The sequence below is a fragment of the Sciurus carolinensis genome, chromosome 4, assembly GCF_902686445.1.
Source record: "Sciurus carolinensis chromosome 4, mSciCar1.2, whole genome shotgun sequence".
Taxonomy (NCBI): Eukaryota; Metazoa; Chordata; class Mammalia; order Rodentia; family Sciuridae; genus Sciurus; species Sciurus carolinensis.
In genome coordinates, this window is record NC_062216.1 from 88,810,805 (window position 1) to 88,954,983 (window position 144,179).

The 144,179-nt window shown below is 34.3% G+C and overlaps 1 protein-coding gene and 1 pseudogene across 1 annotated transcript; one reads left to right on the top strand and one right to left on the bottom strand.

Annotated features, from left to right (window-relative positions):
* Window positions 1-320: 320 nt before the first annotated feature.
* LOC124981986 (probable global transcription activator SNF2L2) lies at window positions 321-1,085 on the top strand (annotated as a pseudogene).
* Window positions 1,086-9,621: 8,536 nt separating this feature from the next.
* Window positions 9,622-101,315, bottom strand: C2cd5 (C2 calcium dependent domain containing 5). Its single transcript, XM_047548727.1, is given in 31 exon segments — window positions 9,622-10,918; window positions 14,662-14,808; window positions 17,105-17,295; window positions 18,623-18,724; window positions 19,596-19,646; window positions 28,425-28,511; window positions 29,523-29,610; window positions 30,074-30,163; window positions 30,862-30,960; window positions 31,198-31,259; window positions 31,635-31,698; window positions 33,103-33,125; window positions 33,128-33,211; window positions 33,214-33,241; window positions 37,380-37,544; window positions 40,669-40,696; window positions 40,698-40,853; window positions 42,949-43,140; window positions 46,359-46,454; window positions 49,197-49,311; window positions 61,409-61,517; window positions 67,416-67,501; window positions 69,076-69,267; window positions 72,641-72,792; window positions 78,071-78,269; window positions 81,952-82,107; window positions 83,392-83,487; window positions 86,587-86,758; window positions 90,662-90,748; window positions 100,854-100,972; window positions 101,134-101,315. Coding segments are annotated over 30 exon segments (3,339 nt in total). The 5' UTR covers window positions 100,944-100,972; window positions 101,134-101,315; the 3' UTR covers window positions 9,622-10,786.
* Between the last annotated feature and the right edge of the window lie 42,864 nt (window positions 101,316-144,179).

Below are 144,179 nucleotides of genomic sequence, written 5' to 3' on the forward strand. Positions count from 1 at the left end.
AGACACCTAAATGTGAAGCCTAAAACTCTAGCTTCCAGATACTCTTTGTTATTGTGTATTAGGCAAAAATCTCTTAGGTAGAACACAAAGAGCATGAACCACAAAAGAGAAAAATGACCCAGAACAAAGACACCTGGAGGCAAAGAGGATGTGAACTATTTTAAAGAACATGGAAGATGTCAATTTGGAAAAATGGGAGAGAGAAAAAGATGAAGAAATGTGGATAAATATCCTGCAAAGGAAGATAAGGAAAAAAACTAAGAAGAGAAGAGACTGAAGCTATCACCAAATCGCCCACCTCCCAACAACAACAACAACAAATGACAAGGCAGATGAACACCATCATTGATACTGTGATAAAGTACAAAGATGGTTCAGGACCACGGCTCAGCGAGGTCTTCATTCAGTAACCTTCCAGGAAAGAGTGATCATAATACTGTGAATTAATTAGGTAGTCAGTAAATTTCAAAAAAGAATAATTAAAGGAAAGAATTCATAATCCTACATCCCAGAGCCTGGGAGACCTGGAGAAAGAGGTCATGCTTCTCTGCACAACCCTTGGACCTTCAAGTTGGAAGGACCCCAGGTCAATGGAGACTCCATCTTAAGAGTGCTTTGCAGAAAACTGCCAAAGAAGAAGAGTGTGAGGAGGAGAGCAATGAGGAGGAGGAGCGGAAGGGGAATCAGAATCTGAGGCAAAGTCTGTTAAGGTGAAATCAAACTCAGCTAAAAAGCTGAGAAAGTGGAAATCGAAGGGAGATCTGTAGAGTTAGAGGGAAGGGACTGGGGGAGGGAGGAGGAGAGGGAAAGGGGAGATACTGGGGAAAGATAATGGCCAAATTACATTGTTAAATTTTGTGAATGTGTGAATATGTAAATCCCAACATTATGTACAACTATAATGCATCAATAAAATATGGGAAAAATTTTTTTAATTCTTTTAAAATTGAGAAAGCCTAAACAACGAAAAAGGCAAGAAAAGGCCAAATCGAGGAAAACCCAGACCCATAATAAAAGATTTTGACAGCAATGAAGAAGAGAATGAAAACGAAGAGTTAGAAGTGAGTGGAACTGATGATGAATGATCTACAGGGACCTTTTCATAACAGAACTGAATGCCTTCCCCCCTCGTCTCTACCCAGTGAATGCACTGCCGTCTATGAACTCATCATCTTCAACTTGCTTTAGAACAGTGCCCAGCAAACATGAAATAATGCTGAAAAACACACACACACAAATATTTGTAACATGTTGTGACCAAATACACCTTAAAGATTCAAAATTTAAAACAAAAGCTTTTGATGGAAAATATGGGGGCAGATAGTATATTTCTGAAGGTGGGTCTAATTTGGTAATGGTTTGATTGTGCCTGGTTTTAATCACCTGTTCAGATAAGATTTTTGCTTGTGTAGCATTAATAATTGATAAAAAGCCATTAAAACTCCCTGGCATTTTATTTTTCATCAGGCAATTTTCAAGATTTTAAATTTGTCTGGCATTTTTTTTATTCTGTGGAATATATAAGCAACTTTAATAAGGATAAAGGTTCAGTAGTTAGATTCAGTAACATATACCATTTTTCCATTTTATGTTCTATGATCTGAAAAACAATTGCTTTTGGAACAGTATATGATTTATGTCTATTGTAAACATTGCTTAATTTTTTTGTTCTCGGTTTAAAAAAAATTTTGTTGAAAGTGCTATAGAATCTGTATAGAGTAATGGATGGCTTCATTTGTCTACCTGATCTCCTGTGTTACCAGTGTGTATTGTCTCCTTCTCCCTACAGTGAACTTAATCTTTTCTTTCTTTGCACAAAGTCTTTGGTTACAAGTCATAAGCCTGAGTCAAACAAAATTTCAGTAATTTCAAAGAATATGCTACTGGAGCTTTCCTAATAAATAGATGATTTAGCTCAAGAAAAAAGAAAAAAATGATGAATTGGACTTCATCAAAATTAAAAACTTTTCCTTAAAAGACAACGTTAAGGGAATGCTAACACAATCACAGGCTTAAAGAAAATGTTTGCAAAACACATATTTTATTTAAAAAGAAAAGATGGCATCCTTAATACATAAGAAACTCAAAACTCAATTCAAATACAACCAAATCTTCATGATAGTGAGATGTACCTATCAAAATAGTTTAAAACAACCAAATTGAGAACATCAAGTGCTGGTAATGATGCCAAGCAATAAGGACCCTCATACATTGTTAGTGAGGATGCAAAACAGTACAGTTAATTTGGAAAAATTTGGCATTCTCACATCCAGTTAAACATATGCATCCCATATGACACAGAAAGTCATCCCTTGCTTTCCCTATCTCAAGGACCTTAACCTTGATCATATCTGCAAAGTCTCTTTTGTCATACTATATAATATGTTCACAGGGGAATAGGTCATGGACATTCTTGGGGATCTATTCTTCTGCCTTCCATAGATACTTAGTGATTGATCCAAGAAAAATGGAAACTTAAGCCCACAGAAAAACCTGTACATAATTTTCCAAACTTTTATTAATAATCTCCAAACACTGGAAACAACCAAATGCACAGTGGCTGGTGAATTAATAAAGAAATTGTGGTGCATCCATACAATGGAATACTAATCAGAAAAAAAAAAGGGAATAAGAACTGCTAACACATGCAATAACAGATGTCTCTGAAATGCATTTGCTGACCCACAAGGCAACATTCTGTATGAGTCCACTTATAAAACAATGTTGAAAAGGTAAAATTATGGAAACAAAACACGGATCATCAGTTGCCAGAGGAAAAGTGTTGGCAGAGGAAATTAATTGCAAATGAATATGAAGCAGTTTTTTAGTGTGATGGAAATGTTCTGTATCTGCTTCTGGTGATGGATGAACAACCACAGTATCTTTCAAAATTCAGAGGATTCTACATTCAAAAAAGGTAAAAATTTTTGTATGTAAACTTTACTTCCATAAGCCCCAACAAATTTTACCTTTTAAGGAAAGATTTGTTAAAACAGAAGTCAAAATACATATGAAATTAAATACTTAAAAGGTTAATAAATTTTACCATATTATGACCTTCTTCAAATGTAAAGACATGAACAGATGAAGTTTAATAAAGGATACCAGCAAGCCCTGTGGCTGTTACCAGAAGATCATCTTGACATTTCTAAGTTCCCTTGGAATCCCCTCACATGGCTCCCTCTGGAGAGCAGGGGTAAGGTTTCTGGAAGCACTCAAGAACACGGCTAAGATATGGCAGATTCCAGAACCAAATGTAAGATGGACTTCCTTGGGTTTCCTGGCCCTCTGGGAGCCAGCCACAATTGACAAGTAAGAGAGCTGAGCAATAGGAATGGGGCATGCTTCCTTGGAAGAAGTAGGTGTCTATGGCCTAACGTATCCTGGAAGCCTGTGAAGGAGTCTTGGCTGGAATGGAGCCTTCTCATTGCTGTGTGGAGACCACTCCCACAGGACATCACAGGATAGTGAGGAGCAAAGAAAACAGCTAACCAAGGTGGTATGGGGACTGGATTTAACCCTTTGAGAGTAGCGCTGAGCCTCTGGAGTTCTTGGAGAATTTCATAAGTAAAGTCATGCTCAGAGGTGGGAGATTCTGGACTTATGCTGACTAGGTGGAAAATTGGAAAAATATTAAGACATTACTGTAATCATATCCTGAGTATATAGAGCATTTCCTGTTAAATGTTGCTACAAAGGCACAACTAGAGATTAATGCTCTATCTGAAGTGCGTGTGGTAAAGATTTTCTCCTAATCTGTAGGCTCTCTCTTCACATTATTGATTGTTTCTTTTGCTAAGAAGCAGCTTTTCAGTTTGAATCCATCCCATTTGTCGATTCTTAATTTAACTTCTTGCACTTTAGGGGTCTTGTTAAGGAAGTCAGATCTTAGGCCGACATGGTGAAGATTTGGACCTACTTTTTCTTCTAGTATGCACAGGGTCTCTGTTATAGTGCCTAAGTCTTTGATCCACTTGAGTTTGGTGCAGGGTGAGAGATAAAGGTTAAATTTCATTTTATTACATGTGGCTTTCCATTTTTCCCAGCATCATTTGTTAAGTAGGCAATCTTTTCTCCAGTGAATATTTTTGGCACCTTTGTCTAGTATGAGATAACTGTATTGGGTGGGTTTGTCTATGTCTTCTAACACCAAAAAAAAAAAAAAAAAAAAAAAAACTTAACACCAATAAAATGAATAATCCAATCAATACATGGGCTAAGGAACGAAAAGACACTTCACAGAAGATATACAAACAACAAATACATGAAAAATGTTCAACATCTCTAGCAATTAGAGAAATGCAAATCAAAACTACTCTAAGATTTTGTCTCACTCTAGTCAGAATGGCAATTATCAAGAATAGAAGCAACAATAAGTGTTGGTGAGGATGTGGGGGAAAGGATGCACTCACGCATTGCTGATGGGACTGCAGATTGATGCAACCACTATGGAAAGCAGTATGGAGATTCCTCAGAGAACTTGGAATGGAACCACCACTTGACACAGCTATCAAACTCCTTGGTCTATACCCAAAGGACTTAAAATAAGCATGCTACAGTGACGCAGCCACATCGATGTTTATAGCAGCTCAATTCACAATAGCTAAACTATGGAACCATCCTAGATGCCCTTCAATAAATAAATGAATATAGAAACTGTGGTATATGTAGGCAATGGAATATTACTTAACCTAAAAAAAGAATGAAATTATGGCACTTGCAGGTAAATGGATGGAGTTGGAGAATATCATGTTAAGCGAAATAAGTCAAACCCAAAAAACCAAAGGCTGAATGTTTTCTCTGATATTCGGATGCTACTTCACAATAAGGGTGGGCGGGTGCTAGGGAAGAATAGAGTTACTTTAGATTAGGTAGAGGGGAGTGAAACGAGGGGAAGGGGTGTTGGGGGTAGGAAGGATAGTAGAGTTAAACAGACATTATTACCTCATGTACATATATCACTACATGAAGGATATGATCCTATAATATGTACAATCAGAAAAATGAGAAATTATACTCCATTTATGATTTATTAAAATGCACAAATGCATTCTTTCAAGTATAACTAGAATAAATTTTTTTAAAAAAACACAACTATATGACAATGTTTTACTTTATGTATCTCCATACTTCCGTATTTATAAGAATTTTTATTAGTTTTCTTTCCCTACCATAATTATCACAACCTTGGTGGCTTAACACAAATTTGTTATTGCAGTAGGTTAAAACTAATATGGTGTAACAGACTGAAATCAATTCACTGGTAGGAGTGCATTCCTTTCTGGAGGCTCTGGGGAAAAATCCATTTCCTGGCTCATTTGCCTTCTTTGCAGAATTCAGTTCCTTACAGTGTAGAACTGAGATCCCTGTTTCCTTTCCAGCTGTTAGCCAGGGCCATTCCCAACATGAAGAGGCACCCACATTCTTGGCTTATAGTTCCCTTCTTCCTTCTTCAAAGGCAGCAATGGCAGGTTGAGTCCTCCTAACACAGATTCATTCCCGCCTCTCCCTCTTTCTTCTCTCTCTCCCCGACTTCCTTTTCTACCTCCCTTTTCAAGATTGATGTGATTAGACTCTAAGACCCTCCCAGATCAACCATGATAATATTCCCAACTCAAGGTCCTTAACCTTGATCACATCCACAGTGTATTTTGTCATGTCATGTAATATATGCACAGGGGAATAGGATGAGAAGATCTATGGGGACCCATTATTCTGCCTACTGTAGATACTTTCAGGTTTTTTAATATTTAAAATATTATCTTTTAAACTTCAGTGAACAAATGCTTGATTCCTACAGACCTAAAACTCTTACTTCAAAGAGCAGAGGAATCATTTTATTTTTCATATTCTGCCTTTAAAATATAGGCTGTGTTGAAGAGTATGTGGAGAAAAGGAAAGCCTTGCACCGTTGGTAAGAATATAAATTATTATAGCCATTATGGAGAACACTATGGAGCTTTCTCAAAAAATTAAAAATAGAAGTACCATATGATCCAGTAATCTCACTACTGGGTATACATCCAAAAGAGAAGAAACCAATATGTTGAAGAGACATCTGCACTCACTCCCATGTTCACTCCAGTGTTATTCACGATAACCAAGATATGGAATCAACTGCGGTCCATCAATTGATCAATGAAGAAATGCAGTCTATATACACAATGGAATACTACCACTAAGCCTTATCAAAAGAAGGAAATCTATCATTTGTGACAGACTGGATAAACCTGGAGGACAGTGTGTTAAATGAAATAAGCCAGGCACAAAAAAGACAAACACTGCATGATCTCACTTATTTGTAGAATCTAAAAAAGTTAAGCTCATAGGAGAAAGTGTAGCTATCAGAGGTGGGGAGTTGGGAGAGATATTGGTCACAGGATACAAAATTTCAATTAGGAGAAATAATTTCGAGAAATCTATTATGTACGTGGTGACTACAATTAGTAACAATGTGTTATATTCTTGAAAATAGTTGAAACAGATTTTAAGTGGTTTCACTGAAAAAAAAAAAAAAAGTGAGATAATGCATGTTAATTGGCTCTATTTAGCCATTCAGCAATGTATACATATTTCAGAACATGTATAACCTTAAATATATACAATTTTGCCAATTAAAATTTTTCTAAAAAATACATAATTTTAATATATTCTTTATATATATATGTGTGTGTGTATATATATATATATATATATATATATATATATATATATATTCATGTAATCAAAATACCTTGGCTTTCCTATCAGGAAAAAAAAAAGGCCAAACTTTTAGAATACTCTTTACCCCGCATTGCAAATGTTTTTCTTTAGTCCATTTCCTTATCTAACTTGGGGTCAATGAAGTAATTTCCACAAAACTCTTGAAGTAGAATGTTAAGTTTCATGTGTGTGTTTATTTTTCTTTTAAGAAAAAGATCCAGAGCTTCAATCAGATTTTCTGTACGCATTTGTAAATATGGCCATGAGCTGGCATAACATTTGTCAGTGACAAACTACCTACAGGGTGGTGGATCCCATAATATTGGCATGGAGCTGAAATATTACAATCACCTAATGGCATTTTAGCCAATCTAATGCCATAGAACAATGTATTTGTGGTGATACTGGAGTAAACTACTCTGCCTGTTGTATAAACTGCACTGCCTGTTGTATAAAAGTACAGAATATACAATTATACACAGTACTTAGTACTTAATAATGATAATAAATGACTTACTGGTTTGTGAATTCACTGTACTATATTTTTGCCATTAAAAGGCACTCATATTGATTTAAAAAATGAATTTAGTATAAAACTGGATGCCATGAGGTGGGGCAGTACAGTGGGGAAAGGACAGGTTTTGGGTGTTCCTGATCCAAACTAAAACTGCTAAGTGGGTGATGACACTTACAGAAGGGAAGGGGGGGAGGGGAGGAGGAGGAGGAGGAGGAGGAGGAGAAGAAATAGTGAAAGATAATTTGGTGACAAACCACTGAGATAAGAATCCAGGATGTCTTAAACTTGATGAACTTTCAAGATGGTCCAAAAAATCAAGAGAAGGAAAGTCATCTTAACTAAGGGAACCTAAAAAAGAAAAGATAGTCACATTATTCATAACAAAACTCAAGTATGGATATGGTAAGGGTTACCATAAACTATGTGGATAGACAACAAAGAGGAAAATTTTTTCAAACTTACGACAGATTACATATGAGAAAAAATCAACCCCACAAAAGAGAAAAAGTGCAAATTCAACTGAAAAATAGTCTATTCATACTGGCCAAAATGTGCATCATGGATGCAGTTCAAAAGCATTAAGTGAAAATTGCCAAGTACAAGAATCCGTTTACATGGAAGGGGGAGTAGTAGATTGACTGCAAAGGGACAATAGGAAACTTCCCCCTTTAAGAGTTGGCATCTTGCTGTGTTGCCCAGGCTGCTTTCAAACTTGCAGGCTCAAGGATTTCTCCCTTCTCAGTCTCCAGAGTAGCTGGGATACAAGAGTATACCACCAATGCCTGACCGAGAACTTTCTTGATGATGGAAGTGTTGTGTATCTCACCTATACAGCTAAATCTATTTGTCAAATCTCAAACTATGCACTTAAAATGGGTGTTTTACTGAATGTAAGTTATACCTCACTTAGAGGGGCTAGGAGGGATATGATGGCCAAAAAGACAGGTGAAAGGTAAAAAATAATACCTATTTAAAAATATATAAATGCATAAGTGGGATCATACACACCATTTGTAAGGTGTTATTTTTACCTTTTATCTAGTTTTCTAATCCATTACATACCTCCCCATCACTGTTAATAACCTATTATGCAGCCTCAGATGTTTTAAAACATCTCTAAGTGAGGTATTGCTTACATTCATCTATTTAAAACGATAGTTTGAAGCTTGACATTTTAATAGATTCAGCCATGGAGCTGATTTATGTAACACTTTCATCAAGAAAGTGTATGCATTAAAAAAATAAACTGCCCACAGTCCGACACTGCAATCCAACACAGGCTTCAGTATTTCCAAAGACTAAATACAAACATGTTCATTTCGGATGATTGTTTCTGGGGGGTTCCACACAAGCAGTTTGTGGAGCATAGGTAACATTCAGTCTTTCTGAAAAGACCCACTGTTGGTATAGATCAATCATGCTTTGAAGGTAGCCCACAATAAGTGCTCAGGTGAAGTGCAAGTGGCCAGGCTGCAAGCCTGAGTAAAGAAACTCCAACTTTGACAGAAATGGTCTGGGTCTCTGATGAATTGCAAATTGTTCACACTGAAATGAAGATGTCACTGTTTCTTTCATGGTTTCCTTCAAATATTAGCAATTATGTATGTGTACAGGACATGACACAAAGTAAGCACTCAATTAGAAACAGTTGCATTATTTTTCCTTTGCCTTGATAGGACTCTGGAATATTCAAGGTTATTACAAAATAGCTACTCGAAAACAAATGGATGCCTGAATGAAATTATGGCCAAAGAGCCAACTGTTTCCTGACTGAACATCTCTCAACTCTTCTGAAAGGCTACCTTCCATTCTAAGTTGCACTCACATTCCTCACTGAGTATAGGTTTTCGACCAGATTACCTGTGCTTGAACCTTGGCTCTACTATTCATTGTCTTTGAGAAACTCACACACACTACTCAACTTCCTAAACTACAACATGGAGCTAACATCAGGGCTTCTATAAAGATTAAAAGGGTTAATTAAAAAAATTAGACTGACTTGCGTATAGTGAGCATTCAATAAACATTAGTAATTGCTTAAAATAATATATAACACATTTTACAAATTATTTGGTTTTGCAACCAAATTTGCAGGTCTATGGAAGCAGGAACTTATTTTTGTTCACCATCTAAAACTATGTCCTGCAATCTAGTAGACTTTCAGTACACAGTTGCTGAATGAATGCCAACCTACTAGATGGTGAAAGGGTCACAATTATATACCCACTCCTCCAAAATTAAGACCAGGGGCTTGCATATAATAAAAGTGCACAACAGATGTTTGTTGATGGAAGGATTAAATGGAGACGATAAGATGGTTATGTGATTCAGAAAACTGACAGTACTTTATCCAAGAGTCAAATAAGAGATTAAGGAACATTTCAGTTTGCCTTTATAAATTTATTTAAAAAATAAAATTATAAACAAAATACAGAAAAATATTGACACCTGTGATAAACAAGGAAATGACTAATCCTTAGGGCAGCTTGTTGGAGAACAAAATCATGAGTTTTATAAAGAAATTTTATTGTGCAAAGGAGAAATATAATATCTAAGATTCATTTACAATGGGCATTTGGCATTGACAAAAAAAAGTATTCCTATGTATACATTCAATATTCTGCAGCATATTTACTTCAATTTACATTTCCAAATTCTATGCCAAATACACTCTAACTCATTATCAAAAATTTCTAAGATACTACTAAAATTCTGTATATTTGGTAGGAGTGTAATATTATTTTACTGGAAAATAGGTTTTATGGTCCTGCTAGATCAACTGTATTTTTACTACTTCAATAAAATTCACTAATGTTTTCTTCCCACCTGAAGCAAAGTCTCTTCCAGACAAATTAAATATTAACTCAAATGTGGCCAGTTATGAAATTATATAATAAATTTTTCCTCCCTCTTTGGAGATATTAAAACTTTTCAATGAAAAGATATCAGTTTTAATAAATTACTTTTTCTTTTACAGTAGTTAGAGGTATTTCAGATTCAAGTTGCAGAATTTTAACTTCTTTCTAAAAGATGGCTGAAAGCACCTCCCCAATGAGAGTTATTACCACATTCCTCATCAAAACAAAACACACTAAGAAACCCACACAGTAGTTTTCTGAAAACTTTTCTCAATTTTCCCTACATTTCTCAAATCTATTATTTATTCATTAATAATCTGAGAATTTCTTGCTTAGTTTTTCTGAATTATATAAGGTAGCTATTCTAGTTTGCTGATAATCCTCCCATTTCTTTTTTAAATTATGATTTTATTAAAATCAACATAAATTACAAATAACTTTCATCTTTGCTACAGTTCACTTAGAAATTTATTTTAACTTATTGAAGGCAGAAGATTTCATAGAGCCTGTCTAATAGACTTGGCAAACAAAACGTCAAGATTAGAAATTCTCATGCCTCCAACAGATTCCAGACAAAATCTATGCATAATGTATCAATTCTTTCTTAACTATCTCAAATTAATTTCACTTTTTTTGTCTATGACGATAATGACAAAACAATGGAGATAGATGAATCTCATTGAGGCGAGCTCTTTCTTTCCTATTTTCTTCAGGTTGTAACTTCTCCTCCAGTACATAATGGCTGGCAGTTGGCAGTAGGTTGCTGAGCTGATACCACTTCTAAGTCTGATTCACGAACAAAAATCACTGCATCACCACTTACATTTATAAGACACTGTGCCTATAAGAACAAACAGGACAGGTTCAATTACACTTAACAATATGTTCATATGCTTCTGTAATACAGGGACAGTATTGTACAGCAAAAAAAAGCACAGGCTTATAAATCACTAGGAAAAAAACTAACTAACTCAAGAGACGAATAAGAAAAGAATGAGAGGACAATTCTCAGGAAAAGAAATTCAAAAAGCCTAGAAACATACGAAAAAATATTCGCGATACATATACTGGCAAAAATAAAAATAAAGGTAGAGGTTCAATATTACCAAGTGTTGGCAAAGACATGGGGCAATATAAACACATTTAACATTTCTGGGGGAAGGGGGATGTACAACCACTTTGGAAAGTAATCTGGTGATATGAAGCAAAAAAACTGATATGCCAATCTCAATCTTATTCTCAAGCATTTGTCAACATGTATATAAAATACACATACTATATATACATATTTTTTCATGCCCTAGAGAAAAATTGTGGACATGTATATGAAAAAAATTAATAAATGACTTTCACTGCAGTGTGTTTGTAATAAAAAAAATAGGAAACAGCCTAAATAAATTATGGAATATTCAAATGAACTAAAAGTTCTACGAACGTGGATAGAGCTCCTAAGTGTCATGATGAATTAATGAAAATAAATAGAATGTGCAAAATAATCTCAAAGGAGGGAAACTTCAGCAGTATCTAAGAAAACTACAAAGGCCTATGCTTTGACCTAGCAATTTTCTTTTAAGGAATTTTCCTATAGGTATATTCAGACCTATGCTAATCACTTATGTTTTATATTTGTTCTTGTAGTGCTGCATGTATTAGCATAACATTTATTAGAAACAACCTAAAGGTTCATCAGCAGGGAACTAGATTAAGAAATTCTAGTTGATCCATGCCATGGAACATTATGTGGCTGTTACAACAATGAGGATAATCATTTTACCCTCACATGGAACAATCACCTAGAAAAATTAAGTGAAAGAATGAGCTGTGGAAAAGGCTTGTATCTTTGCTTGAATGTGTCTAAAATCTCTCATGTTGCATGCTCTAAAGTGTTACAGCTCTAGAAGTGACATACAAAGAAACACTAATAACTTTGGTGGTACATGGGAAGAAAGAGGCTGGGATACAGGACAGAGAGAAACTTTTCTGTCTATATTCCTTTAGTACTCCTTCTGAATTTTGAATCATGTATTACCTATTTAAAAAATACAAACATTTTAATACAAAATGAGACTACAGTTACTTTAGACTATATAGACTATGAGTACTATATAGTACTATATATAGTGCATACATAATTTTTAAAATACAAAAGCCTACATAGAAATGACAACAAAATAAGGATTGTCCACTTGGTGGGAAGAAGAAATAGGTCCATAGAGGCTCCCACCACATTTTTAATATTTATTTCTGAAACTGAGTGTTGAGATACAAGTGTTTGTGTTAGACAACTCTCTATACATTTTAAGGGTATGTAAAATATCATGATAAATTAAAAATGAATAAAAGTTAAATGACATGAAGAATAGCACCCAACAACACGTGTGCACATAAGTGGCAAGCAGTAATTAACAGTAATCATTCAGGAAAACTGGCAGTGGGAAGGCCCATAGCATTTGGAACCAAAGAAGTTAGAGTATATTCTAGCTTTTCTATTTAGAAGCTCATACTGAGCACTGAAATTGTGCAAGCCTCAGTTTTCTCACCTACAAAAGGGAGTTAACAATACCAACATGTTACAAAGTGAAGGAAATGAAAAAAAGCACAGTTCATTTGGTGGAAAACTACATAAATCAGTACATAGGGTATGGATACTGGGGAGAGGTAAAAGGTAAAATGTAAGTCTAAAAAGTTGGAAGAGGCAAAACTGTGGAAGACCCTGTATGACATACTAAGAAGCTTAAGTTTTATCATGTTCTAACTCACTAAAGACTTTGTAATATTTAAAAGATGAGAGTAGCAACTTCTATGGTATTTACTATCCACCAGGCACTTAAGCATATTACATATATTTCCCCAATTTTTATCCCAATATTACAGATGAGGAAACTAAGGCACAGAGAAAGATTATGTTTTGGATAAGTTGATTTTGAAGCACTTGCCAAAGTGATAATTTAGTGAACAAATTATACAAATCTAACACCAGGAAAAACCTAAAACTACAAATCTCAATCTGAAATACAAAATAATTAAGCAAGAAAGGACCTTTTCAATAAGTCTAGGGAAATCTTATTACACTAAATAAAATTATTGCAAAGAAATGCTCAGTTGAACAAGTTTTATTTTCAAGATCTGATAGATGCTTTCTTCATGACCAGACTATATCAAATTGTTTACAACAAATAATTAATCCTAATCGGGATGTCCCTTCTCTGGTTTCCTCTCTATATCTTCTTACAGATGATCTGTTTTGAGGTAGTTCTTAGCCTCTTCTGATTTTCCTACCTCACTTTCATTCCAGCTCTTTCTGCTCTACTATGTACCCTTTTTCACCCACTCAGTACAATCTCCTCGGCTCCAAATCTGATCAATAAGTTGGTCCTGAATCTACAACTTCAGTTAAGAAATGTAACTGAGCCCTAACTATACGTCAGTTATCCACCAAAATTTTCCTAGGATGTTTGCTAGATCCCCTTCCTTCTCTCCCCTCTAACTTTCCTTATCTACTGCTGAAATTTATCAGAATATTGTCTTCCAAGTCTCATGTCATCACTATTTTTCTTCAATATCTATTAATAAAATGATACACTCTGAATAGCAAAAGTATATACATTGTCCAGAAAAGCCCAATAGTTAAGTAAATGAAGCACGCTTCTGAAGAATCTGATTAAAAACTAATGACTTCACAATAAAGCTGAGGGCTGGGGTTGTGGTTCAGTGGTAGAGCACTTGCTTAGCACTGGGTTTGATCCTCAGCACCGCATATAAATAAATAAATAAATAAATAAATAAATAAATAAATAAAATAAACGTCCATCCACAACTGAAAAAATAAATAAATAAATAAATAAATAAATAAATAAAACTGAAACCACTTTAAATGGTCCCTCTGCTCTCAGGGCTGTCCCCTGGGCCAGAAACTAGGAGCAATCACCAACAGCCACAAGCATTTCTATCCACTTATCACTGCATGTCGTACAAACAATCTGATTTTTGATGTATGCTAAGAGGAGCAGGTCGAGAAGCACTGCCTTTATCATAGCTCATATGACTCATATAGTCATTTACTTTTTAAAGAAATCTTTCACAATTCTAAGTGAGGTACCTTAACTCAAAATTGATAGAACTTTATTCTAAAATTTAACCAAATAAGGCTCTTTTTATTCCCCATGAACAGAATATTATTTAACAGAAATAAACAAGTAGTCTGGCACCATTATGATAACACTCTGCCCTGCATGGCAGTTCAAACTGGACAGCACCACAGTACAAACTAACCTGTACGTTTTGCTCTCTGCAAACAGACATCACTGTACTCCAAACATCCACCAGGACAACAGTGGAAACAGTAACTCAGGAGCAGAAGTTCCAAAAATGGTTAAGAATAACTTGTCTCCTAAGATGTGGGAATAGCACCTAAGCTATGTATGACCATGCTTACTAATAAATTCACTAAACTGTATTTTTAGTATTTAGAATCAGAGAACTCTGAAGAGCACTTTTCTTCTGGGAGGGGGATGGAGGTGGGTAGCTGGCCATGAGGGAAATTCTCAGATTCCCCCAAATCAGAGATTTCTAACTGTATCTCACCTGGTTTTTATTTGGATTCTCCATGAAGACACACTGCTTCATTATATAGGAAACGACAGCATTTCCTCCTAATGCAGCAACATGAGCTCTCACCATTGCAAACACTTCAGCAATAAAGGCGTGGAGGAAACCACTGACTCCTCCTTCCTAAAAGACAATGTGCAAAACAACTGTATTATATATATGTATCTACAAATGTACATAAAATGTTGAAGGATATATATTAAATCATCCCAAATTATCTTAATAACAGGCAAAAATTCATAGGATTTATTTATGGATGAGCAAACATGGCTTTACTGCAAACATGGCTGGATGGGGATTTACTATCCTTACTAATTTAAGCTTAAAAGAAGCTCAGAGAATTTGTAATCTGCCCATGACAAATTATACTCACATAGGTAGTACTTACTGCATCTGTTTTGCATATTATATACTAATAACTAATTTAACAGGTACACAAAATAAGTATTCCATAAATATTTGTTAGGGAATAAAATCCAGTAATTCAGGAAATTTTTTCCATGATCAAAAATCAAACGAAACATAAATCAGAGGTCAATTAAAAGTTTAAAATGTTTTTTCAATCCAAGCTTTTCCAGAAATTCTACTGGAGGTGACTTACAATCTAGGAGGAAATTTCCCATTTTAAATTAAAAGTAAGGGAAAAGCTGAGTGTACTGTTAGAAAATCATTTTATCAAATCACATCTTTCTAAAAACCCAGGGCATCCTACATAGTCTTGTAAAGGTATTGCTTTTTGCAATTAAGGAATTAAGTGAGTTGTTTCAGACTGCCTCCAACTCAATCACAGCTCAGTACCTTTTTTTCTTTTATTAGTTTCCTTCTGTCTATTAAATTAAGAAATTCCAAAGGCAGAGTAGCTACAGAACTTAAATTTTAAAAAGGCTAACTGACTGTAAGAAAATAATTTATCAGGCAATGAATACAACTATAATACTGTGCCTTAAAGTCTCTGTTAAAGGGAAATCTACCATGAAGCAACGTTTTTGGGTACAGGAGCTTATGCAGTAGAGAAGATGTAGGAAATAAAATCTTATGATTTTGCCAGGGACCATGGTACATGAATGACTATATATAATTACAGGGACTCAGGAGGTTGAGATAGGAGGATTGCAAGTCCAAGGCTAGCCTGGGCAACTTAGTGAGACCCTGTTTCAAAACAGAATATAAAAAAGTCCAAGAAGGTAGGGCTTGTGGCTCAGTGATAGAGCACGCATCCAGCATGCATGAGGCCCTGAGTGCAATCCTCAGTACCACAAAAAAAAATAAATAAAATGATGTTATTGTGTCCATCTACTACTAAAAACATTAAAAAAAAAAAAAAAGGTTAAGGGATGTAGCTCAGTAGGCAAAGTGCCCCTGGATTCAATCCCCAACAACTACAAAAAATTTTTGAAAATATTTTAAAACGATTTATCTTAAAACCTCCATCTAATTAATAAAACAATCTGTCAAAAGTCCTCATTCATTTACACAAAATGCACTGTGTTAACTCCATGCCAAATACTGTGCTGGATGCAGGACAGTGAGCATGATAAGGAAGACAGTATACAAGTTTGATTTCTAAGAAGTTTTTCTACTGAAACTGGGGGAAAAGCACAGGTAAGTCATTTCCATAACAAACATACTTTATTAAAGCACAACTGCTACTAACGTAAAATGTAAAGCAATTACCTACTTTCATGACTCAGTAATTAAAAACTATCAGTATAGCAGAGTATTAATTTGCTCAACACCCCATTCCATAACATAAGATACAATTTTCTTTTTACCAAGATAAATTCCTATTACAAAAGATATAGTAGATTGACTGATTCTGAACTTTAACTACAAGTAAAATGGTTCTTAAAATTCAAAGTTTAATGATTAAGTTTAATGATATCCAGGGTAAGGTAAGAATTTGAAGAAACAGCATTCTCATAAATTGTTGGAAAGACTGAAAATGAAGAGCCCCATTCTCCTTTCAGAGGGAAAAAACAATAAAGCTAAACTACATAAAATATCTCCATAAACATGTCTATAATATGGTCCCCCACTATTTCTAAATGTGATCCCTTAAAAATTGCTATTTAAATGTATTTCAGGCAAATAACTACTGAGGAAACTAAGCTATTCTTTTAGGGTTGTTGTAAGAATCTAATGAAACATAGTTATTTGTTTGATTTAATAAAAGATAAAGATTTAAAATTTTTAATAATACATGTGTTTAAACCTAACACAACTCTCGTAATAATACTAACTGCTGTAAAAAAATTTCATTAGTTTAATACAGAATCACTACAGACAGGTTATTAAAATACAAATAAGCAAAATATGTATTTATGTATATTATTTTAAGGAAAAATAATAATTCGAGATGGTTTTGTTACTAATCTTAAAGAAAATTCAAAAACCAATAAAACCATGTTTATAAAATTACCTCACGAAGAGAAGTGGTTTCCCGAATAAAAAACATGTTAATTATTCCAAGATATTTGGTTATTTTTGCTCCAGGAATGAAAGAAAGAGGTGTCATCTTAACAACCCCAACTGTGGAATTTGCACAAGGTGGAGCAGAACGATTTCGGAAATTTCCTTCACCCATTGGACTTGCTTTTTCAACTGTCACAGCTATAATTGAAGAAAAGAAGAGGAAAGATTAAGAACAGACATTGGTAACTCAATTATTCCCTAAGGTTTCCAAGTAAGTGGTGACAACATTCAGCTGTCTGTGAGGCTAAGCCATGTCATGAAAGAAAAGAAATCATCATGCACTGCATGCAATTAAAAGAGAGAGAAAGAAAAACACATGAGGATATGCTGGAATGAATTCTTTTGGAAGAAAAATGGCATTCCTGCAAAAGAAAATGTTGATGCGGAGTAGCTACACACACAATGATCAGTTATGAAGTGAAGAAAAAGAAAAAGCGGCAGAGCATTAAAATTATCTGCTGTAGGAACAAATTATTACAAAGAGAGTGTGAAAGTTGTCATATTTCCCAGTACAGTTCTTTCCATCTTTTTCAGACGACTTCAACATTGTCAACTTGTAGATAAACCTTTTGTTAACTAGTTGTAATGTATTTCCTTTCCAAACCTTTTGATTAAACAAACTCACAATTTAAAAAACTTAGCAAATGACCTTGGCCATCTAAAGGCGGTTGTTTATAAAGTAACAAAACAGCTACCACTTGCTAAATAACCGCTATCTGCCAGTCATATTATGCATATGTATATATACATATATATGTAAATATGTATTGCTTACAGCCTACAACATAGGTTATTATCATCCCCATTTTACACATGAGGAAGCTAAAGCTCAGAGAAATTAAATAGCTTGTCCAAGGTCACACACCTATTAAATTGGCACTTCTGGAATTCAAAACCAGACCTGGCTGGTTCCATATCTGGTGTTCTTTACTCTAAAAGGTAGTTCCATCTCTTTTAATTATTTTTTTTTCACTCAAATATAGTCACTTCAAAATCTACCAAAACATATGGGATATAGATAAAGAACATAAACATACTGAGTCTAGCACTAAGATGAGAGTTAATTACTTTCTCTCCAGAAATACTTATTCTTTCAGCCCTCTGGATATTGCTTAGTAAGCTGACAGATGCAATATACAAAATATGCTGGGTCCTAGAAGAGAATCTCTTCAATGAGAGAGCTGGTGATTATCTTCCAGCTAGAAGGACATCATATCTATTTACATATTTTTAGGTATACCTTCACAAAAAGTAGAACTTTAAAAACAGTTCTGTTCTTAAAATTAACAAATCTAAAGGCCCTTCATTTCTCTTCCTATACCACCATTAGAGTCTGCAGCTTTCACACTCCAATACACAACTGATTGGCGATGTTAATACTAGGTAGTAAGGTCTAGCCTTCATCACTGTGAAATCAGGGATATGCTTCTCAGATCATCATAATGTGGTAGAAACATCCGCCTACTTGTCTTAATTGATCCGCGCCTTATGGTCTGAGCTTTCAGTTTAATGAGCTCTATCCAGCTGCTGCATCTGTCTGCAAAGGAACTGTAATCAACTGACGTTGCTGAAAACACAGACAGAAAACAAAAGAAAAAACAAAGAAAAAATATGGATGACGTCTCTTACTCGTCACAACACTCCTTCTGATGATGCAATTTAACTGCAGCTTAAAAAAAGAATGGTCCTTTTAAAGTCAGATAAGAGAGGTGATAGAGTCAAGCTTTTGACACTGATTTGTCCAAAACCAAGTTCTCGATCATCTGGCTGAGCATTTTTGGTGATGTCACAGCTGTATGGTCTCTTGGGGAGAATGTTAGTGGGGTCTAACATAAATACCAATGAAAGGACCACACACTGCTTTAACTAATTTTATTTTCCATTCTATTTTATCGTATTTTAGCTATTCCTATTAGAATTTAATTTACAATTCAACATTATGAAAAATCCCCTTCTCCATTTTATCCTAAAATAAAAAATAAAGAGAATCAAAATGTTGAAAAACACTTTGGGGACAAAATCCCTCACTAGTTGACTTATTTCAAATGAAAATATCTTTATTCTACCATCAGTAACAAAAGCCAAAGGGTTATTTTTGTCAATATTCTGTTTCTATGCCTGATTTTTGGCAACAAAGCCCTTGATAAGCGGGGTGGGAAGTAGGTGTGAGTCAAATAATTTCCCCTTTTAAAAAGAATAATTTACTACTGCTAATTTAAAAAAGTCAAAGAGCTAAAATTTTATTTTTAGAAATTGAGAATCTATTAAAATGCTGAAAAAAATTAATGAATAAAAAATACACATTCTAACTACAATAAAGCCACATTTTGGTGTCTATTCCATTGTCCAGTGCATTTCTTCAGTGTCTGAAATTTTATGCACCACCGAACTAGAATTCCACACCTTTGGTGACTATTTGCTTAATTAAACAAACTCACCTCTCTGTGCGGCTGGTATACCTGAGTTAGAACTTGCACTCTCCAGGTGTTCTAATAAGACAATATGAACAACATTAGCTTGAATGCTAAGTACAAGCCAGCATCTCTTCTTTGTTGTTTGTTAATATCTTCTATAAGCCAGAAGAATAGGAATAAATCTTTATGGCTTCATTATAAAAGCAAACCAAATAGAAGATTTTAGGTTTAAAATGTAGTTTCTATCGACATGAAAGCTAGCTCAGTTAATAAATAACATGCTAAGGACAACTGTTTGTTACTATAACACAAAATGAGTTTCAGAAACTTTAGAGTACAAGAAAATATAAACAGTAACAAATGTTAGTAGAATGACAGCAGAATGTAAGAAAACTGGACAAAAGGTCACTGTGTTGGGAAGAATATCTGATGTAAAACATGAAAGGGATATATTTGTTGGGGGTAAGAGCCAGTGAGATTAAAAATTACAAATAAGGTAATGAAGTAGGACCCACAGATCAACACACGCTGCCTCCTACCCCTTGTCCCTCCTCGCCAAGAACCTTTTTATTGACTGAACTATCAACGGCTCCCTCTGGTGGTAGCAAGACTTTGTGGAACTAAAACGGATGCCTGAGAAATAACTAGGAATCCCAAACTAGAATCACTGCCTTTCCAGCACCTCAGGAAAGTAGCATCCAAGGTTTTCCCTGATACTTTATGTTTAGTAAAGATAATTAAGGTATCATGCAAATGTAAGTAGTACTACAAAAAAAAAGTCATAATCCAATTTTAAAGTTCATGCTCTATTCACACTAGCATATTTGAATTTATGTTTCAAAGTATTGTTCGACTAAAAGAATAGTGTTGTCAATTTAGAAATGACACGTGAAAAACACTGAGAATAATTTGGACCAGCCAGTTTTTTAAAACTAATTATAAACTAAATACATTTTTTCATCTCTACTTAATGTGTTGATCTTTTGGTAATATTATTAAATTAATCAAAGTTTATTTTAATAATTTGTCTAGAGTATTTCTCCAAATTGGAAGAAGCTCCCCTTCAACCCCACCACCATTTTTTTTAAGCACATGACCACTAGCGAATACAGAAGAGTGTACAGTGGCTGACAATCCTCTGAATAAGAGATGACAAATAAAAGGCAACACCACATAATGTCCATGAAATGTCTGTGAGGGTATCGTGCCCTGCACATTCCCTGACTGTTGTGTCTGTAGCTTGCAGGTCTAGTTGGGGACAGTCCTGATTAGGATCTTGGGGAGCTTTGGAAGACTGGGAGAAGACAGCTCAAAGGAAGACCATCAGGGAGACTTACCAGGTCTCTACAGACAGTTCAGGACAAGAATGGACAGCAATGGGCCTACCCTAGGCTTTATATATTCTAGGTGGGTTCAAAGGTTCTCCAGAGTTATAGCCTTGGGCAGTACAGACTTGGTAAGTATAGAATTACAAAGAATGTAGTTGGGATTAATTCTATGAATATATTTTTTTAAAGGACAGGGAGAATGACTAAAATAATTTATGAAAATCACTAAAATTAAATTCTTTGTTATAACTCAATATTATCTAGGTAATACAGAATTTTCCACTTCAAGTGGAAAAATCAAGGTACACAATAATCTGTAAAATATGTGTGTTCCAATAAAGGATAAAAAGAGAATCTTTGCAAAGACACATGATAAATTTTATAAGTAGTTGTCTCTTGGGAAGAGAAATAAAGTTAAGAAGGGAGATTTATTTTGGACTACATTATTTTTATGTTATTTTAACTTTTTAGTATGTGCCATTACTACTTTCCCAAAAATAAATTTATAAGGGTAGGGAAAGGGGTAAAACAGGGTGGAGGGGGATGTTTATTCCCTGACTTATAATATAAATGCATTTTAATTAAAATCTAAAAAAAAAAAAAGATGCTTTAAACCAAACATTCTTCAGAGAAAGGGTAAGGGAAAGAATTTCTTTAATCTCACTTAAAAAGAACAGTGTTATATTTTAACACACTTGGCTATGATCTTAATTTTTCTCTTAATAGAAAAGACCCCAGGTGAGCAATTTCCAGCTGCAGATAGATCTGATTGGTATCTCAGGCTGGTTTGAATACCTTAAATACCCAATGATTGTTCTTTCTCATTGAAGTTAGGATTCCCAGTAAACTGGTCTTTCAAAAGGAAAGGCACTGAAGTTGTAAGAAGTCTGGCTCACTGGTACCAAACTAGTAATTCTAGTTAAAAAGAAATAAACTGAAGAAAATGCAATCACTATACCTATTCTAAATAAAAGACAACAGACTTCATCATTCAAGGTAGGAATCTCATTTGAAGTCATTCAGGCTTTGTTGAGCATTAGTTAACACTCAGTTGTGTGACATTTGTGTATCTATGTGGAAGAGCACTTCTTATGTTGGATCCCCCTTACCAGCTGCAAAGTGAGCCTCAATCCAGCCATACAGCAGTCCACTCTCTCACAATTTCCTTTCCCATTTCACACAGGACAAAGAATAAACCCTGTCATTCTCAAATAACCCTAGAACCTTAGCGAGTAGAACTACACCTTAATTATTCTCAGCACATTCTGGGAAGCCCTATGTCTAGTGGCGTGGGTAGTAGGTAAGTTAACCCAGATAAAAAGCATTTCAGCAGTAATGAGCACATTGGTGACAAAGAAAAAATGTGGCCAGGATTCTTCCTCCTTCAATAATACATTCTCCAATGTTTTTCAGGTTTGACTTCTTCATCCTTCTAAATAATTTGGTATAACCAATTCAAAACTACTGGCTAACTGTTACTATGGTTTGAATGTTTATCTCTTCCAAAACACAGGTTGAAATTTAATTGCCATCAAAATAGTATTAAGAGCTAGAAACTTTAAGAGGCGATGAAGTCAGGAGGGCTCCATTCTTGAGGGAAGGACTGGTACCATTATAAAAGGGTGATTCAGTCCCCTCTTCTCTTTCTGCTCTTTCTTCCTGTGACGATGCAGCAAGAAGGTTCTTGCCAGATGCCAATACCTTGACACTGAATTTCTCAGGCTCCAGAACTATGAGTCAATAAATTTCTATTCTTTATAAAATACTCAGTCGGGTATTCTGTTATAGTGGCACAAAGTGGACCAAGACAGCTGTAATAAAGTTTCTACACTAATCACCCAATCCTTTGACTATTCATTTTATCTCATTAGAATTTATAGATTACTTTGCTCTGAATAACTTAAAAAGGTATTTGAGACAATCTTATCTAGACATCTTTAAAAATTAATAAAACTGAAAAAAATCTACAAACAAGATTCTCTGTCAGATTAAAATATGTACAGTCTGGAGTCTTTAAATCTTTATTATGCTTTATTTTCCCATTTAAACATTCTCAGTATTAAGCTATTATGATGAAAATTGAGTTTTATGCCCCTTTAGGCACTCCCATCAATCTATAAGACACTGATTGGCTATGCCTCATAACTATAAAATCTGGTTTAATGACTAAGTTAAAGCAAATGGTATATCTGAACATTCAGTATAAATTTACCCATAAGGGTACTTAAATATTGATGGATTGATAATGAAATTGCCATATTATAGTTATGAATTATTAAGGTATAGAGAAAGATGGAAATAGCTTCAATCTGGATAGTTCAAATGAGAAAAATTCAACAGAAATATACATAGGCAATATATACAAACTTTAGATGGAAAGAAAATTAATTTCTCTATTTGAGTCATTCACGTTTCCAATTAAGGTATACAATATCCTAAGCCACTTGTCTTTTTCCAGTCCCCTTCTTATGTGTTCCTGCTTCCATTTCCAGACATCTACTCTTCCTCTTACTACTACCCTGTATGGCTTCTCTGCCAAATTACCTACATCTTCTGGCAGTTGCTCAATTCATTTTTTTCTTTGCTTTTTAATCCCTCTGCCTCTGAATTTCACTGTCCTCAAGCTACCTTAAAGGAAGCTAGAGAGGTAGAGATTCTCCCTATTTCTTCATCAATTCCCTTTCCATCCCATTTCTTGGATAAGCATTTGCATATGTTTTCTTCACTTTAGTTTCTATTTTCCTCATTCTTCTCTTCATCATCTCTCTCCTTTCAAGGTCTGCCATTGATTGTTTCGGACATCCAATAACATGGAGAACATCAGTTGCTTTTTACTGTCACTACCATTTGGTCATAATGACAAAATAAACAGTACTTAAAAAACAAAACAAAACAGAAACAGCAGACATGCAACAGATTATCAGTATATAAAGACATTTTTTAGTTAGTATAAAGAATTGTATATACTTGTTAACTATTAATTAGCAAGAAAAATGAAAGTTCTTACAGTTTTTAGGAATTTATATTTCTAATTGCTAGTTTAAAATAATGTTAGGCAAATCATTAAAATGAAATCATTTAACTTATATTTTTAATTTAACAAAAACAAACTCTTGTGATCTATAATAAAAATAAAGATTAAAAAAACTACTGTGCAGACCTAATTATGGAAAGCAATGCATTGTAAATGTAAGTCAATTTGGGTTTTTTTACATCTAAAGCCAAATACTAACTGGTACTTGCTACACTAGTCAGCAGCTGCTATAATGAAAATGAATACCCTGCCAGGCTATAGTTAACATCATTGTACACAAAGAAACTACCCAGCATAAAAGCAAAATGAAAGTAGAAAACAAGATGGGTATTAAATAATCCTCTTTTATATGGTTTCACATATATATGTATATATGTATATATATATAATATACATAATTAAATATATAATTATCCTAATTAAGCCTTTTTAAAGCTTTAAACTATCAATGTTTAATAAAAACTTATTTTATGAGAGATTACATTTATAAAGTGCTTGAAATTTATGGTATATGATTTACACACACTAGTCTAATCTGTTAGTAAGCTCTATAATATGATAATATAATTTAAGTCTTTAGACTTTTGAAGTGATATGCTAACCTTTTATAAAAATTATATGCAGGGGATGGGGTTGTAGCTCAGTGGTATAATGCTTGCCTGGCACATGTAAGGCCCTGGGTTCAATTCTCAACATCACATAAAAATAAATAAAAATAAAACAAAGGTATTGTGCCCATTTACAACTACAAAAAAAACAAAATCTTAAAAAACTATATGCATAAAATTCTTTAGATTGACTGTAATCTATGAGAAAAATCTTACTAGTATTTTACTTATCTCCCAGACTACATTTACTCAGACTCCCCATTCTTACTACATTTACTCTCTCTTTTTTCTATATATATATATATATATATATATAATTTTTAAAGAATCCTGAAAATGATTTAGTGAAAAACTAAGTTATGGATAATAATGATGAGGGGAAAGTATTATTAAAATTTGCTATATTCATTCTTTTCTAATAGCCTCATATGAATATAAATAATATGTTGATACCACATCATGTATGTTCCTCATAGTATTCAGCAAGGAATTTTGATGACTTCATGTTATAATATCCTTTTAAAAATTATCGAAGCTCAGCACCTTTTAATATTAAAAAAAGATAACTAGCAATGGTAACACCAAATCAACATAAATTGAGACATACATCAAACTATTTTATTACTTTGAGAAACAAAACCAAATATAATAAATGATGAAGGAAAAATTGAACATGGATGGACAATTCAGGCCCAGGCTTACTCAACACATTGAAACAAGATACATTTAATGTGGCATCATTTCTTCACATGACATTTACTCATTTTCAATAACATAAAAAGATAATGGAAGGTTATCTACAAGTGAAAAGATGGAAATGCTAAAAAAACCTACTAAGCTTACTTCTTGAAACTATTCTGTCTGCACACCAGAAAATAAGAAATTTTAACACACCAATGTACTTGTGATAAGAACATGAAATGTAAAACTAAAACGCAAAGTTATTAGAATTAAAAAAAAATTATCAGTTTAACTAGCCAACTTAGTAAAACTATAAAAACCATACATTTATCAGTATGAGTAGTTGACTTTTAAGTCTTTCGGTTCATATAAGAAAGCAGATGCATTTTTTGATTGTTTACCTCCTAATACTCTTAACTTTCTCTTTCCTGTTTGTTGTCTCTAAATTGCTTAAATTTCAACACTTCCATCATGTCATAGCACATATTACTCCATTCATGTTATGAGACTCTATTACTACATTTTTCAGACCTTTTCAAAACCCATCTTACCCTTAATATTTCCAAATTACTTTGAAATAATTTTTAAACACATATTTAATTCATGTCCTTCTGAAAAGACTTTAAGCAAAGACAATAAATAAGTATGCATCACAAATCACAATTTAGAAACTACAAAACTATGAAGAGGTACAGATACACTTTTAAGTGTTTACTAATAATTTTAAAATGTAATATTCAACAAGAGGCACATAGGTTTTACAGTTAAGCACTCGATATAAAAAGCTTTACATGTATATTAGTATTAGCTATGATGAAACATAATTTTGATGATGATGATCATGATAATTTTGATGATGATAAATGTGTGATCTGATTTAGTGGTTTTCAAACCTTTGAAACCCTTTCTTCAATGATATATAGAAAACCATTGTGTAAAATTCCTTGAATCGAAGCTGCTCTGGTTAAGAGGTAGTCCATCCAGAGCTCTATCCTCTCAATCCTCACCCTTCTTTGCCACCTAAGGCATCTCTGAAAAACCCCTATAGTTTGGAGGAGCAGAGTTTAAAACTTATTGAATTAATTGATTAGAAATATCTTGTAAACATTTCAATTTAACAAGTACAGAAGTTCATGACCTTGGGGCCACTAAACAGCTTTTGATTTTCTTTAAGAATATAATGTGTTTATAATAGAAGAACTGTAAAACACAAACCCAAGGAATCACAGAATTGTAAAGGCTAGAGAGAATCTTAACCCTTTCACATTTTAAACATGACGCTTAGAGAGGTTAAGTAAATAACCCAAGTTCTCATGCCTTGTCAAAGAACAAAGAAGAGGACCAGGTCTGTTTTTTTTTTTTTTTTTTTTAACCTCACTCATGGTCCCTTCTCCATGCTGTCTAAAATGAGTTGCAAATGTTTCTTACCTTGTTCTTTAGTTCACACAGTATTTACATTAATGACTACACATAAGCATTAGTTATGATTACCTTGGATAACATTTTGAAAGCTATCAATACAGATAAGGCAAACAATAAATTAAACTTCTGTAGGTATTAACAATTATGGTAACCACTGAGCTGATATGGCCCAAACTCCACAAATATCTATTCCTAGAAATTAGTAATTCATCAAATCTTTTTGTATTGATTAGGCCTTGGAGGGTTTTTTGCCCACACTGTAGAGTAAGGATCAATAAAATGACACCCAAGTGTCATTTGGAACTAACTCTATGAAAAGACAAGTTTCTCTATAATGCAGGTGTTTTAGAAACAAACAGCATGCACAAGGCCCTGGGTTCAATTCCTGACACCATCAAAAAAAAAAAAAAAAAAAAAAAACCAAAACTTGCTATCTAATGATTCAAGGAAGACTCTTGACAATAGTATCTTCTGTTTTGGAAATTATATTAATTCAGAAATAAAAATTAAAAAAAAAAAATATTTCTAGATTTGGAATTGCTGCGTCATAGGGTACTTCAGTTTAACTTTTTGAGTAACTGCTATATAATTATTTAATTAGTAAAAATCCCATAATTTTGTTTCTCTTTCAAGTTTGTATTTCCACATGAATTTTAGAATCAACTTATCTACTTCTTAAATAAAAAAATAACTTTTGAAATTAAAAAAAAAGAAGAAGAAATATGAACTCAGAGCATCTTTGAATTTGATTTTTCCTCTGTTCTTTTAAGGAAATTGAGATATGCTAAAATTCTCTATGGGGTTCTAAATTAGAATCTTAGGTGATGCCAAAAAGAAAATGTGATCGAAGTTTTCAGAATCTGATAATAGCTTATATGTTCATCCAAACTATGAGCCACAATTCATTTATCTACAGATAAGCCTTGCACTGGTTTGTAAAGATTTTATTGATACATATGTGAAATAAACATAAAACTATTTTATACATAATTTAGTACCAGATAAAATAATTTCACTTGTATTATAGAATATAGAAATTAGAATAGATTTGATTTTAAATAACAAGTGCATCACTTCTCAGACTAAAACATTTAGGAAAAAAACACAAACTACATTTATTGATTATGTAGTGTAGAATTAGGTACGGTAGTTTTGAAAAGTTTTATAATAAAAATTACACTGAAATCAGAAGATAAATGGAAAAAAAAAACTCCCGCTATTCTCCAAAAATTATACAGATTAAAATAGATTTAGTGCTATTAAATTAACAGGTGCATTTGAAAAAATCCTAGTACTTACAAATACATAATAATGTTCTTCAATTATAGCCAAAGTTAACATATGACAGGAAGCTCATCCCTGTCTCCCTAGTACTACCCTAAAACTTTTTCATTTATCCTTTCAAGCATTCTGATGTCTGTAAAAACCCAAAAGTATTGAAACTTTTGGTTATTTCTGGAAAAAAAGTTACCAAACATAACACAAATACTAAATATACTACATTTGAATAGATATACTATGAAATACAAATCTTTAAAAATAAAATGTTACTATATTTGAGGTCTGAGAATGGAATATCACATAAAAAATTACCTTAATAATTTATAGTAAAATTACTTGAAAAATTAAATGAGTAGTACTTTCTCCTACTCATGAACATGGAGAAACATACAAAGACAAAATGAAAGATAAATCTCAAGATTAAGAAAGATTGAGTATAATGAGGAAAGTGAGGGCACTAGAAACTGGGATTTGCATTTGAATTTCTTACTTAACCAACCTTTAGCTGGTGGAAAAGGATGTGAAGGAAGTGAATCTGAACAGAGTTCCAGTGGAAACTGTAGAAGTTCTTCATTATCTGTAGAAGCTGGAGAGGAAAGAAAAACAACAGTTTTATTTAATACTGATCTATTATGATTTTTTTAAGACATTAAGAACTTGTGACAACATATCTACTTTGTGTGCGTGTGCTCATGTATGTATATTTCTCACCCCCACACAATTTATACTGGCTATTTCATCCCTCGTTTTTTCCCTGGGTATCTTTCATCGGCATGATATTGACAGAGATGTTGCTTTCCCTAGTGGGAAGATTGTGAACTTTTAAAAGATTAATACTTATAAATCATTTAGCACACTGAGTTGTAAATAATAATTATTATTCTCCTGTATAGTGTAACTTACTAGTTATGTCATGCTTAAAACAGCTATTTAACTTCTCTGATAAATATCTGAACACATAATCATTAAATACATCTATCTGAAATTAACTCAATGCTCAAATCTTATCAATTTCATACATGTGGAATGTAAATCAACTTTAAAACATTTAGGCTAATCATGAATATTTTAGCTAGTCAATAAGTCATTTAAATTTTAGAAAGCATTATATTCTTCCCCAGGCATTCCTTTTTTTCAGAACACCAATTTCTAATAATTTGGCTTCTTTGGAATATATTAAGAATGGCACTTCTTAAATCTTACTGGATTAAGGACACCTCTGAATTGAAATTTCCTGAGGAAAAACAGGGTCATGATTTTGCTTACTACATCAATTGATTCTCAGGTGCCTTGAGGACCTCACCAGAGATCTTGGCATAGAACACCTAAATTACTGCAGAATTCCCACATGCTATCATTCAAGTCTAAAAACAGCAACATTCCCTATGTAAATACCAGTGAATCACTTGGTCATGTGTAAAAAACAATCAAATCAGTCATGTTTATCCAATTATCTCAATAAAGGTGAGCAAAAAAAGTGGTAACTATCTCTTCAATTAAAAGAGTCACTTATTTAACCTACCTACCCTCTATATTTTATCACTGAATTATAATGTAGACAAACATGAACTGTACTTCCCATCCATCAAAGGTTTACCTCTTTGTAGTGACTTTTCGACATGTGGTTTTGTGGTCTGTAAAGCCTGATTTTTGTCAAAAGTTATTGCAACTGCTGTGACTGTGACCTAGAATTGCATAAAAATTATGATTAGAAACTAATCATTGCCAAAATTAAATTTCATAAAAATCTTTTTCAGGACCATGAAAACAACCTATGTCAATTGGTTAATTTGCCTTTCCTGGTTAAGATCCTCAATCAGAATTACATGTAAACTCAAATATTCGAACTACTGCACTAAGCCCAACCCATATAGCTAGATGTTCCAGAAAGAGCTCAAGAACTTCTCTAACAGATAGGAACTGGTGAAATCCCGCAAAACGAGCATTCATCCTATTGTATGTATGGTGGAGCACATGTGTGAAGTCCACCTTCAGATAACCAGAGTTCAAAAAACAAAACAACATATTTCAAAATATTTTGAAGTAAAACAGTATGTGCTTAAATTATTTGATTAGTTCAAAATTATAATATTAAAACAAATCTGATAAAAGCTAGAAATCTTTAATAATAGATTGATTCTTAATTACCTGTATTAATTCATCTTCAGGCAGAGATACTGTGAAATTTACATGGCAAAGGCAGCAGGGGATCATAGATCGTAGTTTAAAATACAGGCTCTACACAACAGAAAACAGTAGTTATGTCACTTTGTTTTCTTTTAAAAAATTTATAGAAGCTTGATTTTGTCAATGTACACTATCTTGTGGCAAATAAAAATTTTTAAAGAAGTAAAATAAACCAGACTACTTCTGTTTTGTCTCTCTTATATTAAAAATGCATTTGTTCTTTCTTTCTTTCTTTCTTTTTTTTTTTTTTTGATACTGGGGGTTGAACCCAGCGGTGTTTTAAGCTGGCCATATCTCCAGACCTTACATTTTGAGACAGGGTCTCACTAAGTTGCTGAGGGTCTTTCTAAGTTGCCTAGGTTGACCTCAAACTTTTGATCCTCCTGTCACAGCCTCCAGAGTAACTCGGATTATAGGCATATGCTACTGTGTTGAGCAAGAATAAATTTTTAATATTTAAATAGTAAGACTTAATTATATTTGTCAATAAATAATAAAAAGCAGTACTTTAAAAATTTACAAATATATATACCAGATTTTTTATGAGATTTAAGTCATTAACTAATTTAAACTGCTTTTAAGAAAAAGAGGACAATTTTAGCATTTCACCTGCTGACAGAGATATGATTGATAGGTATATAAAAACAATGCAGCCTACAACTGTGTAAGGTATTAGAGACAATATAAATATTTTTTAAATGTCAAGATTCTGAAGGCCTTTAAATAAAATTTAGTCAGAAGGTTCCTACCTTGAGCAAATTTTCACAGAGATCATTAAAGTTCTTATTGAGAGCTTGATTAGTCAGGTTAAGACTGCTTAATCTGATTACTCTTACTGATGTGAACATCTAAATGTGGAAAGACAGAACAGCACGTCATTTTATGTTTTTTAACTAAATACTGTAATAGTTGATAAAAGTGCCAATAACAACAATAATATTAATATGATATGAAAAAGGATAGTCCTTTTAATTGGCATATGAAGGTCAAAAGCAATGTCAAAAACAAAATAGATATTTAGATGGAACTTATTAAATGACTTATGTGCTATCTGCTTAAAAAAAAAAAATCAATAAAAGGTTTACCTGTATTTCTGATGTCCAATTATTTATACCAGGCATAATTTCTGTATTGCAACTATAAAAGCCTGCCAAAATAATATGATTAAAACATATGATAATCTTATTAATTTTTTGTCAAATAACATTTTTCAATTATATGAAATTCTAACTGCAAACCCTTTCATTCTTTTTTCTAAAACTCTCTACCTGCAAAAAAACTTTAAACCTTCCAAATAATTAGTTTTTAATATATAAATGTAAAAGTATTTAAAATCAGTTGTACCTAAGTTCTAACATAGCATTTTTAAGTTATGTGTTTTAAGCCTTGAAGCAGCTAAGTATATGACAGAATGTCACACAATGATAAAACCTTTAAAATAAAGTTCGTACTCTAACAATCATGAACTAAAATGCTGATACATGAAAATATTTTTATCTCAAAGGCAATTTCTTCTGTTCACCTGAAGGAGGAGGAACATCGGTAAGTAAAGAATGCACATCTTCCATTGCATCAGTGTCATCAATCTGAAAGCAGAAAGGTTAAAACTCTTGATATAAGCAGTGAATGCATAATTATTCCAAATTTTTAAATTAATATATTTTCTTTTATTTATTTGTTCTTTTTAGATATATATGACAGTAGAGTGCAAGGTAGGAGGGGAAGAATAGAAGGTGTTCAGTGGAGTAAACAAAGAGGAATGAAGGGAAGGCGGGTAGATGGGACTAGGAAAGACAGTGGAATGAATCTGACATAATGTTCATTTACGAATACACCACCAGAGAAACTCCACATCATGTACGATCATAAAAATGGGATCCTAATTAAAATAAGTTATACTGTTACAAAATTTTAAAAAGTTACTTTTATTATTTACTAAATAGAAAACTTAAGAATCAAGAAAAAGTAGAGTCTGTTTTCCCTGTTAAAATAAGAACATGAAAAAATAGCTTAATATCAGCAATCTTCTTCATAGTATTAATTACAAATACTTATAAATGAAATATTTTACCAATTGAAGTATAGAGTTTTTTAACGCAGACTTTTCTCAAGCTTTTATAAGAACATGTTTCAAAAGTCTTACAAAAACACCATAAGAAATCATTATCTCATTGTTTAAACTCATAAAATGTAATTAAGAAGAATCTTTTCATCAAATACAGAATTGCTTTCCAAAGGAATCAAATAGGGACAAAATTTCAATGCATATCTAAAGTTTATCTAAATTAAATCATAGTTTTCTTATTTCACAACATTTCCATTGTGAGTAACAATGAAAATATCTAACTGGACACCTATTGACATTCATTCTGTCCCCAAAACCTCCATGTTCCCCTCACATCACCCTTGGGATCCAGTCACTTTAACTTCCACTTCAGCTTAGCTACCCACTGCCATACCTCAACCCACTGTTCCCTAAGTGCTCCACTTGCAAGATCTCAGATATTCTCCAACCATAATCTCTTTGCACCATCTCTTACTGAATCCTCCCCTTTTCCTTCAGTCCTCTGCCCATATCTGAAGCATTGTTCCCTACTAAGACTCTCAATCTCTATTTCTATCCCAACATAATTCTACCACTAGCTTCCAGCTTCATTGAGATCAAAACAACTGATTTTTTTCTCTCTTAACTTGCACCCTCATTTAGTTTCCTTTCCTTTGGATTTCAGAGCACTATAAATTTGAGGATTAGAAACATTCAGTCTACATTTTCATATTATTTCAACCCATATGCTAATTGTTTTAGGGCCAAATGCATTATTCCATTAGTCATCAAATTCTGTTATTTTCAGGTTTGTACTATTTCTATAGTAAAACTTAAATGATATTTATCAGTTGTAATAACACAAAAGAATCACATCAATTTAGGATCTAATTGTAAAGTGTACATCTTCCAAAAGTTTTAAGAAATAAATCTGATGCAATATTACCTCCAAAACAAAAGCATCTTTTTCCCATGTGAAAGATCTAATTCCATAACTTCATCAGAACTTTCTGATTGAGATCTTAAAAGTCTTGAGCGTTGTCTAGGTTCTGGATAGGTGATCCTATAATCTCTTCAGCTATCTCCTAAAAGAAATATAATTGCTTTGTATCACAAGAGGTTATATTTTCAGTATGATTTTAAACTTCTGTATTAATAGACAACTTCCAACAGAGAAAAAAATCTGTTAAATATATTTAATTAACTCTGTATATAAGTATAATCTTTTTTTTACTATTTATAGAGGATATGGTTATTTCTTTTTAGCCATAATAGCAGTCTTACTGACCAACTAATCTAGAAACATACAACTATCACTGAGACAAGGCAAAACTGACATCTAGTGTATAGACAGACATTATAATAAGCTCAGAAATCTATCACTCCTAAGCATTTTAAAGTCTTAATTAGTCATAAAAATTCAAAGATCTATTTCCCAAAATAGTTACTAATCTTTCAAATACTTTTTTACCCAGAGGTAATTTTCAAAGGTCCATAGAGTAAAATGTAAAGTATGAGAAACATGAATATGTGAACAGATACATATACACACACATATTATGCATATATTTGCTGTGTAACTTATTGAGCTAAATAAACTCTAATAGCTATAATAATGATAATAAGTCAGTGTATGGTGAAATCTCATATGGATTAGCGATATTTCCCCTATTACAAGAGTCAATGATCTGAGCTAACTAAAGATTGTAAATCACTGTTGGCCACAAAGAATAATAAAAAAATGTGAATATGTGAGCACAAGCCTATTACTGATATACCAGAGCTATCTTACAAAATCAAGGAAATTTTAAGTAAAAGTTTTTCAAAAGCAGGATTTTAAATATTCATTGCTAGTGCATACTTTAGATAAAAGATGACCACTAAAAGAGGGGTGGAGGGGTGGGGGGAAGGAAAAAAATAACAGAATGAATCAAAAACTATTACCCTAGGTAAATGTACGATTACACAAATGGTAGGCCTCCACTTCATATACAAACAGTGAAACAAGATGTGTCCCATTTGTTTACAATAAAAAATTTTAAAAAATAAATTAATTTAAAAAAAAAGATGACTACTGCTGTTTCATAACATAATAATCTGTGGAGTACTTTCACATCAATTTATTTTAAACGCATTTCACATTAACCTGTCCTATATAAATTTGATGGGATGCACAACATATTGACTACAAAATAAGAAAGAGCCAGACCTGATGGCACATGCCTTTGTATAATACCAGAGACTTGGAAGGCTGAGGCAGGAGGATCCCAAGTTTGAAGCAAGCCCTGGAAATTCTCTCTCAAAATAAAAAGTAAAAGGCAGGAAGTGGTGCTCAGAGGTAGAGTGCCCCTAGGTTCAATCCCCAGTATCACACATACACGTGAAAAGAAGCCACTGCAGTTCAGGGTAAAGAAATTTGACTCTTTGAAGACTAGGTAAAGACTATCTAAAATAGTTGTTTTTCTTTTCTCAGTGCAATGTTCTTCTCATCAGATACCACATTTCTTTTTATGATATCATAGTAGCTGAGAATTGTTACATCTCTGTTCACTACATCACTGACCTGATAAATATAACTGTCTAGTACTTAATATATTTAAGATTCATATTAAGGTTTCATCACTAATACTATTATTCTAAAAGTTTTATATTTTATTTTGATGCCTTATATTATTTTAAAGTTTGATTAAGTGGTACCTACAGCTTAACATTAGAAACATTTTAAGAAAAGGTGCACTACCCACATTTTCAGGGTGGGCTTACACTGATTGTTGTACAAAATTAAAAAGAGAAAACTCTGATGTATATAGTGGCCTAGTAATTAATTTTGTATACTAGCTTTGTGAAACAACTTCGATGTTAGTCCAAAGGATTATAATGTGATTAGTATCTCTGAAATAAAGACATATTAGAAGATTCACAAATTGATGAATCCTTTTATGGAAATATAGTCATCCTCAACATATGAAATCCATATTTGCTGAAATTTTTAAAAAATTGTGATAGATTTACTCTTTCCAAAATATAAGCTGTGTGACACATAAGAACAATTAAATAAGTACTTACTGAATAAAGTAACTTAATTCACACTCTTAATTAAATACATCTCTATCTTCAAGGGGCTTATATCATTAAAGTATGTTTAGGGAACTGGTTCTAGGACTCCTCAAAGATTAATTACAATCTGTGGATGTTCAAGCCCCTATATAAAATGGCACAATATTTACATATAACCTACAATATCCTTCTGTGTTCATTCATTCATTTTCTCTATCCTTTGCAGCGCTGGTGACTGCACCCAGGGCCTTGGGCATGATAGGCAGATGCTCTATCACTAAGCAACAACTCCAGCCCCTCCCATATACCTTAAATTATGTCTAAATTATTATAATAACTAGTATAATGTAAAAGTTATGTAAATAGTTGTTATACTGTGTTGTTTACGGAATAAAAAGAAGATAAAAGCTGTATATTTTCAGTATAGATGAAATTGTTTTTTCAAATATTTTTGATTCAAGGTTAGCTGATTCCATAGATACTAAAGCATGGATATAGAAGGCTAACTATATATTATACTAAAGAAAGAAAATAATATGTAATAGGCAGTATGACTTGCAGACATTATGGTATAACAGGAACACAATGGAGGAAGAGCCTTTCTTTTATGGCAGGTCAGAATGGATTTTAAAAAGTGATAAGCACTGTTTAGTAAAAGAGTTCAATTTATATCATTAGAACTAATAAATGAAAAAAATAAACGGAGTTCTAACATGTAGCTTAACAAAGCATTCTCCCCAACTGGCATAAACACTATAAATAGATGTTCAAATAGCAAAATATACTTACAAAAGAAAAACGTACAGCTAAGATAGAGTATGAGAACTTTTACAAAGGTTATTTTTCAAGTATTAGTATATTAACACATCAACATTTTGATTCAACTTAAAGAAGCTCTACGTCAATGTTGTCCAACAGAAAAATAAAGCAAGTCACACAATAAAGTAAAAAAAAGGCAGATGAAATCAATTTTAATAAAAGATTTTAACTTGATATATCAAAGTATTAAATATCCAAAATATTAAATTTTCAACATGTAATCAATACAAAAACATTCATGAGATATTTTACATTCTTTTTCACATAAAGACTACAAAATTCAGTGTGTACTCCACACCTGGAGCAGATCTCATTCAGACTCATTACACAAGTGCCCCAGTGGCTACCACACTGAACAGCACAGCTCTAGGCATTAGCTTTAAAATTCTTCTCAACTTCACAACTTTGTTAATCTAATAAGACAAAAGCTATTTGTCTGAAGTTAGAATTCAGATGCACTATTGTAGAAGACCTCAAAAAATGTGTGGCCCATTTTGCTATCCAAAATATTCCCTTCGTGGAAGTATTTCATGTTTGAGACTCATAAGAAGAGTTTCATTCTAACTCCAACACATCTTTCTTTCAATTCACACTGATGACAAAGCATCTGTAGAGGAAGAAGCACTTTGATACCTACTGCAAAACTGGCAAGAAAATGGACTGTGAAAATAACTGACAAATTGTAAAAAAGAAGCTGTAACTGAAATACTCTCCTTTTCCACTTTTACCATACATAAACAATCTTTATTTTTACTAAAATAAAGAACATTTATGATCATATGTATTTAATCAAAAACCAAATATTTACTGAGAAGCTACTACAAAGAACATTTTTAGGTATAAGACATACAGCCCTGACGGAGCTTCATTCGCCTGGTTATAACAGCAAAATTTAAAACTTGCCAGCATGTGTGTGTCATAAGACACCTACGAACACAGAAAAGAGTTATAGAAAAACAGAGAAGGATGACAGGAAGTACTGCATTTTAAACAGAGTAGTCAATGTAGGACTTCTCAAAAAGGAACATCTGTGTAAAGATGTTAAGGGAAGTGAAAGAACAAGTAACAAAGAGAGCTAATCTAAGTCAGGCATGGTAGCACACACCTGTAGTCCCAGTTGCTCAGAATTTGAGGCAGAAGGATCACTTGAGCCCAGGAATTAAAGACGAGCCTGGGCAACGAGGTGAGACCCCAAATCCCCACTGCCCAATCCCTCTCAAAGAAAAAAACAAAACAAAAAAACAAAAAAAACCCTAACCTAATCAATGAAAAGAAAATCCTTTATATCTAAAATAAGATGACCTAATAATAAGCAGTGTATTCACAATGTAGAATTGTTTTACTTACCGGAGGATTGATTTCATATAATTCTTTGTTCTTGGCAATTGTGTCATTTATTTTCTTTTGCATATGAGAGATATGCTGTTCATATGAACCATCATTAGGAGTCTTCCCAGCAATCTGAATACCACCAGGTGTTGGTAAAGCCGCTAAATATACACCTGTGGCAGACTTACAAAATAGGGAAATAATCAGAAAAAATATATAAAGAATTATGGTCTTTTAAGTTTTCATATTTAGGAGTGTGATCTTTGCTCTGTAGGAAAAGACAACAAAGCATCAGTATATACACAAGGACATCTCTAGATGAGCATGCTAAACTGGTAACAGGAGTAGTTTACTCCAGGGAGGATCCTGGGTAATGGAGACTTACAGTGTGAAAGAGGAAATTTACTTTTCCATGCATATGCAACAGTATTTTTTAAGTTTTTACCTTGTAAGTCTAAAAAATAAGCTTCAATAAAAAAGAAAAACAGCAAATAAATACAAAGAAGTTGCTATAAATGTTTTTCATGAATGAATAGACAATCAATTTTAATGTGGGCAAAGTAAAAGGGAAAGTTTTGCAAGGTAGAAAAAAAAACTGAAGTCCAGGATACTGAACTTAGTCAAGACCATATTCAATAATTTGAATCCAAAGAAATTTGAATCCAAGTATTTCTCACGGCAAAACCCAAGAAATTTTCACCATATCACCATAATTGCCACAATTTTTTTTTTTTTTTTTTGCGATACTGGGGATTGAACTCAGGGCCTTGTGCTTGCAAGGCAAGAACTCTACCAGCTGAGCTATCTCCCCAGCCCTGCACAATTTTTTTTTACTTATGTAGATTTATTTAAAATATTTAATTAAATAACTATTAAGTTCTGACTGAAATAGTTACCACAAACTATTAGTAATGGAAAACTACTAAGGGAAATATAAAACAAGATAAAATTTACATGGGTTCATATTTATGCTACCAGAAGCAGAGCAAAAAATTAAAAAGTATAGCTCAGTGATAGAGTGCTTGCCTAGCATGTGTGAGGTATTGGTTGATTCTCAGCACTGCCTATAAATAAAGAAATAAAGGTCAATTGACAACTAAAAAAATATTTTAAAAAAGGTAAAAAAAGCAAATTGTTAACATCAGAAGGGGCAGAATGGAAGAGAAGACAATTCTTTTAACTTTGGATATTTATGAATTTTTAATTTTTAATTATTATTAAGTAATCAATTGTCAATTCTGTCAAAATCCATCCTAAAAGGGGCATGACACTCTACAATGAAGTCTGAACAGACAAAACTGATCTCAGAAGTGCTCTCTCTTGATTTGTTCACTAGCATCCATCACCCAAACCCAATATCTGATGTTCAATCACAGAACCCCTACTGTGCTGCACGAAACCACAGCAGCTTTCTTGGCTTCATTCATTAATGAGGCAACGGTCTTGAATGGTTGAGAACACAGACTGTAGAACCAGACTGGACTGTGTTTGCAGTCCAGTTCCAGCACACATGCCATAACTCATTATAGTCTCAACTTATCACAGCATTTGTACTTTCCTCTTGTAAAGTGCAGGCAGTACTACATTCCTTCCAGTCTAGCACAGGGCCAGACACCTAATAGACACTCATAAGAGTATTAGCTATTACAGAAGCTACTCTTGAGATCTTGAGATTTAATTAGAGAAAATATAAAAACAGCACAAAGAACAAAATATCAAACAGCTGAAACTAGTGTCACTTAGTGATCAAGAAGGAAAAGGTGATTATGAATCAGAAAAGCAGCATTTGAGTCAACCTTAAAATTATACCAGGATCATAAACTGGTTCCATAGGACTCAACCATCAGAAATGTTTGGTGTAGTTGGCATTTAGTTTTAAACCTTTAAATTTGAACCCAGGTTTAGTTCCCATGGTACTCATCAATTGTTAGTCTTGTATTTAGCCCAAATTACTTATTGTTATGTTCTCATCAAGCATGCAAATTTTTAGACCTCTGAATTAAACACTTTTCTCCAGTTAATCTAAGTATCAAATATCTTAACATAAACCAGATTAACTTCATTATTATAAATTTCTCTTGCTAAAAAAAAGATACTAATCAGTTTATCATTATAATACAATTTTCCCCTATGTACAAAAATTTATGTATTAAATCTTACAGAAAAGACACATGAAATAGTAAGCAATTTGGCATTTTATCTACAAAGGTATACTCAAAAAAATTCCAAGTTCCATAAAGTTCTTAAAATTAAACATCTATGCATGTCTTTAAGATGGCAAGAGAATTCCAATTTGAAAACTGCCAGTGACAGAAAAAAATCCTGGCTGGCAAAGTATCAAGAATGTAAAAGGATTTCCAAAAATACTGATTAGATTCCAAATGATCCTTATGTTTTGCAAACCCCTACTTCTCTAGGTCCCTTACTATTTATAAAAGCACCACTAACTTTCTCCACTGACATCTTTCTAGACAGAACTCATTTTCTCACAAGGCAAGGTGAACATGAAGTGGAGATAGAGTTTTACTCAGTCTCACATTTTACTGGCACTTAAGAACACACATATTTGCCAGGCAAGATGGTGCACATCTGAAATCCTAGCTAATTGGGAAGTGAGGCAGGAAGATCACAAGTTTGAGACCACCCTGGGCAACTTATTAAAACTCTATCTCACAATGAAAAGTTAAAAGACTGAAGGGTAGTTCAGTGGTACAGGGTTTGCCTAGAATGTACAAGGCCCTGAGTTCAACCCCTGCATGGGGAAAAAAGATAACTCACAAATATTTTATTACACATTTCACTATTGGCCATAGGTACACATTTATGATGAAACTCATTTCTCCAACAGTAGGCAGGAAAACATTTAGCAATGTCTGCAAACATTTTTGGTTATCAGAACTAGAAGGGTGCCATTAGCATCCAGTGGGTAGAGTTAGGGATGGGGCTTAACATCTATAATGAAGAAGATAGCACTCAGCAAGAAGGAGTTACCCTGCACAGATTCAACACTGCCAAGAGGTAAAAACCCTGTTTTAGTAATTTGTAAACAATAATAAAATCTGGATCCATAATGGTCAACTTACTTAAAAGTTACAAATGATAACTTTCAGACTTTTAATTACTAAAGTTAGGGTCACAGTCCCTTAATATATGTGAAAGCCTATCCCAGAGTCTTCACTTCCTAAAATGTCCCAACCCTCACAGGTCTTGATGTTAGTTTCTTCAACTAAGATTTTTTAAAAGACCGAATCACATAAACAGAATTTACTACAACAGAAATCACAAAACCAAAAGTTTCTAAACTTACTGCTAAGCCCATCAACATATTTCACCCACTGTGATCTGAATTCTAGTCCAAACAAAGCATTCATTCCTTTGAGTTTTAGTTTATTCATTAGCTGAGTATGTACTTCATATTCCATAAATGGCAAAAGATTACTGATAGCTGTAGCATTTGCTTCTGCCTGTGCTTTCTTTTTTAAGCGACATAACCTGTAAAGAATAAAAATTCAGTCAGTGGACAGTATCCTTGATACTATCTTAAGAAATGTCAAAAATTTAGAACTTTCTAAAAGTGTACTTAATAAAAACATTTATTGTTCCAAATAGGCTTACTAAATTATATCAATAATATTTTTCTGCCATTTTTGTTACTATGTAAACTCACTAAAAGTCATATTTCAGTAAACAGAAATGAAAAATTTCAAAATGTCTAAATGAAATAATATTGATCAAATCACTAGACAAAATAAAGTCTAATACTTCCTATGATGATAGATCATATGCCATATAATGATAGATAGAAAGCAAAGGGAAAAATTATTTTAATCACTAAAAGAACACAAAAGTTACTTGAGCATCTATTATGGACCATAAAGGCTACCTTCAAAGGGACAAGAGGCAAATATATTATTTTTCAATGGCAGAAATAAAAAAGTCAGAAGGCAGTAATAAAAAGTTATCTTCAATGAACTAAAAAAAAATAACTGCCAGCCCCAAATATGTTTTAAATATAAAAGTAAAATAAACACATTTTTCAAACAAACAAAAGAGATAGTTCATCACCAACAGACACATTAAAAGAAATACTAAAGGATAAATACTTCAGGTAAAAGAAAAATAATTCCAAGTGGAAGGTCCGAACTTAAAAAAAAGAATAAAGTAAATGATTTAGAAACATATTTCAGAAGAAAATTCAACATGACTTTGTAATGACTTTGATGTGGAAAGGCTGAGAAATAGGACAATATCCAAGACCAGATTTGACATGGAAAATTGGGTAGAGAAAGGCAGCTTTTTATTCAAAAAGAAAAGGTCAATATGAAAAGATAAGAAAATCAGCATTCTACTTGGAACAAGTATGAGGTGTCTCTGATATATCAAAATGGGATGCGAAGTAAAAGGTACCTGGATCTGAAGAACAGAATAATGTTATTTAGAGTTATAAATTTAGGAGTCATGGACAGATAGATAGCATATAGATTTACAAATTGACAAGGGTCCGAATCCATGGCTCTCAAAAATCACAAGAGGAGGAGTCATAAAGATACTAAGACCATATAAAATGGTAGGAAAAAAAACAGAATGTGTGACAGGTTAAGTAAAAAAAATTTCAAAAAGGAGAAAATGACCAACTGTATCACTAACTGGTGAGATATCAAAGTAAGATGAGGACAGAAATGCCCAAAGGACTTGGTAACCTTACAGTTGGTAAGGACCTAGACAGTTACAACTGTTTGCTGTATGTGTGTCACAATTTAGAATTTCCTACTTCAGTACATTTTTGGAAGCAAAAGCAACCCTCAACAGTTAAGTGAAGTAGTAAAAGAGGCACTACATAGCACTGTTTTTTAAAAGAAAAGGTCAATTTCCACAACGTACATTGTCATGGTTTAGATATGAGGTATCTCTCAAATGCTCAAGTACTAGACAATGCAAGAATCTTCAGAGGTGAAATCATTAGGCTATGAGAGCTAAACCTAATCGGTGAATTAATTCACTGATTGGATTAGCTGGGCAGTGACTACAGGCAGATAGGATGTTGCTAAAGGAGATGGATCACTGGGAACCTGTCTTTGGGTTTACATTTTGTCCCACTCTCTCTGCTTCCTGGTTGTCATGTTCTGAGTTGCTTTCCTCCTGAATGCCCTCTACCAGGATGTTATCCATGTCAGCCTTCTTTGAACTAAAACCTCTGAAAATGTGAACCCCAAATAAACTTTTTCTCCTTTAAAATTGTTTTTGACAGGTCTTTTGGTCCACAGTGCAAAAAAGCTGACTAAAACATATATATAATGTAATTTAAGTAGTCTATGTTAAGTCACATCCCTAGCCTATAAGGAGATTAATAATAACCATAATGAACATTTGTACAGCATTTAAGTATTTAAAAACTCCTTTTGCACATAAACTTGTTTGAGTTTTACACAGAGATATTTTTTCTCCTAATGTACATGGAATAAAACACAAGATTCCAATAGAATTGCACAGCCTATCCAGGATCAAACAGGCAGGAAACAATAAATATTTCTAACTCTATGCCTGATAATTTTTTTAGGGACGACAAATACTGTGTTTACAAACACACCTTGCTTGAATAAGACAACCTTTTCCAATAACTATTGCATCTGTTGGGAGGTCTATAGTTGTAAAGAGAACATCAGGAACTTTTTGTTTCCTACAGTTACAGCAGTATGTGAGATGAGCTGGAAATGGCATATTTAATTCATCATATGGTATATGGCAAAATCCACAGCCGGCAGGCAAATTTTCTTCAAGCCTATACATTAAGAAAAATGAAGAAAGAAAGAATTAATTTTTCAGTTCCCAGCACACATACCAAAAATAAAAAAGGCATTCTTGAAAATCTATGACTTTTTTCAAAAATAAATATTACATACATAGAACTTCTGTATAAATTACACAACTTCTACCACAATAGTAAGAATAGTAAGAATACCACTATGACTGGTAAGAATTACAAATAACCATAAGATCAGAACCACACATCGTTCTGATTAGAGTGCCTTTAAAACAGAAAACCATTTTGTACCAATTTTGTTTGATGACTTACCAGCTTAACAATACCACTATTGTTCCAAAGATACTATATAGAAACAGATGGATGGACAGTAAGGTTGACATTTTCCTAATGACTGACAAATGTAAACAAAAAAAAAATTTCTAAGAGAGAAAGAACATTTTACAATTAACTTATTTGTTAATTAAGTTGTTTTTAAAAAATACCTGTTTTTCTTTGTAAATGCATTTTACAAAGAAAAACAGGTAAGTTAAAAATAGGTAAACTCTAAGATTTCTAATTTCCAATGACTATTATTATACTTCTGACAAACCAAACGCTAATATCATAAAGAACATACAAATCATAAATAAATCACAAGCGAACTATCCACACCTCCCCATTCACTGTAAAATGTCTGTTTGTGAATTCATTGTAGAATAATGAAACATGTTTTCAGTTACTAAATTTGAGGAAATCAAAATGAGAACAGAAACAGAGTAAAGCTCCATGGAGAACCCCAAACTTTCCAATAGCCACATCTTCTAGAGCTCTGAAAAGTTGCGTCTAGATCTCTTTAACCTAAGGCAGCCCACTAGAAGTTGAAATTTGGCAAGCAAATTAAAAACCAGAGGAAGAAAACTCACTATATACTAGAAGACAGGCATTCTACGAATTTCTTATATACATTTTTTTCACTGAATATTCATCATAACCCTCTAAATCACATTACATTACTCCTAGTTATTATTATTCTACTGTAGAAACATCATTCTCATATATTAGAAATAAGAGGGAAGTCAAGACAGTTCTGAGTGAACTGTGTGACCCTGAACAGGTTATTTAACCTCTCAGAGCCTCCTCTATAAAACTGGAATACCCCTAGAAATGTTTGTAGGTTTTTCTGAAAATTAAGAAAACTACAGCTAAATATATATCCCAAACCCAATATAATACCTAGCAGACAGCAGCAAATACTAGTTCCTCTTCACTTGAAATCAACCCAGGATATTAACTTGGTAAGTCATACTTAATAGTAAGGAGCAGACCTCCTCTCTGAATTTCAGTTTGAACCCAAAGCCCATGTTAGGAAGGGGCAAACCAGAACAATGTTTAACTAAACGCTTCATACAAAGTGAACCTAAGTGGTGCATCATCGTAAGGGCTAAGAACAAAAGCATTAAAATTTATGAAAGCATTTGAAATTTGCTTTCTATTCTCCTACATTCTTTAAAATATATATTTTTTTGAAAACACTAATAATTTTATAGCCAGAAAAAAGATGTTTTGTTTTTAACAACTAGAGATGGCATCTGTTGTCCTGAACTACCATATTAGAAAATTTATCACATCTACCCAAGCCACAAAACAGAAAAAAATCCAAGAATTGGAAAAAATCATTTATTAAATTAGGCTTCTAGCTACTTAAGAGTGAAATCTAGCTGGGCAGGTATTTAGCTCAGTGGTAGCTGAATGTAGCTTGCCTATCATGTTCAAGGCCCTTGGATCAATCCCCAGCACAATCACACACAAAGAATTAAATCTACTAATGTGTTAAGAACTATACTGCAGGACTGAGAAAATTCACTAGTGAAGGCAGTTTTCTCAACAGAATACTATAATTGCTTAATATATTCAAATTTATAACTTCTGAGGCTCTGGAATACAGACTGGTCAATATCCATTTAATTTTGACAAATAAAGATCTCACCACAGTTCTCTTTTGCCTAGAGTTAAAATATATTTCTTTGTTATCTTCAGACTTGCCAATTTATACTAAATTTGACCAAATATAGAATTATTTTTACTGCCTTCCTTAATTTTTGACTAATATATTAATACAGGGGGAGAAAGTAGACATGTATATTGTGGCATTAAGCATAATTAAAATGTATTTTATTCAGGTAGACTGATATCAAATTAATACCTTATGTGCATATATATGCTTAAAAAAGAATATATGTGTGTTTATACATACAATTGATGGTTTTGTCTGTTTATGAAAAACACTGACAATTACAGAAACTAACAAAACTTTAAAGGGACTAAACAATTAACTAAGTCACATTTTACCCAATGCTTTCACTTTCTGTTCTACAAATACCAAAGTCACTTTCCATGAACTTTTTATATATAATTTTATACAATACAGTGATTTATTTTGTGAAATAAGAACCTTCTTTTTGAATATCATTTCATGACCTTTTTCTGTTTTTGAAGGTGTGATAAGATGAAAGAAAGGAAAAGTCAAGTAAAATAAATCATTTCTATATTATAACAAAGTCAAAAAATTCCTCAACTGGTAGTTGTTACGGTTTGGATATGACATATCCTCCAAAAGATCATGTATGAGACAATGTAAGACTGTTCAAGGTGAAATTATTATATTTGAAAGTTGTAAACTAATCAGTGGATTAATCCCCTGATATGGATTAACTGGGTAGTATCTATAGGCAGGCAGGTACGAAAGTTAGTCATGGGGGCATGACCTTGGGGTTTATATTTTGTTCTTGGTGAATGCAGCTCTCTCTCTCTCTCTGCTTTCTGAATAACATGTTCTGTACTGCTTTCCTCTGCCACTCCCCTCCACCATGATTCTGCCTCCCCTTCTACCCTGAGGTATGGGCTCTGTTGACCATAGGCTGAACCTCTGAAACCATGAGCAAAACTAAACTTCCCTCCTCTGTGTTGTTCTCATCAGATATGTTGGTCACAGCAGTGCAAGAGTCAACTAAAATAGTAGTAATATGTGTCACTTACCATGATAGCAGAAATAATGTGTGCAATACAGTGCAGAATCCCATACTTACCTGTTAGCACAGGTTAGTTAAACATCAGTAAGGTGCTGAGTCCCAATTTCTACACTGTACCACTATAAGCCACCCTTACAGAGAACTATCCTCGCTCTGAAGGAAAAAAAAAAGACAATCTCTCCCTTCTCTGCTATTACAGAAAATAAGGCAGGATGCCATGACAACCTCTGTTCCAAACAGCCCTCCATGGTGCCATCCTGCAGAAATCGAGGGTTCAGTACAGCCGCTGTGCCAGATGCTGATAAAATACAGACCTCTTCACTGTAAAACAGGAAAAACACAAACAAGTTAATATTTTCAGATGATATAACTTTGGAAAATGCTAAATACCAAAATTATTACAAGAGTGACAAATTCAAGTTACATTTTACTAAATATTAAATAATATCACAGGATTTACCTTCTAAACCTGGGATAGAAAATGAAAATAACCTTATTAAAACGGAGAGGGCAAGAATCCCCTACAAATTAAAAATTGAAAAAAAGGTGAAATATAATATTAACGATGATAGCTACCTAGAAGATTTAAATGTTTCAAACTTACACAGTAACAAACTACACTTCTGATCCAATGATAATCCATTACATTATATTAGAATATTTTAAAACGAATATAAAGTTTTATTAAAACTATTCTAAAAGTGTAACTACGTAAATATCTATATTAGATTAGCTCACTCTGAATCTGAACAATTATAAAGATTTACAATAGTATTCAAAATATACTAAATGGAGCTTAATCTACATCAATATGTGATAGAAAATTTATTTTTAAATAATTTTTAAAAATTCTTTACACATCAAACAATCAACATAACTACTAAAGGCTATCACCCAAAGCAAATGAGACAAGTAGCAGCCCAGGGATAAAATGCTAGAAACAAGGAATAAATAGAACAGAAGTTTAGAAATATACAGAAGAAACTGTCATGTGAACCATGAGTGAGTACAAGAATACAAGGTGTAAGAGGTACGTGGGCACTGGTGACTTCAGAAGGAATAACATGAGCCTGTGAAGGTTCTCAGTCAAGAGGTTCCAAAGCAGAAGTGAACCTCAAAGAGTTTAATCTAGAACACAAAGCAGGATAGGTTAGAACAGAAAAAACTAGTCAAATAGTAGGCAAACACAAAGTTTTTTTTTAAGGTGGTGGGGAGGGAATTTCTGGCAGATGAACTTGAACTTCTAAGTAAATTCATTGGACTAATATATAAAACAAAGACTCTTGCACCTATAAACCCTCCTTGAATTTGATGGCCTAATACTTAGACACATGCACCTGTGACCTATCTTCAGTCACACGATACCCTCTGGCAGTCTTCATTTGCTATACCTTTAGCTTTGTACAAACCCCATGCCTATTCTCTTCATTTACATAATGTATAGTCATTCCCCAAGATTAAGTTCAAGCATCAGTTATATCATTAACACTTTCTATCCTCCTTTTGATATCCAGCTCTCTGGGATCTTGAAGCATCCTGGTAAATCTTGATCATAAAATGGATTACACTTCTCATAATTCTCCAGGAAGAATTGTAAATCTGATGGCAAAAGCTATGTCTTTTAAAATCATATCCCTTGAACCTGAACGCCTACAACTCCAGATCCATGAATGAGGCAAGACTATCTGTCAGAGAATAAAGCATAACAAGCATTACAAAGCTAGTAACTATCAAGAGTAGAACAGCCACTACAGGAATAGAATAGTTCAAATGTATAATACATGGTCTGCTACAGAAAAGGACCACCAAAGACTGAACAGCATGGCCCCATAATACTCACGTTTACTACATTATAATGATTTTTCTCTAAAAATGATCACCACAAGAGCATCTGGCAGCAAGAATTATCCAAGAATAGAAAGTGGAAAATAGGATAGAAAGCGAACAGCTTCTAGCTGACATTACTCGTACATTTTTGAACAGGCTGAAAGTAGAGTTCAAGGATGGCAAAACACCAAGTAAGTCAGAATCAAGGAAAGAAAATGGTAAAACACTTAACAGGAATAAAAACAAAAAAGTTATAAATGAGCAATGAGCTGGTGGGAAAATATCATTATCTGAGAGTAAAATTTTAGTTTCAAATTTTTTAAAGTGAAATAGTTTTAAGAGGTAATGACCCAAGCATTCAGGACACTGAAGTAGGAGGACACCAAGTTTGGGGCCGGCCTGGACAACTTATTTGAAATTCTATCTCGAAATAACAAATAAAAAGGACTGGGGATGTGGCTCAGTGCTAGAGTGCCCCTGAGTTCTATCCCCTGTACTGGGGGTGTGGTGGGGAGATAATGAGGCCTGAAATATGGTTGAAAGTCAAATGGCAATAGAGGACTCTGGTATGAGAAACTTCAACCTAGGCAACTAGAGAGAATATATAACTAGAAGAAATAGAAGAGAAGTAATGAGAGGCAGAAGAATGTTTGGAGACAAGTCTGCGAACAGTAAAATGGCACTTGATTTTAAAGGAGAGCAGGCTGTTCAAATGAAAGAGAAAAAGGAGCTGAGAAAGTCCTTTCCTACCTTGGAAGGGTTAGGAAAGATGATTTGTTAGCAGAAGAAAGTTACCTTCCAGTTAGTAAATGGAAGTAAAATAAGTTTACAGACAAACTTTTAAGACACTTGGTAATTCATTTACAAAAGATCAAGAGTTCCAAATATTCTAGCAAAGGAGTCTGCAAAGTCACAAACCGCAGTAAAATAGTGTTTATACTTGCTATGTGCCAGTTTTATATTCTCATTTGCTCCCTGAAGTGCTTTAATTGGATAAGTTTTGTTTTCTCTGTTTTAATGAATAAACTGAAGTTCTTAAAGGAATTGAGCAAGGTTCCCTAAGCTTCAAATGATTAAGTGGGAAAGACAGCACACTAAATGTGGCCCAAAGCACCTCAAGACCCAAGCTCCTGACCACCCCTATTCTTTGCATTACATGTGCATAAAGTTTTATCTCCTTTCATGTGACAAGCTAGATTCTGGTGCCTAGAAAGCCAAGTTGTCGTCATCATTTACCAGATGCTGGTTGACTCACTGTAGCCCACTACAGCATGACAGCCTAAGGCTTTAGCATGTGATTTTATTTCTTGTCTGATTTCTGCCCACCATGCGTCTCGAGTTTCCGGTTCATCTGAAAAATAAATTTTAAATCAGTTCACTACTCAACAGCACATTGTCTTTATGAATAAGCAATGTTGAAAATAAACATACTATAGGAGGTGAAGAAGTATTGCTCTATAACAGATTTTTAAACTTAACATCTTTAAAATGTTACTTCTCAAAAAGCACAGGATTTAGCATTTGTAACTTGGTTGCTAGAAAACAAACCACTCAGATGTTTGCTTTTTACCTTAAGGGACACCTATAGGCATATACTTTATTAGATACAACTTAAAAAGTAGATCTACAGTTTCCAGATTCTAACCTTCACTGAGAGGATACCCTATGTCTCACCTGTGTGACTTATGTGTCACATCTATAAAGTTAATATAAATTCTGATTTCATTTCTTGGTACTTGATTTTATAATCCACTGTTTGGGGTTCTTTCCAGACAAAGACTTGTTAATGTTAAAAAGAGAAAAAGTTATATTCAGTCATCCTTCTACAGAGATATGGATATAAAAGCAAGTGACATGAAATAAGGGAACTGGCCAATCAAAAAAATAAATAAAATACATCTAAAAGATTAACACATGTAATTTGGCTAATGTATAGGAGGAAAAATTTTTGGACATAATAAACTTTATATATGGCTCTTTAGGTCTGAGACCATATGCTCGGTGGTAAAGTGCTTGCCTAGCATGCAGGAGACTTGGGTTTGATTCCCAGCACTGGAGAAAAAAGAAAAGAAAAGCTTAGACTAGCAGAATTATATTTTATTGCCACAGGGAAGTCTAATATTGCTTGCAATGGAGCATTTTAAATGGAGTAGTTGTCATACATACTTCCTAATTACTTGCATTTAGCTGCAAACTATTGGTGAACAGCAGCTGCAAATTAGAGTAAATTTTTATGAGCAAGATGTTAAAAACAGAATTGAATAGTCTATAATTAGCATATTCTGATTTGTTTCTTTTTGTGGCCTATTCTCATTTGGGAACAATTTGAAAACTTAATCAACTTTAAATAGGGTGCTAAGCACTTACTGTGAAGTTTCCACAGGAAAGTAACTATTAAAACTGAAAACCAAATAATCCAACACCATTTTCTATTTTTAAATTGCAGTATATATCCATTTTCAAAATGTTTTTCAAAATAAGTAGAGTAAGTGGAATTATACTCACTATTAAAACAGTGAAGACAGCAAAGTAAAAAAGATTAGGAAGCTTGTTATAGCTCACACTCCTATGAAGTGATTTTGTTTCCTCCACAGGGAGGAGATCAGCAAAAGGTAGAAATGAGGAGATAAAAGTCAGAACTATAAATGATGCCAGCCAGTTCTTGAATTAAGTTCTAGATCCAAACAGAGCTACCCTAAAACTTTTTTTCAGAAGAAAGAATATAGACTTCAGAAACTGAGGAAAGATCAAAGTACAAGATAAATAAAGAAAGAAGAGAGAAAGAAAAGACTACAATCTGTTAGCAGTCAATACTATGAATTAAGAAATGTGTGAAACAATTAGGAGGCCCTATTTTGCACAATACTACTGAGTTAAAGTCCTTCTTCACATTCAAAACTGAAAAGTGTACATAACCAGCACAAATACACTTTCAAGTTCAAACTCGTTTTTTCTTCTAAGACACATGTGCTTGTGTACCACTCTGAATATCCATTTAACATCCTTTCCTAAAAGAGAATTTTGTATAAGACAAACAATTACTCAAGTAGTTGCTCTCATCTATCAAATTATTCTGATTCTGAGAAAACATATCACAAATAACAATAGAAGTATAACTAAAAAATAACTGTTTTTCCTAAAAACCTACATGAAATAAAAAGCCCAACTTCTCTTAAACTCACTATTAGAATCTGCTACTTATTTTTTAACTACTTTGGAAGTTTAGAATATTATTTCCTAAAGTCAATAATTGTATATTTTTAAAAGAATAGATTTTCTTACATTAGGTTTGCCTATATCTCTACCATAACACATGGTAGCTTCTCTGGTTTAAAAACAAATTTTTACAGGAAATAATTCATATTATTTTAAAAATTAATGAAAAATGGAGAAAGCTCCTTCTTATTATAAATTCAAAAATATTTATTTAGAAATGGGCCAACATGTTTAAATGGAAAAATATGTAATAATAAATCCTATGAAATACATGTAACCACATAGAATACAAAAAGTTACCTTACATCAAACTTACCTTGGTATAACACATAAAATAATCAGGTAATTAAACCAAATACCATGAAAGAATAAGTGGTTGATTAAAAAAAAAAAAAAAAAAAAAGACCACAGGAAAAGCTGAATGCAGCGCAAGTGGAGCATTCATATTCTTCTGACAAATTCACAAGCAGCCTTTATTTTGACACATGAGCCACACAACTGCACATGGGGATGCCATTATTGTATTTAATAAGTATTTACAAGTTTAATAAAAAGCTAGAGAGTTACATAGCATGGGAACTAAGGAAGCAAATGGCATATGTCCATACTCCAGAGAATTTGTTAACTTTGGTTTTTGGCTAAAGCAAAAGCTCAAGGAACGAAGGGTTTGCAAAGCAGAGTCAGCATACAGGAGCCAGGAACAGTGATATTTTGGCGCATGCTTGGATCAGATGACAGTACAGACTGAAAACTATGGCAGCTCACTGAAATGGTTACAGAAAGTAATGGCCCTAGACTCTAGGTGAAAGCAAGGCAAGCATACAGTAGGGAGCACTTAATCACAAATTAGTAATTGTATTAACAATAATAATCTATAACAAGGAACCAAAGAATGAATTTGTGGCTATCGAATTTAGGGATTATTTATTATAATAAAATTAAGATTAAACAAATTTATTAATATAAAGAAAAAGCTAAATTGATCTCTAAGCCTTTATTACACACAGGCCAGAAATAATCCAGAGAATCCTCAAGAGTAATTATGATTAAGACTAATTTATTAACAATAAAAATTGAGATATATCACAGTATTTAATTACTATAACAGAATTTTAAGGTTTCAAAACTGCTAACAGTAGGAAACACACCTACTGAATCTAATTGTTTTATTCACCCTACAAAGTTAAAAATTGAGAACTACCATAGTTATAAAAGGCAAAACAGTTTGGCTCAAAAATTTATGGCAACTATATCTGCCACACGTGAAACTGGATACAATTTGGTTATTTGAAGGATATACAGCTGAGATGTGAGCTCATCTTTAATAAACATTTCAAAGATATTTAAAAATATATATATATATATATTTTCACTTTAATAAACTATAGAACTGTTTATAAGATATCATTTTAAGAAATATTAAAATATAATTATAATATAAATTATATTCACACTTTTAAGTTTTCTTCTATCAGTCAAAACTTTTCATAGATAATATCACAAATCTTTTAATATATTCTTTTAATTGCAGGATGAACTGAACTCTAAATCAGTACCTCATTGATGCCTCTTTCAGGGATAATGTTAGCAATATTGGGCCCAACATCAGATTAGTTCATCGTACTACTATATTTTCTAGAAAGCGATCACAGCTTGATATCTTGCCATCTTTTTATTATTTTATCTTATTTCTGAAGTGCAGGTGAAATGGGTAAAGATTCTTAACGTAACAGTTTGTATCTCAGAAAGAAAAACTGGTAAACTCAACACATGTACCTTATTAAACTCAAAACTCTTTCAGATTTTAGACATTTGCACACTTCTGACTTCTGTTGATAAAACAACGACTACCTAAATGTTAAATTAAGTTCTATTTAACACAGCTCTGGAAGAGAACATCTCTAACCCTGAACAATTTTTTAAACGGTTGAAAGAAAAAAGGAAATGGAGTTATTCAACTTAATTTTTAAATGACCAAGAGGAGATAAAGCATTAGGTTGGATCAAGTAAAGGTTTTTAACATAAAGATAATCTATCTTGTTAGGGATAGCATGAAAAGCTATATTCCCAAATACCTGAAAGTAATAGTTCTCCTAATGAAAGAGAAATTAGAAAGTTTAGGTTTGAGGAGTATACAACCTCATACTAGGTGGGGATTAGTAACAGACTAAGAAAAGGAGTCTCATTATGGAAAATATGATGTGCAAAATACAGAGCAATCAAGACCTAGTTAGAAATTTGGGATGTTAGGATGGTAGCTGGCATATACCCCTGTTGGACTATACTGGACTCTTTGTTATCTGTTAAAAACAAAACAAAAACAAAAAAAAAACACTCAGATATGTAATCTACTCAACTTGAAATTTCACTGTTTCTGTATATAGTGCAACTGCATATTCATTATTCCTAATTGCTGGTAACACAGAAAATCTCGTATATCATATATGATACATCTATGCCTTCTTGAACTCTATGTACTTCCTGAAAACTTATTAAAATACTGAGAAACCGTGGGCTGGGGATATAGCTCAGTTGGTAGAGTGCTTGCCTCGCATGCACAAGGTCCTGGGTTCAATCCCCACTAACCACACATACACAAAAAATACTGATAACAAAAGCTGTTCAACTGCTTTAGGCTTAGTTTTTACACATCTCTCATAAATACCTCTTACATAAAATGAAAAGAATGACTGCTGAGATCATCAGATGGATTCAAGTTGCAATAGAACCTACCACCCATCTCCATTTATCTAGCACACATGCGCATGTGCGCACGCCCACACACACATACACACACCAAAATAGTGTAAGAATTAGCCAAGACCAGGTGTGTAAATAAGATGTCTGCCTTGCAGTGTACCCCAGCACCAAATACAGTGCTTTCCATACCTGGCAGGCATTCCACAAACATCCACTAATGAAAAGATTTATTGAAAACTTAAAAAAAAAAAAAAAAAAAAAAGATAAGCAGACTGAAACATATTCTGTAAGTATTGTTAAAAATTAAATATTTTGTAAAAATATTTAGACTTTTTAGTTTTTAACTGAATTTTGCTTCTAAAATATGATGGATTTTCTGAACAAATATTTTGATAGCTAACAAAAAATTTTCTAATTTCAAACCACTACTACAAAGTTTGCCTTATCACTGGTAAAAACTTATTGTATGGTTAAAAGAAACTTATGTATAACATGTCCTATAATCTATGATTTGTCAAAACATACTTTAAATTTTTTTAAACATTCTCAAAAACAAAAGTTATCTAGCTTTTTAAAAAATCTATCTTGTTTTCACCAATTCAGGACTTAATACATCAACTCAAAAACATTAAGTTTGGAGGGCATTTCAAACTAAAATATAATTTTCATTTCAAGCCCGATTATATAACTACTAGGAATTTCTCTCTTGCCACTTCCTGAAAAAATCATCTAAGCTGATAAGCATCCCATACAGAAAAAGAATGTGACATATTTTCCTCAACTACATTGAGACCATCACCCATTAAAAAATTTTGTGTGACTATTCAGAAATACTTTCAATGGTAACTCAAGAGATAAGACAAAAAATATCATGCCCATTTGAAAAACATGGGCTGGGACTATTAATATTTACTCTTTATATTTTACAGTTCAACTTTCCAATAAACTTTCAGTTCCAAGGACAGAAGACAAGAGCTAACTGAAAGCTTAGAATGGTAGGTGTGTGGGATAATTTCTCTCAGCTGAAACTGACAAGGGATTGCTTCACTTGCCACATTGCACTCATTAACTATCCTGTTTATCTTATATTCTAAATATTCTATTCATCTGTGATTAAGGGTATAGGTCTGAGTCCAGGGTGCTCAAGTTCACATTACAGCTCAAATCACTTGCTACCTATTCATACCTTGAGGAAACTGCTCTGCTTCATTTTGCTTATCTACAAAATGGGATTAGTGTCTGCCTCCAGAGATTCACTATTGAGAATTAAATGACCTGCTATTATAAAGCACTTAGAAGTGTGCCTGGCACATAGTAAATGCTCAATAAAGTTACCTCCCTTTAAGTCTCCCTTAGTGAATCACTTATTTAGCCAGGACTACTACATAGCCTGTCTCCCTGTCTTCAGTTTATTGACTGTAGTCAATGATCTAATGCAAACGTGACCATGGATGGACCTGATTGTTGTTGTTTTTCTGTGTGTGTGTGTGTGTGTGTGTGTGTGTGTGTGTGTTGAGGATTTAACCCAGGGGCATTCTACCACTGACCTATATTCCCAGTCCTTTTTGTTTTTATTTTGAGACAAAGTCTCACTAAGTTATCCAGTCTGGCCTTGAATTTGTAATCCTTCTGCCTCAGTCTCTCAAATCTCTGGGAAACCCTGTTGTCTTATTATTATGTACTCCTGTTCCTGGCACATCATCAACAACATCTGAAATGTGCCAGGAGTCAGGGCACTTGACTATAATCCCAGCTACCCCAAAGACTAAGGCAGGAGGTTAGCAAGTTCAAGATCAACATGGGCAACTCATTGAGGCCATCTCAAAATAAAAAATAAAAAGGGCTGAGGATGTAGCTTAGTGGTTGAACACCCCTGGATTCAATCCCTAGTACTGCCAAAAAAGAAAGAAAGAAAAGAAAAAGAATTATAAATGCAATATCTTCCTTCCTAGCAGCAAGATTTACTTTGCTTTTCTCAAAGTGCTACCAGGACAAAACATAAGACCAACAGCGTGTATTACATGCCTCTAAACCCAGCAACTGGGAGTCTGAGACAGGAGGATGTTGAGTTCAAGGCCGGCCTCAGTAATTTAGCGAGACCTTCAGCAACTTAGTGAGACCCTGTCTCAAAATAAAAATAAAAAAAGTTGGGGATGTGGTTCAGTGGTTAAGCATCCTAGTTCAATCCCCAGTAACCCCCCCCCCAAAAAAAAAGAAAAGAAAAAAACAGGAAGGGGTCACTTCTTCCTGATCTATAAACATATTTTCTTTTACTGTAGTTAACACAAACTTAAGATAGCAAAGCAGGAGAAAAGGAGACAGGGAAAAAGCTAAACTACAGGAGGTATTTTAACTCGGTGGCAAACAACTTAGTTAAGTATGATGTAACTACATAAATATCATCAAAGGAGTACTGGCTGAGATACTGTTTTGCTAAATGCTGGAAGTTTTAGACCACACACAAAATATGTATTTTTTCCCCCCTCTGGTACTGACAACTGAACCCAAGGTCACTTTACCTCTGAGCTACACCCAGTCCTTTTTATTTCCAATTTTGAGTCATGTCTTGCTAAGTTGCTTAGGGCCTCACTAAGTTGCTAACGCTGGCCTCAAACTTAGAATCCTCCTCCCTCAGCCTCCTGAGCTGAGGCATACACCAGTATGGCACAAAGTATGTATTAACTGAATATGCTGCCTGCAATATAAATCTATGAGAATTTCCTATATATCCTTCCAATCTGAGTTCAAGAACCGCTACCTCCATAAGACTCTCTGGACACCCAAGTAATCATGTCTTTCATTCACCTAGTACAACACATACCACACAATATATCACTTAACATTTTAATGCCTTCCAAGATATGAGTTTCATGAAAGTAGGGTAGACTGGCACCCTTTCCCTCAAGTATCTAGCAAATTGTATGGCACAATATGTTCTGAGAAATTCCTTGTTGATTTTTTATCATTGTACAAACATCACTGCATGTATTTATACAACTAAGACAGCTACATCATCACTTGAAATAATATAATCTTATTGACCACCATCATATATACAATTTGTTACTGGCCCAAAAGTTATTATGCAGTGCATGACTACATGTGCATAACTTTATTCTCTATGGTAATATAAATAGCAGTAGCTAATTAGTCCCAAATTAGAGGATACATAATGATCTGAATATTTATTTACCAAAAACATCATAGTTCCTTCAATTTCTCCTAAACTATATCAAATCAACCGTATTATGAAGATGTACCAGCTATTACAGGAAATGCCTAATGCTTCAGTCAAAAAACATACTACTATGAGAACAATTAAACTGAAAATATCATGGTATGTTCTTTTAACATTCAATAATATGTCCATATTTTTTTCTTCATGTACTTCCCACCTGACATAATTTAAATGATGGCAAGATATACTGCTTCCTCACCCAAATTTTTCTTTGTCAAATTGTAATTCTGCTTATACGAAATAATGTCCTTATGTCTGTAAGATTTAATTTTGACTTTCCACATTCCAAGATTGTTCTATCTGACCAACACATATTCATCCTAAACACCTCTGACCTTCCTTAAATTATTAAAGATCAATCTACTACATGTTTTTAAACATAACCTTTTCTCTTCCCACTGTACTAAGCTGACAGCATTTTTAAAATATATATCTCTATGAAATAAATCCAACAATGTATTTCTAAATTTCTCACTAAAAGTCAATTATAAATACTACACTAAAAATGGCAATTTTAACTAAAATCAATGACAGCAGATGGTAAAAACATGGATAGGAAATACAGTAATTTCCCTAAAGATTTATCAATGACAACAGTTTCTATCTGCAAAGTTAGACCTCATCAGATTGTTTAGCAGCTTAATTTTAATAAATCTACAGGAAGAACATGTCTTGCTTCAGAGTCAAACATGCATTACTTACATTAGAGCTCATCTCTTGGACTCAAAAGATTCTCAATATTGAAAAGATTATGGGATATTATCTAAAATACTGAGGCCTTTGGTGTTTTTGATTTTCTGTAAGTTATACTTTTGGACACAAAGAACTGAAATTTTTCTTTAGGCAGAATATCAGCTTTGATACAAAATTAAAAATAGTTCTATAAATGTAATTCTAAGATAATAATATAAAATTTAGATATTTATATTACTAAGAGAGTATGCTTTTATCAAAAAGAATTGACTGGTTCTGACTCTAAACCACATCATCAGCTGTAAAGTTCTCAGTTTGATTTCTTGAAAAGCTACAAACTATATCAATATTTAAGTGGCTTAAAAAGAAAAAGTATATTCTCATGTGGAAGGAGAAGGAGGAAAGGTTATAGAAGCTATTAATCTCCAAAGAAATCTGCTCTTGGATTACCAAATTTTGGAACACTTCTAGAATTATAAATAAAAATGCTAACAGTTACATTTTTTAGTACTTTAGAGAACACTAAGTATATTCTATTCATATCTAAATATGCAGTTTAAATATACTTTTTAATGATTTATCAAATTAGTCACAAAATAGTTATTATTTAACAAATATTTGCTTAATCATAAAATTCATGCCTGTATCATTTCCTGATATGAAAATTGTCCAAAGTATATAATTTAATTGTCATTCTGAAAGTTATATAGAAAAGCCATACATAATTTATGTATTTCTATGGTTTTAATTAATTCATTTTAGTTGACACATTTTTATATTCACATTTCCATGGAAATTACAAGTTATTGCATATGTATTACAGAATATATCTGTGTAACTGAATTGATATTCAACCTATTTAATCTAGAACACTTCTAAAAACTTCACTGAGCTGCCATAATTTTTGTCAGCATATGTAGTACTGAATGACCATTAAAATACCTGAATTGAAACTATTCCAGTCTAGTAGTTTGTAAGATCTTGTGTTACCCATAATTCCGACAAAGGCTGAGTTCAAAACAGCAAATTAGTAGATCAGTTTTAGGTGGAGAATAGTAGGAATAAAACAAAAAACTCAACAAAAACACAATTGACAATACCACTTGACAGGAACTGGAAAGACAGACAGCAGAGTTAATAAGAAGTAGAAACAGAAAGGGAAGAAGAAGCATGATATAGTAATCTAACATTAACTAGTCTGATTGTTTGTTAATTATCTGCATTTTTAAAACCACCCCATTCTTCCCCTTGTTTATGCTCCTGTTTGTTTAATATTAACAAAGGAGGAAGTTCAAAAACAGAAAATCTTCAAAATAATAATCCATAGAGTGAATAGGTGGTAGTGTTTCTAAAATATGATTTTTTTCCTTGTATACTAAGGATGAAATAAAAATTTTCAATATTCACTAGTCAAAAAGTAGCTGCAGATTAATTTGAAAGTGCAAAAAATATTTTCAACATTGGCACATGCATCTCACTACCCAAGTTTCTATTAGCAGGAAGATCGGTGTTACAAAATTATTACATCATCATTACAGTATATGCTAATTCAGAGTTTAATTTTGAGTCTAATCTCAATAATTAACGTTTTTCACAAAAAATTATTTAAGCAGTTTAAAATTAAATCATCTTAAGTCAAAGTTCCTTTTAGTGTATAATACATAAAACAATTCAATGAATGATATTTTTAAACAAAGTAAGATACTATTGGAATCATAAAATATATAATTGACATGTATTTAACTAAAAATAAATCAAAAGAAAATGTAACTCATACACCATTGAAAGCATTTCTATGGATATGCCCAGTCTTTTGGGAATAGTCCATTAATAACTGAAGAATTTCTACACCTGAACTGAAAAATTACTCTGAAAGTAGGATAAGGAGAAAATTGGTGACTGGTAATTACAACACAAAAAACATTCTATAATAAGATTCTCGTGTTTTACGCTGACCTAGATTTTTACGTTTTTTAACAAAGCTATAATGAATTGACAGGTATGATAAAGTCCCCAAAACAGTCCTTTTGTTTAAAAAGAAAAAAAATGACATGTAAAACACAGCTCTCTACATGTAAAGTTATTTAAGCAACCTTCATTTGTTCTTCCAGACTCTATAAGTTACTCGGAGTACCTGGAAGCAACAAAATCAAAATGTTTTCATTTTAGAAGACACCACCAACAACTGAATATAATCCTGAAGTCATTTTTGGAATCTTACAATAGACACTATCTATTAAAATATTTGAGTCAAAAGTCCATAGAAACAAGGGAACTAGCATTAGGTCAACCAATTAATGTCTGGTACCTTAAGTAGTATTTCCTTAAACCTTCCAAATAAACACAAAGATACAGAGCTTGACACAGTCCTCAATATCTTAATACCTTAATACCTTTCCTCTAAGTAACAAAGAATACACAAATACCACAAAGAAGAAAAGTTCTCAAATTAAGAACTTAAAAATAAGAAATGGAGAAAAAAATAAACAAAGAAGAAAAAGAAAAGATTAGTGCTTAAAAGATGTATTTGCTAAGCTTCAGAATTAAATAGGCCTAGATAGCACTGCTTCTCTGAATCTCATTCAGGGTCCTGAAGAATTGCATCCTCCTCTGTAATTAACTCACACAAAATCAAAGCACACAGCATAGGTTAAATATTGAAAAAGTTAAAAGAATGGTAATGCTATATAAATCCTCAAAATCATTATCTGCAATGTTTTATACCCAAAAGTATTCTTCTCTTTTTTTCAGAGGTGTCAATGTAAACATCTCAAAGATGTTACTTTCCAGAAATGACAAATTAAAAATTTCAAAAATATGTATGTACAGATGCCAAATAAGAAAACTAATAAAACTTCAGGTTTAAGATATGACATCAAAATTAGTGAGTTAAGCAAATGATTGAGCATCTAGAATAATGAGAGATGCAAGAATACATTCCATATGTGAAGCTCCTACCATTTATTATGCTTATTTTAGATTTAGAAAAAATCACCAGAGTATTTCTAATCCAAGGACCTGCAATTACTGGGACTTTGATGTCTGTCTTCTTTTATCATTATGGTCCCATATTTAAAGAAGTGAGCTATTCTTATTCATTCACTTACATAGAACAGTTACAGAAAAGAAACCAAGAAAACAAATATTAGTTGTTCTCGTACTTTTTAATTTTAAATACTCTACAACAATGTTCACAATTTAAAAAGGATACCTCTTTTTAGGAACAAAAAATTAATGTATAAAGATATATTGATAGTGAAAAGAATTAACATCTTAAATTAATGACCACACTGGTCAAATTTTTATCTCCCTGGGTCAAAGAAAATCACTGATTCAAAAATCATTTAAGAAGTCCCTCAAGTGATACCTTGGCCCAAAAATAAATCAAGATGTGGTTTGTTTTATATAGAAAAGTAATTAACATACATTTCTACTTAGTTTGATAATTTTTTAATGAGGATTACTACAAATATTTTAAAGTAACATGTGCCAGTTTATACTTTCTTGTTCAGATAGGTTTGGTTGATAAAACATACAAATTAGTTTAATAATCAGAAATTAATAAAGGAAAGCAGTAAAAACAAATTTTTTAAGAACATACCAGGATTGTGGATACGATCCAAAAGCTTCACAGAACGTGCACTAACAACACCGCCAACATGCACAAGGAATCCAGGAGGAAATGCAGTCAAGGTAAAAAATGGAAATTCCTAGTAGAAAGAAGGGAAAAAAATACAACTGTCCTTGTGTGAAGTATAAAAAATTTGCTTACCTAAACAGCTTGTTCAAAAGGCAATGCATTCTATACCTTGAAATGAAAAGCTACCCATTATACATTACAAATACTTTGTAATTAAAATTGTTCCACATATAAAATGCAGATTCCAAAGACCCTTTTTATCAACTCATTATGGAAAAAATGTTTTAAAGAGTTCAAAGTTTCAGACATTTGGAAACCTACTCTGGTACAATTTTACAATAAGATGAGGGGATAGGCCAACCCCTCTATTCTATATCTATTTATTGGCAATAGATGCCCTGTCTTGCACACTCATAGAAGTTACTGATAGGATTCCAAAGGCTTGGGGCAAGGACCCCAAGAAAGTGGGACAAAGGGACGGGGAGTGAGAAGATGAGCAATGTGGATTGAGGAAGGAGAAAGAAAAAAATGTAAATTCCAAGTTAAGGTGGGTTAGAGAATCACAGTGTAGAAATATTTACTGTCCTCACTCTATCAGCACCAGGAAGAAGTGCAAGGTACTTAAATGTGTATTAAGAAAAGGGGACAACTGGCACCTGTGGCTCAGTGGTAGAACACTTGCCTGCAATGTATGAGGTCCTGGGTTTGATTCTGAGCACCACAAAGTGGGGGTGTGGGGTAGGAAGCAGGGGTATGGGGAATATGTAGTAAAAGTTAAGTAGGCAATATAATTCTACAAGGTTTTCCAAACTTTATTCTCCCCTTCTCTCTTAAAGACAGAAAACCTCTCAACATGGGAGACAAGGAGAAGAACCCAAAAGAGAGTTCATTAATTGAAAGGACATTTATTGACATTGCACCCAGAGCCGGATGCAGTGTACATGCCTGTAATACCAGCAACTTGGGAGGTTGAGACAGGATCACAAGCTAGAGGGCCATTCAGGCAACTTAGTGAGACCCTCAGCTGTTTAATGAGATCCTATCTCAAAACAAAAAAATAAAAAGGACTGGGGACGTAGCTCAGTGATAAGAGCCACTGGGTTCAATTACCAGTATCAAAGAAAGAAAAGAAACTGTACCCAGGAAGAAAGGAGAGGTCCTATGGTTGGCTGCCCAAACATACAGGCCCTTCACATTATTTATATGGAAACAAGCAAAACAGGGCTCCTAACAGTTAAAAGAACTATTAGGGCTGCATTTTATTCATAAGAGATCACCACAGACTATTTACTATCTGTGATACATAGTAGTTATGTAGTTATAAATATATGTTAGGAATGTATACTTCTAAAATTTATATTATTTTCTAGACCATGGCAGATTAAATTTAAAAAAATAAATAAAAGATGAGACAAAAAATATACAAGATACTGCTAGAGCAGGCACATATAAAAGCAGCAAGTTTCTGACTGGCTGCTTAAAGCATGGAGAATACAAACTCACAAAAGCATAATTCACAAAACATAGCAACTTGGAATCATTTAACATAAAAGCAAAAAGTCTGCACACCTCAATAATCCATGAAAGTAAAGTGTAAAACAACACATGTGTGTGTGTATATATATATTTAAAATAAGGTTGGTCAGAATTTAGAGGAAATCTTTAGTACAACAAGAGCAAGAAAAGCCAACATTACATAAGAAAAGGGTAAAAAACTAGGTTACGGAATTGCTTAGGTTTGACCCAAATGACAGAGGGAAAGAAGGGAAGAGGATGGAGGGGGAATATATCACTTGAATATATTATGAATATTTAATTAGAATACATTATTATCATTAACTTTTTTAAGGTAATCTTTAAATGACTAATGTAAGGTGAGCTTATGTTACTAAAAATGTTAGTATTTTCCCTAATAACTTGGGTCTTTAGGTTTGTCCTTTATTTTCTTCCAAATATAGGAACACTTAATTTTAATTTTCTCAAAATACCTGAGGCATGTGATGGTCCCAAAGGGTAAAAAGTACTTTACAATTAATCTTTATATTTAAGTCTTTTACATATCTAGATGACAGACACTGAAATAATTTTTTTGAAACTAAATGGAAAACTAATTTCTTCTTAAGCTAAAAAGGTAAATTAGAGAATTTACACACATTGGAAAACATATGTCTACAAGATTTTAAGTAAGTACCAAATATGAACCCTAAATGATTTCTCTATTCAGGATTTTTACTCTTCTCCCCAGATCTCAGAAGATTAAATAAAGGAATGAGAGGGAAAGCAACATACTAGAAGCAGAAGTTAATCGGCAGTGGCTACCCTCCCAAAAGGTAAAAGCTCACTGCCAAGTTAAGCTCTGTGATACATGGCCCTGGTTCACTCAGGCAGCAGACCAATTCACTTTAAAACACATAACTTAACCTACAGTAAGCAAAAATGTCACTGTTATTTAATCAAAAGTCCATCTTCAGACTATTCTCTAATTAGAAGAGTTACCGCAGTACTCTTCACTACCATTGACAGAGACTGCTGTCGCACACTTGCACACACTCTGTTGAAAAGATGTCAAAACTATTCTTTATAATCTCTCCCATGCCCTGAGAGGGAGGGCCTATTGTTTCCAGGTTTCTGATGAAAAACTGAGGTCATGAGAGCCTTTTATTGCTAGTCTGTTTCTGAACAACAAACCTCATCATCTGAATCCCCTGTTATTTCTGGTTAAAACACTGAGTTAAAGACTTGATTTGAATCTATAGTTTGTTCATTATACTCAACAGATTTATAGATTTTTTTTCTTCCACTGAAAGGACAATTTCCTTAAGATGAGTTCAAATACACCTTGCTTTCAAAGCCTAATGTGAATTTTAGCAACCGTAGAAGATTATTTTCTCCAGAAGTCTTTATGTGTGTGTGTGTGTGTGTGTGTGTGTACTTTTTATTTATTTATTTATTTTTTGTGGTGTTGGGGATTGAATCCAGGGCCTTGTGCATGTAACACAAGCACTCTACCAACTGAGCTATATCCCCAGCCCAGAAGACTTATATTTAAAGGATCTTTCCCTGTGGTCCCAGCATGGACCATGGACTTTATTTCTTGATGCTCTGGCATAAGCCACATGTATGAAGTATAAAAATATTAACAGTGTATGATTAAAGACAGGCTAGATGAAAAATCAATAAAACCTAATATCAATAAAACATAGTATGATTACTTTTAAAAGACCTAAATGGAATTTTTCAAGAAGATATTCAAATAGTTTTTTAAATCAAATACTTTTTTACCAATAGAACTTTCTAGATATAAAACTCTATGCTAGACTCCTACAATGATTCCATTGTACAATTTAAACTTCTTAAAAGATTATAAATCACCAGAAGAGTGTGTTTTATTATCAATGTTTCTCAAAATATATTCCTCAAGAACAGGTACTTTAAAAGGAAGATTCCATAGTAAAATATATTTGGGAAATACTAAGTTAAACTAAGTTAACTCGGTTTTTTTTACTGAAGAAAAATGTATACCCCGGAATCTAAATAGTAACTTGTTTCTTTTTTTTTTTTTTTCTTCCTGAACTTAAATATAAGTAAACCTTTACTTTTATTCCTCATCTCCCAAAAATTTGGCATCTATTGCCCAGATCTTTTAATGTTTGTATGAGAAAAAAAACAATACTTTTTTTTGGTTGTTGTTGATGTACCTTTATTTTATTCATTTATTTATTTGCAGTGCTGAAAATCAAACTCAGTGTCTCACACATTCAAGGCAAGTGTTCTACCACTGAACCACAACCCCAGCCCCGATACTTTTATTTTTGAGAGAAGCTAACTTAACCCATTAAACGAGATTGGGTAATTAAGATATCTTGAAATATAATTTATTAAGGGCGATTTAGCAAAGAAGAGAAATGAGTATTTTTTTAAAATATTCAAAATGATGCAAGTAGCTCATGTCATGACATAATCTAATGTTCAAGATGGCACAATTAAGGCATATCTAAACACATGGGAAGAATTCTTCATACTTCCGTACATTTTTTCCAAAACCGAAGTCATACTATGTGTGTGAAGCTCTGGGTTTGATTCCCAAACTGCAAAAACCAAAAGTCACACTATGGCAGCACAGGTGAAAGACAAAGTCAAAGACCACAAAGTTTTTGCTATTTATTATTCACATAGGGCAGAGAAGTAGTCTTGTAAACTTAAGGAGTGACTACTGCATGACAAGTGATACAGATGTACTGCCACAACAGATACACACCCAGGTTTTACAAAGTATAAATGAAAACTTGAGTTCTCAGCACGTTTGCTTTTAATTCCATGAGGACTGTTCAGTAATGTACGCCCAATGTGTTAACGTGCCCAAGACTCTAATACTTAAAAGCACATTTAAAAAGAGATCTCATCCTAACTAAATCCAAAGTGATTTTCACTAATTTTTTTCCTTAAAGTGAAACAGTTTTAAAGGTTCTTAAAACAGACAAGGTATAATAATATACACAAAATTCTACTGCACCCAAACTTAAGGCAACCTAAGATTTCTGTTGATGTAGAATGGTAATTTGATTACAAGAAATCATAAACCTAGTACAAAGGACTCTGTAGAGAACACAAAAACAGGAAGGGACAGAGATAAGAATATTCTGGCCTAAAAAATAACCTGTTTCTCCTAAGTCTTTTGCTGTATTTGGTTTTAATGATTTATATGTTTGAGTGAACGTTTTGGTGGTAGCAAGTGGTATGCCTCTAAGATGTAAGAGTGGCTAAAAGGTAAGTGCTACTCATCAGGGTATAAAGCAAGCAAAGGGTACAGTTCATCATATTGGTCTGCTCAATTCAGCTCTGCCCTTTCCAGTCTCGCCTAAAAGGTAAACTGTGCATATGTGGTACCTTCAGCATAAGGACAAATAGCCTAGGAAAATAAACTCTCTTATTTATACTAAGAGAATCTGAAAATCACTCTTCTCAACAGTCAAACTGCAGAAAAGAAACATTTAGTTTTATAAAATGCATCCTTTCACAGGTATTCACTATGCTTCACCTATTTTTCTCCCAAGTGCTGGCATAAAATATAATAAAAAAAATTCTATAAATGTTTATAGCTTCCAAATCAAACATAATGAAAGCTATAAATTGTGTCAAAATAAATGACAAAACACATAAAATCATGCACTGTATTAGTAGAAAAAAGAACATGAGCCTCATGGAACTATTAAATTAAAAAAAAAACTGCATTATGGAAAAGAAAAAAGCTGGCAACATTTGTTAAAAGCTTAAACAAAACTTAAATGACTGAGATTAAAACTGGAAAAGCTTCTAATACAAGAAATATGCTCTCACACGTGTTTGAAAACATACCCGCCTTCTACAGAACCTATGAGGCGATCCTCCCTTAGCAATGAAGTTTATAAAAAAGAGAGAGAGAAAAATCATCCAAAAACTATAACTACTCATTTTCCCACTCAACCAATGCAACTAAGCATTAAACATAACAATCAAAATAGATATATTTTATTAATGAACCACACTATATTAATCTGTAAAATTACATAGAATATGTACACTTCTTATCTCTAAGAGATTGACTAATGATAAAAAATAATCTTGGCAAATAAAAATATTGATTACTAAAGAATTGTTTTTAATAAAATGCTACTGATATATTCTTTCTACAAAAATGTTAGTTATTTCTTTACAACTTTGTAGTAAAAATTACAAATGACTTCAGTATTCAATGGATATTTCTAAAAAATTTTTCTAATAAGTAGAGGACAAAACAAAATAGTGACAGAATTATTCCAAGTCAAAAGTAAATATTTGAAACAAGTTACTCTGATACCTAAGTTCATTTTGGATTTCAAAACTATAATATTTTCAGATATGACAAAAACAGTTTGTGAAGGTACACAGAAGCATAAGATCATAAGTTCACATTAACGATGTAAGAAAAAGAATATCTGATAAATCTTACCCTCTGCTCCAGTGCTGACTGTGTCTGTTGTCTTAAAAGAGCTTTAAATGGCCCCCCTTCTTTTCCAGCACTACCACTTCCCATTCCTACAGAACATTAGCACATAAATAACAACCAAAAAATCCAACTATAGAAGCAAATTTAATTGAATTCAAATTCATAAATATCATGAGTCAAAATACAAAATGATCCAAACATTTAAAGTATTTGAGATGGTAACTAAAGCATATGTTTTACTCTAACAGACTAGCAAAATTTCTTTGGAAGCAAGTCAAAGTTTGATTATGGTTAGTTTTAGACTCAATCTGTTTTAGGAATTATGAAAGAAATTATGTTAAAGTAATGAATCTTTATATAATATACCATGTTTTAAGGTTGAATCTTCTAATAAAAATCATCAAAATGGTAACTATTATTATGCTAACAATTTAAGAACACTAAAAAACTGAGAAATATTAATGTTTGACTAAGAGTAAACAGAGAAGAAAAACATTTACTGTGATCACTTAAAATATCCCAAAATTCTCTAAAGAGCATGAAATTTAAGTAATTTTGAAATTTAGAAATTTATTTTCTGATAACTTCCAATTTCTAAACATAACATCATATGAAACAGTATTATTTTGATATGCGTTCAACATTCAGTCCAAAAACCAAAAGAAATTTTTTGAAAAAAACTAAAATCACAGAAATGTAATAGACACATTACAAATGTAGTACATAGTTATGGATGTAAGAATTATATTTCCCAAGCTCATATATGTATTTTTAAAGCTTAATTTTAAATTTCTTTCCCTATTTTATTTTATTGTCTTGATAGAACCACTGGACAAACTATGATCCATGAAAACAGGGGATGGATGAGAAGCCAGTATTCTACAGATTGGAATTCATCCCACACTTTTAAAAATGCATACCTTCAAATTTACTACAAAACTTAAAAGGAATTAATTTAATTTTACATTTTTAGCTGTTCTTGGATAAGGAAACAAAGGTTAGCATGTGCATAGTCCCATTCTGTTCTTTAAAAATAAAAAGGAAATTCAATTTTCTTAAAGTAACCTAAACATTTTTAAGAGACTATACAATGCTAAACAGAAATAAAACTAAGATCTTTTTATGAAGCATATTAAAAGCCATAAAATAAAATGTAAATTTGTAGTGAAAAGGAAAACATCAAAAATATAGAATTTGATTAATGCAATGGTCAGAAAAAATGGATAAAGAATATAATATCACCAAAATGAGACTTAAACTGATTCAAACAGAATAATTTACTAATGTAATCATATGGTTTAGCAATGAGATGATACAGGTCCAATGTGAACAGAACTGGTATGTAGGGAAGAAAGTAAATCATCTAAAACAGAAATGCTAGTAATAAGAACCTAAATAATTACTGTAAGTAGCCAGATCTATGTCCTTAGACATAAGCTTTTTTTATATATAAAATAATTTACCAAATATTCATAACTATCCATCAAGTAATGCTCAATTATATCCTTACGATAATTCTAATTGTTTAACTCTATCAGTAAAAAAATTAATAGAAACACATCCTATAAAATATGCAGTCATTCGTTATAGTATGAAATAATTAATCTTTTTCAAAAATAATTCAAAGTAAAGGGATTAAAAAGCTGACATAATGTGATCCTACCAGAAGCAGCCAGGAACAGCTCTTCACTGAAAGAAACACTTTTCCTCAGAACAGGGCTGACAAGGCTAGAATGATGAGGGGTAAGGCTAGATTCCGAGAGGAGGAGACAGGACTTTTTAAGATGGAGGGAACCACAAGAGAGAGAGGGGGAGCTGGGACACAGGTAAATCCTAGGTCCCTGTGGGTAAGGTGCTGTGGAGGAAAGTAGCAGAGAAAAGATGCAGATTCAGAAGATGATCAGGAAACGCAGGATAAGGAAAGCAATGATGAAGCAGCAAACATAACAGTAAAAATGAACTTTAAAATGTATAGACAAGTTACACTAAGCATACGAAGTCACTAGCAAGAAGTCTACCCAAAACAATGCAAATAAAGGTATAAACTAAAACTTTAATGAAAACCTTTCAAAACTCTACATTCTTAAAATTTTTTAAATGACTGAGGAATTAATGCCATTTTAATCACTTTTAACTGACTTCTTTAAAATACTTAAATTACCTACCCTTTTCTTGCTTATTAATTTGAAGGGTTAAAATTTACCACATTTTCGAAGTGTTAAAGCCAGAAACTTGTTGCCTCAAATATAAACATTTATTTAAATGAAAGTACAGTATCTTTAAATGTTACTGGTTAAAAGATAGCAATGTGGATATCTGAATTGAATACCCACTTAAAAAAAAAATCAAATGGTACTACATTAGGTAGACAACTGTCATTATTAATCTAAAATAAATACTAACTTCTTTCTGTCCAGCTTTGAGATATAATACTTTTCTTTATTCTCTAAAAATTGTAACACTTTAATCGGATCACAGAACTCCGTGAAGTATGGAGATTTGAGCATTATCAGGGTCAAATAACCTCTAGAACACAAAAACTATACATAGCTAGCTGCTTAACTAAAAAAGAAATAATTTCATTCAAGTCAGGTGTCAAATCAGTATTCTAACACTAGCATTTGAAAATCTCACTCCAATTAGTTGAGTACTTGGGAAAAAATCAAAATAAACTCTTGTAAAATGTCAAGTTAGAATCTACAGAAATAAGTTTAAAAAGAGGAGACCTACCAGAAAAACAGGCAAGAGCATTAATTATAAACAGAAAAAACAATTTTCTCCATAAGTTTTATTACTTTTATTCTACTTTCGGCTTCCCAGTTAAGTAATGATAATTCAATTATAATCAGCTCATCTCATTCCAATATTTCTCAGGAAACTGATTTTACATATAGATAAATTAGAAGGAAGAGAAACATGACAAATATGACAAATTATAGTTATAGGAATTTTAAAACAATTTTAATTTTGCCAAATTATATCTCTATGAGAAATAGGAATGCTCCTCAGGACTATTCAAAGATATGTAAGGACTCATGCTAAGGCCAAGAGACTAAAAACTGCTAATATTTTACAAATAAGCTATTGAAGTAGTGAATATTTATGGGCAAACAAAATGTATTTAGAGCCAGCTTACAGGCAGATAACATGAGAATTGATACTTCATTTGTAAATAAATTTTTCTTAATTTTTTTTAGTTGTAGATGGACACAATATATTTATTTGTTTGTTTGTTTATTTATATGTTTATTAATGTGGTGCCAAGGATAGAACCCGTACCTCACACATGCTAGGCAAGTGCTCTACCACTGAGCCATAACCTCAGCCCTGCAAATAAATTTTTAAGTACTAATAATACAAAAAAGGTTTTCATTGCTAATACAATTGATTGCCTATTAGAAAGCTAAGGGAAGACAAGAGTGGTTCAACTGATTATTACTTAACAATCTGCTTTAGTAGGCTTAGACTTTAGAAACAAAAGGTCAAGGAAATACTCTCAAAACTTTATCGGTGGTATGGGCAAAAGAAAATAATAGATAAGAGTATTATCCAAAGTTAGTTAACAAAAGCCTCAAAATTATTCTTCAACTACTATCCTAAGTCTTTCTTATTCTGATTGTCATGAATATAAAGGCCAAACTCTCTTATTCTTTAAAATATTTTTTTACTATAATTTGAAAGATTCAGGTTTTATGGCATAGATACAGTTAAAATGCCACATTCCAAAGCATCCATTACAATCAAATACTATATTATTTTTAGATGTTGTTCATAATTACATTCAGTGATCTTAGTTCTGCAACAGACTTACTACGGGATAAGCACCACCACAACCACTCCCAATACCAAAACCCACAAATGCTTACATAAAATGCACTTATATAAAATGCACTCATATTTGCATATAGACTGTGCACATCCTCCTACGTATTTTAAATCATCTATGGATTACTTTATAATACCTAATGTAACACAATGTTATGTAAATAGCTGTTATGCAATATTAGAGAAAAATGACAATTTTTAAAATCTATACATGTTTAGCATATGTGCGATTATTTTTGCAAATATTTTTGCAAATATTTCAATCTATAGTTGCTTGATCTATCCGGAGGCAGGACTCAGAATAATGAAGAGCTGAATGTATATGTAAAAACATAGTTAATATCAAAAGATGTAAGTCTATAATTATCTTCTTTATGCTTTTATGACATTTATAAAAAATAGAAATTAAATCTGAGCTTTTTTTAAAAAAATGCCCTTTCTCTATAAGTAGTACTGGTTTGAAATTAGATTTCTTTCATGGTTTTCACAAAATCTGGGATCATTTTATAAATATCTTTTCTAACACAAAAGTAAGGCTATTAAAGATGATCTAAGTTTAAAGTAAAGCAAATAAGAACTATGCTTTAATCAAACTGAGGGAAAATTGCCAGACAAACATACTATTTACAAAAATTATAAATTATAAACTGTTAAATGTTTTAACTTATTTTTAAATTTCCTTAGAAATAATAATAACTTAATGCTTTAAATAAGCTAATTCTATTTTAGGGAGTAAAATACTAATTTAACCTATATTAACTTTTTATCATAAAACATGCACAAAAACCCACAGAGACTACTCATAAAATACAAATAGGAGAGGGAAAAGTTATAAGTTTAATAAATTGAGAAATACTCAAGTTTAACTAAAAATGACATTTTCTAACCTAGATAGTAAGACTAGCAAACCCAAACATTTTAAATAACAGTTAATAAACATATGAATAGATATGTACTCCAATATAATCATTTCAGTTCTGAAAATTATTTTGCATGATAAAATCTCAGAATTAAATTCAGAGAGGCAAAAACAATTAATTTAAAAATGTTAATACTTCAATGAGTTTGATGGCAAGCCAACAGTGTTGCTTTCTATTCAAATGCTTTAAGATGTAATTCCTCCTGAGCATGAAATGAAAAATGTCTATACATAAAAATAAATTTCAGACTTGATAGCTACACTAAGATTAAATTAACAAAATGTTGATCTTTCAACAAGATAATTTCTGATCTAAAAAAAAAAAAACTTGACATTTTAATCGTATTAACTGAAAATAATCAAATCACATTATTTTTTTAACTTAAATGCCAAAAACAGGAGGAAAGATTTGGATGGAAAGCTAGTAAGAAACAGAAACAAATTTTTAAAAAAGAAAAAACAAAGGTGGGTGGAAGCGCCTTACCAGTTTTGGGTGTCAAACTCAAATCTGTGTCAGAAGAAGAGGACTGTCGACTGTAGGACTTGGAAGGTGAAAAGGAATAAGTTTGGTTTTTCAGAGGGGTTGAGGGTCCTGATGAGTGAGTATTGGGATTGGGATCTTCATTGAAGGGAATCCTGCCAGAAGAAGGTGGAAAAAATTAAGTAATCATGTGCCAAAGGGCTTGACGGTTGGCAGCATGATCCAAACACCAGGAAAGTATTGGGGCAGGGCCAGCAGTCATTTCTTAAATGTGGAGCTGGGAATGAGGCCAAAGATAACCAATTGCTGTTTAACCATTCATCACTCTTCAGATAAATATTATCTGCATTGAAACAGTTAATAAGCCAAGTGACAAAGCAAAAAAGCATGAAATGACAGACTAAGGGACGAAAACATATTAAAAGGACAAATTAAAAGAATGACAAAATATTTTAAAATAATTTTTAAGTTACAAAAGAAAAAATGATGGCTACAAATGGTGTGTGGAAATATCCATAATTGTTTTCATATTTGCACACACACAGATATCTTCAAAAGAAAAAAAATGTTTCCTTATCCTATAGCATCAAGAGTGCCACAGCTAAAAACACATCAAAGAGGAAAATTAATATAGCTACACAGAAACATTGCATTTAATGCAGAATAGTTGCTTACCTGTTTTCCAATAGCTCTCTTCCACAGAATGAAACAGACCCTAATGTAAGAGGTTTTGTACATAAAGAAAACAAGCAAATTGGAAGGTTTGGTATCTATTTCATTTAGAATCTTATCAACAATTTCATTTCCAAAAAACACAGAAATAACCACAAAACACATTTTGAGAGAGCCTCCCAAAATTCACAGTACATTTACACAAGATAAGGTTCTGAGAGGATCTGTGGAAGAGACTTTGGAAGCTGGAAGAACACTTTCACTTCCATATAGTGTGAGCCTCTGTGGCAACTAAATACAGAAGTTCTTCACTGCAGCTGGACTTCAAGTAAGAAAATGAGGAAGCAAAGACTTGTGGTACCTGCCTACGCTACCTGCCTGCCTGCCTCTGCAGCCACTCTGCCCGTGGCCTGCCTCTCCCCAGCTCTGGAGTGTGAGCAGTCTCGTACCAGTATAGATGAGAGTGGGAACAGACACAGAGAAGTTCTGAGTAAGTCGTGAGCCAGTAGCAGTGTGAATTGGGCTGTTGTGAGTCGAGCGGCATCCATGGCTTGGAGGATGGACCAGCGGAGACCTGAGGGAATTTGTGGTCAAAGTGGAAGAAAAGAAAACAATACATACAACAGATTGCAAAGTTATGTTAAAATAATTCTGAAGGAGCTTTAGTTCAGGGAGAGAACTTATTTTTAAATCCCTTGCATGCAAAAAGATAAAATAAGTTGAAATTCAAAAAGAACATCTAAATATTAAGTTGTTAGGATACGGTTATAATTTTAAAGGATTGGATTAATAAATTAGGATTGTGAATAAGAAAAATAACAAGCTGAACAGCCAATGAGATTAAATAAGAAAAAATATTAAGATTTGGATTTCAAGTTGCTTCAATATATTAATTTCATCAAAATGGAACTTACTACGCAATATTTATGGGAAGAAACACCCATAAAAGTGAGAAGTATAAAGTTCCCATATTACCTTTGAAACTGATATATATACCACAAATATAATTAGATTTTTCTATGAAAAAAGTTTAACTTTTTTAAAAGTTTCAACTGTTTCTGTCTAGAACCTGAAGAAAGGGATATTTAAGAATGTGAAAACTGACACATAAAGAGAAATGGGTAAACTGAATGGTTATAAATAAATATACACATTCTAGTATTTCAACATACCAAAATATATAGCTTATAACCAGGCTACACTGAAAACATAACAAAGCAAAGGGACACTGCTTTTAAAAGCACACTAATAAAGCAATGTAGATAATGTTCTCTAGTTCTCATACTGAATATATTATATAAACTGCATTCTGAATTGAAATTTTGTAAGATACCAACTTATATCCTCTAACAGAACACATCTATGTGCATGGAGAAATAAATTTAGATTAGCTAAACAAATGTACATTCATATAAAACATTTAAAGTTCTCAAGAAGAAATTTGGCTAAAAAAGTTATACTGAATGAAGTAAATAGGTACATTACATAAAAAAGAATCCTGGACTTCATATTAGCAACTATTTCACTATACAATGTCTTTATTTTTGTACAATGTGGGAAAGAACCGTATATGAATAAACTATCATATCTCCATTTTTTAGAAGTCAAATTAAAGATAGGCAAGAGCCCTAATTTTCCTGGCCTTTTCTTAACCATTGTACTGACTGTCCAGGGAAAAAATCCCACCAATCACAATGTGTCAAGGATCAAACATGAGCTGTCACTTACTGGCCACAAAAGTCTTTCCCAGCTTTCATGGACTAACTTTTGAAAATATTACTGATTTACATGGGAATAGTGTTTCCACTTTTGTTGTTAATATAAATTAAAAAATGTGTTTTGTATAACTGATGAAAATCAAACATCTTATTGGTAGTCAATTTTTATAGAAACAACTGAGTGATGTTGTTTTTATTTTGTATTCTGTTGCTAAAGTGTGAAAAAGTTCGACAATTCTTAGACTGAAAAAAATCTAAGTACACAGGAGAAATTATGGCTGAAGCCTCCTAGAAAGCATTTTTAGGCAGAAAAGTGATACATTAGACTTAACACTTTTTACTACCAAGAGTTCAGCAAGGAAACATCAAAGGGAATTATATTTTGCATTATGTTAAACATCTAAAAGGAAAAAAAAACTTATGAAGTAGAACACACCATTAATATATGTAAAATAAAATGAACATTAAAAACGTTCAAATCATGACATCAAATTAAAATCCAAATGCACTGAAGCATACCATAATGTATTCTTGGAGTTCTGATTCTATCAGTCTCTTTGCATGAAAGGCTGCCTCACAATAACACCCTGGGGTATTTCTAATATTTAGTCCAATCCATATATTATACTATCTAATCCACTCAGGAAATCCATTTAATCCACTAAATCAAATCTATACTACCTTTTATCAAATTCCTATCTAGACCCAACAAAGTTATATTATAATTAAATACTAGAATAATTATAATCAGCCAAGTCATAAAATAAGTTTAGAAATAGCACTCAAGCTGTGTCAAGACAATGAAGGCTGGCTGAAATAAAGTTGCCTGAATACAGAGGGTTTTTCTAAATAACATGCCCTAGATAGTAAGATGCTGTTCAGAAAATCCTAATAAAACAACTTAAATTCTTCATTATGTGAATGTTTGACAATTTAAAGAAAATGGCTATGACAAAACTAAAAGAGGAGACTATCTATACAATCCCAGAAGGTTTACATTAAAGGATCTCTTCCTGAATGCAAGTGAAACATATTCCAGGTCCCTTTGAGCAGGGTAGGTAAAATTAGAGAATAGCAAGTGGAGATAATCAGGTCTTCACTTAAATTTGCTATGGAATGAAGAGGGGAAATTCTAAATCCCTCAAAAAGTTACACCTGACATCCAACTCCACCTATAGCAGCTGATAGTCCATGTTTTTCCAGAACATTTTAGCAACTAAACTCTTCAGTTTATTTTTTAAAATTATTTCACTTGTCAATGTGTTTCCAAATAAAATTAGGTATTATGCAATTTTATGTTTCCTTTTATGAATAAAATTTAATCCAAATGACTAAAGGCCAGCAAAAAGGACAAGGTTAAACAAACAGAATATGCTTAAGATAAAATGTCATTTTAAAAAAAGGTCATAATTTTTTTTTTTAAAGACTGTGATTGTTTTCCATTCAACCTCCCTTAAATACTGATGAACTGGGAAATGATTTGGGTTTTCTGACTACAGAATTTTGACACCCTGACAATCTGGAACAGGAGTCAGTAAACTGTAGCCTGCAAGCCAAATCCATCTGCCATCTGTTTTGTAAATAAAATTTTACAGCCACACCAATTAGTCTGCATATTGTCTATGACTGCTATGGTAACAGTGGAGTCATACAGTAGCATTAGCAAAAACTAAAATTATTTATGTCTTATGGGGTGATTTACTGAAAAGGTTTACCAATCCTCAATCTAGAAGTATCTCTAAAGCAGTGCTCCTCAATGAAAGTACTATTGGCATTTAGGATGGAACAAGTTTTTGTAGTTAAGAGTTGTTCCGTGCTGTGTCAGTATCTCTGTTCCCCAATAGAATCTACTAACCTAATCATTATGACAGAAAAATCCTGTTTCAAATCACTTATCCAAAACAACAATTTCAGGTTTCAGATTTTTTTTCAGATTTTGGAATATTTACACACTTTACTCAATGAGCAGCCTATTCTGAAAATCCAAAATCCAAAATCTGAAATATTTGAGTGCCAACACTCAAAAACTTTTGAATTTTGGAGTACTTTGAATTTCCAATTTTTTAATTAGCAATGTTCAATATGTAACACCACCAAGCTGGGAATCTCTGCCTTTGACACAAACAAGGACACATAGACTAAATCCTGCCAAAGGAACTATCACATATAGTTTCTAGAAAAAAAAAAATTTATGAGTCTAACCTCTTAGATAGGGGACAGGCAAACTCATGGGTTTTAAATATTATTTATTATTATTATTTATTATTTTGGTAAATAAAGACAGAGACTCTATTGTCAATGCCTGAACTATTTTGTATCTGGCCTTTGAAAGAAAAATTTGCCAAGCCAAGCACAGTGGAATGCACCTGTAATCCAAGTTCCTCAGAAGGCTGAGGCAAGAGGATAGCTTAAGCAAAGGAGTTCAAAGTCAGCTTGGGCAACATAGTACCCGCCCCCCATATTAAAAAAAAAAAAAAATAGCAGTGGGGAGGACAGGGACATGTAGGGGAAGGTAAGGAGTCGAGGAGGAAGAAGGGAGGTAAAGAAGGAAGGAGATTTACCAACCTTGGCCTTACACAGACCCCAGTATTCCTATTCAATTATTTTATTTTAATAAACTGCCTGGCCTCTGTAGACACTTGAGTTGAGACTCCTGCACAAGCCAATCCTTGCTCCTCTCTATACTGTGTTGCCAATAACAAACATAATTGTACCACAGTATTCAGGGTTTCAAATATTCCCTAAAAATAAAAATTCCACACGTTGCAGGAATATTCATTTTAAACTTTACATATATAATGTCTAAAGATGTAGAATGGTTAAAGTTTACACTACTTCATGTTTTATATTATAAATAAAATACTAGGATTATGTAAATATGTTTAAGCAGAAGTTTGACCTATCTCTGCTAAGGAAAATCATAGAAGGAAAAAAAAAAAAATACACATCGAACAATGCTACTAAAATGTTGTAAAGCAAATGAAAATGTAGAGGTAAGAAATAAAAATCTCCGTTAAGAACAATTGCATTAATTCATACTTACTCCTTCATTTCTTTAGATGGGGAATTACATGCAGGAAGGAATGCTGCTGGGCTACTTAATTTATCCAGAGTACACGCTGTTCCTATGGCTCGTACCACTAACCCAGACTCGCCCTCCAGATCAAAACACTGTAAGTACCCAACAACTGCATTTCCTCTCATTTCAAGTACTTTCAAGCCAATCTTCCTCTGCAGTTCACCTACCAAAAAAAAAGAAAGAAAAAACTCGTGCTTTGCTTCATATCCCTACAATACATACTATAATGCTAGTTTTTAATAGTGACAAAAAACAAGTTTGAAAACATCACAGATTTTTTTTTTATAGTTCTTTTTTTTTTCTTTTTTTTTTATTGTAAACAAATGGGATACATGTTGTTTCTCTGTTTGTACATGGCGTAAAGGCATACCATTTGCGTAATCATAAATTTACATAGGGTAATGTTGTTTGATTCATTCTGCCATTTTTTCCCTTCCCCCCCTCCCCTCCCACCCTTCCCCTCCATCTATACAGTCCTTCCTTCCTCCATTCCTGCCTCCCTCCCTAAACCCAACTCCAACCCCAACACTAACCCTTCCCACCCCCCATTATGTGTCATCATCCACTTATTAGCGATATCATTCTTCCTTTGGTTTTTTGAGATTGGCTTATCTCACTTAGCATGATATTCTCCAGTTTCATCCATTTGCCTGCAAATGCCATAATTTTATCGTTCTTTATGGCTGAGTAATATTCCATTGTATATATATACCACATTTTCTTTATCCATTCATCAATTGAAGGACATCTAGGTTGGTTCCACAATCTGGCTATTGTGAACTGAGCAGCTATGAACATTGATGTGGCTGTATCTCTGTAATATGCTGATTTTAAGTCCTTTGGGTATAGGCCAAGGAGTGGGATAGCTGGGTCAAATGGTGTTTCCATTCCAAGTTTTCTAAGGAATCTCCACACTGCTTTCCAGAGTGGCTGCACTAATTTGCAGCCCCACCAGCAATGTATGAGTGTACCTTTCTCCCCACATCCTCGCCAACACCTGTTGTTGCTTGTATTCTTGATAATTGCCATTCTAATTGGGGTGAGATGGAATCTTAGGGTGGTTTTGATTTGCATTTCTCTTATTACTAGAGATGTTGAACATTTTTCCATATGTTTGTTGATTGCTTGTATATCTTCTTCTGTGAAGTGTCTATTCATTTCCTTAGCCCATTTGTCAGTTGGATTATTTACATTCTTGGTGTAGAGTTTTTTGAGTTCTTTATAGATTCTGGAGATTAGCGCTCTATCTGAAGTATGATTGGCAAAGATTTTCTCCCACTCTGTAGGCTCTTTCTTTGCATTGCTGATAGTTTCCTTTGCTGAGAGAAAGCTTTTTAGTTTGAATCTATCCCAGTTATTAATTCTTGCTTTTATTTCTTGTGCTATGGGAGTCCTGTTGAGGAAGTCTGGTCCTAAGCCGACATGTTGAAGCTCTGGACCTACTTTTTCTTCTATAAGATGCAAGGTCTCTGGTCTGATTCCGAGATCCTTGATCCATTTTGAGTTTAGTTTCGTGCATGGTGAGAGATATGGGTTTAGTTTCATTCTGTTGCATATGGATTTCCAATTCTCCCAGCACCATTTGTTGAAGAGGCTATCTTTTCTCCATTGCATATTTTTGGCCCCTTTGTCTAGTATAAGAAAATTGTATTTTTTGGGTTTGTGTCCGTGTCCTCTATTCTGTACCATTGATCCACCTTTCTATTTTGGTACCAATACCATGCCGTTTTTGTTACTATTGCTTTGTAGTAGAGTTGAAGATCTGGTATTGCGATACCCCCTGCTTCACTCTTTCTGCCAAGGATTGCTTTAGCTATTCTGGGTTTTTTATTCTTCCAGATGAATTTCATAATTGCTTGCTCTATTTCTGTAAGGTACATCTTTGGGATTTTAATTGGAATTGCATTGAATCTGTATAGCACTTTTGGTAGTATGGCCATTTTGACAATATTAATTCTTCCTATCCAAGAACATGGGAGATCTTTCCATCTTCTAAGGTTTTCTTGAATTTCTTTCTTTAGTGTTCTGTAGTTCTCATTGTAGAGGTCTTTCACCTCTTTTGTGAGATTGATTCCCAAATACTTTATTTTTTTCGAAGCTATTGTGAATGGGGTAGTTTTCCTGATTTCTCTTTCTGAAGATTCATCGCTTATATATAAAAATGCCTTAGATTTATGTGCGTTGATCTATGAAGCCAATATTACCCTGATTCCTAAACCAGACAGAGACACATGGAGGAAAGAAAATTTCAGACCAATATCCTTAATGAACATCGACGCAAAAATTCTCAACAAAATTTTAGCAAATCGCATACAAAAACATATTAAAAAGATAGTGCACCATGATCAAGTGGGTTTCATCCCAGGGATGCAAGGTTGGTTCAACATCAGGAAATCAATAAATGTCATTCACCATATCAATAGACTTAAAGTCAAGAATCACATGATTATTTCGATAGATGCAGAAAAAGCATTTGATAAAATACAGCACCCCTTCATGCTCAAAACACTAGAAAAAATAGGGATAATGGGAACATTCCTTAACATTGTAAAGGCCATCTACGCTAAACCCATGGCTAATATCATTCTAAATGGTGAAAAACTGAAAGCATTCCCTCTAAAAACTGGAACAAGGCAGGGATGCCCTCTTTCACCACTTCTATTCAATATCGTCCTTGAAACTCTAGCCAGAGCAATTAGACAGACCAAAGAAATTAAAGGGATACGAATAGGAAAAGAAGAACTCAAACTATCCCTATTTGCTGATGATATGATGGTATACTTTGAGGAACCAGGAAATTCCACCAGAAAACTTTTAGATCTCATACGTGAATTCAGTAAAGTAGCGGGATATAACATCACAGATTTTTAGAACTTGACGGGAACTTAAAAGATTATCTGGTCTACCTTCCTACTTTCAGGTAGATGAGACATTATGCCAGTTCACTCATTCATGTACCTCATTTACCAAACCTTTTTTTTTTTTGGTTCTGTGCTATGTGCTTAGCATTCTTCCCTTCCACAAAGTGCTAGAGATGCTTGGGTGAACAGTAAAGATAAAGTTCCAAATCTAGTGAAACTTACATTGGTGGGATAAAAAGATAATTAAACAAGTAAACAAAAATAAATATTATACAGAGAATATGTAAGTATAAATAGAATATAGAATATAGAACATAATTCTATTATAATTATGTTACAGAATATGATATAATTCTATTATAATATAACTGTTACAGAGCAAACTATGTTACAGAATACAGACATAATGCACATTTATTAAATATAACATTTATTCTTGTTTGTGTGAATATATATTCAAGCATATATATATATATATATATATATATATATATATATATATAAATGCAAATTTCAGGTAATAAATGAGTTCTCCAAAGAAAAATAAAGAAAGGTAATGGGATAAGAGTGGCAAAGGAAGTTCTAGGGGAGGCTGAGGGAGCGATACAACAAATTCTCAGGAAAGGACTATGAAAAGGTAACATTTGAATCTAGAGTATTAAAGAGAGGGATGAGAGATTTGCCTAAGTTCTGACAGTAAACCAATCCTAGAGGAAAGAAAACCAGAATCCTGTTTCCTGCTCTGTACTTCTTTCTGAACCTCCTTACTCAGGATTCTTTGCACCCACTACACCACTTCATAAACACAATTTCCTTTCACTACCTAGTTTACTATAAGCTTCTGGTTCAGATTTCCACTTATTAAAAATGTTCAGTAGGATGGGGTCAGGAGTAGGGAATCAGTCACTTAAAATCCAAGGACTTCATCATAAAAGGGAAGCAAAAACTCACTGTTAATCAATAATGAAGTTACTTTATTTGTACCTGACATTAAAGAAATGAGTCTCTGTCTGGCCTCATTTGATGCCCTTGGTGTACGAATTCGATCAATCCATTGATATTCTGGGTCTTCATTGACTACAAGTTCTTCTACAAATCCATGAATTATCACAGCTCTGTAGCACTTTGGAATAGACGTTGCTATTAAAACAAATTATCTATTAGAGCTTCTGTTTATCACAAGGTAAAAATGAATTTTAAAAAATGCATGTCAAAGTTCTTATCCTTTGGATATACAAGAACAGCTTTTACTATGATAATTTCTATGTAATTATGTAATTACTAAATGTAATTATAATGCTCTCAACTAAACAGTCCTCTAAGACCCATTTTTATCTTACATATAACTATTCTCTCATGAGACACCTCACTTCTTCATGTAAGCCTGATAAATATAAATTGTATTTTTACAATTAGAGAACACCTATAGACCTAGGCCTGGTGGTTGCATGCCTATAGTCCCAGCTATTTGGTAAGGTAAGAGGATTGCCAAGTTCAAGGTAACTTTGGGCAACTTAGCTGATTATTAAGACAAATAGAAAGTAGATATTGAATATTAACTATCTGAAATTTTTCAGAGCCCCTGGCAAAAATTCTTCTGTATACCACACATTGCAGTCTCAAAAATTAAACCATTACTTTTTTTTTTTTTTTTTTTTTGAGGGGTGGTACTGGGGATTGAACTCACAGCCTTGTGCTTGCAAGGCAAGCACTCTACCTACTGAGCTATATCCCAAGCCCCCAAACCATTACTTTTTGACATAACCTAAAGAGTCATACAGCCCCACAGTTTCTAATAATCCATGGTCATACAGTCAACTGTCCAATGTCACTGCTTTACTTAATAGTCTTGTTTAATATAACGTGCTCATTTAAGATTCAAATAAAAATGTCATTGAATTTACATAAGAGCTGGTCAGATTCGAAAGGATAGAATCTTAGAATATCTACATCAAACTAGTATCTTAAAACAGACATTCATGTATCAAAGATAATCAACTACTTTGGGGTCTTAACCCTACTAATAAGAATTAGCCATGAGCTGTCCAAATCTGCCCACGTCAGACTCATATTTCATGGAGTTCTTGGGGCTTCATACCCACAGAAACCTACGTAGTATGGGTTAGCACCATAGTATTTGGCTAAAATGTTCTGCTCCTATCTTTCAGTGACATACACCACAATAAAATATCACTGGATTTTTCTAACAAAAATTTCAATAAACTTGTAAAAGTTAAATAACATTTACTCTTAAATAAATAGCCAGAGAGCTACAGTAATCGTTTCTGGAAAGTTAATTATTTTTTCTTTGGCATTAAAACCAAAGTATACCATTTTTTATTAGCCTTCTGAAATATTAATTGAATATTTCTATATTTAAAAATCATTAAATTTCCTGTTAAATAAGACAATATGTATACTTACTGCAAAAGAATTTGACTCCACATGATGACTGTCTAAATCTATTTAAATCATTGAAGAGGTCTACTTTGACAACTACATTGATTTCTCCACGGATACCTACATATTTAAAAGGAAAATCACATTTATACCTTAAAAAAATAGTGTACAATTAAATAATGAAGCCAACAGATGCAATTAATGATTTCAAAATAATGTATAAATTATAATAATAATGTTAATTTTGTCTCCTAATTACTTTCATTATCAGTGGTTTTCTCCTCGTGTTTTCTGAAGCAGAACACATATGTACAAGAATGAATAATTTTCACTATTACCAGAAGTCTCTATTTGAACCAAGACTAAATGGAACCAAATCTCATTTAAATTGATGATGATGACAACAATGATAATGATAGTGGTGATAACATTTGCTGAGTACTGACAGATGACACACTAAATGTTTTTTCATATAGTATCTCACTGTACTCACATCAACCCAAAAAGGTAATTTGTGTAGGAGTACCATACTTTTTTACAGAGGAATAAATATGTAACTAATAAAAATTAAATAATTTATGCAGTGTCATTAGCTAGTTAGTGAAAGATGCCAGGATTAAGTAAGACCTTTATGATTCCAGAGTGTATACTCCTAATGCTTAATGCAAGATTATAATTTAATACAAGTTTTATTCATTTCAATTAATATAATTTCAAATAAGCTAACTAAAAAATTCTAAGAATATGAGATTGATCAAATTATTCTATGTGAATGTACAAATATGGCATAATGAATCCCACTACAATTATATAATAGTGGGTGTGGTGTATAATTAAAATACACCAATTTAAAAAATTCCAAAAATAAGGGTTTTCAGGACATTCTCTAATAAAAAAAAAGAATGATCCAGCCCTTAAGTCTAAATATTTACTAAATATGTTCACTTGACTACTGCAACTTCATGTTAAATTCACATTTATGGCAGATGGCCTTCTAAGGAAAGTAATTTACTAATTCAGCTACTGAAATCATAAGATTGTATTTTTAACAAAAAGCCCATAGACATATTTAACCACCTATAATAAACAATATTTAATAGTAAAGGTTGGGAAATGTATTCATTTATACAGTTATTTACTGCCTTTAATCCAAGCCCAGATTAATATTTCAGCATCTTTTGCTTATTTATTTATTTCATTTTGACCATGGGGACTTGCTCTGTTGTCTCGACTAGTCTCAAACTCCTAGGTGAAAGAGATCCTTCTGCGTCAAACTCCTAAGGAGCTGAAACTAAAGGCTCATGCCACCAATACCTGGCAGTATATTTTCTTAATGGTAACATAAAATGTGACTGCATTTCCTGTTTATAAAGATTAAATAGATAGATAGGTAGATAGACAGAAATAAAACAGAAAATAAGGGGAAAATTCTAAAAAAAGGCAAGAAGAAAAATAAGAATTACAATCCAGAAAAGTAACTATCTGGGGATTAACATGTGATCATGTATTCTGCCAATTTCTCCAATGATATCACATAAATGCAATTCTTTGGGTTCTAAACAACCTTGAGATCACCATATAATGCTTTATAACATGTATTTTGTAATCCATAATACATCATGCACATTTGCTACACGGTACTCTGAAAACGTAGTCTTTCTTTTCTGGCTGTATAACTCAGGGTTTATATATGCCCTTATTCATTTATTCACTCATTCATTTTGCAATGCTAAGGATCACTTAGGAATCAAATAGAGGGCTGTATACATGCTAGGCAAGCATTCTACCACTGACCCACATCTACAGCACCCAATTTATTTAAATTAATCCTGTTTTTTAATTTGTTCATTTTAATTGTTAGTAATAGAATATAATCAATGTCACAATAAATATACTTAAACATACACCTCAGTAAATATTTTACTTTATTATAAACATCTTATTTATTCCTATCAATAAAACTGCTGTTAGAAATGAAAAAAAAAAAAAAACAAAAAACAAAAAACGGCAGGACGATAGATGCAAAGAGAAATATCAGTTCTTAACAGTTCTATTCACTACTCTAAGATGACATATATATTTAGACTAGCACTTCTCAACTTTTTAGTTTCAGGACTCCTTTACAATCTTAAACCTGATTGAGGAACTCAAAGAAAAAAATTCTTTGAGCTTATATGAGCTTATATGCTCATATCTATCAATAATTACCATATTAGAATTTTAAATTGGCAATTAAAAATACTTAGTACTTCTTTATAATAAACTGATTTAAATTAACATAAGCAACCTTTTCTAAAAGTATATTTTCAAACAATAAAATTTAGTACTAAAACTGTTAAATATTTACCTATAATTTACTTAATGAAACACAAATTCTCATTTCTGCTCTGCATTCAATGTCAAAAAACTTCCAGAAAACTCCACTGTACACTTGTAAGAAAGTGAGAATGAAAGTAGTGAATATATATGAATATTTTGCTAAAAACAGTTCTTAACTCACAGACCCTGCGAAAGCATTTTTGGGAGCCTTCATTATTCCGAGAGCACACTTTGAAAACCCTGCTTTAACAACAAAAAACTTTAGAATTTGTAAGCAAATATTATCAGTTTGAAAATGTGTTTTAGAAACATAGAGTACCAGCATGATTAATTTTTTTGGAAGTGTTAGAAATCAAACCCAGGGCCTAATGCATGCTAGATAAGCACTCTATCATTAAGTTACATCCCAGAACCTCAAGATATTTTTAAATAATGTATTTACTTACCTTGTTGTACAAATTGTGCAAGCTTTATTTTAATTTATGATCAGAGAAGTAACAATTCTACGAACAATATTTTACAATTACTTTTTTACTTGTCTATTTTTAAAAAGGCATTTTGTAAGATATACATTTTAACACTATCAATTGTGGCATGAAAGTCTTTAAGAATAAATACAAGGGCTGGGGTTGTGGTTCAGTGGTAGAGTGCTCAGCACCACATAAAACAAAATGAATAAAATAAAGATATTGTGTCCATCTACAACTTAAAAAACAATTTAAAAAAAAGAGTAAATTGTGGGCTGGGGTTGTAGCTCAGTGGTAGAGCGCTTGCTTCACACATGTGAGGCACTGGGTTCAATCCTCAGCACCACATAAAAAAATAAAAATAAAGTTAAAAAAAAAAAGAATAAATACAAAAGATTAATTTCATGATTTTTCTTAAATTATTATTCCTTACCATGTATGGTATCATAAATTGGAAACCATCCTGAGATGACTGTTGCAGCCTCACTGTACAGTAAAGGATCGATATCAATGTACACTTTACCAATGGCGTCATTTGCACTGTAAGTATCATGGTCAAGAACTGTGATCTGTAGAGGTTCATCTTGTAAATCTTCATCATCCACCTAAAATTAAATCTTATTTTAGTATTTTGACTATCACAAATGAATATATATGCTAAATTAAAACAATGACTTGTTTTTTTCAGTACTGAGGAACGACCCCAGGGGGCTATCTACCACTGGGTTTATGTATCTAGTCCTTTTTCAAATGTTCTGAGACAAGGGGTCTGGGGTTGTAGCTCAGTGGTAGAGTGCTCACCTAGCATGTGTGAAGCACTGGATTTGATCCTTAGCACCACATAAAAATAAATAAAATAAAGTTATTGTATCCACCTACAACTACAAAAATATTTTTAAAAAATGTTCTGAGACAAGGCTGGCTTTGAACTTGAAATCCTCCTGCCTCAGCCTCCTGAGTTGCTTAGATTACAAATGTGCGCCATTGTGCCTGGCTAAAATGTCTTACTTCTGAAAAACAACAGATTTCTAAGCGCGAAGATAAAAAAAGATTAGTACACACATAAAAACGGTGTGATTTTAAGGATTAGGGATTAGGGTTATAGTTCAGTGGTAGAGTGCTTGGCTAGCATGTGCTAGGCCCTGAGTCCAACCCCTAGTACCAAAACAAACAAACAAAGTGCTTGCTCAGCTCAAAGGGTGTTAACTCACTGGTCCCTCCAGTACTCCCCATTACTCTTATCTCCTTTCACCAGCCTGGAACACTGGGAAGATCCCTGGAACTCCAGCTGCTAACTTAGAACGTGAAGTGACCCTGAATCACTTTGAAGACAAGCCAAAGTAGGTATACACAATGGTGTTCTATTCAGCCAGAAGAATTAAATCATGTCATTTGAAGAAAAATGGATGGAATTTGACAGCATTATGTTAGGTGAAATAAGCCAAACCCAGAAAATCAATGGTCATATGTTTTTCTCACATACATGGAAGCTGAAGAGGAAAAGGGGTGGTGGGACACGGGGGACACAGGGGACTCTCATGAAAAGACACGGAAGACCAGTAGAGGAAAGGGGACCAGGGCAGGGAAAGTAGAGGTATACTGGAGAGTAAAACTGACCAAATTATATTGTTATATTGTGTACATACACAAATAGGTAAGAACAAATCCCACTCTTATGTACAATTATCATGCACCAATAAACAATATGAAAAGTAATTAAAGACAAGCTACATGATTCTCATGTATGGATGATGAAGAAAAGACAAAAGGGGTCTTGAATCCAAAACATCTACATGATGTTATACTGTCTCAAAATTTCTTTTATATGAGAGAAATTTTGCTTTGTTTAAGATAGTTGAGAGTTCAAAACATATATAAATGAAAAATAGTTTAAAAAGAACTTTAAACTAACATCAACTATAAACACAAAGTTCAAGCACATTCTTGACACCATATATGCTATTAAGTAGAAGCACCAGTCAAAATAACAATTTAAATTGTAAAGAAAATGGCTGGTAACAGTTTCTAAAAACATTAATATTTTTAAACACCCTTACTTCAGAAAACTACAAATACAAACACACACACTTTTCTTTTTTCTTTTTTTTTTTTGAGACAGGGTCTTGATTACCCAGGAGAGCCTCAAACACACAAACCTCCCATCTCAGCTCATCAGTAGCTGAGATTACAGGAGGTAATCATAGCACCTGGCTATTTTTATGTTTTAAAACAAGCTGCTGAAGTATTCCTTAGCCTTAAAAATTAACAGTATTAGATCATCAACAAAATGAAATGCTATTTTATAAAATGATAATTTCCTATCATCACAAAAACTAACACATGAAGCCTTCCTCCTCCTAGCTTTCCAATAACAATGTAATTAATTAACCAAGAATATTTGTTTTTAACCATTTCTAGGTTATGAGAAAGGAGGAAGTCTCAAAATAAATCTACATAAGTATTCAAATGTTTCTCTAGGGCAAGAAAGATGTACCTTATTATACTAACTCCATATGAAATCATGTAAGCAAGTTTCTCTGCTCATTTTCTCTGACTTTTATAGTCCACATTTTACCTTAATAATGCAGTTTAAAATGGCACAGATTTAAAATGCATGCAACACTGCATCTTTCAAAATATAAAATGGAATTTTGAAAATAATCAAAAAGAAAATCTGTACATATCCACAAAAGAAAATGCAGAATCAAAACAGTTCATGACAAAGAAAAAAAAAAATCAACTAAACACATAAAGAAAAAGTTGGAGGTTTACTTCTTGATGTCAAAACGTAGCTCCAATAATCAAAACAATATGGTAATGATATTGGGACAGACATATAGATCAATGCAATAGTACCCATACTTCTATGTCCAACTGATTAAATTTGTCTCAAAGGTAAAGTTGAAAACAGTTTATAAAAATTTACTACTTCTGGACCAGTTATCCAGACATCATGGAACTCCATTTTTAAAAGGGCTGGAGTTAATGGGAACTAGAACTTATCTTACTTAGAAAGATTCATCTGGCTGGAAATCTTTGGGTAAAAGCTGAGAAATGAGGAATAATAGTTTTACAACTGCATCCTTTTGGTATATAGCTGGGATAGTCAAGTTACCCTTCACCACCCCCACTGAAACACAGCCACCCTCACCAACCCTCAGCCACCCCACCATCTCATACACGGCCTTTTCCATTGATTTCTGAGAAGGATAGGAAAAGTTTCTTCAACAAACAATTTTGAAACAATTGGACTTCTATGTACACAAGAATGAAGCTGGCCTTTTACCTCAAACCATTATAAAATGAACTCAGAATGGATCAACAACCTATGTATAAGAGCTAAAACCATGAAACTCTTAGGAAAGAAACACAGGGAATGGATTAGGGAAACATGAGCAATAACAGCAAAAAAAAAATGTATCGGACTTCATCAAAATAAAAAACTTTTATACAAATGATAGTGTCAAGAAAGTAAAAAAACAACCTACTACATGGGAGAAAACATTTACAAGCTGTATACCTGCTAAGGAGTTAATATTTAGTATAGAGCGAACTTCTCTATACTAACAACAAAAATAAAAATAACTCAATTAAAAAATAAACAGCAGTAGGGGCTGGGCATCATGGCACATACCTGTAATCCCAATAACCTATATGAGGCTGAGGCAAGAGAATCCCAAGTTCGAGGCCAGCCTATACAAATTAATGAGACTCTATCTCAAAATTAAAAATTAAAAAAGAGTTGGGGATATAGCTCAGTGGTACAGCACTTGGTATGCACAAAGCCCTGGGTTTAATCTCCAGCAGTGCAAAAAAATAAATAAACAAAATGTGGTCTACAAATACATGAAATATTAGCCAAAAAAAATAATTTCTGCTACCTGCCACAATGTGAATGAACCTTGAAAACATTAGGAAATAAAAGAATCAAATAAAAAGGGACAACTATTATATGATTCCACTTAAATGAAGAGTCTAGCATGAGAAAATTCAAATAAATAGAAAATAGATCACTAGTTACCAAAGTCTGGGGAAAAGGAAATAGGGAGTTATTGCTTAGTATGTACAGAATTCCTATATAGAGTATAAAAATATTTTGGAAATAGTGGTGGAGGTTGTACAGTACTGGGCCTGTAATTAATGCTACTGAATTATACACTTAAAAATGGTTAAAATGGCACAAAAAAAAAATTCCATACATTGTTCTTTAGTGCTTCCTGGAATATGCTAAACTCCAAAAAAAAAACAGTAATAATAATAATAATAATAATAATAATAATAAAATACCCTTTAAGGTTTTTTTTTCACCAGCATTATCAGATACTATATTTTCTTAAGGTAATGTAGTTTTTGAAAAACTCAGTATATCCAGTGAAGCAGAAATGAAACATTCTTACATTGTAGAAAAGCTACTATGCCTGAAATAAAAGATATTCTTATCATCCCTAAAGGAAAAGAGTCACTTCAAAAAAATACACACAAAAGACACAGACATTTTGAAAACTTACCTCAAATTTAAACCATTCTGAGTTCCACTGAGGATTGAGTGACTTGAGGTATACATCTGTTTTAAAGGTGGTATTACCAAATTTTACCTAAAAACAAACAAGAAGTCATTCAAATATAAATATCAGAAATGTGAATAAAAGTAAATGTCAGCCAAGCAAGGGGAGAAGAATTAATCACAAAGGGGGAAAAAGGCTAACTATCCCCTAAGACAAAAGTAAAAAGGTCTGATCTGACCAGGAGCTTGCAGAATACACCTAATTTCCACAGCTCCACTTAAACCAGCTCCACAGGGAAATTAAAAACGGAGATTATGGACATGGAGGAAGGGGTTAGTATGGCCACTAAAGATGCTCAGATGAAAGAGGAAAGTCCTGAACTGACTGCTCAGTGGTAAAGCAGTTGCCGAGCATGAATAAGGCCCTCACCTCAAACAGAAGGAAAGTCTTAATTTCCTTGTATTCTCTAACTTCCCCGTATTTGTTATTTTTTAATCCCTTATCTGTACACACACAGTGATAAGCAATAAACTATTATGGTTTATGTTCCTATCTTCAGGGACAAGGAAAGGTGTTGGGTGAGGAGACTATCATTTCATAGACAATCGTGGTAAACACTGAATCACAAAGACCCAAAAATAAGTAAATAAGGAATGAAGAAGGAAAAAAGTAAGGTAAATCCCTGGGATTTACTTCCAATAAAGAATGGTGATTGTGAAACCTCAGACTGGATTTGGAAGTGGTCAAGAAGCCCAAGAGTTAAAACAGCTAAACAACTACTTCTTCACTTGCCTCCCTTTTCTATATTTGATCTCTTCAAACTCTTTCCCTGATTCTTTCAGTTAACACCATCAACTATTTTTCCTAACATAAAATACACTAAGGATTATTCACTTTATCACAGCAGTTTGGCACACTGTATATACTTCGTAAATGCTGGTTCATCAGGTAAAAATTATAATAATCTGTGCTACTGGTTGGTCCAAAAAATTTCCAAAAGCAAAATATCTAAAACTGCAGATATTTTTCTTCTCTATTTCTCTAGTTATTTTATCATTTAGTTTGAATTATCATGATACCAACAATTTGGTACAGAAGCAGTTTGATTAGAGGTAGCAAAAATTTAAAATGAGTACATAAAAAATAGCAGTTTCTTGCATGGTAAAGAATATCATGAAGCCAAAGACAAAAAAGAGCATGTTGCAGTGGCACACACCTATAATCCCAGCATCTTGAGGCCAGGGAAGAAGGATCACAAATTCAAGACCAATCTTGGCAACTTAGCCAGGGTTTGTCTCAAAAATTAAAAATAAAAAGAACTGAGGGCTCGAGATGTAGCTCAGTGGTAAAGCGCCCCTGGGTTCAATTCCTAGGAAATAGTCTCAGTTCCCTCTCCTGACAAAAATAAGATAACCAACCTCATTGTAGAGAAATGCAAATTAAAACATTTTTACTAAGGTTGGCAAAGATCAAATGATTTGAAAACAATGATGAGGTACTCTCACACTTTGCTGATATGAGAATAATTTAGAAGTCTGTACAGAAAGCAGTTTAACAATATACACCAAAATTTTAAATGCCCATGTCTTTTACGCTACCAGTTCTATTTCTTGGTATTCATTACACAGAGATGCATAATATATATCAGCATTACAGTAGCAAAAGATTGGAAACAAACTAAATATTCATCAATTTGAAACTGATTAAGCTAACCACAGCAAGGCCACAAAATGCAGGTCTAAATAGAAGAATGAAACATCTCCTATACATTGATAAGGAACAGAAGTCAAAATAAAATGGGGCTGGGGTTGTAGCTAGCTCAATGGTAGGCTGCTTGTGTAGCATGCACAAGGCCCTAGATTCAATCCCCAACACAGCAAAAAATAAAATAAAACAAACAAACAACAACAAAAAAAACTTTATACTGCAAAATAGTGCATATGGCACTCTTTGGGGAGAAAAAAAATGAAAAATGTTAAGGCATACAGAGTATTTTTAGAAAGATACACAAGAAAAGTTAACAATGGCCATTAGAAAGAGAAGAATGGGTTGGTTAAAGTAAAGGCAGTGAAAATGAAGGTTGACCCATTTTGTACCCTCTGAATTATGAACCGTAAATATGTATTACCTATTTTTTAAATGTATCATTTTAAAATTCAAAACACTGGAAATTAAAAACTCAAATGGAGTAACTTTATTTCAATCCCATTATATAATTCTGGATTAATTTGCAGGAATTTAGAGAAGTACTTCCACATAAATCCCCCTCCCCCAAAATATTAAAACCTAAATAGTCATTCAACAGGAAAGTGACTAAATAAATCATATGAATCCCTACTAAAGAATGGAGTTGATTATATATAGTCATGGGAAGATACAAATGACAGAAAAATAAAACAAACAAAAATATATAAAGTATAATCACATCTGTTTCTAAAAAGATGATGTGCATATAAAAGTAATTTTTTTTAAAAGGAGAGGAGGGGCCAGGCACGGTGGTGCATGCCTATAATCCCAGGGGTTCCAGAAGCTGAGGCGGGAGGACCTCAAGTTTGAAGACAGCCTCAGCAACTTAGCAAGGCCCTAAGCAACTCAGCAAAACCCTGTCTCAAAATAAAATATAAAAAGGGCTGGGGATGTGGCTCAGTGGCTAAGTGCCCCTGAGTTCAATTCCTGGTACAAAAATAAATAAATAAAGGAGAGGAGGGAAAGTAGATGAACCACAAGCCAAAAAAGGAACAGCAATTCTCTCTGAAGAAAGGACTGATAGAGTATAAAGAATACAGTACATGTAGTGAGAAAGAAATAAGGATTTCCAAATCATATTTCTGAGAATTCAAATCTTTCTTAATGGGAAGTATATGAATATATAAATATAAATATAAAATATGCATTACATATTTTTTTCTTTTCAAATCACAATGTTAACAAAATGAAGCTTAACAGGAGAAAAGACACTTGGGAAGAAGTTTTTGATTACTCACTAATCTAATTTTTATTATATTTCAATATTCAAAGCATAAAGGAAATACATCTCCAAACGTATAATTTTTCATTTTTTTAATCTCAACTTAGAATTTTTCAACTTTACAATGGTGCAAAAGCATACCCAAACAACTATTCTGCTTTTCACTTTTGGTATGGCATTCAATATTATTACATGAGATATTCAACACTTTACCATAAAATAGGCTTTTTGTTAGATTTTGCCCACCTATAGGCTAATGAAGGTATCTGAATACATTTAAGGTAAGCTAGATGAAGGTACAATGTTTGGTAATTGGTTTTTTTGTTGTTTTGTTTTGTGGTGCTGAGGACTGAACCTGGGTCTTGCATGTGTGCCCCACTACTGAGCTGCATTCCCAGCCCTGATATTCAGTTGTGTAGGTACATTAAATACATACTTTTAATTTATAATACTGTCAATTCACCATGGGTTTGTTGAGATATGATCCCATCAAAAATCAAGGAACATCTTACACATTTTAGTTAGATAAATGATTGTTTTTTTAGTTAGATAAATGATTGTTAATTTACTTAAAACTGCTTTATTTGAAGTAAAATGCTGTTAGGATTATAAAACCATTGAAATGCTAAATACACTTAAGGGTTTTGACTCACCAAAAAGCACCTAGTGTTTTAAGTTACAAGTTCAGCATTATCTTTTGTTCCCCACCACAAGCTCAGGTATATTGCACTTTTTTTACAACAATGCATTCTAAATTAAGATCTGATAGATCCCAAACTGCATTAAACAAACAAAAACACAAAATTTCAAAAAAAGGAAAAATGCTAGAGTAGGCACTCTGCCAACACTGTGATGATTTCTCTTCTAGTAAAGAAGAATCACAGTTCATTCAGCCTTATTCAATTCAAAGGTATTTTATTATTCAGCAATTAAATGCCTTACAACTGTTAAAGAACATCAGGAATTTTAATGGAGATTCCCCTAGTAAAGTAAGGCATTCTCTTTTCCCACTCATTAGCTAAATTACCTTGAGAAAGTTATTTAACCTGTTATTTAAATCTACTTTCTCCTCTGAAAAGCTGGGCTGCTGGGAGCATTACATGAGATAATGCATTTAGAGAACTAGCAAAATGTTTGAAACATAGAAAATATTCATTAAATATTAATTTCTTTTCCGCCAAGTATTCCTTCAAAAGCTCCTAGATAAACAGAAAATGACAATGTAGTTTAGCCAAACAGTTTGTATCACACACATTAATAGAGATGTATTTCATTAATACTTCCCTTGTTCAGAACCACATTTTACTCTTTCTAGAGATTTCTGCAAGAATCATCTTTAATGTAGCTCAGTTGTTGGAGCACTTGCCTAGCATGCATGAGCACTGGGTTGGATCCTCAGCACCACATAAAAACAAATAAAGATATAAAAAATTAAAAAAGAAAAGATGTTTAAAAAAAAAAAAAAAGATTCATCTTTAGGTACTACTCGGTCTTCACTGGCTCCCTAAACTTCTCACATTCATAAAGAGTAGAAATTCTCAACCAACCAGTACTAGTACTTAATCAGTTACTCAAGTAACTTGGTTAAACCAGAGAAACATTAAAAAATAAAAAAGCCAGGTGCAGTGGCACACACCTGTAATCCCAGTGGTTTGGGAGGCTGAGGTACGAGGATGGCAAGTTCAAAGCCAGCCTCAGCAACCCAGCCTCAGCAACCCAGCAAGACCCTGTATTAAAATGGAAAACAAAAAGGGCTGTGGTTGTAGCTCAGTGGTTAAGTGCCCCTGGGTTCAATTCCCAGTACCAAATAATAATAATATAATAAAATTATAATATAAGCTGTAAAAATTTTAATATAAAATATGTAAACATTCATTCCTGCCTTTTAATGCAATACAAAGGTCTCTGAGTACAGGTTCACTGTTTAGATTTCTGTATCTTCTTTTTTTTTTTGCATAAACCATATTCGTGTCATCTGTGCTTTCTGGTTTGGGTTTATAAAGTGGCAGAATTTAAAATCACTTGTAAAAACAAAGAATAAAGTATCCTATATTTTTCACAATCTTTTCTCCACCTAATGCAAGAACAATTTTTATAGATTATTTCCCTAAGTCTTATTAACTGAATTCCACCAATTTATACAAGGTTCAAATTAATTACAATTAACAAATACAGTCGACATAAGCAGATCTGGGAACAAACACAACCGCCTCTGGGTAAAGTATTTCAGCCAACTTATGGGGCACACTCTCTGTAGAGAAGTCTTAAGATATGGGGGGTATCTAAGAATATGCTTGATGGAAAGCATGCAGAGCACTGGGGACTGCAATGAGCCAGTCAATGGAAGTTGGCTAAGAGACCTTCTATTCCAGCTTCTTACTCTATCAGACTACTCAGCAATCATGTATTCCCCTTACCTTTTATTTCTACTTCCATTTGACAAAACCCTTCCTTCAATTACATGTTCTCTGATCCTCCTTTTGCTTTTACCAGGCTTGTCCTATTCACCTAAAAATGCTCCTTTTTCTCTCTGCCTATGGAAATTTTACCAACCTACAGTCCCAGCATAAAGATTTTTAATAACTAGCTAGGCCTGGTAATATATTCCTGTAGCCTGGAAGACTGAGGAAGGAGAATCACTTAAGGCCAGGAGTTTAAGACCAGCCTGGGCAACAAAGGAAGATCTCTTCTTCAAAAAAAAAAAAAAAAAAAAAACAAGGCAGAGGGAGCGGGGAAGAGAATAAGAGCATCTAGGCTTCATTATCTCCCTTTCCTATGAGCTTATATTACTTACAGCCTATATTACACAGTTTATCCCCTTATTATGTGGTAATCCTCTTTTATCCCCTTTTTCCTGCTTTAATTTTCCCCTTTCTGCTGGATTATTCCTATTAGCACACAAATATGTTCCAGTATTTTCTAACCTATGTTTTAACTAAAAACTACATACTTAGGAACCACAGTATTTTTTCCTCCTCCCTTTTTGAAGCAGTTGCCTGCTCCTGCTATTTCTACTTCCTCACTTCTCAGTTCTAAGTTATTACAGTATGGGCTTCATCCTCATCAAGTCTCATCAAGATCAATAACAATCCTATATTGTCCAATCCAATGATTTCTATGATTTGACTTCTCAGTGCCATCTGACAGATGAGGCTTCATTATCTCCCTTTCCTATGAGCTTATATACTCATGACAGATGAGGGCTTCTTCTTTCTAGAAACTTCCTCTGGCCTTCTAGGACTTTCTTTCCTTATTTTTCTTCCCCCACCCCCACACACTGGCCAATGGCCTACAAGCTCAGCTTCCTTTCTCTAGTCATCCTCTAATACACTTCTTGATGTCATATTTTTTCAAAGATCCACCTCACTTCTCTCTTCCCCTAAGTTAGAGGTTTGCCAAATGGGAAAGAATCAACTTCTAAGAAAGCTTTAGAAATCTAGCAGTGGTTTAGAGGAAAACAGTAGTAGTTAATGAGAAAGAGCTAGAGATATGAGGGATCCTGCAATACAAAAATCCCATCAATGAAGACCTATCACATGTCATGACATTCAAATGTCTCACCGGATATACACATTACTAAGAAACCTACCTAGAACCTAACACAGTTTTATAGACCAAAATATAGTGAAAGGAACTAAAGTGATCTTATAATCAAGAGACAACTCTGGTTCTTCCTCATGAATTGAATATTTTAGAAAATCAGATAACCAATGGCAATGAAGATATATGAGATGCCAAAACTACACCTCTGCCTCACTCTGTGAAGGGCAGTCATAGTCATTTGATTTTACACATAGGCGAAGCACTTCCCAGCCAATGTTCCAGCTCTATTTTCTCCACATGGCTCACTCTCACCATCTAGCATACTGTATCTTTTCTTATTTATGAACTACCTCCTTCCATTAAAAGGTAAGTTCCATAACTAAAGTAGTTTTCACTTTATTTATTCCCCACTACAATGTCTGATGCATACAAGGGCTCAACAAATATCCACTGACTCAATCTGATTACTTCATGTTTTCTACTATGCTTATGGACAAGTATTTATATATTGAAATCATTAAAAATGCCTTTATTTCTCTCTCATATTATGATTAAAGCACTGCATTGATTTTTTATTATGAATATAGTTAAATTATATTAACTATGAAAATCATGCCAGAATATTAAGAGTAGGCTTCAAAATATCTATTATAGTAAGCGGGTGCCAAGTCTCACAAGGTTGAGAAACACTGGCCTCTGTGAACTTTTAACTCAGACCTCTCTTTAGAACATCAGAGTAACAAATCCAGGTGCCTCCTGGAGAGCTGTAATGAAGGTCCTAAAGACAACTCCACTCTAACATGCCCAAATGGAAACTGATTCTCTCCAATCAACCTCTATCATCCCTGTGGCATCTCAGAATATTACCCCACTGACCCCAGAAAGCTAGGAATCATCTTTCAGTCTTTCTTTCCCTGGTCCCTGACTCCAATCTACCAACAAATCCTCTACTCAACTTTCAAAATAGAATTTATTCACTTCTCTCCATTACCAAAATATTACCTTGGCCCTCACCACTTGTTATTTGAACTATTTCAGACTCTCCCAACAAAGTGTCTGCTTCCACCATTTTCCCTTCAATCCATTCTCCATATCACAACACAAAGCTCACTTAACTGCTTCAGATTGATTTTAGAATAAAATTCCAAGCCTGGCATGTGGCATAGGCCTGTAATTGCAGCAAACCTGACCTAGGCAGAAGAATCACAAGTTCAAGGTTAGCCTCTTCAACTTGTCAAGATTCTCTCAAAATAAAAAATAAAAAGAGCTAAGGCTGTGGTAGAGTGCCCTTGGTTCCATCCCCAGTACCACAAGAACAAAAAATAAAATTCCAATTCCTAATCATGGCTACTTGACCAACGTTACAACTTTATCTTACACCCTTCTCCCCTTTACTCACTACATGATTGCCACAAACATGCTCCTCATCTCCTAAAACACACCAATCTCCTCAGTGTCTTCCCTCTACTGAGACTCTCCCTCTCCACTTCTCTTCTGTCCCCACACCTTACCCTTACACACACACACACAAATATACTCCTTGCACAGCTGGCTCCTTCTCATTCAATCAGTCTTTGCTTGCCTGATACTCAACCTGATTTTACTCAACCTTAAGGTAGATGTTCCTCCCTGTTATTCCCTGTTTACTGTTTTCTTTTATGGCATTCATCACAATTTGTAACTAAATATTTAATAATTTCTTTTCCTTTTAAATGTCTGTCTCCCTCACCAAAAATGTCACTCAAAAGCAAAAAGAGTGTGTCTTGTTCACCATCATGTATCAGTTAGACCAGTAACTAGCACAGGGCCTAGCAAATGGCTGACAATCAACAACTATTTATTGAACAAAGGAATTAATGAGTCACCCTTGAAGTTGCCCCCTCCCTCACCAGCAAAATCCAGTTATCAAGGCCTAACTGTCAGAAATATTCCGCAAATCTTTACAAATCTATTCCCATTACCACATATTGCCTTGACAATTTTAACATCTTCTTAACTGCTTTCCCTGCTTCATATCTGTCCAAGTACATCCAGAACCTAACACACGGTGTAGCTCTGTGTCATAGCACTTGTCTAGCTTGAACAAGGCTCTAGGTTCCATCCCCAGCACCATAAATAATAAATAAGTAAATTCAGGCAATCCTAAAAAGAAACAACCTAGTAAAAACACAATCTTTTATTTCCACTGAAAAAGCTCCCCTGGCTTACCCCTGCTTATTTATAAAGAAAAAAACAATAGGAAATGAGGTTTGAGTCCAACCTACTAGTCCAGCCTCAACCCTTCAAACTCACATACCCCTTTTATTTCAGACACAGCTCAAACTAAGATGGTTCCCTGAATAAACCATGTACCACATTCTGTGCCTTTGTGTTCCTTTTTTCTGGTAAAAATCCTGGGTGTCCCTCAAGGCCCAGTTCAACTGTCACTTCAAATGTCACTTCCTTAGATGTCTTCCTAAACTTTCAGAGACGGAATTGTTTCCATATTTGATTTTAACACTCTTCATCTTGCCTGGAGAGGCAGTATTAACATAGTGGTTAGGGGAAATGTGGAGATTTACAAGCTAAGTAATCTTATGCAAAATATTATCATCCCTGGGCCTATAGATAGTTAACTCATCTATAATACAGGATAATAATTAAAAAGTACTTAGCACAGATATGGCAATAATGAAATACAATTCATGTTACCTATTAGTTATTAAAATAAGCTGTGTGGAAATACTATGGTTATCTGTGTATCCCTATGACCTAACATCCAGCCAAGAGCATACAGAAATTTCTCAAATGAATAGGAAGTTAGGATTAAGAATTCCCATGACAGTAGGGATAAACTTCAGCGGCTAGGTTCGAGAACCTTTAAGAAATATAAAAATATTTTATAGTGAGATGAAATCAGGCTGTATATTATCATGTATCTATTAACTTTAAGCATTAATAGCCTAAACGATTATTGCTGTAATCCTCTGGCTCATCATGTCGACTTTTATTACAATATTTTCTTGGCTTCTTTCAGCCTCTGGTTTATTACTTTCCAGGCCGTATGCCTGCACTAATTTGCATGACTTTTAAACTAATCATTAGATTTAAAAAGCAGTTTTGTAATTTAAATCCATAGCACTTAATTGACTTCCTACCTCAAGGCACTAAATTTACTTGAAACAGCTCATCAGACCTACCAGTCTATACAAGAAAGTGTTCCAGTTGTGTTTGGAACTAACATTGAAGGTTCTGAAAATGTCAGGCTAAAGGTGGATACCCTGAACGTAGGACTTGGAATGCCCACAAAGGGTTGTATGTACATTCTCAAGCAGATGTGCATCACACAGGCATGAAATTCATCCCTCCCCTAAAGAAGGACATGCGTGTTTCCGTGGCCGCGCGGCCACGCCTCGGGATCTGCTGACTGGCAGGTGGCCTGTTATGAGTCCAGCCATCAGGGTCACCCGGCATGCAGAGCAGCAAGAACCTCTCCGCGCGGCGGGGCGTACCGCGGGCCCCTGCGAGCCATGCACCCATCACATGGGCTGCCTCGGCGGACATCCCTCCAGGGAGGGCTGGACCAGCACGGCAGAGCGCAGGGCAATGGAAAGAGGAATGGACTGAGGGGTTGGGAGCAGGTGGGTAGATCCTTCACCGGGCTTGGCTTTCTCTGGGTTTTGAGGGGCAAGACCTTGCACCAACCTCCACGAAGGCATCAGTCAGGTCACTAGCACGGTCCATCACTGGCAAATGGCGCCCGGCCACGATTTTCACCTTCAGTTTCCCAGGCATCGTCTCGGCTTCGGCCTCTCCTTGGGCTTCTGCAGAAACAAACAAGAGAGTCTGCGCCGAGCACCGAGCGGGCGGGGGAGGGGCGCTGGCGCGTGTGGAGCGGCGCGCGCCAGCGGGAACGCGCGGGGCAACTGACAGCAGAGGGCGCGCGGGGGCGCGCGCGGATGCCGCGCCGCCGCGCTGCACTCACTGTGGGAGAGAAAAGAGGGTCCTGTCACGCGGACACTGAGGCCTCATTCCGGAGAGGTAGTCAGAGGAAGGGCCCCGGTGGATTCTGCCGTTCTGGTCCCACAGTGCTAGGAAGAGAAGAAGCAAAATCCAGTCAGCATCCCGTTGAGCCTGTGCAGCACCTACATGTGTTTCTTCTGCTACCCACCCTCAAAAAGATGGCGGCTCTCGGGGCGTGGAGGTAACATCGATCTTTCGGCGCTCTGCCCACTTGGCGGAGGAGAGATTAAAATTCGCCTGGAAAAGATTAAGGGGGCGGGACTGTTCTCGAGGAAGCTGGAGGACAGGGAAATGGGTCGAGTCCTGCATCATCCACCGAGTCGCAGCTGTGTGTTGGTGCCGCGCTGCTACCCGGCGGAAAACACCCCATCCTCCAGCGAGTTAGTCGCGGGCGGCGTCTCTGCAAGACGCAAGCGCCGCATTCTGGAAGGGCTGTGGAAGACGTAGCTGCAGTGAAAATTGCTAAAGAGCCTGCTTTTAAACACCCGTTAGTGGTTCATAAAACCAATCTAGCTGGTTTCTACCTGGAAGGCGTACAGGTGCATGTGGTTAGTTTCTGTTTTCTATGAAATAAAGTAAATACCAGGGACGTCTCAGATAGTGAATAAGTATTATTTCCTAAAACGTTTCATTCAGTTATGTACTGGATCGCAGATGTTATCTTGGCTGAGGAATGGGAAGGAAACACTCTGAAATCCAGAGTTACTGAAAAGACCCCTACACTCTTAGGTCATCTCTGTGTGGTTATTAAGCACCTACGAGCGAAAAGAAAATACCTGCCTTGGAAAAGTGTTGTCAACTATGAGAAATGAACACGAAGAGCAGTTACATCTTTTAGAATTGACCCAATACGTGAACTTGCTAAAGTGAGGTTTTATTTATAAGTCCAGATGATCAGAAAAGATAAGGGAAATTGAGGCACACGAACAGGACATAATAAAATCACTTCATACCAAATAACAAAACCAGCATTAACAATATACTTCATATCAAATGTCCAAATCAGTGTTAAAAATGCCAATGGAAAAATGTATAGCACAGGATTCATCAGGAATGGAAAATTTCTAAATGAAGGTATCAGCATGATTTTTTTTTCCTCCCCCGTCCCCCCCCATGCTGAGGTTGAACCCAGGTCCTTGCAAGTACTAGGCAGCTAGGCAAGAATTCTACCACCAAACTACATCCCCAACCCCAGCATGATCATTTTAACTTCAAAAATACCCAACAGGCCCAGTGTGGTGGCATGCTTATGTAATCCTAGCGGCTCAGGTGGCTAAGGCAAGAGGATCACAATTTTGAGGCCAGCCTCAGCAATTTAGTGAGGCACTGACTCAAAATAAAAAGTAAAAAAGGCCTGGGGATGTGGTTCAGTGGTAAAATGCCTCTGGGTTCAATCCTTAGTACCCAAAATAGAAAGAAAAATGCTCTATAGAGATCTGCATTCCAAGCAGTAGTGACCCAGAAATATGTTTTCAAGGCAAAAATTCCTCCTACAGAAGTAATACTGTTAACATGAGTGAGAAGTTGAACTCTTCCAAAGAGAAAAAGAAACAACTTGCTCAAAATAAAGATCTTGAGAATAAAGTATTGACTTTGTAGTAGAGAAACCTTTATCCATTCAAACTATGACAAAAGGATAGAGGCTATAGTTATCTTGCAAATTTCTCTAGATCCACCTGCAGCTTTTTCTGGAGTCTGATTACCCTGAAAATGCCCCTCCCAAATGCTGAAGATTGACCTATCCTATGTGATCAGTGTTTGTTGTTTTTGTGTGGGGTTGAATTTTTTTTTTCCTTGATACTGAGGGTGGAATGAACCTAGGGCCTCACACATGCTAGACAAGTGCTGTACCACTACATCCCTAGCTCACAAACTAGATTTTTCAAATACAGTGAAATCATACAATTATCATGTTACCAGTTCATTTTTTAAAAGCACATGAAAAAAATTTAGAAAACTGAAGTTTAGCAATAGTCTTATGGAATATAATGCACTGTATTACAAGATGTCGTAACATAAAATATATTTGCAAATTGCACAATTAGAAGTTAGCAACCTTGGCCTCCTAATTAGTAGACTGTAAGGTACTTGTATGTACCTGTTGCCCTGGGCTTCATCAACAGAAGATTATAATTAAGATGCTTCCTGGATAATATTTTTAGTGGAATTAAGCCTGACTTCAGTTTAACTGTTTCCTAGTAATTGCACTAGTTTGTTTTAATTAATTCTGGGAACAGTGCTGACCTTCCTGACAAACCTGTCATAATCTGACCTCTGACTACCTTCTTTAGCTTCAGACCCTGCCCTTCTTCTTGCATTTTAGATCCAATAATAATGAGTTAATATGTATTGAGTGTTTTCCATATGCCAGATATTTAATTCAGAGCTCCCAGTAACTTGTAGCCTCTAAAATTCTATGAGATAGGAATTACCAGCCTTCCTTATTTTCTTTCTTTCTTTTTTTTTTTTTTAGTGTGGAGATTGAGTCTTCGTTTTATAGATGAGTAAACTGCAGCTTTGCAAAATTGTGGTGATTACCCAAGTCCCTAGAGCTGGTAATGAGGGAGGCAAGATTTAAATCTAGGCAATAATTCCAAGAACCCATGCTCTTTAAAGGCTACATATAGTTTTCCAATAAACTATGCTTTTCCCTCTACCTGGAATATCTTTCTCAGTCATTTTACTAATACATATGAATTTAAAACTCAGTTCACAAGCATCACTTCTACACCTTCTGATTTTCTTCCTAATAAACAGTACTCCATTCCTGCCTATGCTGGTACTGAATCTAAAACATGCAGTAATCTATATATACCCACCCCACACTAAATCTTGACCATCTTGAGAGAAGGGACTGCTTCTTACTCATCTCTCAATTTTCAGTTTTTTGCCCTGTGCCCTTCATGCAGTGAACAAATGTTTATGCATTAAATGGAGTAGAAATTAACCCACTGTTACTACTTTGCTCTCTTCTTTCCTGTCTTCCTAAAATGTTGCTTTTAATCTCTCTTCACCCCTTCAAAGTTAAACTTCTCAAGGATTGTCTGTATTTGGTGCTCTCTCTTCACCTCCCAGACAGACCTGAACTATTTATATTTGGAGTTAGCCACCACCACTGTACCAAAACAGGTCAGACTAATGCCATCAATAACTTCTGGTTGCTAAATCCAGTGGACACTTTCAGTTTTCATTTTACATGATTCTCAGTAGCATCTCACATGCTACTGCATTGACCATGTTGTGCTTAAAATACTCTTCCTCTTGTTATTCAGACACCATGCTTCTCTTACCTATTCTGGTATATACATCTGTGTTTTCAGCCTACTCAGTATCCTTAACTATCTAACATATCTTTCTCAGGTTTAGTTCCTGGCCATATTCTCTCTAACTATTCTCTCTCCCTAGGTGATCTCATCCATGCCCATGATTTCAATTTTGAACTATTTAACTTCTATCTCAACTTTTATCTTTAACCCATAAATCTCTTGTGGGATCTTGATCTTTGAAGTATCAAAGAGACCTCAAAGACAGAATGTCCAGAACTGAACTTCACCAACTACCTACTCAATTACTCAAGCAGAAACTCACTGATTTAAGTGTAAGGGTAGATAAAAACAGCAACCTAAACTCAGTTCAATTATTATTATTATTATTTTTATTTTTTAGCAGCATCAAGCATCAAACCCAGGTCCTGTGCATGATAGGAAAGCACTGTACTACTGAGTCACATTTATAGCCCCCAGTTTGGTTACTTTTGCTTTGATTTACTTCTAAAGTAACAAATGAGCTGTGTAAAAATTGAAAGTAAGACAAAAGGCAACTAGGTAGACTCATCTTCCCGTTGGTTTTCTTGTGTCTAATTGGTTCTTTTGTGGCATGCTTAATGTATGATGGGGATAAGAACTACATCTAGTAAAATACTCTCCAAAATGGAAGATTATTAAAGCAGAACACATTGCCCTATATCAGTACCTATCAATGCACTCAATGAGCCATAGTACCTAAATGTAATGGGCAGGCACTTCCTTATTGTTCCAACACAAAGACAAGATCCACTTATTAGAGGCCTTTATGGTTTAGCTGTTAGAAATCTCACAAAAGTTCACGTGTGAGACAATGCATGAGAGTTTAAAGGTGAAATGATCAGGTTGTGAGAGCCTTAACCTAATCAGTGCATCAATCCACTTGAATCAATTAACTAGGTGATGACTGTAGGCAGATAGGGTGTGGCTGAAGGAAGTGGATTGATGAGGGCATACCTTTAAGGGTTATATTTCGTTGTAAGGAGAGCTCTATCTGCTTCCTGGTGCCATGTTCCCAACTGCTTTCCTCCACCAAACTCTTCTACCATGATGTTCTGCCTCACCTCACGCCCCAAAGATTAGAGTTGACTATGGACTAACAGCTCTAAAACTGTGAGACCCCAAATAAACTTTTCCTCCTTAAAATTGTTCTCATCAGGTCTTTGGTCAGAGCAATGAAACAACTGACTAAAACAGTGACTATACTACAAAGCCTAGAATTTTCCATTTATGTCTACCCAAGAGCTATTATGGTTTGGATATGAGGTATTCCCCAAAAGCTCCTATGTTAGTGCAGGAATATTCAGAAGTGAAATGATTATGAGAACTGTAACCTAATCAGTCCATCTTAGTTCAAATGCACAGACTATGACTATGTGGCAGTTAGGGTATGGCTGGAGGAGGTGGGTGTGCCCTAGAAGGCTTCATCTTCCTTGAGGTCCCCCAACACTCAACCACCATGAGCAGAGCAGCTTTCCTCCCCCATACCCTTCTGCCATGATGTTCTGCCTCAACTTGGACTTGGAGCACTGGAGTTAGCTGACTATACATTGGACCTCTGAAACTATGAACCAAATAAATTTTTCTAGTTGTTCTAGTCAGGTATTTTCCTCACAGCAATGAAAAGCTGACTAACACAAGAGCTTTGTGGAAAATACAGGCACAATTGACAATTATATTTGACTATTCCTTTCCCTCACCCCTACCACCCAATTAATCACCAATTCTGTTGTTTATAATACCTAAAGATCTCTAAATTCATCTTTATCCACTATTATCTATTACTTGGAAGTTGTATTCCCAATACCACTTTTGCCCATTCACCACAAAGTAACCCAAGGGATCTTTGTAAATAGAAAATATACTGCTCTCTTTTAGATATTTTTCCTCAAAGTTCAGGGGATATATCTTTCCAGAACTAACTTTATAAGAAAATGTAAAAAATGTTCAGAATTTAAGGAGAAAATATCAGTCAAAAGTAGATTTATTATTTTATTTTGCCTTTTAGGATTTGTTTAAAATCAAATTCTATGGATTCTCCATCTTGTCACCAACTTGTTCACTTCTCCAACTTGTCACCTAGGGTTAGAATCTTATTTCATTTTAACATTATCTACAAACGGAATAGGATTCATTCACCTCAGTTCATGGCATCTGAATTATACTCCTGACTTAAAAATTTTAACCCAACAATGTTTCTGATGTTACACACACCATTTTTCCTTTGCCAATTAACTGGCACTAATAGTTTCCAGTTTTTATAGTTCTGTAGGCCATTATCTTCACAAAGGCACTAGCTGTAACACTGATTAGATTAATTAAATTGATACATAATTTCTCATTTGTTAACTTCCAGTCTTTTCCTGTTGTTAGAGGAGTGGACTAATAATGTATCAAATGTATCTTGGAAAGCAAACTAGATATATTTACTTAAGTTGTAATGAGCAGTTTATTATGGCCCCAGGCTGAACTTACTGTGGACTAGCATTATTTAAAGGTCAGCATACAAGTGGACAGTTACATATTGCTGTAATTGATGGGAAGGAAAAAAATGAGCAGAGTCCATGGCGAGTATGCCGGTATAGCCCAGGTGATGTGGTACCCACTCAGTCTGTTCCAGAGAACTGAGTAAGAAGTTTTTAAACTTTGTGTTGCTTCCCAGAGGAGGAAGTAGATAGATTCACATATTACAGGTACCAGACAAGTAGGCGGCCACTAGAGTTCAGATCAGGTAAGGCTGAAATGTTTTAGCCTTAAGTAGTACTACTTGTAGGAACCATATTAGAATCAGAAAAGACAATTACATGTCTTTTCAAACTAAGGATGGTGAGACCTGAATAAACATCCCAAGTATAAATTCAGCCACATACCCCAGGACTTCAGTCACCTTCTGAAGTACTTTATTTGAGCAAAGAAACCCACTATCATTACCTCCAGCTAAGGGAGGTTTCCTCAAACATCCCTTTATGTATATTTCCCATTTTAAACTTTCTTTTTTCTGTGTCTACTGCTATTAAGATAAAACTAACCAGGGTATAGCTCAGTGGTAGAGTTATTGCTTAGTATGTGTAAGGCCCTGGTTTTGATCTCTAGAACTACATAGAGGAAAAAAAAAACTTTTAAAAAACCAACTATGGTTGCCTATGCCTATAGTTCCAGCTACTTGGGAGGCTGATGCAGGAGTATCTTTGAGATCCCAGGAGTTTGAGGCCAGCCTGGGCAACATAGTGGGACCCTGTCTCATAAAACAAAAAACAAAACAAATCAAAAAATAAAACGAAAATTTCTGATGTAGACCTTAATACTCTACATGATCTGGTCCCTACCTTTTTTATTAGCTTTATTTCTCATTACTCTCCTACTGCCCTAGTCCAGCTATTTTGGTAACTGAAAAAAAAAAACAAAAAACAAAAAACAAAAAAAACCACCATGTTCCTTTCCTTAAAAAATACCAGAACCTGGCATGGTGGCACATTCTTGTCATCCCAGCAGCTAGGGGAGGCTGAAGCTGGAGGATCATGAGTTCAAAGCCAGCCTCAGCAACTTCACAGGGCACTAAGCAATTCAGCAAGGCCCTGTCTCTAATAAAATATAAAAAGGGACTGCTAGGCAACCCCCATTTCAATCCCCAGTACCAAAAAATAAATTAAATAGATAATAAATACCAGGATAACTGGAGAGCCATAGGGAAAAAGGAAAAATACAATGTGTTCCTTGCATTGTAATATTTGGAACTTCCATTACAGACAAAGAATTAATATTCCTGATAAACAAAAAGACTCTAAAGGAACTACAATCCTTTTGAAAATGCACACAAGATAGGGCTGAGTGGTAGAACATTTGCTTAGCTCTGGGTTCAGTCCCTAGCAGAAAGAGGGAGAGAGAAAGAGAAAGAAAAGGAAATATAAATAAATGATTCATAGAAATAGAAAGTCAAACATCCTTTTGCCATATATAAAAATGTCATAATAACAAAGATGCAAAATGATGCCATAATGACTTGTCATTTCTTACATTTCAATTGAAAATCCAAAAGTTTGACAGCATACCCAGTTGACAAGGCTATGGTTTTATGACAGAAATACCCTCAACTATTGCTGCTGGGAATACAAAATGACACAACCCCTGTGAAGGAGAGTTTGGTAATACCTAGCACAATTGGGAATGAATTTTGCTTGACTCAATAATTCCAAAAACCTGTCCCTAAGAAACACCATCATAAAAACACAAAAAGTTCTGTACACAGTGTAGTTGTGGCAACACTCTTTGAGACAGCAAGAGATTATGAGCAATGCATATGCCTACCATAAAATGTCTAGTTAAATTAACAATTATTTTGTATATTTGAATAGTATATGCAGCTATAACATTAATAAAGATAATGTCTACCTATCACTATAGAATAATCACCCGGATATACTAGTTAAGCATTAAAAAATAAGCATGATTAGAAAAAAAAAGTATGCTTAGAAAAAAAGCACACATCTTTAAGAAAGGAAAAGAAAAATAATGTATATTTGTATGTTATTTTTAAATGAAGGATAAACAAAAACTAATAAAAACTAACTATAGGTAGAGAGGACAAAGAGGTTACATTAAGAATGAAGATGAATCAATAAATGGGATGTATTCAAACTAAAAACCTTTTTCTCAACAAAGGAAACAATAATGTGAAAAGAGAGCCTACAGAGTGGGAGAAAATCTTTTCCACACACACTTCAGACAGAGCATTAATCTCCAAAGTTTATAAAGAACTTAAAAAACTTTACAGCAAAAATACAAAGGACCCAATCAATAAATGGGCTAAGGAAATGGGCAGACATTTCACAGAAGAAGATATACATGTGATCAACAAATATATAAAAAAGTGCTCATCATCTCTAGTACTGTAAATTAAAACCACCCTAAGATTTCATCTAACTCCAATTAGAATGGCTGTTATCAAGAACACAAGCAATAAGAAGTGTTGGCATGGATATGGGGGAAAAGGCATACTCATACATTGCTGGTAGAATTGCAAATTGGTATAGTCACTCTGGAAAGCAGTATGGAGGTTCCTCAGAAAACGTGGAATGGAACCACCATTTGACCCAGCTATCCCACTCCTTGGTTTATACCCAAAGGACTTAAAATCAGCTTCTTCAGTGACACAGCCACATCAATGTTCATAGCTGCTCAATTCACAATAACTAGATTGTGGAACTAACCTAGACACCCTTCAATTGATGAATGGATAAAGAAACTGTTGTATATATACACAATGGAATATTACTCAGCTATAAAGCAAAATAAAATTATGGCATTTGCTGGTAAATGGATGGAGTTAGAATATCATGCTAAGTGAAATAAGCCAGTCCCAAAAAAACAAAGGCCGAATGTTTTGTCTGATAAGTAGATGATGATACATAATGGGGGGCACAAGAGAAGAATGGAGGAACTTTGGATTGTATAGAGGGAAATGGCAGGGGAGTGGGTAAAGGAAAGATAGTGAACTGAGACAGACATTATTACCCTATGTACATGTATGATTACATGAATGGTATGAATCTACATTATGTACAATCATAGAAATGAAAAGTTGTACTCCAAATTTGTGTACAATAAATCAAAATGCTGTTTAAAAAAAAAAAAGAATTAAGGTGAACTTTTCTGAATGTATCTTGTTTTGCAGCATCCACTTTGGAACCAATATAAATGATTTACATAAGTACAAAGTAAAGTAAAACAAAAGAATTGCTTGAAAATAAAATGAATAAACCCAATTTGCAGAGAGAGGTTTTTTTGGTTTTTTTGTTGTTGTTGTTGTTATTGTTGTTGTTTTTTTGTTTTGTTTTATTTGGCAGTACTGGGGTTTGAACCCAGGAGAGGGGCACTCTAACACTGGGCTATTCCCCTAACCCCTTTTTTTATATTTTGAAACAGGGGCTCACTAAGTTTCAGAGAATGGCCTTAAATTTGCTTCTGTCTCCCAAGTAGCTGGGGTTACAGGGATTTGCCACCACATCTGGCTGAGAGATGAAAAATTGGCCACACAAAAAAGAATTATTTTAAGTTCCTTTAGAATATAGGAATTTGTCTATACATGGAAAATATTCTAAAGACAAAAATAAATGCAAAGAAATCTTAAGCTGTTTTTTGTAATATTATTAGTAAAAATATTGGTATATCTGAAATTATATGTATATAGCTACATCTATATCTACATATATTTTATGTGGTTCTATAGGTATATGCATATTGAGAGAAAAAATACACACATGTATTTCAATTCCACCAGAAACTAAGATTTTCCTGGTAAAAATAAACACAGTATAAAAATTTTTTAAATCCCAGTAATTCCAAATCATAGTTAAATATATCAGTATGAGTAGTATGAATTTATATTCTATTTTCTATTTAAAATTGTCTTTCTAACTCTATCCATTGAAATGCCATAGAAATTTTGACCAAGCAATTCTAATGAACCAAGGTTGTGGTCTGTACTCTAAATACGATTTTCCATTAAAAAGAACCAAGACAACTTCCTAGAGAAATGGCTAACTGTTGGTCTGGAATAGTCAAAATAATAATAATAAGTAGTCAAAATGGAAAGCAAGCTATTTGTGAAAGTCTTCTGAGGTCATAACAGTGAATTAGGAGTCAAAAAAAGAGGCTCTTTGTGGCCTAAGGTGGAGCAATTTGAGCATCAATATCAGTAACTGCAACAAATTGGAACACAAATTTGTAAAAATTCAGAGTCCATAAGAATATTAACAACAACAACAGAAAAAAAAGTTAACCAAACAAAACTCACTGATCCCTCTGGACAATGCAAGGCCATCAATACATTATACTAAAAACAAAAACTAAATATAAATGGTCCCCAGTTTTCAATAACTATTGATCAAAGTCATGAGATAATGGTATGCATTCGCTGGACACCAGACACCATACTTTGCATTTTGAATTTTGATCTTTTCAAAGATTTGTGGTACACTCTATAATAGCCTCTCACAATACTGGGCAGTGGTAGTGAGCCATAACTGCCTATCTGCCATGTGATCACAAGAATAAACAACCAATTCTGAATGGTATACTGTATTGCTAAGCTCTGGAGTTCAGTAGGTTAGATGTATTAAATACAGTTTCAATTTACGGTGTTTCCAATTTACATTGGGATTATCAGGTCTCAATAGTCAAGGAGAATATGTAAAGAGAATGAATCGAGCATTTATTTTGCTTTTTCTGAAAGAACTGCACTGTAGGGTGACCTGAGGTATAGTTGATGAAAGTAAGTTTCTCTATATAAAAGTTTTCCAGTTAATGAATGCCAAATTAGAATGTCACCAATCTTCCACTCCTAAAGAAATCCTGGGTTAAGGCTATAATGATCAATGATTACTGACATCACAAAAATAAAGACAACCAATCTTATTTTTCACCTGATTTGATGCAATAGGATGTATATAACACCCCGTATAAAAAATTCCTGAAAAAAAAATTGAAACTGAATCTGATCAAACCTTTATTCCCTCAATACCAGTTTTATAGAAAAGACAGTAGACAGAGAGCATGTTCAATAAGAGGGGGATACAATCAAGAAAATCTAAAATAGGGTCAATTATAAGACCCAAAGGAGGATTTCTCAAGAAAAATGAAGAAGTAGAGAAAGGTTATGCATTTGAAAGATTTAAGACATTATTTGACCAAATGTATCGGATGAGTCCTGATAGGGTCCCTATGTTAACAAACAGCATTTCAGAAACAACCAGGATTTTTGTTTTGTTTTGTTCTGCTTTGTTTTGTTTGGGCGATGCTAGCGGTGGAACCCAGGGCTTTACACACGCCAGGCAAGTAATCTATCACTGAGATACACCCCTAGATCAGTCAAAGACATTTTAATCTCAACTATATATTCGATATTTATTGTTAAGTTTCTTAAGCATAAAAGTAATATAGACGCTAATAAGTGGATGATGACACATAATGGGGGGGTGGGAGGGGTTAGTGTTAGGGTTAGAGTTGGGGGTAGGGAGGGGGGCAGGAATGGAGGAAGGAAGGACTGTATAGAGGGAAAAGAGGGGTGGGAGGGGTGGGGAGGAAGGGAAAAAATAACAGAATGAATCAAACAACATTACCCTATGTAAATTTATGATTACACAAATGGTATGCCTTTACGCCATGTACAAACAGAGAAACATGTATCCCATTTGTTTACAATAAAAAAAAAGTAATATAGACACTTTAACTTCTACTATATTAAGATACATAATAAAAGTTTTCTTTAAAACTTTCTTCTTTTCAGCTATTTAGGCTGTTTTTGTTTTGTTTTGTTTTTCTTAAAGTACACATCACTTGTATTCATATAACCATGTCAGTTTTCTTTGGGACAGTACTCCCATGGTATGTATTTTTTCTTATTCTTTTTTACCAAAATTTGTGTTTATAATTTTTATTTATTGTAAGCAATGTTGTTGAATAAATGAAATTGTTGAATGGAGGCAACAGTTGTTAAAGAAAGTAGAGGTTTTACCTAAATACTAATTTTTCAGTTCTCTACTTAACCAACTTTGGGCCCTTTTATAGGGGTTTTGGTCTTTTTATATAGGGTTTTGAAGTCCTAGGAACTTTTGACAAAGGGTTTGCCCTTCCCCCACTCTGTTGGGTGTTCTGAAGCATTTTCTTCTCTCTAACCACAAGGCAACTCTAGAAGGAGGGTCTTAGATATAAAATAGATCCTATAATTTTATGTTACAGAACTGAATAAAGGTGATAATTTGTCTGTTTTGTGGACACTGGTTTCTCTTTCCGTAACATGTAAACAAAGTCCAATTTAAAATTCTAGTTCAGTGATCATATCTTCTACAAATGTAAAAATCCTGAGGCAAAATGAGCCTTATTGTAACTTGGAGAAAAATAAGCAAGAGGAAGAATGATAGCTGAGTGCTTCTGTTCTTGATTCGTTCTTAAGGAAATAAATTGACTCATTATTAGATTTTATCTTTCTCATCTCCGGAACAAACCATATGTTTTCTCATTGTTGCTCTTTTTACTCTAGAGTGTCCCTTTTCTCACCACCTACTCAAATTCTACCCAAATCTTACTGCCCTTTTCAATATAATTATACTTATTGACAACATTTTACACATTATACTAGGTATAGATGTGCACTTTGGTCTCCAGATGGTTATGATTTAGGTGTATGAGTAAAACATCTACACATAAAAACTGTAAGTATATAAAAAATAACAACATTAAGTGTTAACTGAACGGTTTAGACAATAAATACTAAAGGAGTTCAAAAAATAACCTGGGGATAATCAGGAAAGAAGTCTCACGTGGAAGATAGAATTTGAGGGCTGGAAGAGTTCCTCACTTGCCTAGCATGCAGGAGGTCCTAGGTTTTACCCCTAGCCCTGGAAGAAAAGAACAGGGGGAGGGGGGAAGCTGGGTGCAATAGTACACCCAGTAGAAATAGGCAGAAGTAGGAGGATGGCAAGTTTGAAGTCAGTCTCAGCAACTTTGTCAGAACTTGTCTCAAAATAAAAATTAAAAAAGAAATATCTGGGGATGTAGCTCAATGGTAGAACCCATCCCACCCTCCTTTCAGGTTCCATCCCCTGTGTCTTATACACACACACACACACACACACACACACACAATTCAAATTAGATATTTTTGGATTGCCAAGATCTAGGCAGTAAGGATTCTGTTGGGAAAAAAATCAAAAGCAAAAATATTTTTTAAGAATGCTTTTATGTCATAGTCTAGAAAAAACTGACACGATTAATTTGACTGGAGTTTGGGTTTGTGGAAAAAATGTGATAACTTTGAAGAAAGCTAAGTTATGCATGGAAATATACACGACAGACAAAATTAAGAGGGAGGTGACTCAATAGATAAGGTTAAGGAAGTCACACAAGGATTTTGCAGTGGAAAGAAGTCTAATTAGAGCAATATTTTACTACGATGACAGTTACAAGAGGATTCAAGATAAATGCAACGGCTAAAGATGGAAAGCAGAGCATCATTGCTGTAGTTTAGTTATTAAATTAACATGAATGTGGTAACAGTGTTAGTGGAAGGAAGAATTGATGAGATTTGGATATTGTAGAGAGAAGAAAATAAGATTAAGAAGAAAATATGCCTCTGATTCAAAATAGAGTAAAGAAGAAATGGTGCTTATATTTCTAGGAAAAAGTAAAATCTGAAAGTCAAGAAAAATGAGTCCAGTTTTGTACATGTCCAGTTCCGTGAAATCCTCCCCAATCTATTCCCAACTTCTTTTGATCACCCAAAAACTTAGTTACTTAACAGTATTTATTGTGCTCACAGTTCTGTGGGTTGGTTGGGCAGTTGGTCTGTCAGCTTTATCCATTTACGTATCAGCAAATACATAGAGGGTTGACTAGGCTGGAATATGACCTTACATGTCTGATATTTTGGCTACCCTGGTAAAGTAGGGATTTCGGGTTTCCTCTACATGGCTTATCATCCTGTGGTAGTATAGATTTGCTCTTACAGATGATCTCAGGCAGTATTCCAACACAGCAAAGACAGTTTACTGGTGAAATTTCTTGCCTTCATGGTTTCCAGAGTTTGAGAAGTCCATCTATGCTTAGGATCCATAGTCATGACCTAGTCACATCTTTCCATGCAATGTTACCTCCCTCTGTTTTGGTGCCTAAAATGACATGAAATTAAATTTTTTAAATTTATTTATAGCATTAAGAGGTGAACTTTCTTTAATTCCTACTAGAAATGTTAAATGGACACAAAAATTTCATGGTATAGAATAAGATACAAAAACAAAATACCCTTCATCCTTTTCCCCCTAGACTACTATCATTGTTGGGTTTTTGTGTTCTTTTGTTTGTTTGTTTGTTTTGGCAGGGGATGTGGTTTGAGATGGAGTCTCCCTATGTTGCCCATACTAGTCTTGAACTCGTAGTCCCAACAGATCCTCCTGCCTCAGTCTTCCAACTGGGACTATAGGGTGTGACCCAGCTAGCCTTGTTATCGTTTTTAAAAAATTGTTTCATAAATCAAATTATCCTAGGGCTTTGGGGTACTTTGTACTTCTAATTACAGTGTATCAAATCTCTCTTTCCAGATAAATGAGAGGTTATTACACAGCACACGAGTGCTCCAAGGGTCCTTGTCATCCACAATTTGCTCTGCCTTTTGTTTTTCTGACTCATAAATAGAAACAATGGCTTGAAATGTTCTCCTAAAGATTTTATGAAATTTTCTGGAAAAGAAACAGGAGTTAGCAAAATGAGGACACCTTTGTCAGTTATCTCAATTATTACAGTCTTAGACTAACAGAATATGAGCATTTAATAACTAAGAAGGTAAAAAGAGCTGGTGGATAGCATCTGGAACTTACCTGGAAAGTTTCTACTGGTGTCAAATGAAGCAAGTTTATTTGTATTTGGGAACTTCTAGGTTGTTTGGATTTTAGTGATTAGAATATCAAGACCTCATGGACAGATGAAGTATTGTAAATTAAGAACCATAATTTGTAATGGGCTATTTTTGCCCCCTTGACAGCCATTAATTATCACCTCTGTGTCTGATCTATCAGTTTTGTGACCACCGGATAAATGTATGCGAAGCTTGATGGACCTCTGGCCCCTCCCAATCTTAAGCCTGGGAATGAGACAACACCAGAATGCTACAGGAAATTACCCTGCTTTATTGAAAACAACATCTGAATCTTGTCGATTTCCCCACCTTTTTGTAGTTCACCTGCTGACCCTACCTACTTTCTTGAGACTGTAAAAGGCTAATCTCTTCATGGAAGAACCAGGTCTTTGGGAAACCATGTGTTTTGGAAGTTTATGTTGTTAACTTGAGTTTGTGTTCCCAGGGCATGGGTCATTTGTGTTGGCTCCGAATGAACCATTTCCTCAAAGCAGAGTTGTTATTTTCTGTTGACACAAGTTAGGAATTGAAGCTAATCATAGAATATGATACTTTTGTTCAGTCATTCCACTATGTAATAAACTAAATATAATAGTTATTTTACCCAGGTTCAATCCCCAGCACCACAAAAAAAAAAAAAAAAGTTATTTTAAGTAGTTTTTCTTGTGGGCAGTGTTGGGAATTGAACCCAGGGCCTTATGCACACTTGACCAGTGCTACATCCCCATCCCTAAATACTTTTTATAGGATAAATCATAATTAACTGAACTAAGGCCTTATTACAGTACTGTTCTCACCTAGCCTGGATCTAGCCTATCTGTAGAGAACACATTGATGGGTTTTTGTAGTCACGTGGTGGTGACTGTAAGGAATCCCACGAAAACCACTCCGGACACGGGAAATCACATAAGGGAGTTTATTAAGCAAACAGAGTGTCTCCCTGCAGGGTAAGAGAGAAAATGAGAAGAAAAGAAAGGGAAAGAGAAAGGGCATGCGCTGGAGGAAAAGCAAGGAGGAGAAAGTGAGTCCGTGAGAGAGAAAGGCAAGAGAGAAAAGATGGCGTGAAGCTATCTTTAAGAATCCCACTGGGCTAACAGGGGACCAATAATGGAGAAGGATACTTGCAAGTTGACTGATGAACCAATAGCTAGCTAGGATGTTCACAGACTGACAGTAGTTGGGAGGCAGGGAAAAGGGCGGGAGAGCAGCTTTCAGACTGACAAGCTAGGTTGTGATGCAATGGAAAAGGCAGGGGGGAGCAGCTTTGTATTACAGTGACAGCAATCACAAGAATGGTGTCTAGAAGAAAGTAAGTATCTTGCTCCTTAGGATCATTTTAAAAAATCATTCCCTAAGTGATTATAAAAGCACAGTGTTTTTGCTTAAAATATCTAGTTCCTGTGTTATATTATGGAAGCTTGAAGAAAGCTTTGGATTTCTAATATTCTAAATAAGGCACAGATTCCAAAATATGAATAGCTAAAACACCCACTAAGTGATATCTAAAACCTGCCAAATCAACTGAAGAAGAACCTATGTAGAGGTTTTTAATTTGTTTGTCCTTTATAGTACTGAAGGTTGAACCTAGGGCCTTTGGAAATGCTAGGCAAGCATTCTACCACAGAGTTACATCTCTATATATTTTCATTTTATTTTGAGACAGGGTCTTACTAAGTTGCCAAGCTGGTCTGAAACCTCAGCTTTCCAAGTAGCTGGGATTTCAGGTGTGTGCCACCATACCTGGCCTATCTAGTTTTTGCTCACCTTTTATTGAGCTTTTAATGGATTCCTTGCTTATGTTACTCAGGTTTTCAGTTCTATCCTGCCTCCATTCATGTGTCCTTTGTTTTATGGTGCTGGGATCAAACCTAGGGTCTTGTGCATGCTAAGCACTCCAGTCATTGAGCTACACATCAAGCCCCAGTCCCATGTTTCTAGTCTTTAAATTTTGTGGTGCTGAGAACTAAATCCAGGGCTTCAAGCATACTAGACTACTCAAGCACTCTAACACTGAGCCACATCCTCAGCCTTCCCTTGCATCTATTTTTTTAAGAGCAAAACTATTGCCTAATTTCCAGATACCTGACATGTGGCATCAGTATGTAATATGTCCTCAAAAAATGGATATTTTAAAATTAAATATTAATTGTGAGGTGAAATTATTATGCCCACATGCAGTTATGAGAAATAATAGAGAAAGATCCAATGTCCCTTTTTTTTTTCTCTTTATTTAACCGGGTCTCACTATATGACCTACGCCTGCGCAAACTCTTAGGCTCAAACAATACTTCTGCCTCAGCCTCCTGAATAGTTGCACATCACCACACCCAGTTTCTATGTATCCTTTACTGAGTTTCCCATGTCAATCAGTCCAAACTCAGTAACTAAAAAAATAAAATCAACTGTTAGGTGAAATAAGGCACAGAAAAACAAATACCACATGTTCTCACAGTAGGATAACTATGGTTTACAATAATTAATTGAATATTTCAAAATAACTACTAGAAAAAGTTTTGAATGTTACCAATGCAAAGAAATGATAAACTTCTGTGGCAATAGATATACCAGTTACCCTGATCTGATCATTACACATTGCATAATGTATTAAAATGTTACACTGTAGCCCATAAATATGTATAATTATAATGCGTTGCTTAAAAATAATAACATTTTGGGGCTGGCAATGTAGCTCAGTGGTAGAGTACTTTCCTAATATTTGAGTCCTTGGATTCAGTCCTCAGTGCCTCAAAGATTAATTAATTAGTTAAGATATGTATTTTATAAAAAAGTAAAACAAACTTTATTTGGGGTCTTAGGAATTGCAGTTCAAGAGACACAAGATTTAGATAGCTCTGAATCAGTGGTCTCAGAAAGGCATAAGAAGTAGGAATTTACATGTTGAAAAGGAACAAGAGTTATATGAACCACAGAAGATAAAAACAATGTATGAAAAGGATGAAAATGTCCATAATACAAGAGTCTCATAACCTCTTGATGTGCATTTTGAGCCTTTGGCACAATGTAGGTTCTTCTAGATGTCTGTAGTCAAAGGATGGAAATTCTTTCATTGATGGAGATTCTTTCATTGTAATTTTCTTTTATTTTCCTATCTCTAAGGTTATGAAAGGTTGCATCTTGCAAAACTATAGTACAATAACACAACCATTATTTGATATTTTTAGCTCTTCAAAAAATGTTTTTCTGTTGCGGATCTTATTAATTAGCTAACCATGTGAATTCATCCACCAGTAGGGGTGGCCTACACGGGCTTGTTACCTGCTGCCATCATTGTGTAACCAAGTGAAGACTCCTGCTGAAAGAATTGGATTAATCATTTTAATCACACACATTGGAACTAATTATATAATTGTGAGTTGTTGAAGTTTAATTCCTTTAAAACATGGTTCTCTATGGGTATGCAGGGGAAAAAATGCTAAAAAAAATCTCAGGTTTTTCAAACTTATTTGTTTTCTAAATACACTATTTTACCCCTATTTTAAATATGCTATTTCATGGATATTGGTGAAGCGGACAGAATTGTAAAGTAGATCCCAATACTTAGAGTTGAGTTTGAGATAGGGAGTTTATCTGACAGGGCCTGAACTCATCATCTGAACTCTTTAAAAAAAGGGTTTTTTTTGACCAAAGTGGAAGTTTAAGAACTGGGCTTCTGGGCCGAGGATGTAGCTCAGTGGTCCAATGCCTACCTAGCACGTATGAGGCCCTGGGTCAGATCCCCAGCACCACACACACAACTGGGCTCCAGCCTAGATGAAAACCAGATATCCATTTTATGAAGCAACTATGGTGGCCACAGGGAAAGAACTTTAAAGCAACCTCTAGTTGCTGAGAGCAACTCCTCGCTGAAAGCCAACAACTTAAGGGAGTCCTCAGTCCTACAACCCCCCCAAATTGAACTTTGCCAACTACACCACTGGACTGGAAAGCGAATGTGTTTTCCAGATCTCCCCACCCTAAACAAAATGTCTGGCTGAGTTACTGGTTTCAGCCTTGTGATAAATAATGCATCCATAACATACCAGACATCAGAATAGTTGATGGGGTAGAGGATGAGAAAGAAACTCAGGTTATTCTAAAAAGGCCTCTCCCTTTAGAATCAGCATACTGAAATTACATTTTGAAACTAGGGTGAATGTTTCTGTCCTCCAAGTTTCATATATTGAATTTCCAATGTGATAGTATTAAAAGGTTGGTCCTTTGGAGTGTGCTGGTGTCGTGAGGGTAGAATCTTCATGAGTGGAATTAGTAGTGCTATAAAAGAGAGCTGTGTGCCCATCTTCCCTCCAAGGACACAGTGAGAAAAGGCCATTGTATTGAAACCTCATTTTGAGACAAAACTGGATTATCCACTTCTATGGAGTCAGCTCACAGGGTCACAGCTGCAAAACCCAATTCTTCTCCACTGCTATCGAGTTGCATAGTGCAGCTCTCAGTGTTGCAGCTCTAAATGGTAGGCTATGCCTTCCAGGTTTGCAACAGACACCAGGAGCTGGCCATAAAATTCTTTCTGAGTTCTTGACTCACAAATCCAAAAAAAATGAAATTCATGGAACAACAGAAAACAAGAGTGAAAGGAGTAGGATTTACTCAAATGTGAAGAACAGAAAAAAACCTTGCAGGGAAAGAGGGGTTTGCATAGTACTTTGGTCAATGCTCTTGTTCTGAATTTATGCCGATCAGGGTTTGGACAAATACTAACACTGTTGATTAGCCCTTGAGTCTGAACTTCCATTCAGGTCTGCCTCACTTTTGCTTTCTCACATTCTCCTGCAATCCCAGTTACCTAGGAGATTGAGGTCAGCAGACTGTGGATGCTGTGAGGTTCAGAGCTGAGGTGCTTTGTGGAACAGGCATCCACACTGGACCCTGGCCAGGCCACAGGGGTTGAGAAAGGAGTGGCAGTTCAGTGTACCTGGCTTGCCTTGCCTTCAGCCTGCACTGGCATGGTGGGCTCTACAGCAGATATGAGCTCACCACCCACACTCCAGCCCACCTGGGCTGTTGCTCTTAAGCTCCAGGACAAGGGCTTGGCTTCAGTATGAACCAGGAAGTAGGCCCTCACCAGATACCAAATATGCCATGTACTTTGACTTTGGACTTCCCAACCTACAGAACAGTGAAAAGCACACGTTTGTTGTTTTTAAGTCACATGGTTTATGGTATTTTTACAATAGTAGCCAAGTGAACTAAGATATAGGCTATTACAAAAATGTATGACAAAAGGGAAATCAGAATAGATAGTGTCATGTGGTCCTGACTCACGTTTGATTCATATTTTGTAGTAGCAAGCATAACAGTCATCAATTCACCATTGTCATGAATAAAAAGAAGAAAAAAACTTCTTGTAACTGGCACATAACTTATTTCTAAGTATGTATCCAACTATGTAAAAAACTTAAGATGCTTTTGTTAAAGTTTAAATTTTTTCTAATTATTTCACCCTTTCTGGCTTTATTGCTTCATTTGTTTCTCTGAAGAAAGCAGATTTCTCACTATTGTCAATGAAACTGCTCCCCTCTTTTTTGTTTATGGAATCTTTAACAAAAAGTCCGTTTCATGTTTTTAAAAAATTTTTTGTTGGCAGGAAGACAAATTCAGTTGTATTTTAAACTTAATTGTCACAAGTGTACACATAAATTTAAAATAAACACATAATCATGGCCTTTTTGAGAAATCATATTCATTCACTCAACAAATATCTATTGAGCTCCAGCTGCATATCTTTAAGCTCTAAGAGTACAAAATAAATAAATAAATAAATAAAATTAAAAAACGACCCTCTGTCCTAGGAACTCACAGACTAGAAGTAGAGTAGGGCTCATAACCAGGAAATGCAAAGCAAGAAAAGCAAGTACTATGAGAGAAATGAGGACCATAAGTTGTGGCAACATCTGGAAAAGAGTATATAACCCAACTTGTGGGGATCAGGAAAGAGGCTACAGATAAAGAGGAAGTGTATTTATTCCCCATCATTGCTATAACACACTACAACAAATAAAATGGTTCGATATTAACACAAACTTATTATCTTGCAGTTCTGGACTCAGAGTCCGAAATCAAGGTGTATCAGGGCTGGATATTTTGAGGGATAACCTGTTTTTTGCCTTTCCGGACTTCTAGAAGAAACCTACATTCCTCAAGATCATGTTCAGCAGTAGAATCACATGACTACTCTACTCCCACCATCACATCTTCTCTCTCACTCTGATCCTCCTGTGTCTCTTGTAAAGCCATTTGTAAGTACATTGAGTCTGCCTTGTAATACAAGACAATCTCCCCCATCTCAAGATTTCTAACCCTAATGACATTTGCAAAATCCCTTTTACTATGCAAGGTAACAGAATTCAGGTATTGGAATATGGACATCTTTGTGGGTGTAGGAGAGAATTCTTCCTCCTAACCACAGGAAGTAACCAAGGAAGGTACACTGAAGAGTCTTCCAGGCAATAGAAACATTGAAAAACCTAAAAGACTCTTAATGCAAAACCAGGCCTAGTCACGTAGGCAGGAAAGAGAGATAAGGGGGGAAGGAACTGGAGAACAAAAGAGAATTTAACCTATAAAAGATGGAGGGTGTGCTCACTTCTTGGGACTTTAGAACATCAGCAATGGCCCCCTTTTTCCTGCCGGGAGAAGTCTGTATTATTACCTTTAAATAAAACCTGCTTAATATGCTTGAAAAAAAAAAGAAAAAGAAAAAGAAAAACCTAAAAGACTCCTAAAGGAAGAGAGTTGTGAAACTTTAGAGCTCAGTGTTTGGGCTATAAAAGTACAAACAGGAGATGTAGCTCAATGGTAGAGCCCTTCCCTAGCTTGTGCAAGGCTCTGGGTTCAATCCCAGCACCCTCCCCCAACACACATAATACTATGGAAATAAAATAATGCTATCTATATTACCTCATCACATAGGATGAGGTAAGACATGTAAAGCTCTAAGAACATAATGTGTTCATTTGTGCTATGTAATTGATTTTAATTAAAGAGTGAAGAATAGAGGAGGAGGAGCAAATCTTGTAAAGAAGTTAAAGTAATAAACAGGGGCCACAGAAACATTGATCTTATTGCAATTTTGTTGAATGAACCTCAGGGGGATACACCAATGAATTTTAAGCAAGAATGTGGAATGATTACACATGTATTATTACATGTGATATTGATAATGATTATTACATGTATTTTAGTTGACTATCTGTCCTTGCCGAGTGGGAAACATAAAGGGCAGGGAAAACTTGAGGCAGGGAGCAGGACTGGGACAAGCAGGAAGAGAGTGAAGGACTTGCTTAGTGCACACAACTTCAAGAGAGACTAAAGACTCAGTAATCAAGATAAATGATATTTAATGCAATATTTTAGAAAATCAAATTAATGCCAGGGAAATTCATGATGGATAACTTGTGAAAATTTGAAATAAAGACATGATTATTAGGGAGTTTATTGAAAAGATGGATCATTTGAAATGATACAAATGAGAGATAATGAGAGTCTGAAGCAGAAAAGATGCACTAGATATAAAAATAGTCACACGGGTTGAGGAGAACTATGAAGGGAGTCAGGGTACGCAGGGGCAGGCTGCCGGTGATGACTTTTACTGAAAGAACACAAAAGTAAACAAGTTTACAGAGGGAGAGGTGGCAAAGTGCATTATGGGAGGAAATGAAATTCTGTTTCAGAAATACTGAGCTTAGGAGGCCTCCGATACATCCAACTGGACATTCCAGAAGTCAGGTGAAGCACATGAAAAAAATGAAGCAAAATTCATTACCTTATGCACAGCCTCGGCTTTTCTGTTCTTCGTCTTTTAACCTCTAAATTTCTTCACTATTTTTTCCCTTGCTTATTCTTTGGGAATAAGGGAAAGGATCTTAATGGACCTAAGATCTTGCTGTGTAAGAACAAAAATTGAGAACTAATTTTTGGAAGAGAGGTCACCAAAGAAAACAAAAGTCAGCCATCTGTTAGAGCAATTGTGCATCTTCCTTTTGTTCCTGAACCATTTCTAGATCATTACATTTTCACTCTACTTTGTTCATTTTTGTTCATGTCATCAGCTGTCCCAACCTCTAATCTCCTCATTACTGTCACTTATTGACAAACTGGTCATTTCCTCTTTCTCATCAAAGACTTTGACCCATGGATAAGGCCATAGTACCTCTTGTTATTACTTGAAATTCTTTCACTTTAAGATCTTGAATTCAAACACACCACTCTAGGACTTTAATCTTCCAACTCTTTTCTCAGTCACTTCTATTACAACAGTTCCTTGAATTCATCAATACTTAACAGCCCTTGATCCCTTCAGTATGATATCTATCATCCTCCTTCCACCTTCCTTTCCATTTTCATCTAGATATTACTGCAGAAACATCACGTCAGCCACATCAGCCAATGTTGTCCCTGTCCATGCTTTGTTTCCTGGTGTCTACCATCTGATAGACCCCCAACTCTGTCACAACCATCGCAAACACAGGGACTGATTGTGTACTGCCCTAGAATATCCTACAAATGGGACAAATGAAAACAAACTCAAGCTTGGGATAGTTCTGCCCCAAAGGTGTGCCTTTTCTGAAGTGTCATATGAACTAGAACAGAGGTTCACAAACGTATGGGTCCCACAAACCAAATCTACCTGCTGCCTCTGTTTGTATGGCTCCAAGAGTAAGAATGGTTTTTATATTTTTAAGCAATTTTTAAAAATCAAAGGAAAATTTATTTCATGAAATATGAAAATCATATTAAATTCAAATTTCAGTGTCCATAAAGTTTTGCTATAATACAGCAACTCTCATTTGTTTTCTTTTCATCTAATCCTGATCTTACAAAAACTACAGAGTTGAATAGCTGTGATAAAGACTATGTGGCCTGCAAATCCTAAAATATGATCTATGTGGTTCATTTTAGAAAAAGTTTGCCTGCTTCTGGTCTAACAGGTATATTACCTGCCTTCAGCATACCAACATCTGGGCTGTTAAATATTTGCTAGAGAAAAGCCTATCAATTAGGTAGTTTGTGCCACAAAGCATATAATCTCTAACCCCACCTGAAAAGTCCACATTCCTTGGGAACCCTCTGATTTTCCTAGTCGGTTCTCTGTCTTTCCTCGGCCTTTCATGTTTTCTACTCTTAAGCCCTCAAACACTTAACCCACTCATCTCAACAGATGCCACACTCCTACTTCAAAGTGAAAATAGAAGTAGAAGCCATCAGATTGACACTCCTTCAGTTTCTTGCTACTGCACCTACAAATTTGCCTGCAGTTGCCTTCCCTCTTTGTTTACTACATATTGTTTCAGTAGGAGTGGGAACTTTTTACTCATTTAAAGCAAATTCTTCAGCCAGTGCTGTGATGGTTAATTTTATGTGTCAATTTGACTAGGTCAAGGAAAGCCCAAATAACAAATAAATATTATTTCTGGGTGTGTCTGTGAGGGTGTTTCTGGAAGAGATTAACATTTGAATCAGTGGACTGAGCAAAGGAGATCCACCCTCACTATTATGGGTGGGCACCATACAATCCATTAAGGGTCAGAATAGAACAAAAAGACAAGAGGAAAGGTAAGTCTTCTCACACTAGACATTCATCTTTTCCCCCGCTTGGACATCAGAGATCTAGGTTCTCAGGCCTTCGGACTACAACAGTCTGAGAATCCTCGTCCTAAAGATGGAACACACATAGGTATTTCAAAGTTAACATTTCCAAACAGAATTGCTGATGTTACTGTCCTATCTCAACTCACAATTTTTGCATTCTTCCCCCTCCATTTAATAATCCCATCATCAGTCCAGTTGCTCAGTTAAAAAAAACTTTAAGCCATTCTCATTTCCTTCTTTCTTTTATACTTCCCATTCAATATGTCAATAAAACTTTTTTGTACATTCAGAACCCAGATTCTGACCATTTCTCATCAATCACACTACTACTACTTAAGTGGTCCAATCATATTTTCTCCAGCTTTGGGTATTACCTTGCAAAGTGGTCTCTCTATTTATTCCCCTATCTTATTACTATCTTTTTGTTTTAGCATACCAACCAGAGTAATGCTTTTGAAAGCTTAGATTATGTCCCTTCTTGGCTCACAACCTTCTTTCTCTGTCTTTCTTTTTCTTTGCCTTTCTTTTGCAACCTTCTAATGTTTTCTCATCTCAGAATTAAAGCCAAAATTCATACCATGTGTATTAATTATCTATAGCTATATAGAAAACAAACTCTCAACTTAGGGCCTTAAAACAACCTCTTTGATTTGCTCATAATTTTCATGGATCAGGGCAATTTGAGCTGAATACCTGTGAGAGATTCTTTTCCTGGTCTTTCTTGTTACTACTCATGTGACTGAAGTCAGATGGTGGCTTGAATGGGGCTAGACAGTCTAAGAAGAATTCTCCTGTCTGGTGGTTAGTGCTTTGGCTGGGTTGTGCCACAGGAGTACAGCATGTAGCCAACTAGCTCAGGTTTCTTTACATGACATTGTTAACACTGCAAGACAGAGCAAAGAAAATCAAAGGGCCAAGTCTCAAGTCAACCTTGGAGGAGACCATACTAAGGTGTGGATGTGTGGTATGCTGAGGGTAGAAAGGAGCTCTCTACCTTACTAGCGGGTACTGAGGGGGTACTGAGAATCTATTGAGAATTCTGAGACAATACTAAAACCTACTGAAAGTTGATTAGTTTTTGTTTTGTTTTGTTTTGTTTTAGCACCATTAACATTAATTCTTTGGTTGTTTTTGTTTTTGATACTGGGAATTGAACCCAGTGGCACTTTACCACTGAATTATACCCACCAGCCCCAAGGTAAGTACTGATTTTTAAAAGACTGTACCAAGAGACAAAAATTTAATATGTGCAAGTATACAAAGTCCATTTACATATTACTTTGTGAAGCATAACTGTGGATTAGGTCAAATGACTGTTTCAATTAATTTCATTGATTTTAATTAAAGAGTCTCATTGTGCACTTACGAAAAATAGAACAATAGCTGTTAAAATGTTGGCACCAATAGCAGAAGAGAATTTGCAAATGGTTAAATGATCATAGCTTTTATGCCAGTGTTATCAGATTCTTCAAATAGAAAAATCAGTTACATTTATTTACAGAGTTTGGCTGGGGTTACATTTCAGTCATAGAGCACTTACCTCTGGGTTCAGTCCCCATTATCTAAAAAAAAAAATACCTGTTTTTTTTCATCTTACAGAGTTATAAGTTTGGGATATAAGCTCTTTATCAGATGTATGTGTTGTAATTTTTTTTCATATTGTTATTTACTTTTCATTTCCTCAATTATATTTTTCAGAGCAAAAGTTTTATTCTATTTTTCAATTTTTCTTTTTCATGGTTCATGATTTTTTATGTCCCATTTAAGAAATTTTTACCTATTTCAATTTCACAAAGATTTTCTTCTATTTCTTCTTCTAAATGTTTTAAACTTTTGACATTTACATTTATTTTTCTGACCTGTATCAAGTTATGTTTTGTGCAATGTGAATTAAGGGTTAAGCTTCATTTCATTCCCTCTGAGTATTTAATTCTTTTAATAGAATTTTGTTGAAAAAGACTATTCCTCTCTCCATTGAAAAATCTTTGCATCTTTGTTAAAAATCCATTGGCTGGGAGCTGAAGAAATAGCTTGTGTTGGGAGAGTGCTCACCTAGCATGCGCAAGGACCCTGGTTCGAATCCCCGGCCCCTCAGAGGAGAGGAAAAAAAAAAAAAAAAAAAAAAAAAAAATCAATTGGCTGGTCAGGCACCAAGACACATGCCTGTAATCCCAGCAACTCAGAAGACTGAGATCATAAATTCAAGGCCAGTTTGAGCAACTTAGATCCTGTCTCAAAATAGGAAATAAAAAAGGGCTGGGGATGTAGCCCAGTGGTAGAGCACTCTTAAATTCAATCCCCATTACTGGGGGGAAAGTCAGTTGGCTGCATCTGTGTGTGGTCCTGATTCTGTCTTTCTGTTGTTTCACATTCATATTCTGTATACAACCACAACCACATACACATCAACAACATGAGGAGGTATATAAGTGAGGCCTTATAAGTAAGGTGGCTTTATAATTTGTCATCCAAATGTGGCTACTTTTTATAGCAAAAAGAATAGCTAAAAATAAGTGAAATGAAAATAGATCAACTTTAAAAATAAGTTAAATGATTGTTTTAATCAGCTGTTTGTTGTTGTGACCAAAATACCCGACAAAAAGACTCAGATGAGGAAAAATTTATTTGGGGTTCATGATTTCAAAGATCTCAGTCCATAGATGGCTGACTCCATTGCTCTGGGCCCAACGTGAGGCAACACAATCATGGTGGAAGGACATGGCGGGGGAGTGCTGCTCCATTCATGGCATAAGCAGACAGAGAAGCGGGGAAGGGACCTCAGGGAAGAACAACCTTTGCAGGTCACACCCTCACTGACCCACCTCCTCCAGTCAAGCGCCACTTGCCTACACTTACCACCTAGTCTTCTTATTTTTTATTTCGAGACAGGATCTGGCTAAGTTGTGAGGTTTGCTTCATAACTGACATTCCTTATCTCAGTCTCTCGAGTCATGTGACCACCACCACAATCCAAATGTGGAACAATTTCATCATCTCGGGAAGTTTCCTCATGCCTTTTTCCAGTTAATCCCCCACCATCCTGAGCCCAGGTAAACACAATCTGCTTTCTTTCCCTTTTGTTAAGATTTGTATTTTCTAGAGTTTCACATAAGTGACATCATGTAATTTATACTCTTTTGTGTCTGGATCTTTTGCTTAGCAAAATGTTTTCATGATTCATGTTCTATCACTTTTTATTGCTGACTAGTGTTCGTATGAATATGTAATAATTTTTTCATTCACATATGGATTCGGTTCAGTTTCTGACTGTTATGAATAAAGTCACTATAAATCTCATTCAAGTCCTTTGAGTGTGATTAAAATATTCTAAATCTTAGTTGTGGTGGAGATATATGAATATATACATTTCTCAAATCTCAGATAACTATACTTTAAAAGGATGATTTTTTACTAAATATAAATTTTACTTCAATAAACTTGATAACATGTATGTATATGGGTGTTCATGTGTGTGTATGTTTGTGTGTGTGTGTGTATTTCAAATACAAATGTGAAATAGTGTTAAGGTGAAAATAATTGCTACTAAAGTACAAAACTTATAGGGCAGAAATGTCCTTGGAAATGGTTACATAATTAATAATTGTGAATAAACATGCTGCTATATTTCACAAATAGAAACGGAAGTTGTAGTTGTCAAAATTTACAAAAACCTATATCTAACCTATGCAATCCCATTGACTCAGGAGGTTGAGACAGGAGGATCTCAAGTTCCAGGCCAACCATGACAATGTAGCAAAACTCTGCCTCAAAATAAAAAAATAAAAAAATAAATAAAAAGGGCTGGGGATGTAGCTCAATGATAAAAGACTCCTAGGTTCAATCCCTAGTACCAAAAAGCAAAACAAAACAAAACAAAAATCCCAGAAACAAAAAACAACCCACCACCACCACCACCAAAAAACTATCCATCTATTCATTCAGAATAAAGTGACTACAAAACTTTGTCCCAAAGCTGATGTCGAACACAACAAAAACTTCAACATGTACTCATTTCCTCTCTTTGTTCCCTATATCATTAAAATTTTCAAAATATTAAATCCTTTGAAGAACTACTTTATGGATCAATCTGTCTTATAATGGTGTTAACTTTTTACAAACACTCTAATTCTGTAGTTCATTTTGTTCAAAATTGGTTGCAAAGTTTAACCAAAACTTTGGAACATCAAAAGACTTCAATTTTGTGCTGGGCTTTTGGTACATGTCTGTAATTCCGGCGGCTAGAGAGACTAAGGTAGGAGGATTGCAAGTTCAAGATCAGCTTGGACAATTCAGAGAGACTCTGTCTCTAAATAAAATAAAAATGGATGGGGATATACCTCAGTGGTGAAATGCCCCTGGGGTCAATTCTCATTAAAAAAGATTTAACTGTTGAAGCTTAGGAAATTCTTATTGTTAAAAATAACACATTCAAACTAGAAGACATTAAAATTATTTCTGTGGAAGTAAGGAAGGAACAGAACATTAAATATTGAGAATGTAACAGTTATACAAAATCAAATTTTGATATAATTATATTTTGAATATATTTATATATTTTTATAATGGAGTAGAATGAAAATGAGAAGCCAGATAATTTAGTTGCTGTGAATTTTATAAAATGTTCTTACACACCCTCAAGACAAATTATCTAAAAGTTTTCTCTTAAAAAACAAACAAACAAACAAACAAAAAAAAACCTTTGTTGGGACTAGGGATTAGCTCAGTGGTAGGGCAAGTTTAATCCTCAGGAACAAAATATTGCAAAAGAAGAAAGGATACTATTATGAATGGAGGTTAAAGAAAAGAAGAAGAAGAAGAAGAAGGAAAAAGAAGAGTTACTTCTGGAAATATTTGAATTGAAATTATTTTGCATATCAATAAAAAAAATTGAATTGAGAATATTTCAGCTCAAGATACATTTTTTGTTGAAAATCTTGTATTCAATCATAAAGCAAGTTAATGAACTGAAAAAGGGTTAGTATATTTGCAACAATGACCACTTTTATTAGTACTTTTCAGATCTGTAAAAATTTGGTGATGGAAATGACAATTTCTAATTTAAAAGCCATAAGTATCCTAGGGTTCTTTTTTTTTTTTTTTTTTTTTTTTTAATCTTTCTGTTATTCTGGGACCCATGGCTTCACACAAGCTAGACAAACTACCACTGAGCCATACCCACCAGACCCTTTCTAATCTTTCTAAATTCCATTTACATGTAATTGTGACTGCAGAACTATATTTTATATTTACATTGTATTGATCAGGAAAAAAATTACAAATTAATTTCCTCCATAACTACATGTTAAAAACACAGGTAAAGTAATAGCGCTGATTATACATACAAATAGTAGCACTAAGACTAAGAGGGTTAAAAAGGTTAATTTCCCTGTGTCACTTGGTGCAGGTTAGAGAATGATTCATCTGAGAAACAAAAATGAAGGGTCAGTGTAAAGAGATGTATAAACTCCAGACTTCACAAAAGTCTACATCCACCCCTTCGTGGAGATAATGGTACCCATGGGAAATTGCAAGCCTCCTGCAGGGAAGAGGAAACCAACACCTGTGAGGAGCTGAGTTCACTTGCAGTCCTAGCCCCTCAGAGAGGAAGCAATTAATGTCTGGGAAAACTACAGTGAGTTCTCTGGGCAACTCTTGGACAGTTCTGTGCACCTTGCAATATAGAACAAAACAAAGAACCTCTCTCAGCAGTATTACTTAAAATACTTTAAAGATTCAAATTAAATTTTAGAAATGTAAATTTCAGCTATTTAACTAAATAGATTATAAGGAAAAACCACATACACATACATGGTAGTATTATATTCCTTTTCGTTGAAAGCCATTATCTAACATTTTAAGAACTCTGGATTCATTTATGACAATGAGAATAGTTTTGGTGTCCTTGAGAATGACTAGGAATATTACTTGAGATTATTAAAATCAATGTTTGATTTATTAAAGTTATAAAGTTAAAGATCTATTTCTTCTTAAGCTTTTAACTTCACTTTATGAAGCTAGTTGTTACTTTACAGATCTGACAGATTTTAATCATTACTTTAAAGAGGACTTTGATTACTATTTGGTCTCATTTATAATTTTCATCAAATATTTCAATTGTTTGATAAAACTTCCCAAGTATTTTATTTATATCAAACTTACAAACCTAAAAAATTAGAAATATATCTACATATACATATCTATATTGAATTCCAAGTTAATTTAAAAGTTAAAATACTATTCATAAAACTAATAACATTATCTTTTATCTTTCAACTTAAAATTGCAGACCTGAACCAATGGTACATTTTATATGGGACTCATAAAGATCATAACATTAAATATGCCAAATGTCTTAAAGCATAAAACACATAAAGCATAAATTATGGCAATGATAACTTATTTCCAAACTTAGTGCCAAAATACTGATTTTTGTTTGCTTTATCATCTTACTATGTATTTCCCACCATCACTGTCCTCCCCATACTTGGGATTGAACCCAGGTTTTTACATATTCTAGGCAAGTACTTTACCACTGAGCTGCATCCTTATCCCTTTTATTTTATTTTGAAGCATTGTCTTAATAAATTGGCAGGCCGACCTCAAACTTTTGATCCTCCTGCCTTAGCCTTCTGAGTAAGTAGGATTAACTATGTATATTTTTAAAATGCTCTGAAAATTACTAACTGGTAAAATTATCTTAAGTCATCTTGCAACACATACATGGTCTCTTAGCCCCTAGCATGGTATCTGGTACATAATAGATTCTCAATAAATAACTGTTGGATAAATTAGTGCTTAAAATGTGATATAAATGGATGCTCCTGTTTTATTCTTCTCTAAGGTGCTGATAAGGAAAGAATTCTGAGATATTCTAAATTAAGTTACAGGCCAGAGAATGGAGGGAGGAAAGGAGATAAGTTCATTGTAACTCACAGTTTCAAGCTAAATCAACACAAAAAAACTGCTGCACATTCATTTTCTGCATGTTGAAGATTAGCCATCAAGGCCACATTGCATTCTGCTTTTGGAATCAACCAACTGAGAAGCAGTAAAAACTTCTTGGTATCGACTAACCTCTTCATAGAGGACTTCACAATCTTTCTCCCAGGAGTTTATCCACTTCTCCTTGTCCTGAACTTCTTATCTATAGTCAATGTAGGTTCATTGTAAACATTTTTGCTGCTTCTCCCCCAAATTTCATTATAAAACAGCCTAGATGGCTGGGGATGTAGCTCAGTGGTAGAGTACTTGCCTAGCAAATGTGAGACCTTTGGTTCCATCTCTAGCACGCGCGCGCACACATACACACACACACACACACACAAAAAAAAAAACCATATATACATACATTCATAAAATAAACATCCTGGCTCCTTAGGTCTGATTGACATTTTTTCCAGTTGCTATCTGGAAATGGTGTTGATAGCTGAGAAATTTGTCCCAGGACAATCTTACTTTTGACTTGCATCTGTAAACAACTCAATAAACCTCAGAAACCTCTTCATCTCAAAAGTTTAAAAGTATTGTAAATTTAACAGCAGAATGTTTCCGTCTACCGCTATCCCAAAAGGCCACTCTGATCTGAAATTCAACATATTTGAATCCCCAATTACTATGAAATCATTGTCTAAGGAATGGAGATGTAGCTTAGTGGTAGGGTGCTTGCCTAGGATAGGCAAGGTCCTTGGTTCTGCCCCTAGCACAGCACTCACACACACACACATAAATCACTATCTTATTTTCTGAAATGTATTGCGCCATCTTCAAAGTGGTCTCAATTACACTGTTTTAGTTATTTCTTGCTGTGTAATAAACCAACCCAACAATTTAGTGGCTTTTAAAGACATTTGTTCTGCAGTGTGAGTAAGGTTTAGTGGTAAATGGCTTATGTCTGCTTCATATGGTATCAGTTGAAGTCACTGGTACATCTGGGAGATAAACTGGGGTTGAAATACCCAAAATGGATCCACCCAATATCTGGGGCCTTGACAGAAGGGTAAAAGGAGATAATTTTCTCTTAAAATCCTGGTCTCTCACTATTCAGTGAGACTGGCCCAAGCATATTTATATGACAGCTCATTCCCCCCAAAGCAGAAGTTTCTTATGACCTGTGCTTGGTGATTCCAGTGTCACTGCTAAGATATTCTACAGGTTACGGCAAGTCACTCTTAAGCCCAAATTGTTAGGGAATTAGTTTCTAATTTCTGAGGGTGGAGTGACACACACATGTATGGGTAGGAAAAATTGTTGTCAGTTGTCTTTAGAAATAATCTACCATAGTCTTCCCTCTGGGAACAACTTTTTTTTTTTTTTTTTTTTTTTTTTTTTTTTTTTTTTTTTTTTGAGAAAGACTTGCTCTGCTGCCCGGGCTAAGCTTGAACTTGGAATCCTCCTTGTAGTGGGATTGTAGGCAAGTGCCATCATGAGCCCAGCATCAATTTGCTTTCCTCTCACATGTAAGATACATTCATCCCTCTACCCAAATCTCATCCCATTCTTTGCTGGATCAGTCTAGGATCTTGTCATCTGTGTTAAGTCTAGATGAAGATAGGATTCTCAGGTTCAGTTCATTTTGATCTAGAGACATGTGAATTAAAAACATCTTCTCCACCTTCATCCCTATTCCTGCCCCTCTGACTATACACAATATACATTGGTGAGAAAAGGATAACTACAATAGAAACTCATGTTCTAAAAGCTGGAAATGTAAGCCACATAGTAGTCACTGATTCTTAATAATCTGACATCTGGCCAGTGCTTGTAGCACATTTCCCCAACTCCAAAGACAGGTTCCAGTTCTATTCTCTGGGAGTTTTCCAAATTCATTGTTCTGTTGATTTCTTGGCTTTAGCCAATATGAGATCTTCGTTCCACCTAAACTTTCATTCCTTTCCTATAAATTATTCTCTGTGGTTAGGAGTTGGGCCCAGAGACTTTTTCGAATGTCTCTGTCCTTCAACATGAGATGACAGTGATTTTAATGGTGTTTTTAGAGCAATTCGCATAGCAATTTTTTTTTTTTTTTTTTAAGATGGGGTCTTTCTATGTTGCTCAGGCTGGCCTTAAATTTGAGGCTGTCCAACCTTAGCCTCCTGGATAACTGGGATTACAGGTGTGCACCATGGATCCTGACTAGAAATTTTATATAAACCTTTTTCACCTCATGCCTTGAAAGCAATTTTGGTAATTTTTTTCCAATATAGCACCCTCTCTGTTCAGGGCCTATTCAGTTGCCATATGATAATGGTTTTACAATTCTAAGAATATATAAGTAACCTCCATTATGTCACCGAAATGTCTTACAGTGTACTCTTAACTTGATCTTGACAGATTTACTGGCAGAACTCTGGACTTGAACTGTTCCTGGAGACATTTCTTGTTTTTAGAATTTTTTTGCCTCCTAGAAAAATAGCCTGAAATCCTTTATGTCCCCTAACTTTTATTTGAAATCTAAACAATCCCTTTTTTGCACTCTCACCTTTCTCTTATAATACATCATCATATGCTGTTGCTAAAAGAAACCAATTGGAATTTTCAATATCCTGCCTGGAAATCTCCTAGTCTGTAGGTTCAGTGGGATATGACTGATATCAAAGGGAAGGTGGTGGCCCCACCACCTTCAATGGCTAGAAGCTACCAGTGTTTTCAGAATAATTCAGAAAATTTCTAAACTTGTCCTCTTGTAACACTTATATTATCCTTTAGTCCCTTACCCAATGCCCAGAACATAATAGATTATCAGTAAATCTCTGTTGGATAAATCAATTAAGTCAGTTGTTACAGATGACAAGCTTGCTGATTGTTCTGTTACTACATACTTTGGGTTTCTCTTTGCTAATATCCAATAATAATTTCCCTTGGTGCCTCTCTAGCTTCCACTGATGTTACTTTTGTTACTTACTTGTGTATATCATCTACCTCCTCACTGCCTTACCAGCCCTCTCCCAACGTCTTCTCACATTCTATTCTCTGTCCACCACCTAGTACAAAAGTCATTGCTACATATTTTCAGGTTATTTTTATGACTGACATCGACACCAAATGCCAATTTCTGTCTGGCTATTGGAGACTAAACCATCCTAAAATGTATTAGCTTAAAATAATACTATACTTTTTCATGATTCTGTGAGTTGTCTAGACTCAGCTGAGTGGTAACTGCCAACACGGTCTTAGCTAGGGTTACTCATACAGTTACATTCTGCTGAGAGTTCACCTGAGGTTGAAATATTTCACATAATTTCTTAAAGGAAAGGCCCCCAATTGTACTATATAAATTTTGCCATATATTACCGTCAAAATAAATCACAAAGGGCTGGTGATACAGCAGAGTGACAAAGTGCTAGCTTAGCACATGTGAAGCCTTAGGTTTAATCCTGAGCACTGCAAACAAAATAAAACAACAACAACAACAAATCCAAAAGTAGTTCAGATTTAAGGAGATTTAAGGACAAGTATGTATAATTAAACATACTTCTTTGGATGGGAGGAACAACATGTGTCTATAGGATGGAAAGGGATTGCTGGTAGCTATCTTCGGAGATCATCTCTCAGATACTGTCTTAGCTTTCCATCACAATAACAAAATATCTGAGATAACTTCCTTAAAAAGAGAAAAGGTTTATTTTGACTCTGTTTTAGTCAGGTTTTTTTTATCGCTACTGTGACTAAAGGACCTCACCAGAACAATCATAGAGGAGGAAAAGCTTATTTGAGGACTCACGGTTTCAGAGGTCTTAGTCATAGAAGACTGGGTACATTCCTTGTGGCTCAAGGTGAGGCTGAACATCATGGCAGGAAAGGGTGCGGAGGGAAACAGCTTACATCATGGTGATCAGGAAGCAGAGGGAGACTCCACTCGTCAGATACAAATATATACCCCAAAGCCACGCCCCAATTCCCACCTCCTCCTGCCACGCTTTATTCACCTCCAGTTACCACTCAGTTAATTCCATCAGGGATTATTTCACTGATTAGGTTAAGGCTCTCAAAACCAATAATTTCTCCTCTGAATCTTCTTGCTTTGTCTCACACATGAACTTATGGGGGACACCTCATATCCAAACCATAACAGACTCAGTTTTATTTTTTGCCATGCTGGGAATCTAACACAGGCTCTTGTACATTCTAGGCAAGCTCATTACCACTGAGTTACATCCCTAACTGAACTTTGGTTCAGTTTTAGAGGTTACAGTCTATGATTGGTTGTTCCAATTTCTTTGGGACCATGGCAAGGCAGCACAACATGGCGAGATCACATGGTGAGAATATGTAATGGAGCAAAACTACCAACTTCATCACTGAGAAGAAAAAGGGAAAGAGCAAGAGACTAGGGATTCATGATCCCCTTTAAGGTCATACCCCCAATGACATATAGACCTCCCACTAGGCCCCACATCCTAAAGGTTCTACCACTTCTCAATCGCACCAAGCTGGGAAGCAAGTCTTTTAATACATGAGCCTTTTGGGGATATTCCAGGTCCCAACCATAGCAAACCCTTTACTAATTACTTGCTTTGTTGATTGCACTATTTGAGGAGTTATATGGATCTGTACATGATAATATCTTGGATTCATACATATCCTTTAAGTCCATATCCTATTATTTCCTTTCTTCCATTAGTAATTTCTATGCACAGTCAGGCACTGTGGTGCATACCTATCCCAGTTAGTTGGGTGGCTGAAGTAGGAAGATTTTTTTTTTTTTTTTTATTGTAAACAAATGGGATACATGTTGTTTCTCTATTTGTACATGGAGTCAAGGTATACCATTTGTGTAATCATAAATTTACATAGGGCAATGATGTTTGATTCATTATTTTTTCCCTTCCCCCCCACCCCTCCCACCCCTCCCACCCCTCTTTTCCCTCTATACAGTCCTTCTTTCCTTCATTCTTACCACACTCCTTATCCCTAACCCTAAACCTAACCCTAACCCTAACGCTAACCCTTCCCACCCCCCATTATATGTCCTCATCCGCTTATCAGCGAGATCATTCGTCCTTTGGTTTTTTGAGATTGGCTTATCTCACTTAGCATGATATTCTCCAATTTCATCCATTTGCCTGCAAATGCCATAATTTTATCATTCTTCATTGCGGAGTAATATTCCATTGTATATATATATATATATATATATATATGCCACAGTTTCTTTATCCATTCATCAACTGAAGGGCATCTAGGTTGGTTCCACAATCTGGCTATGGTGAATTGAGCAGCAATGAACATTGATGTGGCTGTATCTCTGTAGTATGCTGATTTTAAGTCCTTTGGGTATAGGCCAAGGAGTGGGATAGCTGGGTCAAATGGTGGTTCCATGAAGTAGGAGGATTTTAAGTACAAGACCTGGCAATATAGCAAGACCTCCTCTCAAGGAACAGGAGAAAGAAAGAAAGAAAGAAAGAAAGAAAGAAAGAAAGAAAGAAAGAAAGAAAGAAAGAAAGAAAGAAAGAAAGAAAGAAAGAAGGGAGAGAGAAAATACTACTACTACTACTACTACTAATAACTTCTGCAAAACATCTTTAAATATATTCTTTTATTTCTATTTTTTTGGCTTTTACACTAAGATTAGATCATGCATCTCTCTAACTATCAGCAAAAAATCAGATTACCTGATAAAAATCTGTGGACACTTGACTTATAAAATTTTATGCTATAATTAAAATAACAAGTTCATATATTTAATGATATATTTAATGATTGATTATGTACCTAAAGAATGTGATTCATAAAAGGTGAGAAATTTACACAAATAGCTATTATTCATCATAAACAATCAAATAAAATTTTATTTTTCTTCTTATTTGTTGACCACGCATTTCTCTCACCAGCATCATTGTCTGTGTGTGTGATACCTTGTGGCATTTCATGGCTATCATCATCACACATACTGCCCCTGAATATTATTTTTTGAGAGTTAATGTTTTGAGGGGTCCATTTCTCCTCTTCCATCTCCAATCATAAACATAATTAAGCTTTTCTCTTCCTACCATTGAGAGTCTATACTTTTTTTTTTTTTTTTTTGCATTAGTAGTGATTGAACCCAGGATGGCCTATCACTGAGCTACACCATCAGCCCTTTTAATTTTTAGAGAGAGGGTCCCACTAAGTTGTCCAGACTGATCTCAAACTTGAGATCCACCTGCCTCAGCTTCCCAAGTCATTGGGATTACAGGTGTACCTCCCTGCAGCTGGTTGGAGTCTATATTTTTTACTCTTTTGGGTCCTTCCTCCTGGAAGTCTTGATGTAATAGATTAATGTCAGCAAATATTCACTCCACTTGCCTTCCAATTGAGTGTGCTCTATTTCACTGCTCATTTGACTTGGGGCTTGGCTATATCATTTGCTTTATTCAACATAATATGAATGGAAATGAGCACAGTCTCTAAATATGCTTGTAAAGTTTGTCTTGCCTTGTGCTTCAATGATCTGACGTGAGTAGTTACTGTGGAAGCAAACACAGAACATGTCTGAACTTAATTTGCAACCTGGAACCTGGAACCCAGAGGCCAGAGGTAAGCATCTTGTCTGAAGTGGCCAAGGAGTAACCAACCAATCCACAACCTGTAAGAGAAAAGTAAATGCTTGTAGTTTTAAGCAACTGAGTTTGGGATGGTTTATTCTGTAGAATTATTGCAGCAATAAGTGCACTGAGCCTATTGCATGGTAGGAGTTCAGTAAACGTGATTATTTTCTTATAATTAAATATTAATTATTGGGCTGGAGATGTAGCTCAGTGGTAGACTGCCTACCTAGAATGTGTGAGATTCTAGGTTTGATCCCTTGCACCACAAACAAATAAAACAATAAATCTTATTTCTTGCGTCCTTTGTCTAAATTGTATACAATATTCATAAGTAAAAATAAAAGTTCTAGACAAAAGAAACGCATTACTTTGTTGCAAAGGAGTTTCATTTAAAATTGTCAAGACTGGGGCAGGGATGTAGCCCAGTGGTGAAGTGCTTGCTGAGCCTTCAAGAAACCTTGGATTTGATCCTCAGTACTGAAAAAAGAAAAAGGAAAAAGAATAAAATAAAATCGAAGATCAATTATCAAACTGAAAGATGAGTATTAGAACAAAAAACTAACTATAGAAAATATTTTTTGAAAAATTGGGAAATTTTAAATATTGAATGGATATTAATGATATGGAATTATTGTTAATTTAGTTACGTGGGGTAATGTCCTTATTCTTAGGAGATTCATGCTGAAGTATCTAGGGATAAAGTTCACATTATCTGTAACTTTCTTTATTGGCAGGGCGCGGGGAGTGGGTGGTATCGGGAATTGAACTCTGGGGCACTCAACCACTGAGCCACATCCTCAGCCCTATTTTGTATTTTATTTAGAGACAGGGTCTCACTAAGTTGCTTAGGGCCTTGCTTTTGCTGAGGCTGGCTTTGAACTTATGATCCTCCTGCCTCAGCCTCCTGAGCCGCTGGGTTTACAGGTGTATGCCACCCTGCCCAGCCTGTAACTTACTTTTGAATTGTTTAGAAAATTATATATTATATATATTGTTTATATATATACCTAAAGTTATGAGTCTTGTCACTACGTGGCTATGTTCTGATAAATGTTTCATTAGATAATTTTATTATTGTGCAAACATCACAGAATATTCTTTCCCAAACCCAGACAGTCACAATGTCACTAGGTGATATACTTTTATAAGACCCGTTGTATGTGTGTTCTGTCATTGACCAAAATGTTTTGCAGTGCTTGATTGCGTATATATTATATACATGTTGAATGTCCCTTACCAGAAATGCTTGGGACCAGCCTTTTGGAATCCAAATCCATGTTTTGGATTTCAGATTTGGAATACTTGTATACATGTAATAAGATATCTTGAGGATGGGACACAAGTCCAAACACAAAATTCATTTATGTTTCATATACATACAGTTTATATACACAGTTTATATACAGTTTATATACACAGACCAAAGGTAATTTTGTACAAAATTTTTATTGCACCCGCATTTTGACTATGACCTATCACATAAGGTTGGGTGTCAAATTTTTCCACCTGAAGCATCATGTTGGTATTCAAAAAAGTTTCAGAATTTGGAGCATTCTGAATTTCAAATTAGGAATGTTCAACCTGTGTGTGTGTGTGTGTGTGTGTGTGTGTGTGAGAGAGAGAGAGAGAGAGAGAGAGAGAGAGAGAGAGAGAGAGAGAGAGGGAGAGAAAGCACATTGGCAAAATATCAACAATTAACAATTATCGAATCTAGGTGGAAGGTTTATATAGGTACTCATTACATTGTTTTTCAACTTTTTTGTATTTTGAAAATTTTAAAAATAAAACATTGGAAATAGACAAAGGCTGAAAGATCCAAATCTACAAAACGGGAAAAAAGAGATAGGATGTTTTAAAAATTAAATAGGAAAGAGAATTTGTAAAAATTGAAATAAATCTTACTTAATTCACAACTTTGTGGTAATTCCAAGATTCTAACTTAGTTTAGGTTATTTCCTTTAGGCTTACAATTTAGAAGTATATTTTACTTTATTAAGATATGTTTAAAATGCATATGAATGATGTTTGTACATCAGAGAAATTCTTAAGAAACTCCACCCTCTCATTTATCTGTTCTATAAGTTAAAATTTGTTAAACTGTTTTTTTTTTCTATAAAAGCATAGAGAAAGTTGCTAGTTGCTTACCAAAATTCATGAAATACAATTATATTTAAAGACTGGGTTTATGTTTTAGCTAGATGTGGCCATTGCCTAAGTTCTTACAAGCAGAAGAAAACCATGACACAGAACAGAGATTCAAAACACTGAGTGTACACTTCATGCTCTTCCTCTTTCTGTAAGTAGGAACACCAAACCACTTGTGACTCAGCTTCAAGCCAAAGAGACACCCTAGGGCAGTGTTCCTTAACTTTAGGTTCATGAACTTGGATGGGAAAATATTACTTCCTTATATTCAAAAACCTTTAGCTAAAATCAAAGTTATTTTCAGTTATGAGGTTGACAACAAACCACAGTATAGTATTAGCAACATCTATGAATTTGCCACCCAAAAGAATGTTTTCATATTACAGTATTATTTTTTCAAATGTCATTTATGACTCAAATCCTTCAAAACTAGGTAGTTTTTAGACACATTGTCTAGATTGTATTGTTTAATGAGTTAAGATGTATTTATTATTGTATCACAATTTACAAAACCATTTTGATAACTACAATCCAGTATAATTGGTTTCCCTTGAAACCTGTGTATTTCATTTTTTGCATTAAGTTATTTTGAGAGTCCATATTCTTGAATAAAGTTCCAAAGAAGCCCATGGTAGGAAAATGGTTAAGAGTGCTTGCCATAGGCAATGGTGGAGACAAAGGATGGGAGGAATCAGGACAATGTGATGATTGTGTAGAACAGAGTCAGCCAGAAAACTTGGCCCAATATGAGAACACTAAAGAACTACATTTTCAAGCAACTGTATATTGAAGTATCTTTTCTTTCTTTCTTTCTTTCTTTCTTTCTTTCTTTCTTTCTTTCTTTCTTTCTTTCTTTCTTCTTTTTTTTCTTTTTTGGAGGGTGGGGGGTTATTGAGGATTGAACCCATAGACACTTTACACTGAGCTACATCCCCAGCCCTTTGTATTTTTTTATAATAAGAAAGGGTCTCACGAAATTGCTGAGACTGGACTCAAACTTGTGATTCTCCTGCCTCAGCCTCCTGAATTGCTGGGATTATAGGTATGCACCACCATGTCCAGCTGATGTATCTTTTCTACCAATAGTTTACCTTGAGATATAAACAAGATGGGGCATGGTGGCACACACAGGAGGACGGCAAGTTCATGGCCAGCCTTAGCAAATTAGCAAGACCCTGTCTCAAAATAAAAAATAAAAAGGATTGGGAATGTAGCTCAGTGGTAAATTGCTCCTGGTTCCATTCTCAGTACAAAAAGAAAGAAAGAAAAAAAAAAAGAAAAGAAAGAAAGAAACAAGGTATATATTTTGCTACTAAATCTAAAATAATATATTTGCAAAGTTGATACCTATATGATTAAATCATTTGTGAAGTAAATAATTGTAGGACTTCAGAAAACAAGATTATTCTGAAAACTGTCAATATAGAGAGAAAATATTTTTGTGGGGGGGGGTAGGCAGGTACTGGGAATTGAACTTAGGGGCATTCAACCACTGAGCCACATCCCCAGCCCTATTTTGTATTTTATTTAGAGACAGGGTCTCATTGGGGAGTTGCTAAGGGCCTTGCTTTAGCTGAGCCTGGCTTTGAACTTCTGATTCAGCCTCTGGAGGTACTGTGATTACAGAGAAAAATCTTTTTTTCAGCTGCATTTCATTCCTTTTTTTTTTTACTTTTGAGAGAATTATTGTCCTTTACTTTGATTGTAGATTATTTTGGGACTTTGCTGTACGCTATGATTTTCAAGGTTTATGACTCCCATTTTATTTTGAAATATTCTATTTATTATATCTTCAAATACTAGTTTCCCTACAAACCACCTCTTCTCTTTTTATAAGGAAGGTGACAAATAAATTGCTAGGTGAAGAGATAATGAAGTGAAGTCTGAAAGGGTCCCAAAAATAGGAGCCTCTGTCTTATAAAGTTGGAGTTTGCTACTCTCTTAGCACATTGAAAGTTCCCTGAAGGTTATCATTTTTTTAAGTTGTAGATGGACACAATATCTTTATTTAATTTAATGTATTTATTTATATGTGTTGCTTAGGATCAATCCCCAGTGCCTCACGCATGCTAGGCAAGTGCTCTACCACTGAGCTACAACCTCAGCCCCCCAAATGCTATCTTTTAAGATGTTTAGGGAAGTTTAATTAAAAATTAAAATTACAAATGTGGACATTGGTAATTAACTCAATTTCCAGTCCTTCTTCCCTCCCAGAAAGTTGGAGATAGCACTAAAAGTTTCAAGCTTCTAACCTTTGGTTTGGTCTTTCTGGCAACCATCTTGAGACTGTCTAGCGGCCTGCCAAGAATTGTCTCCTTAGAAAAAAAGAGACTCCTTCACTAAGGAAATTCTAAGAGTTTTGGGAGCTTTGAACCTGGAAAATATATCTGATACCACAGATGAAGAAGGAAAAGTTCTTTTTTACTGTAAAAGTCCAATAATCAATGTAGAAGGTATGATGCAAGTTACTAGAAAAAAGTCATTGGCAGACTCCATAGTGTTTCAGACAAGTATTGTCAATGAATGTTGAGATTAGTAACAGAGGTATGCTATGAAGCTGGATATTTACATAGTAAAATATCTCCATGTAAAATACTATTGACAACTGTTTCACCAGTAAGTTATCATCATCAACTCAGTGTGATGCACTCAGAAGGACAAAACATCAGTTATGTTTTATTCTTGTCAAAAATGCACAACCTGAACGTCATCATGAGGAAAAATCAGATAAACCAAAATTGAGGACATTTTATAAAAGAGCTGTACCCTACTTTTCAAAAGTGTCAGTGTCATGAAATTTAAAGAAAGCCTGGAAAATTGTCAAGATTAAAAGATCAGGAGACATAACAGCTCTGCCACTGAGCTACAGTTCCAGCCCCAATTTCCTGCTTTTGATATTTATATTTTCGTTATGTAAAAGGTAAACACGTGGGGAAGCCATGTGAAAGTTATATGTCTTTGTACTATTTTTGTAAATTTTGCAAATCAAAAATAATTTAAAAATAGAAATTCATAAAAA